Source organism: Ornithorhynchus anatinus, chromosome 12 (genome assembly GCF_004115215.2).
Source record: "Ornithorhynchus anatinus isolate Pmale09 chromosome 12, mOrnAna1.pri.v4, whole genome shotgun sequence".
NCBI classification, from domain to species: Eukaryota; Metazoa; Chordata; class Mammalia; order Monotremata; family Ornithorhynchidae; genus Ornithorhynchus; species Ornithorhynchus anatinus.
In genome coordinates, this window is record NC_041739.1 from 13,092,332 (window position 1) to 13,236,510 (window position 144,179).

General features: G+C 44.6%; 3 protein-coding genes, 1 long non-coding RNA gene and 1 other non-coding gene across 6 annotated transcripts; 3 read left to right on the plus strand and 2 right to left on the minus strand.

Moving 5' to 3' along the window:
• Positions 1–32,920: 32,920 nt before the first annotated feature.
• Positions 32,921–58,691, plus strand: TMEM192 (transmembrane protein 192). Its single transcript, XM_029077044.1, has 6 exons — positions 32,921–33,003; positions 38,663–38,809; positions 41,731–41,995; positions 47,336–47,470; positions 52,563–52,665; positions 56,658–58,691. The coding sequence occupies exons 1-6, from the start codon at positions 32,992–32,994 to the stop codon at positions 56,794–56,796; spliced, it is 801 nt and encodes a 266-aa protein (XP_028932877.1). The 5' UTR covers positions 32,921–32,991; the 3' UTR covers positions 56,797–58,691.
• Positions 58,692–61,361: 2,670 nt separating this feature from the next.
• Positions 61,362–65,409, minus strand: LOC103164661 (E3 ubiquitin-protein ligase TRIM39-like). 2 transcript variants are annotated; one of them, XM_029077063.2, is made up of 2 exons: positions 63,784–65,409; positions 61,362–62,451 (listed from the first exon to the last, which is right to left on the minus strand). In XM_029077063.2, the coding sequence occupies exons 1-2, from the start codon at positions 65,173–65,175 to the stop codon at positions 62,050–62,052; spliced, it is 1,794 nt and encodes a 597-aa protein (XP_028932896.1). In that variant the 5' UTR covers positions 65,176–65,409; the 3' UTR covers positions 61,362–62,049. The 2 variants fall into 2 exon arrangements, with proteins under 2 accessions (XP_028932896.1, XP_007671231.2); XM_007673041.3 differs by having other exon boundaries at positions 62,058–62,438; positions 63,784–65,408.
• Positions 65,410–65,817: 408 nt separating this feature from the next.
• On the plus strand, positions 65,818–80,725 carry LOC107548083. The gene is made up of 2 exons (XR_001604434.3): positions 65,818–65,918; positions 80,402–80,725. It is a non-coding gene; the product is annotated as an uncharacterized LOC107548083 (long non-coding RNA).
• Positions 73,233–82,273, minus strand: APELA (apelin receptor early endogenous ligand). Its single transcript, XM_016228566.3, has 3 exons — positions 82,036–82,273; positions 80,397–80,486; positions 73,233–74,830 (listed from the first exon to the last, which is right to left on the minus strand). The coding sequence occupies exons 1-2, from the start codon at positions 82,109–82,111 to the stop codon at positions 80,398–80,400; spliced, it is 165 nt and encodes a 54-aa protein (XP_016084052.1). The 5' UTR covers positions 82,112–82,273; the 3' UTR covers positions 73,233–74,830; position 80,397.
• Positions 82,274–91,156: 8,883 nt separating this feature from the next.
• LOC114815715 lies at positions 91,157–91,293 on the plus strand. The gene has a single exon (XR_003763518.1). It is a non-coding gene; the product is annotated as a small nucleolar RNA SNORA7 (small nucleolar RNA).
• The last annotated feature ends 52,886 nt before the right edge of the window (positions 91,294–144,179 follow it).

The window sequence follows — 144,179 nt, forward strand, 5'->3', positions numbered from 1 at the left end:
TTACTATGTGCAAAGCACTGTTCTAAGCACTGGGGGAGATACAGGGTAATCAGGTTGTCCCACGTGAGGCTCCCAGTCTTCACCCCCATTTTCCAGATGAGGAAACTGAGGCACAGAGAAATGAAGTGACTTGCCCACAGTCAGCTGACGAGTGGCAGAGCCGGGATTCGAACCCATGACCTCTGACTCCCAAGCCCGGGCTCTTTCCACTGAGCCACACTGCTTCTCATTTAAAATGGTTCACAGACCCTACCTTATACGCCAAACTGTCTCGGGGTCCTCTCCAGACCGACGTGCGCACTGTGCTGTACCGGCGAACGGCACCCAGGGACACCTCTTCATAAGGCAGCTTGGCCTAGTGGAAAGAGCACGGGCCTGGACTCAGGAGACCTGGGTTCTAATCCCGGCTCTGCCACTTGTCAGTTGAGCGACTTTGGGCAAGTCACTGGCCTTCTCTGGGCCTCCATTTCCTCCTCTGTAAAATGGGGATTAAATCCTTCTCCCTCCTACTTGGACTGTGAGCCCCATGAAGGAATGGGACTGTGTTCAGCTCGATTATCTTGTATCTGCCCCAGTGCTTGGCACATAGTAAGTGCATAACGAATACCACTCTCAGCTATTAAGGCATGCCTGTTGTCTAAAAAGCACTGGTATCATTTCTCCTTTGAGAAACTCAAAGCATTGAGTGCCTAGCTATTTTAATTCTCCTCTTTATATCTCACAGGACACAAGAAACCTCATTCGTACGTTAATTCAATCATATCTATTGAGCTCTTACTGTGTGCAAAGACACTAATGCTAGGAAAAGTCCAGGGAAAACGTGGAAGAGGCAGATCAGCAGCTAGATGGATGGAGACCATAACATCGATAACGGAAGAGCCATTAGAAAGTTTGCGGATTGTGGCAGAGGACAGGACGTTCTGGAGAAAGTATATCCTGGGAGTCGCTATGAAATCGGAAACAACTCGACGACACTTAATAATAATACTGTGTGCAAAGCACCGTATTAAGCAATTGGAAGAGTATTATACGATAACAGATTCCAGCCCACAACGAGCTCACAGTCTAGAGGGTGAGAGAGACATTAATATAAATAAATCAATTCCAGGTATATACAACTTCCTCCTCTCCCATTCTGCTTGAATTTGACTCTGTCCAACCTGATTATCCTGGATCCATTCCAGCTCTTAGAAAAGTACCTGACACATAGTAAGCACTTTACGAGTACCATAATTATTGTTATTTGCTTTCCCTCCAAGGTGTGGAGAGAATGGGTGATGGGGAGGTGGGTTCTGCTTAACTCCTGCAGAGAGAGAGGAGGAGAGCTAGTTTAGAGCTGAAAACAGACCAGGTCGCCTCTGTTTAGTACTTTCTCAAAAACCAATTCTTCTCAGTGTCAGTAAGATATTCATTTTGGGAAGGCCATGAACCATTCATTCATTCAGTGGTATTTATTGAGCGCTTACTATGTGCACAGCACTGTACTAAGTGCTTGGAATGGACAATTCGGAAACAGATAGAGACAATCCCTGCCCAGTGACGGGCTCACGGTCTAATCGGGGGAGCAGACGGACAAAAACAAGAGAATCACGATAAATAGAATCAAGGGGATGTACACCTCATTATCAAAATAAATAGTGTGGACGAGGCCATTCGAACAGAAGGCTCCAGTCACTGCCTTTTAGGGGAGATACTTCTCTCTCCCAGTTGAGGGCTGAAGTATGACAGCAAATAACATATTTCACTCTCAGCAGCCCCTGTACCACATTCGTCCCCCTGGGACGGGGCAGTAGTTTGCGCGGACCCCGAGGAGGCTGAGAACCACCATTCCTAACTCCGATGAGACACTGTCGGGGGAGGTTTGGTTTGTTTGTTATGCTTCTGAATGATTTTAGTTACTATACTGAGTTTTAGTTGAGAAGCGGCATGACTCAGTGGAAAGAGCCTGGGCTTGAGAGTCACCGATCATGGGTTCTAATCCTGGTTCTGCCACCTGTCAGCTGGATGACTGTGGACAAGTCACTTCACTTCTCTGTGCCTCAGTACCCTCATCTAGAAAATGGGGATTAACTGTGAGCCTCACATGGGACATCCTGATTACCCTTTATCTACCCAGAGCTTAGAACAGTGCTCTGCACAGAGTAAGCACTTAACAAATACCAACATTATTATTATTTTTCCTCCGTGCCTGTCCTACCTCCCCTGAGCCCCGGACTATCTGAATCCACGGTCATTTAGTCTTCTCCATGCTCTCTATAGTTCTTCACAATGTCAGACGTCAGTGAGAGCCCTCTTATCAGCCTGAGTCCTTCAGAGGTCCCTCCCCTCACTCGCTTTGGCTTCGTGGTCACTGGGAAGTAGCTGGTAGAGTCGCACAGGGGCCCGGATCAGGTCGCCGCCGGATGGAGATGGACCCAACATCCCAGGCTGGGCTTTGATTTGTTGGGGCAGGGGGTGGGCGTCGTATCCCTCCCCTAGCCCCAGATCCTGGCTGTCTGAGAAAGGAGCCTAAAGGCATCCGTGCCAGTCTCTTGGGACCCACCATGTCTAGGGCTGTGGCTTCAGTCAGTCAGTGAGTCAATCGTAGTTTTTGAGCTCTTACTGTGTGCGAAGTACTGGATTAAGTATTTGGGACAGTACAATGTAACAGAAACCTTCCTTGCCCACAACAAGCTTACATTCTAGAGGGGGCTTCGGCCAAAGCCCAGGGCTAGCCCACTAAAGCTGGGCCCCAACCCTACGTGAATTCTGCCCCGTTCAAATTTCAAGCCCCGATAGGAATTTTGCACCAGAAAATCCCACTCCCTCGAATTGGCTGACTCCTACGGACAGAGCCGAAGAGTTAGCTTGGAGCTGAAAAGAGACCAGGTCTCCAGAGTTTAGTACTTTCTCCAAAGCCGATTCTTCTCAGCGTCAGGAAGGTATACATTTTGAGGAGGCCGTGCACCTCTTCAAGAAAAGCATGTGGACGAGGCCGTTCCAACAGAAGGCTCCATTCAATGTCAATGAGGGGAGAAACTTCTCTCCCCCCGAGGAGGGCTGAAGGAAGTCTGACAGCAAAGAATATATTTCGCTCTCAGTGCTATAGCGATCCTGCCTCATAGCAGCTGGTGTTCAGAAATGCTTCAGGTCAGGAAAGCGAAGACATATTTCTAAATCCATCGTATTCCTTTGAGAATATAATACCCTCTTGAAATGCTTCTTGATAGTGATTGCCAATCATTATTCTCGTGCCAGAAATATGTCTCTGGCAGCCACAAGTATTTCCAAAGCTCTTGGCCATGACTTGAGAAATTACTGGAGCAAAGGATAAGAGAATTAACTCTTCAAGAGGCAGGAGTATGTTGAAAACAGCTCTCTCTCTGGGTGGCCACTTCTTGGCTTCAAGTTATTTTCACAGTCCTATGTTCTGGTTTGAGATCGCCTGGATGATGAGCTTACTTTTCTATTTTTCCCTCCTTTTCACCCATTCTCCTTCCCTCCCCAGCCCCATTTTTCCTTTTCTCGCTTTCTTCATCTGCATAAGCTCACTAAGGCTTTAAGGATGAAACAGCATCAGAGTGCGATACCATCATAAATGGGCTTTATTGAGCACCTACGGAGTGCGAAGCACTTTAGCAAGCACAACAGAAGCCAAAAGACACAGTCTCTGCCCTCCGGGAATTTACCAATTCTTCCAAGAACTCAGTACAGTCCTCTGCACGCAGTAAGTTCTCAGTAAATATCGCTGCTCCTTCTGAGGAAAACACAACATGCACGCCTCCAGGGTCCTGCCTGAATGCTGTCAGCTGCCAAATGTGTCTTTCTCTCAGGCAAGGTGAGAATCTGACTGAACAGGAATGACAGGGTTTCTACTTCACCCATCACCTCCCACTGCTGTCTGCTGCTTCGGATTGCAAGAGCTTGCAACAGCTCATTCATTCATTCGATTGTATTTATCTGCTGTGTGCAGAGCACTGGGCTAAACTTTTGGGAGAGGGAGGGGTTGGAGATCATAAATCGCCATTGCTCAGGAGTACGATTATCCAGGCCCAGGTCTGCAGCATCAAGTCTGAGTAAAATGAAAGTCCGTGACCCTTAGAGCAATCCATCCAAGCCCTCTCATTAAGGAAGGACATGTGAGCGCCACACAGGTTTGTAAGCAATCAGTTTAACAACATCTTGGATAAAAAAAAAAAAAAGAGAGACTGCCGAGAAAGATGGACCTATACACCCGTACAAAGGAATAGAAAGAGGGCAGGCAGAAACCCCTTCTCCCGTCATTCATTCATTCAATAGTATTTATTGAGCGCTTACTATGTGCAGAGCACTGTACTGAGCGCTTGGAAAGTACAAATCGGTAACAGATAGAGACATCCCTGCCCTTTGACGGGCTTACCGTCACCCATCTATCCTTCACGGCAGGCTCCAGAGAGGTCACCCAGACGACCGATCGGCCACCTCCAGGAAGCCAGTGCTATCTGCCACCCAGGTAAACTGAGGCCACAGGATGCCGGCTCACCCAGCTGGTAGAATGAAGCTTTGGAACACCACGCCCCCACTGTTGTACTGGGCACACTGTCCGCAGAGATATCCTACGCTCATCACCCACTCAGTCCCCTTCCCAACCGCATTTTTCTTTTCCTCTTTGCCTGGTTTGGATATTTTAAACAGTTTCATATCGACTTCATCAAGGAAGGGCCTGGGGATTGTTTTAAGGAAGACAATCTCCTCCATATTTAATACTGAATTCCCCGTTCGGTATGGCACATTTAATGAAAGTCTATTACTTTGGAAATTACCGTACTGCAGGGTGCAGTAACAGCCGCTTCCGTTCTCACCGAGCAAAGCATCCTAACCCGGGCCAGCTCACATTTGCGATCCCTGCCTAGTCAGTCTGTCATTGGCTCCCACGGCCCTTGGCTTTAACGAGAGCCACACGAACTGTGATGAAGTTCTCGGGATCAGTTCAACGAGGAATAATAATAATGATGATGGTATTTGTTAAGCACTCACTGTGTGCAAAGCACTGTTCTAAGCACTGGGGGGGATACGAGGTGATCAGGTGGTCCCACGTGGGGCTCACAGTTTTAATCCCCATTTTACAGATGAGGGAACTAAGGCACAGAGAAGTGAAGTGACTTGCCTGCAGCACACAGCTGGCGAGCGGCAGAGCAGGGATTCGAACCCATGACCTCTGACTCCCAAGCCCGGGCTCTTTCCGCTGAGCCACGCTGCTTCTCAAGGAAGATGGAAGAGGAAGATGGAGGCCGTACAGGCACTGACAGTTGGACACGGTCTTTTCCCAAAATGATTACATCTTTAAAACCTGCAAATCATTTCCAAAGGGAGGCAATCTACCTGGGAGTGTCGTAGCAGTGCTCTGGTTGGGTCCACACCATTTCACGGGATTCAAGGGGTGCAGGAGATCGCTAGACTGTAAGCTCGCTAGGGCAGAGAATGTGTCTGCTAATTCTATGGCATTGTTCTCTACCAAACTCTAAGTACACTGTTCTACGTATAGTAAGTGCTCAATAAATATCGTTGATTGATGCAGGAGCAGAATGGACGGTAAGTTCGTTGTGGGCAGGGAATATGCCTATTTGTTATATTCTACTCTCCCAAGTGCTTAGAACAGTGGTCCGCACATGGTAAATGCTCATTCATTTATTCAATAGTATTTATTGAGTGCTTACTATGTGCAGAGGACTGTACTAAGCACTTGTTCAATAGCTAGGAGTGAATAAATGGATCACCTCATAAAGGCGTTTGCCAGGTGGTGGTAGGGCGTGTCCCACGGGGGACGTTATATGCGTGGCCAAGACCGTTATTTCTCTTTGCAGAGCAGGACACGGAACTGGTTCTGGAATAGAGAGCGTCCCTGACAGCTGACCAGAATAGAGCACACCCCTCGGAGTCAGAAGGTCATGGGTTCTAATCCCAGCTCCGCCACTTGTCTGCTGTGTGACCTGGGACAAGTCAGTTCACTTTTCTGTGCCTCAGTTCTCTCAACTGTAAAATGGCGATTAAGACTGTGAACCCTATGTGGGAAAGGGATCAGGTCCAACCCTATTATCTTGCATCTACCCCAGTGCTAAGAGTAATAATGAATAATTATGGTATTTGTTAAGTGCTTACTATGTGCAGAGAACTGTTCTAAGCACTGGGGTAGATACCAGGTGATGAGGTTGTCCCACGTGGGGCTCACAGCCTTCATCCCCATTTTACAGATGAGGGAACTGAGGCACAGAGAAGTTAATGGCTTGCCCAAGGGCACACAGCAGACAAGTGGCAGAGCCAGGACTGGAACCCACATCCTCTGACTCCCAAGCCTGGGCTCTTTCCACTAAGCCACGCAGCTTCTCAGTGCCTGACACATAGTAAGCGCTAAACAAATACCATAATTATTATTTATAGGGAAAGGGAAAGAGGAAGAGTGATAGAAACACCCTATTTATTTTGTTAATGAATTGTACATCGCCTTGATTCTATTTAGTTGCCATTGTTTTTACGAGATGTTCTTCCCCTTGACGCTGTTTATTCCCATTGTTCTTGTCTGTCCATCTCCCCCGATTAGACTGTAAGCCCGTCAAACGGCAGGGACTGTCTCTATCTGTTGCCGACTTGTTCATCCCAAGCGCTTAGTACAGTGCTCTGCACATAGTAAGCGCTCAATAAATACTATTGAATGAATGAATGAATGAATGGGAGGGGGGGAGAGAGAGGAAAACAGTTGTAAACTCCATGAGGGCAGAGATCATGTCTACTCTTCCTACGGTCTTATCTCAAAAGCTTAATGCAGTGCTGTGTTCCCAATAACTGCTCGATTAACACCAGTCATGAGGAATGAGAGAGAGAGGAGGAGGAGAAGGAAAAAATAAGCTGAGGTGGGCTACAGTTTAGCCAATGAGCATGAAGGATGGGGTTGGGAGTTGGGAACGGGATAAAAAATAAAGGAGGTTAGGCTGTTGTGGCTTCCTGGCAAACCCCTGTCCCTGGATCGTGGACTGATCCAACCCACAACCACTACTCTGGAACTCGTTTGCTGGCTGTTGCTATTGAAACAAGCCTTGGGCAGACCTCTTTATAGGGGATCAGCAGCAGAAATGGGGAGAGTGTCCTCACATTCATAAAAATAACAATGATAATTATAATATTTGTTTAGGGCCTACTTAATGCCAAGAACTGTCCTGAGCATTAGGGAAGAAAATGAGAAAAACAGGTTGGTCCCAATCCCTATCTCACATGGAGCTCACAATCTACGAAGGAAGGAGAACAGATATTAAATCCCCATTTTACAGATGAGGAACATGAAACACGGAGAAGTTAAGGGACATGCCCAGAGGCACCCAGACTGGGCACGTGGCAGAGCCGGGATGAGAACCCATGTCCTCCAACTCCTAGGTCCGTGCTCCTAATTCTAAGTGACACTGCTTCTCCGGAGCCGCGTCCGAGATCTCTGCCCCGATGAAGTAGCAGAGAGGTAGTGGAAAGACCAGGTGTGTGCCATGTACCTTTTGTGACTTTGTCCTTACTTCATCTGTTATTTTCTTGTTATTTCATCACTTTTTACATGTCCGTTGCCTGTCCCCTTCTGCCCCCCTTATGTTTTTAGATTGTGAGCTTTTTGAGGGCCAGGGATCGTGCCTGTGCATTCTTTTCTAGCGCTCATACAATGCTCTGTTTACACTAAGCACTTAATACTCGTTACTATTTTGACCCTTTTCTTCTCTTCTCTCAACCTCCCCAATCCTACCACCCTTTGGCTCCACCTCTGATGCTCACCTAAGGGCCTAAGCATTCTGGCTGATGTCACACCTCCCCCAGGGCAAAACAAACTTTAGATCAGTAGTGATGTTCTTCCCCCGTTGGGCTTCATTCTAAAGACACTCCCTTTTTGGTGTCTCCTGGTGGAAATTTCCACAGGACAAGAATGCAAGAGGATAGTAATTAATACAGAAAGCAGTTCTTGTAGTAGGTGGGGCATAAAAACCCCTGAGTTCCACTCCCTTTCATACTCTTCCCACATTATTACTAATCATTATTATTATCATTATTATTATGTACAACTATTCTGCAAGGAGGGTTGGGTACAAGCCCCAAGCAGATTACGTACTGCCTTATTTTTTTCCTCTTTCCTACAGAGGATATTGTGCAGCTTTCCCGGGGTTTTAACTGCAAATTTAACAAAGGAAAAATAAAGTCTTCCAAGTGCTCTTGAGACTGACTAGACTGAAGCCAATCCTTTGCTTGAAAAGGAAAGCCTTCTCCTTATTAATCTCCCCAATCAGGAAGCAGGGCTATGGGAAAAAAACGGGAATAAGAAAGGAATTGAGTGGTTGAGAACAACGGATTTATTGTTTTAAAGATGAGGGTGCATCTCACCGTTGGACTCAAACAAGCAGCTGTTGAAGGTGGGGGCTGAGGAGTGGAAGAGTGGGAGAGACCCATTAAACTCTGGATGAACTAGGACCAAGGTCTGGATGTGAGATGTCTGGCAGGCATCTTAGTCACAGTCGCATGGCTCAGTGGAAAGAGCATGGGCTGGGGAGTCAGAGGTCCCCACTCCGCCGTTTGCCAGCTGTGTGACTGAACAAGTCACTTAACTTCTCTGTGCCTCAGTTCCCTCATCTGTAAAATGGGGATTAAAACTGTGAGCCCCAGATGGGGCAACCTGATCACCTTGTATCCCTCCCAGTGCTTAGAACATTGCTTTGCACAGAGTAAGCACTTAAATACCAACATTATTATTATTAATCCCAATTGCTAATGAATAAGGTAGCCAACACCTTGATGGCCTACAGGCATTTCGGCCTCATGGCAGGTCATTCGATTTGGTAAACCAGAGAGTTGCACTGACACTCCGAAGTCAGCTTGGTCAAAATTACAAACGGTTAGAAATAATAGGCCCCTTCTCTGCCCCTCATCTGCTGTGTGACTGTGGGAAAGTCACTATGCCTCAGGTCCCTCATCTGTAAAATGGGGATTAAGACTGTGAGCCCCATGTGGGGCAGGGACTGTGTCCAACTTGATTAGCTTGTATCAACCCCAGAATTTAGAACAGTGCTCAACGTATAGTAAGTACTTAGAAAATACCATTGTCACTATTATTATTAGGATTAAATCAATGTTTTTTCTAAAGCACTTACTGGGTACAAAGCACTGTACTAACCTCTTGGAAAAGTACAATACAATAGAATTGATACATAAATTCCCTTCCCACAAGGAGCTCACAGTCTAGCAAGGGGGAATAGACGGTAATTTAAATGTTACAGATCTATACATCAGTGATTTGGGGAAAATGTAAAGTGCTTAAAGGGCACAGATCCAAGTGCATGGGTAACATAGAAGGGAGAGGGTGTAGGGGAAATGAGGGCTTAAATCAGGGAAGGCCTCTTGGAGCAGGTGTGACTTTAATAAAGCTTTGAAGGCAGGGAAAGTAGTAGGAAGACAAACAGCAAAGAGAGGAGAATCAAGTCTTACTTCCTCCCGCTGCTTCCAGTCAAGACCATGCTCTAACTGGGCAGTTTCACCGGCCCAAATCTGAGTGGGAGAGCTGGGTGTCTCGTCCCAGCTCTGTCAATCATCATGATCGTTATCGGCATTTACTGAACACTTACCGTGGGCAGAACACTATACTAAGTAATTGATAGAGCGCAATACAACCGACTCAATCCCTCATTTTCAATCCAAACAAAAGCAGAACTCTAAGTGCTGGCCTGAGGCCACTTACTGGCTTCACTGTAAGATATATTTCCTTATTAGCATGCTATATGCATATTTATTAGCCTCTAATCCACAATTTCCCTCTCAAGATCGCACTTGAAGAGTTTCCAGTACTCTACCAGTCTCGGCTATGAGAGGGAGAGTCAAGCAGAGGCTTATCCATTCCATTCTAAACTTGGACAGTGGCTAGCGTGTGGAAGGCAATCTACTACAAGTCAAAACTCACCTGTACTGGATAGCAGTGGCACCGGAGAGAGTCGAAGGTGGAGACTCGAGTTGACCGCATGGAAGAAGGCAGTGGTAAACCTCTTCCATGTTTTTACCAAGAAAACTCTATACAGTACCAGAATGATTGCAGTTGGAAGCGCGGCATTCTGGGTGTCCATGGAGTCGTTATGGGTCGGCGATGACTCAAAGCAACAGACAAGACTAATCCACAATTATTTGGAGGGGGGTGGGCTTATGTGACAACATTGTCAGAAACTCTTAAGGAACTGCACTGTCTTGGAGTACAAAATACCAATAGGGTTAAGGACCCTAATCAGTGATTTTAGGAGGCTGTAAAAGACAATTGCTTCCATTCCACAAACTCACTACCAAATATATCTAATATATATATGTTTATATACATATATACACACACACACAAACACACACACACTTACATATATACACAGTAGGAAAGATCAAGAATCACCTTTCCTCAGCTACAGACATGCATGTACTCACACACCCAGGATCCACCACAGCCCAGAGTTTGCGTTGGGAGGAATTATTCAGATCGGCATAACTCAGAGGGCTTTATTTCAGGTCCCCTTTTTTGGCAGGTTTAATTTGTCACAGTTCTATTCAGTCTGTTCTTGTGTTTAATTACCTTCTGTTATTTTTTTTAAGTGAACAACATATGCTGAGGATGGAAAATCGAGTCTATTTTTCTCTAGTTTCTATTCCCTTAAATTAGAATAATTCGAGCTGGCTCTAAAAGTCATAATTTTCCCTCATCTAAACCCACTTCTACGTATATTTGCCTTCAAGTGAGTCTGTGTCTAGATAACACAAAATTGAAAGTTGAAGCAGTTACCCGGGTAATGTAAAAGACGGATAACTGAGGGAAAAATGTTTCAGTTCTTCAGCGGAGCGTTAGAGGGGACAGAGACTAAATTATGCAGAATCACTTTATCTTGAGTGATCTAGTGCTCCACTTGATTGTTCGATTCTCTGTTTAGTTGCCTGTTAGCCTGGGATTATAACATTCTGCAAGACATTCAGTGGAAGAGATCAGTGTGAGGCATCAGAAAAAACTTGTTCTACTAGAGGTTTGAAATGTGAACTCAGACTCAAATCAGCAAAAATAGAGGATTCAGGAAGAACTTAAGGTTTTGGAAATGAGTCAGGGGATAACACGAAAACACTAACACCAGGTCAAAGAGAAAGGATTAAAAACAAAACAAAACCCAAAGCATTGGAAACTAAGACTAAGGCAAGACGTTTGACAGAAATGCTGAGGTAACCATTAGCCAGGATAGAAGATCATTACACCTGTGATCTATAAAGATTGTCTTGTCAAGAGGGATAGATTAAGAGAGCATCCTCGTGGGGATTGAAAATCATCATTTCATTTCAACAGTTGATCCAAGAAGAAACCATTTTGACTAGTTAAAACCAGAAAAAGCTGAAAATAGCCTTGGAGATGGGGTCTTGCTTGTCAGTGTGAACAGCGACGCTAAGCAGAGCCACTGGTTTCTTCAAGGAGCAGACCCAGTTTCTGAAGGGGACTGAAGATTTTTATGCTCTGTTGTGGGTAACAAAGGCCCAAAGTGGCCCCAGTTTTCCTGCATCATAAGTGCTCAGCGCTGGGAGAAATTCTGATGGACAGATGAAATGGCTGCTTGGAAGTTCAAGGTCACTTGGCTGAAAGGGTGACTGTAAAGTTGCTGAGGACCTGGGCAAGAGAGTCATCTGTGCTACCTCGGTGCTTTAATTTTTATCACTGAGAGTTGGTTTTGTAGTCCAAAACCAAAGAACTAGTACTGGCGTTATTATACATCTCAAAGAGTAGCAGCAAAATCCTAGGTAGATTATTGATTTCCTAATAATAATTATTATGGCATTTAAGCACTTATTTTTTGATAACCCCGTATTAAGCACTGGGGTAGATACAAGTTAATCAGGATGAACACAGACTGTGTTTCACATGGGGTTCACAGTCTAAGGGGAGGGAAAATGATATTGAATTCTCATTTTATAGAGGAGGAAACTGGGTCCAAAGTAAAGTGACTTGACCAAGCTCACTCAGCAGGCCAATGGCATTAGATTAAACCCAGGTCCATGCTCTTTCCAACAGCCCGTGGTGCTTCTCGTTATTTGCAATTCCTAGGTTTCAGAGATGTTCGAGAGAGGAATGTAACTGTATTTGGTGGGGAGGCCTCAATCTATCCCGAACACCACATCTGGCTTGAGCAGTTTCATGACTGAACAATATCACCATCAGTATGGTCTTAGAATGCATACAGTCAGTTGGTTTTAAGGAACTAAAATAACTTAATTGTTAATTGTGGGAAATTATTAATAGTGGATTTTATTGGAGAGGTTAGACATTTTGCTCAATACATTAACCTTTGGTTATAGGTTTTTTTTTTTTTAACTGTAGAACTACCACATATCACCAACAGCTAAGTAATTTCAAGCAATTAATAGTGTATACTGAGCACCTACTGTATGCAGAGAACTGTAATAAACGCTTGGGAGAGTACAATAGATTAGTAGACACGATCCCTGCCCTAACACGTGCTCAAATCCCTGCACATACAAGGCTCGATTCTACCCTGTGGACTCAGGCAGAAGCTCTTCACACACTACTAAACACAGAAGAAAAATAAGTCTCTTCACATTTCCAAGATGTGGAGCAGGCACTGGAAGTTGTTCTTAGGCTTTTGATGTCCAAATTAATGTGTCCAAAACAGAGCTCCCATTTTCCCCGCCTCAAGTCTCTTCTCCCTGACTTTCATATCACTGTAGACAAAACCACCTTCCTTTCCATCTCACAAGCCCATACCCTTGGCATTATCCTTGACTCATCTCTCTCTTTCAACCCACATATTCAGTCTGTCACCAGAGCCTGTTGGTTCTATTTTCACAGCATCTCTAAAATCTGCATTTCCTCTCTATCTTAACTGTTACCTCATTGATCCAAGCACTTTTTATATCACACTTTGACTACTGTACCAGCCTTCTCAATGACCTCTCTGCCTCCTGTCTCTCAGTCCATACTTCACCCTGTTGTCCTGATAACTTTTCTAAGGAAGCTCAGTCCTTATCTCCCCATCCCCCAAAGCCTCCAATTGTTGCTCATCCACTTCCACATCTAACGGAAAGTTCTGATCATCGGCTATAGGGCACTCCATCTGCTCTCCCCTTCTATCTCACCTAGCTGTCCTACCACAACCCAGCCCACGCACTCAGCTCTCCTAATGTCAACCAACTCTCTTATCTTGATCTCTCTCCCACTTCCACCACTTCCAGCACCTTGCCCATATCCTCCCTCTGGCCTGGAACTCCCTCCCTCCTCACATCCTTCAAACTGTCACTCACCCCACCTTCAATGTCTCTCTCCCCCTATCTGACTGTGAGCTCGTTGTGGGAAGGGAATGTCACCGTTTATTGCTATACTGTACTTTCTCAAGTGCTTAGTACAAGGTTCTGCACACCACAAACACTTAATAAATACGATCGAATGAATTAAAATCACATCACCATCAAGAGGCCTTCCCGGACTAGATCCGCATCTCCCCTACTCCCTCTTGCTTTTGTGTCACCTCTGCTCTTGGATCTGTACAGTTTAAGCAGTTGATATTCACCCCAGCTCAGCCCCACACCCTCAAACATTGCTATTTTCCTAATCGGCAATTTATTTTAATATCCATCTCCTTCAGCAATCCAGAGACGTTTCCAAAGCTCCGGGTTCATACGCGCTCAGATGTGGCCTGGAACTGTGGTAACAACAATGCCTTCCTAGCCTGGCCCTCCACCAGACATGAGGGGATGGGAGAGGGACACCAGCTGGAGGTGGGTTCCACCACAAATTGGCTCATTTTGTGCTCAGCATATTAATTGGGCCAATCCTTCAAGATGACATGATAAACTAGCAGTTTATAGCTGCTTCTGATTGACCGTTTTCCTAGTGTAAATTACAAAGTCACCCAATCTTCTGACCGGGGGTGGTGCTGGGGAAGAGGCGGATGGGACTTTTCATGAAACTCAGAAGAAAAGGACCCAGGCCGACCATGAGCACGTGGATCGGGAGACGCAGACTGTCCACGGTGGACCTGCTAGCGTGGGGGATGGACACAAAGCAAAGCAGCTGTGCCCCAGCTTCTGGTGAGAGATCGTGACACTCCCTCAGGGACAAAGAGAAGCAGCGTGGCTAAGTGGAAAGATCACGGGCTTGGAAGTCGGAGGTCATGGGTTCTAGTCCCAGCTCTGCCACTTGTCTGCTGTGTGGCCTTGGGCAAGTCACTTATCTTCTCTGGGCCTGAGTTACCTCATCAGTAAAAATGGGGATCAAAAAATGTGATCGCCACGTGAGACAATCTGATTACCCTGTATCTACCCCAGCGCTTAGAACAGTGCCCTGTACATAGTAAGTGCTTAACAAATACCATAATTAAGAGGCCCCTCCCAATTCAGATGGCTGAGGTATATCTCCCCACCCACCAGTCCAGGTTTTGAAGCAGCAGCACCCTTCTTTTTCCTCCCCTCAAAGCAAGAAAGCACCTGTGGTTCCTCACCAGACCGCCATCGTCTTGTGGTGGGCTGGGATTGAATCCAGTGAGAAGCTTCATCTTTGTTTCCTTTTTATTTATGAAATTGACAAAATATAAACTCCCCGGGCCCAGCGGCAGTCCAGGGAACGGGACGACCGCTGGCCTCAGGTGCATCCATGTGTGGCCTGAGCTGACCCCTCTGAGAGCTGTCCTGTGCCTCAGGTCCCCATCCCTGATATCCACATCGGGCCAGGCCCGTGCCTCCGTGGGAGCCTCACGGGCATGTGTGTGGGGAGAAGGGGAGGCGGACGGCAGGCTGGCTTCAGATTGTGTCATGGGGCTGGCCGATGTCAATCATAGAGGAGGCAATACCACCTTGGGTTGTAGTTCGACCTCTTCTACTGGGTTTCGATAGACTCGTTAGAGACATCTGTAGTCCAAACAAATGGCTCTTAAGCAAATCCCAGCCCCTGGAGGTTTCCTGTTACCGCTCCTATGGACAGAATCCTGAACTGGAGGGGCCACTGGGCTGACCCCGTAATGGTTTTTCCATTTTTACATCCTTTAACCCACATGATTGGTAGCCTAAGTGATCCGTGGGTTCTACCCAAGGTTAAATAGTCCTTTTAAAAGTCAATCCTTTGAAAGTAAGTCCACTACTGAGAGTAAAGGAGTCAACTTGGTAAGATCCCAGCTTTACCATCTCTACTTCTTCACAAAAAGCATTAGCAGCCTATGTAAACTAATCGCCTAATCTCATTAAAGCTCTATTAGCGAACTGACAGTTTTGATCACCATCATCAGTAACAGAATTGATCACACAGTGCTAAATAATTGACTTCTCTTGAGCAAGATTCTGCCCTCTAAATGCCATTATTTTCACCATTTCTGGGAAAATTACAGCATGATAGAGATTTTAGTCTTTAGTTGAGAATAGAAATATATTCATTCAATCTCATTTATTGAGCACTTACTATGTTATAATGATTAAGAAGCAACGTGGCTTAGTGGAAAGAACCTGGGCTTGGGAGTCAGAGGTCGTGGGTTCTAATCCCTGCTCCCCCACTTAAACAGCTGTGTGGCTTTGGGCAAGTCACCTTGCTGTGCCCCAGTTACCTCATTTGTAAAATGGAGATTAAGACAGTGAGTCCCACTCGGGACAGCCTGATAACCTGTGAGCCCATCATTGGGCAGGGATTGTCTCTGTTGCCGAATTGTACACGCCAAGTGCTTAGTACAGTGCTCTGCACATAGTAAGTGCTCAATAAATACTATTGAATGAGTTACCTTCTATCTACCCCAGAGCTTAGAACAGTGCAATTTTTTTAACATCACTCTGATAGACCACTTAGCTTTTAACCCGTCATGGCCCTTTCTGACTAGCTTTTCAGTCATGCTGGTTGAATGGGAGGGCAACCCTCCCCAACATGGAGCAGATTGGGGGTAGACCAGGATGCTATCAACCAAAACCGCTCCCCGGGAGCTTCACCTCCACTCTGACAAGCTACCTATTGCCTGCCACAGCCGGGAATTTTCCTGACCCAAACCCTTGGAGTTGAAGCCCACCTCGCCACCTCTAACCTTCTGCACTCAGTCAGAAGTGCTTCCAGCTAGCGTTCCCTATTACCTGTCGACGTACGACGTACGTCTCATACCCAGCTTCGGGAAGCTGCTGCTACCACCATCTTCTATCTTGAAGATTTCACCCCCCAAGAGAGAGATTGGGGTTCAACTCTCTGGCCCCGCTAAAAGTGAGGGCCAAATGTGGGGGATCAGAGAAATTAACTCCCATCCTCTTCCCAAATTCTCAGCGTAAGGATTCCTCCACTTGTATATTAGAGAAGTAAAAGTAATTTACTCTTAATAGAGAAGCAGCGTGGCTCAGTGGAAAGAGCATGGGCTTTGGAGTCAGGGCTCATGAGTTCGAATCCCAGCTCTGCCACTTGTCGGCTGTGTGACTGTGGGCAAGTCACTTAACTTCTCTGTGCCTCAGTTCCCTCATCTGTAAAATGGGGATTAAGACTGTGAGCCCCACGTGGGACAACCTGATTCCCCTATGTCTACCCCAGCGCTTAGAACAGTGCTCGGCACATAGTAAGCGCTTAACAAATACCAACAACGAATGAAAACCCCCCAAATAACAGTGGAATTAGTTACAGTGGCTACAAATGGCCCTCTACATGCTCAAAAGGAACATAAAACCAACTTTCTGTTCAAAATCCAAACTTTAGCCTAGTCTGGTTCCAAAACTCAATCCAGGCTCCCCATTCCCCTCAATATTTCTAAAAGTCACTTAGCTGTTTTCCCTTTTCTTCCAGACACATGCCCCAAGAAGAGGTGAGGCTCTAACTTGATTCGGGTTCAAAGGCAGAGAGCGACAGAACACTACTTCTTCTTCCCAGGGATTTTCAACATTCTCCCAACTCCAGTTCCTCACTTTTCACCTGTTGAGCTCCAGCTGATTATCTTAGATGGGCAACCACTCCCTTTGATTAACGGAAGATGGTAGCACCTGATTAGGTAGCGTAATTATTCCTCTGCAGTCTGGCCTAACTGCCTAAGTTACCTGATAGTGTAAAAATGTTAAACCTTTTTTTTCCCCATTTAATGGTACTAATGCCCAGTGAAGAAATGCTCAGAAAATATGGACCTGGGTTCTAATTCCAGCTCTGCTGTGTGATCTGGGGAAAGTCACTTAACTTCTCCGGCCCTCAGCTATCTTATCCATAAAATGGGGATAAAGACTGTGATCCCCATGAGGGTCATGGACTTTGTCCAATCTAATTATTTGGTATCGATCCCATTGCTTAGTACACTTACCTGGCACATGATAAGTGTTTACAAATACTAAACTCGCCTCTAGACTGTAAGCTTGTTATGGACAGGAAATGGGACTGCTAATTCTGTTGTTATTATACTCTTCCAAATACTTAGTACAGTGCTCTTCCCATAGTAAGTGCTCAATAGATTGTTTAATATGTATATTACATATATATGTATATGTGTGTGTTTATATATATAAAATGTAAAGAAGTACACCTAGCTGGGTTGACAGTAGTGTTAATGATGTTTTGTTAAAGCTTACTGTGTTTTGCCATGGGATAGATGCAAACTAATCAGGTCTGTGACTTTCCTGGAAGCCACCTTCTAAATAAATGGGTGAACAGGTATTAAATCCCCATTTTACAGTTAAAAGAACTGAGGCACAGAGAAGTTAGGGACTTGTCCAAGTTCACACAGCAGGCAGGTGTCAGAGTCAGAATTAGAACGCAGGTACTCGGACTCCTTGGTCCATGCTCTTTCCCCTGAGCTATCCCATTTCTCGAGTTGTTCAAAATGGGGAAAACCAAGACGCTTTGAGGCATCTGGTAAATTTATACATTCTATACGTCTGATTGGCCCCATGACATTCTTGATTCCAGGGCAACAATCCCTCGCTCTGGAGGTGTATGAACTCAGGATACTGCCCAGTATTATAAAGCGGGATTTTTTTTTTTTTTTTGCATGATAGGGGTAATGTTTGTTTCAATATTATGGAGTCGTTGGATTCACGGTTCCGTCGTAGTCACCTTCAGCTCTCGGCAGGCACAGTGAAATGCAGACAACCATGCAGAGGCTAAGGTGGCTGAATTATCCACATGATTCGCTCAACTCTCTATTTTCCAATGGCCCCAGCTTCTTCTCCTGAAAGCCACTTTCTCTAGCATCCAGGGAAAATGCCTTCTTACAGCTCCTTCTTTTCACAGGGCAACTAGTTCCCTTATGGGGAGATTTGAGGCAGGTAATAGGAGCGTTTGGCTGGAATCTTAGTAGTTCTGCATTATTTAAAGGCTGGAGACGGAAAAGCTCCTTGAGTCCCATTGAGCTGCTTCCACCACGGAGCCTCTGTTGCCTTCTCTGGAGTGTGCTTACCTTCTCCGTTCCATCGGGTTCGCCCAGGGGTATTTTTTGAATTTCGTCTTTTCCCCGTGTGATCAACCAGGGTGCTTTAGGCTCTCTCTCTTGAGAAGACTTAGGGGAGTGACTACTCTAGATTCAAATGGTTTGGGGATGTACAGTTGGGCACAAGGACAAGTAGGGGGCCATTAACGTGGGTAATTTAGGTAGAGGATGGTCTGCTCCCTGCCGTACTCCCCAGCGTGGCCCAGCCGCCTGCTGCTCCATGCAGTTAGCTCCCAGGCCTGTTCTTCTTCCTTCCCACCACATGTACCGCAGAGCCAGGGAGAGTCATCCCCACTAATGCAAGCCCCGCCTAAGCATAACCTTGTAAATCTGTCCTTACTTTTGCCCTGATGAGTCCCTCCCTCCTTTCCCACACACTTCACTCCTCTAATGCTGACCTACTCACCAACAATTGTCTGCTGTGTGACCTTGGGTAACTCACTTCGGTTCTCTGGGCTTCTATTCCCTCATCTGTAAAATGGGGAAGGACTGTGAGCCCCACGTGGACTGTGTCCAAACCGATTTGCTCATCCACTCCAGCGCTTAGTAGTGTACCTGGCACCTAGTAAACACTTAACAAATATCGCAATTATAATTATTATTATTGTTCCTGCCCTCCTTCTGCATAGCAAACAGACCACCACTCTCTTCATCTTCCAAATCCTATTAATAATGATAATAATATTGGTATTTGTTAAGCGCTTACTATGTGCCGAGCACTGTTCTAAGCACTGGGGTAGACACAGGGGAATCAGGTTGTCCCACGTGGGGCTCACAGTCTTAATCCCCATTTTACAGATGAGGTAACTGAGGCACAGAGAAGTTAAGTGACTTGCCTACAGTCACACAGCTGACAAGTGGCAGAGCTGGGATTCGAACTCATGACCTCTGACTCCAAAGCCCATGCTCTTTCCACTGAGCCACGCTGCTTCTCAAGCTTCTATTAAAGATCACATCTCCTCCAGGAGGCCTTCCCTGACTAATCGCCTCCTGACCCTGAAACCCTCCCTCCCCCAGACACCCAGTGCATTATTTATGGGCTTGAGTCCTCACCCCCTAAACACCTTGAGTCGCCACCTCCTTCCCTCCACAGAGCACTTTTGTAAATATCTTCATACTCAGTTGCTTCCCCTATATGTAATTTATTTTAGAGTCTGTCCTCCTGACTAGGCAGTAAACTCCTTGAGTGGGCAGGGATTGTATCTCCTCTATTGTATTCTCCCAAGCTCTGAGTATAGTGGTCTTCCCAGAGTCAACATTCAAGGGAACATTGTCGATAAATTGATTAGCTGAGACAAACCAGATGGGAAATCAAAGCTTTCGACATCCTTCTAGGGGGGAGGGTTCCCTTTAAATATCAGTCCGGCCCCACCCATGGGAGAGTCTTCAGAAATTTTATGATTTTGGGCAGGGTGCACTTCAATTTTAATAAGGCTCACTGGGCTCAGACTGGAGAAACTTGGGCCCAAGTTGGCCTCTGAAAATCTGGCTGACAGGACTGTAGTGTAGGAGGGACAGAAGCGGGAGAGCGCCAGGGGAAGAAGGTAGTCCCAGGACCAGTGAGGCCTGGGGCAGGAGAGGGCAAAGAAGATTTCTCTAGGCTTCTTTTTCAATGCAAGTGATGGGAAAACCCTTTCTCTGTGAGCTGGAATGAGGTTTGGTAGTAAGCAATAGACATTCAAAGGTCACTAATCCTCCGCTTCCTGGGAGACTGAAGGATTTCCACAACTTTCCCAATTGCTGAAGAAGGAATTAAACCTCCTCTTTTCTTCCCTTCCTCTTCTCCTCCTCTTTCTCCTCCTGTTCTTTTTCAATCTCCTTCCTTCCTCCTCCTCCTCCTCCTTCTCATCTTCTATTGTCCTATTATCTCCAAAGGGAAACAAAATGAATCACTGTAGAAAATACAGCGGGCTTTCAGTTCATTGGCCTTGTCTATCATCAGAGGCTTTCAAAGTACATCCAACATTCTTCCTAACAAAATTCCAGTGACGTAAATAGCCGCTATCTTTCTGTGGGGGAAGGAATTAGGGTTCAGATCCACAAATCTAAATTGCTACGTAGATGAACAGGATCCAGGGTAGTCCTAACCTCTTCTAAACACTTCCCTCTGTTTTTCTCCAATAAATCGATGCCCAGTCTTCACATATTGCTCAATTATTTATAGACCGTAAAACAAAATGGACCTTTTAATCTCTCTGACAAGACATCCTGGTCCTCCGGCTTGCTAACTGCTGATCGAACAGCTTACGTTTCTGTCTATTCACAGAACGGTATAAGGAGAGCCTTTCGCACGCTTGCCATGCTACAGGACGACAAGATGGTGTTTCCTAAGCGAGGTGTGACAGTAAAATGCCAAAGTTTCCCTTCTCCGGGCTCCTTGCTACCTGCACACTTCCAAGCCTGGGGTCATCAAAAAATAAAATAGAAAGAGATCAATTCCCCTCCTACCCAGGAAGATGCAAGCAACATTCACTAGTCTGATGTTGTAGCCACTGTTTTCACCGTGCGGTGGCAAAAAATGTCCCTCTGGGTACTTAAATTCAGCACTGCAAGTCGCATTTGAGGAGTAAGGAAGACTCAAGGGAATTGGGGAAATGTCTGTAGTAGTGAGCGCAGCAACAGTGACATTTACTGAGCACCAGCTGAGTCCAGTGCGAAAGTACAATTAAAGCCTGAGACACATTCCTTTCCCGCAAGGAGTTTACCCTCTCATGGGGGAAGGAGACCATTAAAATACTTACAAATAGTGGAATCATAATAATAATAATTGTGATATTTGTTAAGCACTTACTATGTGCTAAGCACTGTTCTAAGCCCCAGGGTAGATACCAGATCATCAGGTCAGACACAGACCCTGTCTCACATGTCTTACGGTAGCTGTTGAGCGCTTACTATGTACCAGTCTTAATCCTCGTTTTAGAGGTGAGGGAACTGAAGCCCAGAGAAGTTAAGCGACTCGGCCGAGGCCGCACAGCAGAGATGTGGCAGAGCCGGGATTAGAATCAGGTCCTCTGACTCCCAGGCCCGGGGCCTTTCCCCTAGGCCACGCTGCTTCTCTCAGCCTCCCAGCTCCGTCCGGTAGCGCGTACGCTCCTCGAGGACTGGGAACGCGGCACTTCTCCGTTCTGTACTTCCCAACGGCCTAGTACAGAAGACTGCGCTAAGTTGGCGTTGGTCACGTGCGACTGCTGCTACTGTACTCTGCTTCCCCACGCTGTAGGGAAGCAGAGCAGCTCGGTGGAACGAGCCAGGGCTTGGGAGTCAGAGGTCGTGAGTTCTAATCCCCGCTCTGCTGCTTGTCCGTTGGGTGACTTTGGGCAAGTCGCTTCATTTCTCTGGGCCTCGTTACTTCATCTGGAAAATGGGGATTGAGACTGTGAGTCCCACGTGGGACAACCTGATCACCTTGTATTCTGCCAGAGCTTAGAACAGTGCATTGAATAATAATAATAATAATATTGGTATTTGTTAAGCGTTTACTATGTGCAGAGCACTGTTCTAAGCGCTGGGGATTTATTTTGTTAATGAATTGTACATCGCCTTGATTCTATTTAGTTGCCATTGTTTTTACGATTTGTTCTTCCCCTTGACTCTATTTATTGCCATCGTTCTTGTCTGTCCGTCTCCCCCGATTAGAGTGTAAGCCCGTCAAACGGCAGGGACTGTCTCTATCTGTTGCCGACTTGTTCATCCCAAGCGCTTAGTACAGTGCTCTGCACATAGTAAGCGCTCAATAAATACTATTGAATGAATACAGGGTAGTCAGGTTGTCCCACGTGGAGCTCACAGTCTTGATCCCCATTTTCCGGATGAGGTCACTGAGGCCCAGAGAAGTGAAGTGACTTGCCCAAGGTCACACAGCTGACAAGCGGCAGAGCCGGGATTCGAACCCATGACCTCTGACTCCCAAGCCCTTGCTCTTTCCACTGAGCCAAGCAGCTTCTCATAACATAGAAAGCACTTAATAAATGCCATTACTATCATCATTATTATTATTACTGCTGATCCAACTCTTATTACTAGTATCTGTGTCACCTTCACTTACTGTACCATAACCGCCAATGAGATGGGAGGACTCGGGAAATGCCTGGGCAGACAGCCCAGTGGAGGACGATTCAACGTGAGCTCGACAAGGGTGAATACATTTCCCCAGCTTGAGGAAAGCCAGCTTTCCCTCCTCTCCATCGCGGGTGAGGATCGCAGAAGAAATCACGAAGAGGGAGAGAGAGTCCGGAGAGGGTCCAGGAGATTTATGTTGGTATTCGGTAAACACTTACTATGTGCCGAGCACTGTTCTAAGCGCAGGGGGAGCTACAAGGTCATCAGGTTGTCCCACGTAGGGCTCACAGTCTTCATCCCCATTTTCCAGATGAAGTCACTGAGGCCCAGAGAAGTGAAGTGACTTGCACAAGGTCACACAGCTGACAAGCGGCAGAACCGGGATTAGAACCCACGACCTCTGACTCCCAAGTCACTTAACTTCTCTGTGCCTCAGTGACCTCATCTGTAAAATGGGGATTAAATCCTCCTCTCGCCGACTTAAACAGTGAGCCCCTTGTAAGACAGAGATTGTGTCAGACCTATCTTACATCTACTACGCTGCTTAGTACAGTGCTTGGCACATAATGAGCACTTAATAAGTACCGTTAAAAAACACTAGCAGGGAAGACAGACCCAAGATATTTACAGAAGCAGATATGTAGAAGGGTAAGTGCTTAAATAGAGAAGCAGCGTGGCTCAGTGGAAAGAGCCCGGGCTTGGGAGTCAGAGGTCATGGGTTCAAATTCCAGCTCTGCCACTTGTCAGCTGTGTGACTGTGGGCAAGTCACTTCACTTCTCTGTGTCTCAGTGACCTCATCTGTAAAATGGGGATTAGCTGTGAGCCTCCCGTGGAACAACCTGATTACCCTGTATCTCCCCCAGCGCTTAGAACAGTGCTCTGCACATAATAAGCGCTTAACAAACGCCAATATTATTAAATAGTAGGGTGTATGTGTCCATATTTCAGAAGTGCTAGGGCTGCCTAAGTGCATAATCAACCCAGGAGTGCTGAGGTGACAGAAGGTGGATATACGGGAAGAAGAAAAATGTTTTGGCGAAAGCCCGCTGGAAGAAATGTGATTTTAGAGAGAGCTGCGGACTCACGGGTTTGAAGAGGGAGGGAGTTACCGGAGGAAGGACATTAGCACAAGGTCAGAGACAGGAGAGACGAAAGCCACGCGCACTGGAGACGTGAGCTCTACCGGATTGAAAAGTGTGAGGTGGAGCGGGAGGAGAGAGTTGATAAGTAGGAGGAGAGAGACGTTTGAGTGGCTTGAGGACAGGAGACCCTGCTTGAAGTGAAGAGGTATCCACTGAACGCGTCTGAGGGTCAATTAGTCAATCGCTGGCATTGATTGAGTGCTTATTGCATGCGGAGCACTGTAGTAAGCACTCCGCGTGGCTTAGTGGAAAGACCCCGCGCCTGGGAGTCAGAGGTCCTGGTTCTAACGCCGACTCTGCCGCTTGTCAGCTGTGTGACCTTGGGCAAGTGACTTAACTTCTCTGTGTCCCAGTGACCTCACCTGTAAAAAGGGGGTGAAGACTGTGAGCCCTAAGTGGAACAACCTGATGACCTTGTATCTACCCCAGCGCTTAGAACGGTGCTCGGCACAAAGTAAACGCTTAACAAATACCAACATTATTATTATTATTACCCTATGGTGTGGGAGAGTATCCTACAGTAGACATGATCCCTGAAGAGTGGGGAGACATAAACCAAATGACCTTTTAGATCTGGGTAACACCTGAGCGTCTCTCTCCTCGGTTCCCACCTGTGATTTTTTCCCCACACAGCGCTCTCCACCCAGTAAGTGCTTAATAACAATCGTGGTCTATGTTACGCGCTTACTGTGTGCCAAGCACCGTCCTAAGCACCGGGGTAGATCCAAGGTATTTGGCTTGTCCCACGTGAGGCTCACAGTCTTCATCCCCATTTTACAGATGAGGTAACTGAGGCACAGAGAAATAAATTCACTAAATACGATTGAATGAACGGAGAAGTTAAGCGGCTCGCCCAAGATCCCAGAGCAGGCGAGTGACGGAGCCGGGATTAGGCCCCACGTCCTCTGACTTCCGAGCCCGTGCTCTTCCCCCTAAGCCACGCTGCTTCTCGTAGTAAATGCTCTTATTACTCCTCCCGCTTCTAGTATTTCTATTCCAAATGGAATGTCTTTTGACAGTGTAGGGAGGCTTCCAGACTCAGTGACTCAGGCAGAGGTGGAGGAGGGCTTGGCCCCGGCAGCTGCTGAGCTACTAAGGTCTCCGCCGCCGTCTAATTTACCCAGGCGGTTTGAAAATCCTGGGAATGTGGCAGGCTCAGCCATCGAGGCAGCTACTGCATTCCTGACCTTCGACAGAGTCTCTCCGCTCCCCTCTCCGTTCCTCGATCTTCCCGCTGCCTGGGCCTTCCTGCTCACGTGACAGCCTCAAGGGGTCAAGAGAAAAGAACAGCTGCAAAAAGGCGGCCAGGCTGTGACCCCGCTGTTGAAAGGGAATAGCTGAGATTTGGTCAGAATAGGCTGTTTTCATAAAAATCTGTGTTCAAAGGCTGTTTTTTAACGGTTCCCTGTCCTCGCTCCGTTTTCCTGCAGTGAATGGTGCTGGTGTCTCGGTGGGAGTTGGGATTTGGCTAGTATTTGGATACACCAGCCTTTTTTTCAGGAAGGAAAGACACGGGGAATTCATCTTAATGTTGCCCTGTCCTTTACGGACGTTCTAAAGCGAGTTCTGTTCCTCCGTAAAAAGGCAGAGAGCACCTTGTACAGTCATGCACACACACAGGATGGCAAATCTACCTGCAGAAAGAGAATATTTCATCATCCCAATTTATGGCTTAGTATGGCGATTCACTTCTTATGAAATATTAAATGTCAATACATTTTACTTGAACATTTCCTATGCTGTGACTCTCCCCAACTGATGAAAGGAATTCTTTCACTGGACGTTTTTTGCTTAATCATCTTGCTAGTTTCAAGAAGCTTTTCATCTTAGGATCTCAATGTACTTGCGTTGCTTTTTACCATATTCCATCCCAAGCACCTAAGTGCTTTTGTACCTACCTGACAGGAACAGTAGGAAAAAGTGAATGACCTAGAGATTAAGCTCTTTTTCAGAGCTACGCGGTGAGTCGGTGAGGAAAAAGTCAATTGCGACTCTCATTCTGGGCTGCAGACTCTGAGGCGGGTCTTCTCTCTTGCCCTAAAATAACATGACATTTCTTTGCCCTTTTTGTGTTTGGCTTGAAATGCTTCAATATCACCTGGCTTTATTATGAGTTCCTGAGAACCTGAGGTAGGAATAGATGAAAAATGTACTCTTCGGTCAATCAATCGATATCTTTATCGAACACTTACTTAATAAAGAGTAAGACTAGGCTTGCGAGAGTAAAATCTTCTTAATGGATTGATCCCTCAAGGAACACGCACTAAACACTAACCACTAAAATAAAGCTCCGGTAGGAGGTAGCAAGCTTTAGTTAGCACTCTCCAGTTTATGATAAGTAGAATGACCCCATTCAATATTTTAAATTGGGAAAACAGTAGTATTTTAATTAAAAAAAAAAATTTTAATGAATGCACAAACAAGAGGGTTCTGTGATTTTATTATAATTGTTGATGAACAAATGCTATCACTTCATAGTATGAAAAATTTTGTGTGCCTCATCAACGATGTACAAACAGGGGATTATTATCATTTTGATTAATAACAATAATAATAATAATTGTGGTATTTGTTAAGTGCTCCCCTCCCCTCAGCATTGTGCTCATTTGTATATATTTGTATATATTTTTATTACTCTATTTATTTTGTTAAAGAGGTGTACATCCCCTTGATCCTATTTATCGCGATGATGTTGTCTTGTTTTTGTCCGACTCCCCAGATTAGACTGTGAGCCCGTCACTGGGCAGGGATTGTCTCTATCTATTGCCGAATTGTACATTCCAAGCGCTTAGTACAGTGCTCTGCACATAGTAAGCGCTCAATAAATACTATCGAATGAATGAATACTACTTGCTGAGCACTGTACTAATCGCTGGGGTGGATACAAGCTGATCGGATTGGACACCGTCCTCTGTCCCATATGCGGCTAACAGTCTCAATCCCCATTTTACAACACACAGGGAAGTGAGTCGACTTGCCCAAGGTCACACAGCAGACAAGTGGTAGAGCGGGGACTAGAACCCAGGTGGTTCTGACGCCCAGGCCCGTGCTCTATCCACTAGGCCATGCTGCTTCTCTATTTCAGGTGACAGGTGTTCAATACCTTTGAAAAATAGCATTTGTGTGTCTTAAAGTTGCTGAGCAGAAAGCAAATACGGTTACCTAAATTGTCGTTGAGGAAGATTAGGTGCTATTAGAGCGCACAGTACTGCATCCTAGACAGGGAAGCAGCACGACTCAGTGGATTAACAGAAAATTACACTTCAGGATTTCAGAGCTCTCGATCTTGGGAGTTAGAGTTACCCACTGACATTGTAGTTTAGTAGAAACTCTCTTGCCAACCAGTTCTTTCTCTGGCTATCTCCTGTTCCTAAGAAGAAGAGTCTAAGAAATGAGGAGAGATTTTTTTGAGCAATAAAGAATGCTGATTTGGAAATGACAAAAGGGCTCTCTCCCTGAGGATAAGAGAAGTCGGGAGGTAGCAAGTTGGAGCTTGGGGACAGAGAGTGGGATTTCAGAGATGGGGAGGGTCGAAACGGGACACGGCGACGAGATGAGGAGATCCAGCGTGTGCCAAGATTAGCGAGTGGGTGGACGAGGAGCGGAGCAGGAGGCCTGTGGAGTTGAGGAGAGGAAGTGGGCGGCAGGATATTCGAGTCCCCGAGGATCAGCGCAGGGGAGGAACGGGAGAAAAGAAATGGGAGAGAGGCCTCAGAATTCACTCGGAAAGGTGGAGGGTGGTGCGGGGAAGGCGGCAGATGACTGTAGCTAGCCATCGTAGCGGGCGGAGGAGGTGGAAGAAGTGGGCTTCAAAGGAAGAGGAACTGAGGGATGGAAGTTATGAAAGCAACATGGTGGGTCAAGGAGTGTAAATCAAGGGGAGTGAAAGAGGGGAAGCCCCACTGGGAAGCTTACTGTGGGCAGGAAATGTGACTTCCGACTCTTATATTATTCTCTCCCCAACACACAGTTAAGGGCTCAATGACTATGACTGTTTGACCTATTGACCGCCTGAAAGGACAGCGGGGGGGGGGACAGTGTCATCTGGACCGAGCCAGGTCTCTCCCAAGAGCACGGGATAGTGGTCTGCGCGCAGTAAACGCTCAATAAATATTCAATCAATAGTATTTATTGAGCGCTTACTATGTGCAGAACACTGTACTAAGCGCTTGGAATGTACAATTCGGCAACAGATAGAGACCATCCCTGCCCAATGACGGGCTCACAGTCTAATTGGGGGAGACGGATGGCGGAGCAAAATAGAACGAAACAAAAACAAGACAACATTATCATGATAAATAGCATCAAGGGGATGTACACCTCATTAACAAAATAAATAGGGTAATAAAAAAATCTATACAAATGAGCACAGTGCTGAGAGAAGGGGAAGGGGGGAGGGGGAGGAGCAGAGGGAAAGGGGGCTCAGCCGAGGGGAGGTGAAGGGGGAAGGAGGAGGAGCAGAGGGCGGAGGGGGAGCAGAGGGAAAAGGGGGGAGCTCAGTCTGGGAAGGCCTCTTGGAGGAGGTGAGCTCTCGGTAGACACGAAGGAGCCGTTTGGAAATCCACTGATCTTCCCTCTCTCCCTCCCTCCGTCAATCGTTCACTGGTATCTACTGAGCGCTTCCTGTGTGCAGAGGAGATGGTCATCTCTCTTACGGCCTAGAAGTGACAAAATCCAGGAGCACTTTGGTTCCCGGGCATATGGGCCGGGGATATGGGGATACGGGGATACGGGGATACGGGGTGGGCCAAGACCCTCTCCCCAACCCCAGTCAGCCTGTGGTGCTGAGCGGGCCGCCTTCTCGTCGAGGGACGCGTGAGCGTGGGAGGGCGGCAGTGGGCCGGGGGCCGGGATGATGTGGGAATCCCAGGGATGTAGGCCGTTCCCTAGGCCACGTCCTGTCTCTGGCCGGGAACGCCCTCCCTCCTCAAATCCTCCAGACAAGGACTCTCTCCCTCTTCGAAGCCTTATTGAAGTCCCATCTCCTCCAAGAGGCCTTCCCAGATTAAGCCCCATTTTTCCTCATCTCCACTCCCTTCTGTGTTGCCCTGACTCGCTCCCTTTGCTCTCTCCCCCATCCCCCTCACAACCCCACCGCCCTTAGGTACATATCTGTCATTTTATTTATCTGTACTGTCTGTGTCTCCCCCACACCCATAGACCGTGAGCTCCTTCTGGGCAGGGATGTCACTGTTTATTGTTCATTCATTCATTCGATCGTATTTATTGAGCACTTCCTATGTGCAGAGCACTGGACTAAGGGCTTGGAAGGTACAATTCGGCAACAGATAGAGACGATCCCTGCCCGATAACGGGATCACAGTCTAAACGGGGTGGGGGGAAGACAGGCAGCAAAGCCAAACAGAACAAAACAAGTAATCTGGCGTAGATATCATCAAGATAAATAATAATGGTGGCATTTGTTAAGCGCTTACTAGGTGCAAAGCACTGTTCTAAGCGCTGGGGGGATACAAGGTGATCAGGTCGTCCCACGTAGGGCTCACAGTTTTAATCCCCATTTTACAGATGAGGTAACTGAGGCACAGAGAAGTTAAGTGACTTGCCCAAAGTCACACAGCTGGCAAGCGGCGGAGCTGGGATTCGAACTCATGACCTCTGACTCCCAAGCCCAGGCTCTTTCCACTGAGCCACTCTGCTAAATAGATTCATAGATATATACACGTCATTAACAAAATAAATAGAGAAATAATTTATACAAATATTCACAGTGCTGAGGGGAGGGGAAGAGCAGAGGGCGGGAGAAGGGGGGATGGGGAGGGGAGGAAGAGCAGAGGGAAAGGGGAGGGTCAGTCTGGGCAGGCCTCCTGGAGGAGGTGAGCTCTGAAGAGGGGAAGAGAGTTAGTTTGGCGGAGGTGAGGAGGGAGGGCATTCATTCAGTTGCATTTATTGAGCGCTTACTGAGTGCGGAGCACTGAACTAAGCACGTGGAAAGTAGGATTCAGCACTAGAGACAATCCCTGCCCGCACCGGATTTACAGGCTAGAAGGGGGGAGACAGACATCAAAACAAATAAATAGGCATTAATATAAATAAATAGAATTATAGATATATACACGTCGAAACAAGTAAACGGGCATCAATAAAAATAAACAGAATTATAGATATTTGCATATATGCACATATATATGAGAAGCAGCATGGCTCAGTGGAAAGAGCCCGGGCTTGGGAGTCAGAGGTCGTGGGTTCTAATCCCGGCTCCGCCGCTTATCAGTCGTGTGATCTTGGGCAAGTCACTTCACTTCTCGGTGCCTCAGTTCCTTCATCTGTAAAATGGGGATGAAGACTTGTGAGCCCCACGTGGGATCACCTGATCACCTTGTATCCCCCCACAGCGCTTAGAGCAGTGCTTGGCACATAGTAAGCGCTTAACAAATACCATCTTCATTATAGGCGCATATACACAAGTGATGTGGGGCAAGGAGTAGGGGTAGAGCAAAGAGAGCAAGTGGGGGTGATGCGGAGGGGGGAGCAGGGGGAAAGGGAGGGCTCAGTGTGGGAAGGCCTCCTGGAGGAGGTGAGCTCTCAGTAGGGCTTTGAAGGGGGAAAGAGAGGGAGTTTGGGGGAGGTGAGGAGGGAGGGCGTTCCAGGTCAAGAGGGAGGACGTGGGCCAGGGGTCGACGGTGGGATGGGAGAGGAGGCCCGGTGAGGAGGTGAGCGGCGGCAGAGGAGCGGGGTGTGCGGGTTAGGATGGAGAAGGAGAGAAGGGAGGTGAGGTGGGAGGGGGCGAAGGGGATGGACGGCTCTGAAGCCAAGAGTGAGGAGTTTTGGCTTGATACGGAGGTTGATGGGCAACCACTGGGGAGTTTGGAGGAGAGGGGTGACAGGCCCAGGGCGTTTCTGTAGAAAGATGATCCGGGCAGCGGAGTAGAGACTGAAGTGGGGAGAGGCAGGAGGTTGGGAGGTCAGCAAGGAGGCCGATGCAGTCATCCAGGCGGGATAGGATCAGAGGTTGCATTATCGTGGTAGCGGTTTGGATGGAGAGGAAAGGGCGGATTTTAGCGAGGTTTATTGTCATATTTTCCTAAGTGCTCGGTACAGGGCTCTGCACACAGTAAGGGCTCGATAAATACGACTGAATAAGTCACTTCGCTTCTCTGAGCCTCAGTTCCCTCATCTGCCAAATGGGGATGAAGACCTTGAGCCCCACGTGGGACAACCTCATCACCTTGTACCCCCGCACTGCTTCGGACAGTGCTTTGTACACCGTAAGCGCTTACAAGTACCATCATTATTATTATTGAGCGCTTACTATGTGAAGAGCACTGTAGTAAGCGCTTATGTAGAATTGGGCAGCAGATCGAGCCCATCCCTGCCCCCCGACAGGCTCCTGGTCTAGAAGGGGCTAATAATGATGCCGGTCGAAGTCGGTCATTCCTTCCATGGTCTTTATTGAGCGCTTACTATGTGCGGAGCACTGTCCTAAGCGCTGGGAATGCACAATTGGGCAGCAGATTGAGACCAACCCTGCCCCGCAACGGGCTCCCAGGCTAGAAGGGGCTAATAACAGTGATGGTCAAAGTCGTTCACTCATTCGAACGTCTTCATTGAGCGCTGACTGTGTGCAGAACGCTGTCCTAAGCGCTTGGAACAGACGACTAGGCAACAGAGAGAGAGAATCCCTGCCCGACAGCGGACTCACAGTCTAGAAGGGGGAGAGACAGCAAAGCAGAAGAAGGAGACGGGCGTCGATACCATCAAGAAAAATAGAGTCCTAGAGATAAAGAGACGTCTTTAAGAAAGTGACTGGCCACCACCTGTCAGCTGTATGACTTTGGGCAAGTCACTTAACTTCTCGGTGCCTCAGATACCTCATCTGTAAAATGGGAATTCATATTTTTATTACCCTATTTATTTGGTTAATGAGGTGTCCATCCCCTCCATCCTATTTATGGTGATGATGTGGTCTTGTTTTTGTCCGTCCGCCTCCCCCGATTAGACTGTGAGCCCGTCATTGGGCAGGGATTGTCTTTATCTGGTGCTGACTTGTCCATTTCAAGTGCTTAGTACAGTGCTCTGCACATACTAAGCGCTCAATAAATACTATTGAATGAATGAACAGTGCACTGCACAGAGTAAGCACTCAATAAATACGATTGAATGAACAGTGCTCGGCACATAGTAAGTGCTCAATAAATACAATTGAATGAATAAATGAATAAACAGTGCTCTGCACATAGTAAGTGCTCCATCGATACTATTGAATGAACAGTGCTTGGCACAGAGTAAGCGCTCAATAAATACGAATGAATGATTGAATGAATGAATGAGCAGTGCTTTGCACATAGTAAGCTCTCAATAAATACGACTGAATGAATGAGCAGTGCTCTGCACATAGTAAGCGCTCAATAAATACGACTGAATGAATGAACAGTGCTCTGCACATAGTAAATGCTCAATAAATACGACTGAATGAACAGTGCTCTGCACATAGTAAGGGCTCAATAAATACGATTGAATGAATGAATGAACAGTGCTCAGCACATAATAAGCGCTCAATAAATACAATTGAATGAATGAATGAACAGTGTTCGGCACATAGTAAGCGCTCAATAAATACGATTGAATGAATGAACAGCGCTCTGTACATAGTAAGCTCTCAATGAGTACGATTGAATGAATGAATGAACAGCGCTCTGTACATAGTAAACTCTCAATGAATACGATTGAATGAATGAATGAACAGCGCTCTGTACATAGTAAGCGCTCAATAAATACGACTGAATGAACAGCGCTCGGTGCATAGTAAGCGCTCAATGAATACGACTGAATGAATGAACAGCGCTCGGTGCATAGTAAGCGCTCAATGAATACGACTGAATGAATGAACAGCGCTCGGTGCATAGTAAGCGCTCAATAAATACGACTGAATGAATGAACAGCGCTCGGTGCATAGTAAGCGCTCAATGAATACGACTGAACGAATGAACGAAGTGTTCTGCACCTGGGAAGCGCGCAACAAATACGATTGAACGATGGAATGAGTGACCAGCGGTGGGCAGAGAGGAAGCGCTGATGTAAGCCCGTCAAACGGCAGGGCCTGTCTCTATCTGTTGCCCACTTGTTCATCCCAAGCGCTTAGTACAGTGCTCCGCACATCGTAAGCGCTCAATAAATACTATTGAATGAATGAACTACGATCATCAGGGCCGGGGGGGGGGGGGCGGGGCGGGAGGAGGAGGGGGCGGGGCCTCGGTGACTGACAGGCCGGGGCGGGGCGGAGCGCTCCCTCCCTCCCTCCCGCCCTCCCTCCTTCCCCCCCCACCCCCCCCTCCCTTCCTGGCCGTCGTCTTCCCCGGCGGTCGGTGGGTCGGGTGTGGGTCGGTGGGGTCCGGGCGGCGCCGGGTGCCCGAGCAGGACGATGGCGGCGGAGGTGAGGCGCGCGGCGGGGGCGGGAGGGGGGAGGGGGGAGGGGAAGGGGCCTCCCGGAAGTGGCGGGGCCCCCGAGGCGGAGGGGGAGCGGCCCCGCACGTGCCCCCCCCCCCTCCCCGGCCCTCCCGGGGGCGCCTGCGCACACGGGCGCGCGCCCCGGCCGGCCACGCCCCCCGGAAGTGGGCGCCGCTCACGTGACCGGGGGCTGGGGGGGGAGAGAGAGACAGCCACCCCCCCCCCCTCCCAGAGCGCGCATGCGCGCCTCGCACACCCACCCCTGTCCCACACCCTCGTCACCATCATCCTGTTGGTACTGGTTTAAGCGCTAATTAGGTGCAGAGCACTGTTCTAAGCGCTGGGGTAATAGTAGTCATCATCATGCTGATATTGGTTAAGCGCTTATTAGGTGCAGAGCACTGTTCTAAGCGCTGGGGTAATAGTAGTCATCATCATGCTGATATTGGTTAAGCGCTTATTAGGTGCAGAGCACTGTTCTAAGCGCTGGGGTAATAGTAGTCATCATCATGCTGATATTGGTTAAGCGCTTATTAGGTGCAGAGCACTGTTCTAAGCGCTGGGGAAATAGTAGTCATCATCATGCTGATATAGGTTAAGCGCTTATTAGGTGCAGAGCACTGTTCTAAGCGCTGGGGAAATAGTAGTAATCATCATGCTGATATAGGTTAAGCGCTTATTAGGTGCAGAGCACTGTTCTAAGCGCTGGGGAAATAGTAGTAATCATCATGCTGATATAGGTTAAGCGCTTATTAGGTGCAGAGCACTGTTCTAAGCGCTGGGGAAATAGTAGTTATCATCATGCTGATATTGGTTAAGCGCTTATTAGGTGCAGAGCACTGTTCTAAGCGTTGGGGTAATAATGATACTAATCACACTTTGTTAAGCACTTACTAGGTGCAGAGCACTGTTCTAAGCACTGGGGTAATAATGATACTAATCACGCTGATATTTGTTAAGCACCTACTAGGTGCAGAGGACTGTTCTAAGCGCTGGGGTAATAGTAGTTATCATCATGCTGGTATTGGTTAAGCGCTTACTAGGTGCAGAGCACTGTTCTAAGTGCTGGGGTAATAATGATACTAATCACACTATTTGTTAAGCACTTACTAGGTGCAGAGCACTGTTCTAAGCACTGGGGTAATAATACTAATTGTCATGCTGGTATTGGTTAAGCGCTTACTAGGTGCAGAGCACTGTTCTAAGCGCTGGGGCAGATACAAGGTAATCAGGTTGTCCCACGTGAGGCTTACAGTCTTAATCCCCATTTTACAGATGAGGGAACTGAGGCCCAGTGAAGTGACTGGCCCACAGTCACACAGCTGACAAGTGGCAGACCCGGGATTCAAACCCATGACCTCTGACTCCCAAGCTCGGGCTCTTTCCACTGAGCCATGCTGCTTCTCTGTATTATATATGTATGTATTGTTCATTCATTCAGTAGTACTTATTGAGCACTTGCTATGTGCCAAGCACTGGACTAAGCGCTTGGAATGGACAATTCGGCAACTGATAGAGACCATCTCTGCCCAATGACGGGCTCAGAGTCTAATCAGTCTAATCGAATGTATGTATTACATACGTGGATTGTTATATACGTATGTACTATATATGCACGTCTCTGTGCGTACATATATATATATATTATAATAATAATGTCGGTGTTTGTTCAGCACTTACAAGGTGCCAAGCACTGTTCTAAGCCCTGGGGGAGATGCGGGGTCATCAGGTCATCCCACGTGGGGCTCACAGTCTTCCTCCCCCTTTGACAGAGGAGGGAACTGAGACCCAGAGGAGTGAAGTGACTTGCCCAAGGTCACACAGCTGACAAGGGGCGGAGTCGGGATTAGAACTCACGGCCTCGGACTCCCAAACCCGGGCTCTTTCCACTGAGCCATGCTGCTTCTTCTACACACACACACACACACACGCTCTCTCACACATGATAGCATTCATTATATATGTATATATTACATACATCTATTTTATTATATACATGTGTTATATATGTGCATGTCTTGTGTGTATATATGCACTCTCTCACACATAATAATATGTATTATATATGTATATGCTATGTACATGTATTTTGTTATATACATATGTTTTGTATATGTCTGTATGTATATATGCACACGCACAATAATACCCATTATAGATATAAATACTACATACATGTACTCTGTTACGTACATATGTATTATATATGTGCTTGTCTGTACACACACATACACCATTAGTGGTTTTAAGAAGCCACATGGGCCCAGCTGGAGAAGCCCAGGCCTGGGACTCAGAGGACCTGGGTTCCCATGCCGACTCCACCTGTTGCCTTGGACAGGTCACTTCACGACTCTGGGCCTCAGTTACCGCCTCTGGAAAATGGGAATTAAATCCTCCTCCCCTGTACGTAGCCTGTGAGTCCCTTTTGGAGCAGGTAATAAGTGTGGCGTTTGTTAAGCCCTTACTACGCGCCAGGCACGGCACTAAGCGCCGGCGGGGATACAAGCAAATCGTATTGGACACAGTCCCTGTCCCACACGGGGCTCACAGTCTTGATCCCCGTTTTACAGATGAGGAGACCGAGGCACAGAGAAGTGAAGTGACTTGCCCAAGGCCACGCAGCAGACGAGGGACGGAGCCGGCATTAGAACCCATGACCTTCGGACTCCCAGGTCACTGTGCCTACTGGATGTCCAACCTGGTCAACTTGCTTCTTCCCCAGTGCTTGACACATATAAAGTACAGCAAATATCATTTTAGGCAGACAGCTCCACCGGGTATTAGTTCACCGGGACTTTTCTGCTTGAATAGCGTTATCGCTTGGGCTCAGGTGTAGTCGTCCTTCCAGGCACCCCTTTGGAAGCTCAATCAATCATATTGATCGGGTTGGACGTCGCCCCTGCTCCACGTGGGGCTCACGGTCTCAATCCCCATTTTCCAGTTGAGGGAACCGAGGCACAGAGGAGTGAAGTGACTTGTCCAAGGTCACACAGCAGACAAGTGGCGATGTCGGGATTAGAACCTGTGACCTTCTGACTCCCGGACCCGGGCTTTGTCCGCTACGCCATGCTGCTTGCTTTGTGCAGCGCTCTTGGAGAGGAAAAAGTAAAGTTAATAGACCCAATCCCTTCCCTCAAGGATTTTACAATCTAGCAAGATGGCGATTAAGCCCATTTAGTGCCACAGAGCTAGAGTAACACCCAACCTGGAGTTCTTGCTGCCGGGAAGCTTGTTTTCGCAACGCAGCCGCGGGGCGAGCCGATAAGGATTTTCTTAATCACTCTAACCCATTATTTTACCTAAGCGAGTACTCTGATGGAGCATGATTATATCACTTCATATCACATCCGGTGCTTTTTACGTTCCTTTTCTTTTAGGTTGTTTATTTTGTCAGGAGAGCTGGTGTAAGTAGATTTGGAGGTTGTTCATATGTTGATCCAAATGTGATTGAAGGGAGAAGTTGTGGCAGGATTGTTCAGTCGCTGAGGATGCCAGAGGACAGGATTGTTGTTGACAATGACTAGTGTGGACTGGCCAAACATAAACTTGTAGTTGAGCAGATGTCATAGCACCAAGGTATGGGGACACTCACTGAAACTTGAAAAGAGGTTTAAAACAAAACTCTTCATCTTTATCACAAGAAATCTAGGCCAAAAATGTCGGCCTGCCCACGGAGACTGGCTTAATTCATAGACAGGAGATTCATCATGAGTTACTCCAGGGAACGTGAGGGATGGGGAGAGGAAAAGTTAGAGAAATATGGTATATCTCTAAACGGAATCAGTGTCAAGGAGGGAAACTACAAATTTCTTAACAGTGTCCAGTTGCCACACTGGAGACTGAATATTGAGCTTGGCGAACTATTGCTTTGACTCTAAATTGGGATTTCTCATTTTTGTCCGTCTGTCTCTCCCGATTAGGGTGTGATCCCGTCATTGGCCAGGGATTGTCTCTATCTGTTGCCGAATTGTCCATTCCAAGCGCTTAGTACAGTGCTCTGCACATAGTAAGCGCTCAATAAATACTATTGAATGAATTTCTCCAATAAAAGCAGGAGTTAAAAATTCTTCGATGCTTTTGATAAGCTTTTTTGGGAGATTCTACCATTAAAAGTGATGCTCATGGGTAGTTAAAGTTAGTTACTGTTATTGCGGCGTATTTCCAGTGCCGACATGTTAAGTGATTAGCTTCGGGGTGAGCGCGGCCTGCCAAACGCTTTTATGTTCCACTTGTATAAATTCCGAGATTGATTACGGTAGATAAATGCTTTGCCTGATCCAATAGCAGATTTATCTTTGGGTCTGAAAAGCTACCGCTTCACTATCGATGAAAGAGAATATTTAGGGCCTATTTAAGAATAGCCACTTGACTAGGTCAATGTCGCTCAAATTATGTGGCCGGGGCTCTAACCTTAAGCCAAACACATACTTAAATGTTGCCTCCCTTTAAAAAAAAAAAGCCCTGGGGGGATGAAAGGGGGATGGGTGTGTGTGTGTGTTGCTGCTATAGGGTTGGAAGGTCTCAGTCATTGGCATTACCCTTAGTTTGCCCTGTGGTGTTCTATTCACATCACACTTCCATCTGGACAACAAGCGTCAAAGAAAACTCGGATCCCGTGATTAAATCTGTAGGCGTGGAACCAAGAGCCAGTGAATTTAGGGATAGGACCCGCACCTCCTGACTCCCGTGCTCTACCACATTAAAGCCAGCTTTCCGGATCCTCTCTGCGGCAAATTTGCGTCTCTTCCAGTTGGAGGGGTTTTTTTTTGTGTGTGGTATCTGTGTGAGTGATTCACTGTCGGTGCTTCTCAAGGCATTTCTTTCTCAGTAACTGCCACAAGTGATAGGGATTCCAGAAGAGTTTTAAACCCAGTCCCTCTTGAGAAAGGATGATCAGAGACTGCGTTCTGAGGTGCGACCATATGAGGCAATCGTGGGATACCCACGTTAGCTGCGCGCTAGTTGGTATTTGCAATCGTGGCATTAGTCAGGGAGAGGGAGACCTTGTGGGCGTTTGGGAGGATGGGGAAGAGAAGCACAGGGATAGTGCCTGTAATCAAAAAAATCTTTCAGAGGTGGGAGATGGCTTTCGCCTATAAGTGGACATTTCAACCACTATCTAGAATAAGTTGAGGAGCTTTAATTTTAAGTGATTTAGCTGGAGATCACACTGAACTCTGATTTTTTTTTTGTCTTTGAATAACCCGAAACAAAAAACCCAAAGAACTGCGAAAAATTCGGAAAGTAATCTGATTTTCCTGCTCTGGCTCACAAAACATTTTGTTTCATCATTTACAAGTGCGACGGTCCGGGAAGCTGATTTTTACTTTTATGGCATTTAAGGGCTTACTGTGTGTCAAACACTCTTCTAAGCACTGGAGTCGGTACAAGTTACTTAGTTTGGACACAGTCCCTGTCCTGCATGGGGCTCACAGTCTAAGTAGGAGGGAGAACTGGGATTCGGTCCCCGTTTTACAGTTGAGAAAACTGAGACCAGAGAAGTTAAGCGACTTTCCCAAGGTCTCCCGGCAAGCAGTTGGCAGAGCCGAGAATAGAACCCAGATCCTTTGACTCTCAGGGCCATGCTCTTTCCAAGAGGCCTTTACTGCTTCTCTGATTTTTAAAGCGGTTCTGCTTTTTTTCAGGGCTCCTTGGAGATCACACAAAGTATGGAAGATGAGCCTCTTCTGGATGGACAGCTTCTCCAACACGATTTATTACAAGCTTATTTCAGGCCCACATTCCAAACCATTCCTACAGTCATCGTAACAAATCTCCTGTTGTTAGTACAGGTAAGTTTCTTTGACTCCCTAATGGCAAGCTTGTCACTTGATGTGGTCTGTGTGTTTTGATGTTGTACAATAATAATAATAATAATGTTGGTATTTGTTAAGCGCTTACTATGTGCCGAGCACTGTTCTAAGCGCTGGGGTAGACATAGGGGAATCAGGTTGTCCCACGTGGGGCTCACAGTCTTGATCCCCATTTTACAGATGAGGGAACTGAGGCACAGAGAAGTTAAGTGACTTGCCCACAGTCACACAGCCGACAAGTGGCAGAGCTGGGATTCGAACTCATGAGCCCTGACTCCAAAGCCCATGCTCTTTCCACTGAGCCACGCTGCTTCTCTAGATATCCTTCCATTATCGATCAGGTGGTGGTATTCATTGAGCACTTAGTGTGTGCAGGACACTATGCTTAGCGCTTGGGAGAGTACAGTACAACAGAGTTGGTAGACCTGTTCCCTTTCCACGGGAGCTTTCAGTCTAGAGGGGGCAACAGACGTTAAAATAAGTGATTTTATTGTGACATTGATCAAAATGCCCATAAAGTGGAGTTGGGCACGACTATGATCAAGTTGGGAAGAAGAATAAAATATTTACCTATACATAGATTAAATTTGCTAATTGATGATACCCCGAATTTGTCTAGTGCCTTTATTATTACAAAGTGATGTTCTCTTATTATTATAATAATAATAAATGATAATCATGGTATTTGTTAAGCACTTACTATGTGCCAGGCATTGTACTAAGGGTTGAGGTAGATACAGGCAATACAGGCAAATCGTGTTGGACATAGTCCCTGTCCTTCGTGAGGCTCACAGTCTCAATCCCCATTTTACACATGAGGTAACAGAGGCACATAGAAATACTCTTTTTTGTCCTCCCAACATCCCTATAAGATAGAGCGAAGTGGGTAGGGTCTCATTTTACAGACGAGGACACTGAGACAAAGAGCCTTCATGATTTGCTGGGATGCAGATGACAGAGCTGGGCCTAAATTCAGGTATACTAATCCCTAGACCTGTGTGTTTACCATTAGACATTGTTCCCTCTCCACTGAAGAATAGGTTTTTTGGATATATTTTCTAAAAGATATTTATGAAGAGCTCACTGTGTGCCTGATATTGGGATAGATACAAGATAATCAGGTTGAGCACAGTCCATGTCCCACATGTAATCCCCATTTTACAGATGAGGCACAGAAAAATTAATTGACCTACCCAAGGTCACGCAGCAGACAAGTGGTGGAGCTGGGATTAGTACCCAGGTCCCCTGACTCCAAGGCCTGTGCTCTATCCACTAGGCCACGTCGCTGCTTCCTTATTTTTAGGGTCACGTCTTCAAATCATCCCCTGGGGATCAGTTTTGTAATGAGTGCCACTCTCAGGAAATGTTACAAATCTGGCCCGGATTGGGACGTTGGGTTTCCTAAGGTTCGTATGGACTGGCAAGGGTGAGGAAGTGACTTCATTTGGTCTGAAGTTTTTCCTCTCCCCTAAGCTTCACTCCTGACCTATTCAAAGCCAGGCTCTCCTCCTTGAAGTACGTGAGGCAGGGAGAGTGGTGAGTGATGTTGTCTGTAGTGATGGGAAAGACAGAGGAAGGACAAGGTTTGGATAGGAAGATGAGCAGTTCTGTTTTGGACATGTTAGGTTTGAGGTGTTGACAGGATATCCAAGGAGAGATGTCCCATAGGCTGTAGGAAATGTGAGAATCAGAGAGGGAGAGATGCAAGGCTGGAGAGGTAGATTTGCGAATCAGTGTAGAGATGGTTGGAGTGAGTTCTCCAATGGGGGTGGGTGAGGAAAGGAAATAGAAACGACGCAGAGCTGAGCCTTAAGAAATTCCCACAGTTAGAGGGTGGGAGGAAGAGTAGGAGCTTGCAAAAGAGAGTGGGAAGGAGTGGTTAGAGAGATAGGAGGTGAACTAGGAGAGGGATTGGGTCAATAAAGCCCATGGAGGATAATGTTCCCAGGACAAGGGACGGTTTACGTTGTCGAAGGCAGCTGAGAGGTCGAGGAGGATTAGGATGGAGTAGAGGAGACTGGATTTGACAAGGAGATCACTGGTGACCTTAGAGGGGGCAGTTTCCATGGAGTTAAGGGAGTGGAAGTCAGATTGGCGGGAGTCGGGTTGAGAGTTAATAATAACGTTGGTATTTGTTAAGCGCTTACTAGGTGTCGAGCACTGTTCTAAGCTCTGGGGTAGATACAGGGTAATCAGGTTGTTCCACGTGAGGCTCACGGTCTTCATCCCCATTTTACAGATGGGGGAACTGAGGCACCGAGAAGTTAAGTGACTTGCCCATAGTTACACAGCTGACAGGTGGCGGAGCCAGGATTAGAACCCATGACCTCTGACTCCTAAGCCCGTGATCTTTCCACTGAGCCATGCTCCTGCTGAAAGACTGTGCAGAGGAATGATAGGAGGGAGACGGGGGTGACTCCTGGAGGGTGCGGTGGGGTCAAGGGAGGGGAGTTTTTTTTGAGGTAAGGGGTACTTGGGCATATTTGAAAGCAGGGGGAAAGAGCTATTGGAAAGTGAATGGCTAAAGATGGTGATCAGGGAGGGAAGAAGGGAGTGGACAAGTGTTTTGATAAGGTGCAAAGGGATGGGTTTGAAGGGGCTAGATTCTGACAGAAGGTGGGAAATCTAGTCTTGAGATTCTGCTTGACAGCATCCACCAAAGATCAGTTCCCTTTCCTTCTATGTTTCTGAGATCTCTATGTGAATAGGCCCCACAGTGATTCCTACTCACTTAAAGTGGGCTTAGGCTTCGTTTGCTATCTCACCCCCGCTGAATGTTCAGTTTTTTCCTCCGTGAGCTTAATAGAACCGGGCACGGAACCAAAGAATTAAGTATCAGTTTATTTAACTTAAAACCCCAAATGAAACGTTAATTTTGGCACTTCTCTTCCTCCCCCTAGGTTATATTTGTCGTCTTAGCGTTTTTAATAGAGATTCTCTGTTCCTATCCCAACCCAAATGAGGACAAGTGCCCGGGAAATTACACCAGCCCTTTGAGGGTTCAGACCGTTGTCATCATTGGGAAAATAATACTGTGGACTCTGCACATGCTTCTCGAGCGTTACATTCAGCATCACCACAGCAAAGTCAGAAATAGAGGCTACCTCATGATCTACCGATCCACAAGCCATCTCAAAAGGCTCGCCTTAATTATACACTCGACCGGTGAGTCCAGTTGTCTCCATTTCTTCCGGAATCACCGGGGTGTCGGAATTGTGTGTAAGCCCGTCATTGGGCAGGGATTGTCTCTTTCTGTTGCCGAATTGTACATTCCAAGCGCTTAGTACAGTGCCCTGCACAAAGTAAGCGCTCAATAAATACTATTGAATGAATTGTACGTGGTGGGCTCGCTGTGTCCGTGTGTCCTAGCTTAGCGCACTAGAGGGAACCTGAAATCTGGCTCTAAGACTTGCTGTGCCAAACGCCCTGCTCTCCCCGTCGAGGTCCGTGGGCAGAGATCCCGTCTGCAGACTCTGTTGTATTTTACTTTCCCAAGTACGGTGCCTTGCACACAGGAGACGCACAATAAATGCCATCGACTGATTGAACTCCATTGTACAAGTGGGGATCTGGGGAAGCAGTCCGAGGGGACGTGAGTAAACGTCACTGGAAATCCTGACTGAGAGCGCTAGACTCAGATCAGTCAATAAGGGCTGTGTGAACCTGGGCAGGCTCCTTCTTCAGCCAGCACCGCCTTCATTTCCCTCACTTCTCCAAAGGAGTTGGGAGTAACGGCCCACTCACCGAAGCACCTTGGCTTCTCAGCAGCCGATCTGTGAGTAGGCCCTCAGTTTACCTCTGAGTAGCGTGTCGGCAACCACCGTGTCTTGGGAGGAGCTTTTGGTTCGGTTCTCCGAAACCTTCGATCTGACCAGAAACTGGTTTTCCATCAGGATGTCTCACGTGAGCATTAGCCGAAGAGCCGGTAAACTTCTCGAGCCGCCCTGGTTCCCGGCACGTGCGGGAACAGGTGAGGCGGCGGCTCGGCCGGCTCCGTGAATCGTAGTCGTTTGTCGGCGAGGTATCGGGGTGATACATCATTCCTCCCGAAGCCGAGGCACGGGGTGCATACGCCCGTCCCCGACGGGGACCAGCCTCGCTAAGCTGGGGGTGAAGAGGGTGGGGTTGGCACGTGTGACGAGGGGCTCTAAGGGGTTGATTCTGTGAAAACCTGGGACTTTTAGTTCCAAGAAGGACACGGCTTCCGTGGAGGTGGGCCGGGGCCTGGGGGGGAGGGAGAAGGAGGGGAGCCGCCAAGCCCAGCCTCCCATTACCTGGTTCAGAGATGGAGCTGGTCCTGAGCAAGGTTTTAAAAGCTGGGCCTGCCCTCGCCCTAGGATTTGAGAGCTGGTCCTGGGCCTTCAAAGAGAAGTGGACGGAGTGCCCAGGCACGCAAGGGTGATGCAGACGAAAGCCAGGCTTATTGGGAGTGTAGCCGGGCAGTCTTCTAAGTGGAGGCCTGCAGAAGAATTCTAATTGGCACCGAAAGCTTAACCGCAACTTGGTTTTCAGGATAATAATAATGTTGGTATTTGTTAAGCACTTACTATGTGCAGAGCACTGGTGTAAGCGCTGGGGTAGATCCAGGATAATCGGGTTGTCCCACGTTAGGCTCACAGTCTTCATCCCCATTTTACAGATGAGGGAACTGAGGCACAGAGAAGTGAAGTGACTGGCCCACAGTCTCACACAGCTGACAAGTGGCAGAGCTGGGATCCGAACCCACGGACCTCAGACCCCCAAACCCGTGCTCTTTCCACTGAGCTGCGCTGCTTCTCATTTGACCCCAGGATTTGACCCCAGTGGTCACAGGCCAAGAAAACCCGACGTAGCTGAGAATGGAGAGAACAGCTTAGTTTTATTTGTGTATTTATTTAAAAAAACAAACCCTCTGATACAGTTGAGAATCAGCACTCCTGTTCCCATTTTAACAAAAAGTAGGAGAGACCCTAAAAATGCTGTCACTCTTTAGGACCATCTTCTTCAGACGCTGTTGCCACGATTACGACTTGACATTTATAATCACGCACTAAAGACGGACAAAGGGATATCTTGGGGAATTCTTTTGTTCCCGCTCTAATAGACCGTAAGCCCCTTAGGGGCAGGGAATGTTTCTACCAACTCTGTATTTTACTCTCCCAAACATTCAGTACAGGCTCTGCACACAGTAAGCACTCAGTAAATACCAGTGATTGCTTCCCACGGTCAGAGAACTGTACATGAGTGCATCCTGTTGTAAGGATTCAAACCTCCTCATAATTGTGCTGTGTACTCGGTGCTGACTATCTTGCCAGGCACTGTATTAAGCACTGCCGAAGATACAGGAGAACAGATATTGAAGCCACATTTTGCAGATGAGGGAACTAGAGGCGCAGAGACTAAAGTGACTTGTCCAAGGTCACATGGCAGACACGTGGCGGAGGCGGGAACACTGTAGACAGTGGGAGCTGTCTGCGGTGATAGGAATTTTTCCTAGGTTGGCACACGCTGTGGTCCGTCCACATTAACGAAAGCCGGTGAACTCAGTCTTCCAAGGCTAGAAACGACTTGTACTTGTGTATTTAGTTGAGTTTAATTAGGGATACTCTGAGGGGTGGCCACCAGGTAGAACTCTGAAGAGTTCTGTTAAGAGTATCTGTTAAGCGCTTACTGTGTGCAGAGCACTGTTCTAAGCGCTGGGGTAGACAAGGTAATCAGGTTGTCCCACGTGAGGCTCACAGTCTTAATCCCATTTTACAGCTGAGGGAACTGAGGCCCAGAGAAGTTGTGACTTGCCCACAGTCACCCCGATTAGACTGTAAGCCCGTCAAACGGCAGGGACTGTCTCTATCTGTTGCCCACTTGTTCATTCCAAGCGCTTAGTACAGTGCTCTGCACATAGTAAGCGCTCAATAAATACTATTGAATGAATGAAAGAGCGAAGACGCCAGAGTATAGTCTTCCAGCAGGGTATGTTTGCTGTAGGGTCGTTGAAGAGTCCTGCTTAAGATTCGGGCCTGTGAATCAGTCAATCAGTGGTGCTTATTGTGTGCACCCCACAGCACTCATGTATAGATCTATAGTTTTATTTATTTATATTGATGCCTGTTTACTTGTATTGATGTCTGTTTCCCCCCTTTAGACTGTGAGGCCATCGTGGGTAGGGATTGTCTCTCCTTATTGCTGTACTGTACTTTCCCAAGCGCTTAGTACAGTTCTCTGCACCCGGTAAGCACGCAGTGGATACGAATGAGTGCAACGCACTGTAGTAAATGCTTGGAAAAGCATAATATACCAGAGATGGTAGACATATTCAGGGCTCATGAGTTCGAATCCCAGCTCTGCCACTTGTCGGCCGTGTGACTGTGGGCAAGTCACTTAACTTCTCTGTGCCTCAGTTCCCTCATCTGTAAAATGGGGATTAAGACTGTGAGCCCCACGTGGGACAACCTGATTCCCCTATGTCTACCCCAGCGCTTAGAACAGTGCTCGGCACATAGTAAGCGCTTAACAAATGCCAACATTATTATATTCCCTGTCCAAGAGGAGATTACACTCCAAACTGTAAGTCATTATAAACAGGGAATGTGTCTGCTAATTAATAATAATAATAATAATGTTGGTATCTGTTAAGCGCCTACTATGTGCAGAGCACTGTTCTAAGCGCTGGGGTAGATACAAGGTAATCAGGTTGTCCCACGTGAGGCTCACAGTCTTAATCCCGTTTTACAGATGAGGGAACTGAGGCCCAGAGAAGTGAAGTGACTTGCCCACAGTCACCCCGATTAGACTGTAAGCCCGTCAGTGGGCAGGGATTGTCTCTATCTGTTGCCAAATTGTACATTCCAAGCGCTTAGTACAGTGCTCTGCACATAGTAAGCGCTCAATAAATACTATTGAATGAATGAATGAAAGTGGCAGAGCCAAGATTCGAACCCATGTTCTATGGAACCAAGTACTGACAAGAGTGCTTTGCACATAGTAAGCCCTCAATAAATGCCACTGATTTATTAGAGGGAAGGGATTCACTTAATTTCTATATTTACAAGAAGCTTTCCCTGATTCTCTCTCCCTTCTGCATCACCTATGTACTTGAAGCTATACTCTTTGGGCATTTGGTATTCACCCCCGTCCTCAGCCCCACAGCACTTATATATGTTATTGGTAAATTATCTGTTTATGCCAATATCTCTCCCTGGAGACCGTGAGCTCATTATGAGCAGGGACCGTGTCTACCGACTCTGTTAAGTAATCTCGTTCAGTGCTTACAGTAATGTTCTGCTCACAGTGAGCGCTCAGTGAATACCACCGACTGATTACAACCACTCTTGCCGAGTTGAAATGCTCTTAATTATTTTAGATACCCTGAATGTAGATTCCTAAATATCACTGTTTGATTACAACTACCCTTCCCGAGTTGAAATGCTCTTAATTGTTTTAGATACCCTGAATGTAGATGCCTAAGTTCATCGATCGGTGGTATATATTGAGAGCTTACTGTGTGTTGTGTCCTGTAGTGTAGGAGGATAGAGTAAAACGGAGTTGGTAGACACATTCCTTGCCCACCAGGACTTTACAGCCTGGGGGGGGAGGCAGATATTAACATAAATAGATTATGGATCAGTACAAATGATTATCAAATTTGAGAGGGCAGGCGTTTTGCAAAGCACCTCTGCCAGGCTATTTTCCATGTCTGCCAAATACAAGATGGGAAAACGTAGCATTTTTTCCTTTTTGAAAAATATTATTCAGACGGTACCATTTTACACTCTGTTGACATTTGTGATTTGCTTTGATCTTAACTGGATCAGCGTGGTCTGGTGGAAGGATCACAGGCCGAGGAGTCAGAGGACCTGGGTTCTAGACCTGGATCAGCCTCTTGTCTGCTGTGCCACCTCGGGAAGTCACTTAACTTCTCAGTGCCTCTTTTTCCTCATCTGTAAAATGGACGTTCCATACCCGTTCTACCCAGGAGCCCCGGGTGGGGCAGGGTCTGTGTCTGACCTGCTTATCTTGTATCTACCCCAGCACTTAGTACAATGCTTGGTATTTTGTGTGTGCTTAAGGAATGCCTTTTTTATCATTATTATTAAAGTGATCTTATACCCATCAGACCCATCAAAGTTACTAATGAGGAGTTGTGGAAGAAGGGAAATGGCACAGGCCACCGCCATCGTAGGCTGGCCAGTAAACCGGAAGGATGACATGGGTTCTTGTCAGAATGCATGGAGACTACCTATCCTTAGCTCCCCTTCGTACCTCTTCAACCGTGGAAGAAATCGGTATTCTGGATGTGGCTCTTTGTTTCCTCTCTGGATGCAACTTGTGAATAAAGTGCCCACAGATCGCAAGGGTTGCATTTTAAAATCATAGCAGACGCTTCCTCTTCTGGATCGTTAAACTACAAATCAAATCTGAATCAGAACTCTGAAAGCCTGTCTACTGCATAGAAATGGGCCTTTTTGTGGCTTGTGAACTCAGTGTTTTAGGGGACGTGTCTGATTTGGAATATCTCTCTTGTTTTAGGCAATGCAGCAGTTCTCCTCATTTGGGCTATGGAGCGTTCTTTTCCGGACCGTGGTCAACTATACCTGGATTTTATTTTGGGGATCCTGGTCTTGGAGCTGATTGGTTCACTCATATGTTTAGGCATTTACACAGGTGAGAATTGCCAGTTATTTGCACAGGTGAGAATTGCGATCATTGATCTTCTAACTGTGGCAGTGCTTTTTAAGTGTTTTATTTCCCAATTAAGCCCCCAGCCCCATTCCCTAAGTAACAGGAAATCCTTTCCTTGCACCTCCTGAACTTAAACTCTTCTTTACTACCCGTCCACCTCATTGCTGGGGCCCTAGTTTCAAACTAAAGGATAGGGAGAAAAAGCTTCTACTGTCCTACGTAATTCTAAGCTTCGAACGTAGGCCGTACTTATTGACGTACCTATTTCAGCACACCACTTTAGAGTTAGTAATTATGAATCTTCTGGGCAAGTAAGCTTGTTTATTGTGAGGTTAGACAATTACCAATCATTAAAGCATACTTGTTTTTAACTAATAAAATGAGTCTACATACCACCTGTGGGGTGTTAGTCCTTGAAAACGTAGCATTCTTTTTCTTCTTGAATGAATATTATTTAGACTGTATTCTTGACATATGTGATTTGCTTTGATCTTAATTTGGTCAGCGTGGCCTAGTGGAAGGAGCACAGGCCTAGGAGTCAGAGGACCTGGGTTCTAATCCTGGGTCAGCCCCTTGTCTCCTGTGCCACCTTGGGAACTCACTTAACTTCTCAGTACCTCTGTTTCCTCATCTGCAAAATGGGCGTTCAATACCCGTTCTTCTACTTAGAGTCCCGTGTGGGACAGGGACTGTGTCTGACCTGCTTATCTTGTATCTACCCCAGCATTTAGTACAATGCTTGGTATTTTGTGTGTGCTTAAAGAATGCCTTTTTTATCTTTATTTATTTATTTATTTATTTATTTATTTATTTATTTATTTATTTATTTTTCAAATCATTCTGGGTGGCCTAAGTGGGCATGATTATTGTTACGTGACCCTAAAGATAGGTATTTCCCTGCAAAAGATTGTCTCCAAAGGCTGGTCAGAAAGATGACCAGGATGCCCTGATCATCAAGGCCCTTAGCTTCCATTATTTTTATTCTCTCCTTGGCCACTTTTTTCACATTCCCACCCCAAACCTAAGAATACCCCATAATGTGCAGTTATTACAGCCTCTCTGCTCTGATGTTTGTTCCTGCTGGGATTAACTTTAAAAACACTGTATCTGTCGATCGTACAGCTGACACAGTAGTCTCGTTTCTGACCAAGTAGATAAGTAAGCTTGCAAGCATCCTGCACTGGTTTATCCTGAAGTAAGTAGGAAATAGAATTACAGTCTTGCTTTTTCCCACATGCTGCCTGCAAACTCAAAATATGACCATTTCATGAAAACGTCCGGGTCGAAATCAGATGTAGCAGCTTTATCTGTTCGAGTATGAATTTTACCCTCCACCCACCTCTCCCCATCTGCTGATTACTTAAGCTGATTGAATAGGATCTTTTTTGGTTTCACCCGAGTATCTGTTTTTCTCAAATTGGAGTAACCTTGGGTGGCCCGTAGGTTTCCCCCCCAACACTGGCACTAACCATCTTTTTGGAACTGCCTAATAGATACTTAGATGATGAAATTTGCGAGCCCGTCTGTAGCTGCTGCTAGTTTCTCTCCACCCTGCACCGCACTGAAGGATCCTCAAAAGGGAATAGGGGAGTGTTCCTTTTTCATCTGTCATCTTAATTTGAACTGGGCTACCGGCCAGTGGAAAGCATTAGTCTTGGTAACTGTTTGAAGTTAAGCTGTAGTCTCTAAAGCTTGTTGACTGTAATTAAGAAAGGGCATTTGAATCCCAAGATTCTCACCTGCCGCAAGATGGGGAAACATGCTCTAATCTAAAACATTTCAATTAGGTTTAGGTTTGAACCTCATGGCAGACTGAGGGGAAAAAAGAAGTTAAAAATCAGGTCTAATCAAACCCCGACAGTGTAGAGCTTCAGAAGCAAAAATTCAGTGTAGCGGAAAGGGCACAAGTCTGGTATTAAGAGGACTAGGGTTCTAGTCCATCTCTGTCACTTGCCTGCCCTGTGACATCGGGAAAGTCACTCAGTCTTTTTCATGCCTCAGTATCTTCATCTGAAAAAAATCATTCCTGTCTTCCCCTACCTTGTAGGAATGGTGGGAAGGCAAAAATGTGCAAGCGCTTTTGAAATAAAAGAGCTATGTAAAATCAAGATGGTATTATCGCATCTCAAAAGTTAATAGGTAGGTAGGGAGGGACCTTTTTTTTTTTTTACAAGGAAGTCATTTTTGCCATTTGAATTTTCCCAAATGCTCATTAAAGTGTAACACACTCAAGGAGCATTCAGTAAATACATTGCTACTACACACAGACACACCGGTAGAATGTCCGACTTCAACAAAAGTTAGGCCCAGCCTGGGAAACCACTCTACTCCTCTCCCTTCTCCAAACCACTTGACTGCTCCATTTGTTGTCTGACAGAGAAAATATTGCTCTGTTTTAGAAATCTAATAAAAATTGAAATTTGTCTTTAAACTCTTGACGTCAACCACTTCAAAGCATTCAGGAGAAACCAAAGGGATAAATGCTGCTAGTTCAGGCTCCTGTCTAGTGAGGCATTTTTCCACCATGCCCCTCTCCTTCTCTCCCTCCCCTGTGCTCGTGATTATAAAAAAAACAGAAAACATACACATACAAAAAAAAACAACTCTCTGAAAGCACCAACATAGTTGTAAAACATTGCACCCAGTGTTTAGTGTCTGACAGGGTGCTTGCAAGAACCATGTCATGAATATCTTCTAATTCAGATTCCCAATTTTTCCTCTAGTAATTATTTTGACTTTACAAACCCTTCTGGAATCTACTTTTGACCTACACGATTTCCTAGGGTAACAAATTTCCATTCTTCTTACCCACTATGTGTCCTCTTTTTTTTTGTTTTCTTATTGCCCTCGGGTTTCAATAGAGTTACTCTTTCTTGGTGTTTGGGGATTTAGTAAATGAATGAAATTACTCAGCAGGCAGGTAAACTCCCAAATCTTCAGTACGTAGAGGCCTAGATCTGTGTCAGCTACTCTGCCGAAGCTTTATCTCTCTGTGATCTTTTATTTTCCCTCGCTCACGGGCCCTTCAGGGATCTGGCCCGATTCTGGTTAACAAGGTACCAAAGCATGGCGTAAAACCAGCTTTTATTTAACAACTCCCTAAGATCACGAGCCTAATAATAATAATGTTGGTATTTGTTAAGTGCTTACTATGTGTAGAGCACTGTTCTAAGCGCTGGGGTAGATACAGGGTCATCAGGTTGTCCCGCGTGAGGTTCACAGTCTTAATCCCCATTTTACAGATGAGGTAACTGAGGCACAGAGAAGTTAAGTGACTTGCCCACAGTCACACAGCTGACCTTGTGACTTCTTGAGTGAAAACCAGCTAACCGTCTAAGAACTCTATGTTTTCTGATTCATTGATGCCCCTAATGGTTATTAAAGTGATTGGCACATAGTAAGCGCTTAATAAGCACTATTATTATTATTGATAGGGTTTGGGGTTTTTTAGAGTCTGGAAGCACAGCCAAACTTATCTAAAAGTCGCCCTCTAGACCCAAGATGAATTTTTTGTGGCTGTACTAGTGGACTATCAAAAAACAGTTTACTATTATATTTATTGTAGCAATAAAATGGTAATCATATCTGTCTAGAGGCGCCCTACTTTTAGACACATTTGGATTTGCTTCTGGACTGTCAAGAGAGTGGTTAATTTTATTTACAGTTTGGGCAGTATTTAACCAAAAACTATAGTGAAATTGTTTTTCCCTATTGGAATGCAGTGCATTAATTTTCCCAAATCAGGTATGTGTTTTTGAGGTTCAGATTCTCTGGCTCTAAAGTGGCTATCTTTTCACTCCCAGGCATAGTCTACTAAAAATCAGGGTGTTTATAATGGACAGTGAGAAACTGCCTTTTTAAAAGTTTTTTACCCATTTTACCATACCCAAATCGTTTAGTACAGTGTTTTGCACATAATAAGCGCTTATAAAAAGCAATTGAATGAATGAAGACTGTAATATCATTTGTGGGAAATAATGCCTACTGACCCCAAACAGCACTTCTGACTTTACCCTTCTAGGAAATGAGTAATGTTGGTATTTGTTAAGCGCTTACTATGTGCAGAGCACTGTTCTAAGCACTGGGGCAGATACAGGGTAATCAGTTTGTCCCACGTGAGGCTCACAGATAATCCCCATTTTACAGATGCGGTAACTGAGGCACAGAGAAGTTAAGTGACTTGCCCACAGTCACACAGCTGACAAGTGGCTGATTCTTCAAGGAATATTTCGGTTAGCATATAGTGAACCTTTTTAATACTACTAGACCAAAGGAATTGAAGTTGATGGTATTCAGGCAAGACCTTTGATTATGAAATACATGAAAAATGAAATTTTGTGATCTCTCTTTTATTATTTCATTGGCCACACTGGAGAACCACTGGTCTGGTCCAGCAAGTAAAAGGGAAAAAAAATCACAACATTAAGACATTTTGAGTTCCTCCATTAAGAATGGAGATAAAGGCATTCCCCCTATCATCACTGTGACCTACAGTACTATACAGTGAATTTCTTCATGTAAATTGGGAAAGTCATTTGACTTATTTCATCTTTAAGTAAAGATATGCCACTCGACTGACCTATTCATTTCAGCTAGGACTTTGTATGGGTGTATGACCAAACTTAAGATAGTTTATATTAATTTCCTCTACTCCGCGTCCCCCCCCCCCCCAAAAAGGACAGTTTTGTCATTTTTAAAAGCTACAAAATTTTTGCTGGTAATACCAATGTTTAGAACAAACATGGGCCACAAAGAAGGTAAGTGGACACAAATCAGTTTCACTTGGTTCTGCCAGAACAACGTCTTTAATATGTGTTTTTTGGCTAGAACATTCTTTTGACACCCAAGGCCTCTTTGGTGAAATGTGCGCGCGCTCACTTGTAAGCATTCAGCATCAGACGGGTAAGTACTGCAGCGTACATTTTCCTTAACGTGAAGCTTCACGAGAATGTAACCCTCATTTTTCCGAAGACCGAAATCAACGGTTTTTCTGCCAGTCAGTATCCGTGAAGATAAGAGTTGTCAAATTTTCCATTCGGTAACACTCAACTAATACCATTCTTTGTCATTTTAGTTAAAATAAGAAAATTTAACAAAGCCAAACTGAGACCTGATATAATTGAAGAAGAGAAGCTGTACGCCTACCCTAGTGCTATTACCTCAGAGACTGGGTTCAGGTAATGTTTACTGAGAAATAAGGGTTGGGATTGGGGAGGGCATTCAAAGTCACTTTCGTTCAAGTGGCCTGAAGTCACTATTTTAATGCTTAATATAAAGAAGCCTGACATCATTCATTGGCTGAAGCATAACTTTCTTCCTCTTCCTCCCAGTCCCCCACCTGTTTATCAGAGAAGCAGTTTTTTGGAATGAAGTGCCCAGTCTTTTCACTGTTTGGGGTATAGTCATTCCAAGCTAGTTTGCTAAAGTATGATCCTGTGTTGCCCATTGTGCCACAAAGGGGGTAATTCTTGGTAGCCCAATAAAACATGAACCATGCAAGCCACATTTCAGTTAGAGTGTGGTAGGATTAATGAGCCATGTGTACAATTTGAGATGGATAGTGGAACCAACATTGGAACCAACATTGGGGTAGGTGATGTTTAATGATCCCAGGAAAGTGTTTGTGTGCTTCGGAAATTGCACCAGTTGGAGTTCCTGATCTCCACAGTATGCTGTGGGCTATTTTTGATGGCTCCAGGAACGTTTAGACTTCTCGATTAAATAACCTCAAACCTTTAAAATGGATATCCATAGTCTTTCTTTTATCTTTAACTTAACATCGCTTCACCCTCTACAGACAAAGACCATGCCCTTGGCAGCGTGGCTCAGTGGAAAGAGCACGGGCTTTGGAGTCAGGGGTCACAAGTTCGAATCCCAGCTCTGCCACTTGTCAGCTGTGTGACTGTGGGCAAGTCACTTAACTTCTCTGTGCCTCAGTTACCTCATCTGTAAAATGGGGATTAAGACTGTGAGCCCCACGTGGGACAACCTGATTCCCCTGTGTCTACCCCAGCGCTTAGAACAGTGCTCTGCACATAGTAAGCGCTTAACGAATACCAACATTATTATTATTATTATTATCCTGTATAAAACACTGTGTCCAGAGACTCTTCCTTTTTTCCAACTGCAATCCCTCCTGCTTCAATTTAAAGCCATCACCTCTTGCGAAGTTCCTAGTGGATTGGAGACCAACTGGCCAACATGCTCCCCAATAAGAATTTTTCCCGATAAGACTGTTGTTAAGTTCCTCTCAACCTGCTTCTCTTGAGGGGAAACAGCCCCAGTTATTTTAATCTTCCTTTCCAGGACGGGATCACCAATTTAAACGAAGAGAAGTGATGAGACTAATTTTCTACCTCTTTTTTAAAAGCCAGTGACTCAAATTAGACACATCTAATAAAGCGCAGGAGTTTCGCAGAAGGATTACTTTCTGACTCGCACGTAATTTCACAGTACTGTGTTGGCTTCTTTTAGTAAGAACATTATATCCATGACTCATATTCAACTTCTGGTCTATTGGGAGCTTGGAGTCCTAACTTAACTAAGCCAGTGCTGCCCAAGTTTTGGTTTTGCTTCAAGGAATCCAGAAGACTCAAAGAAAGGTCGCGCTGCACCTGACTTTCCCAAGCCGGTGGGGTGCTGGGACTCACAGACTCATGCAAGTGACCAAATCGTCCCCGGGAATAGGTTTTTGAATAAGGATCTGGAGAAGCAGCATGGCATAGTGGAAAGAGCACGGGCCTGGAGTTCAGAGGACCTCAGTTCTATTCCTGGCCCTGCCACCTGCCTGCTGTGTGAGCTCGGGCAAATTACTTCACTTCTCTGAGCCTCAGTTTCCTCATCTGGAAAATGGGGATTAAGTACCTGTTCACCCTCCTACTTAAATTGTGAGCCCCATATGGGACAAGGACTGTGTCTGCCTGATTATCTTGGACCTACCTCAGCGCATGGCACAGAGTAAGTGCGTAACGAATGCCACAGTGTATTAGTGTTATTAACGGTTGTAAACTAGTATGACTTGAGAGAGTGCATGTGCAGTAAAATCCAATCTAATGAAACCCAGGCTCACCGGGGCCCACCAAGTCACAGTGGTTTGCCACAAACCGCATTAGATGGAAAGCGGTGTGACCTAATGGACAGAGCGTGGACCTGGAAGTCAGAAGGACCTGGGTTCTAATCCCGACCCCTCCGCTTGTCAGCTGTGTGACCTTGGGCAAGTGTCTTAACTTCTCTGTGCCTCAGTTTCCTCATCTGTAAAATGGGGATTAAGACTGTGAACCCCTCACATGGCACAGGGACTCTGTCCAGCCTGATTAGCGTGTATCTACCCCAGTACTCAGTACAGTGCCTGGCATTCATTCAATCATATTTAATAAACGCTTACTGTGTGCAGAGCACTGTATTAAGCACTTGGAACACAGGGAGCGCTTAACAAACAGCATATAAAAACTGGGGGAGAGAGAGATTATCTGTGGGGGGCTTTACGATGAGGAGAGTTTCAGGGTAGTAGGAGGTGGAAGGTGGTGTCGAGGACCCATCAACGCTACAGTGGGGCATTTTCAAAACAAGATTTTGCCCAGAGGAGAGGGGAGAGAGGAACCCACAGGTCCTTTGCCGTGAAGTAGAATCCCGCTCTGCGAGTTGTTTCTCTGCCAGGTCACCGTGCAGTGACCGTCTGATCAGAGGAGCCCCCTTCCTCTCTCCCCGCCTCTCCTTTTCTTAGAGGGAGGGACTGGAGAAAGACCAGTCGAGAAGTTCTGGCACGAAGGGATGTAAAATCGGATCTCTGAACTCTGGACATATATTTTCCCCATGCTCAGCCCCATAGCATTTAGAATAATGACGATATCTGTTAAGCGCTTACTATGTGCCAAGCACGGTTCTAAGCGCTGGGCACTTATGTACATATCTCATAATTATATAGTATAAACTGTTTATTTAGAGTAATGGCTGGGTCCCCCTCTAGATAGTAAGCTCCTTATGGGCGGGGAACATGTCTACTAACTCTGCTGTACTCTCCCAAGCAGTTAGTACAGTGCTGTGCACACAGTGAGCGCTCCGTAAATATCATTGATGATGACGATGATGAAATCTCAGAAGCAGATCGTATAAATTCATGAGGATTTTGAACCTGCTCTTTTGAAGTTCACTACTTTGAGCGAAAATTTTGGTAACAGAGGCTGCTTCACTGTGGCCAGAAAACATTGCTCTCATACTTTTTTAACTAAAAGGAAGGATTCAGTAATCTCTTTCTTAAACTAAACATTCTCTTTTAGATATAAAACGAAGGCAGTAAATTCAAGTGGAGTTGGCTGGCATTCTTTCCCATCACACTTTATAAAATGCTTCTTAAAAGGAGCAATCCATCTTATGTTTTTAACCATAACTGTGTGATTAAAAACTTAATTTCCTACTCAGCTCTCCATGATTCTCCCCATATTGGCTTACTTGCCAAGTCAACTGTCTGCTAATTTCAACCACATTTGCTTATCTAGTCCTTAAATACGACTTGGCTAAGCCTTGAGTTTAGCGTTGTTTCAGTATAACAGTAACATTTACTTGATGCAGTTCCGGAGAAATATATTTCTATTAGTTTTGAGTACTCGTTTAGTCTTTTTAAAAAGAATACAGAGATTAATTTTTTTTTTCCCAGTTTAGACCCACGTGTTCTCTGAACCCGTTAGTGTCAGTGTCAAACTTTAAGGTTCCAGACTTCCTTTTACATAAAGCATCTACTTTAAACCTAAATCATGATTCCTGAAGATAGCTGACACTTAGATTGTGAGCCCCCGAGGGACAGGTTTAATTCCCACCTGTTTACTATCTCCTAACACTCAATACAGTGTACTGACTACAGTGAGCGCTTACTAAATACTTACTAAATACTTCTCCTACAGGGAATGGAGAAATTGCTTCATGGATTACATTGAACATTTCTAAAATAGGTTTGTCAGCTCAGAGGAGCTCAAATTCTCTTGGAGAAAACCTCTGGGTGATTAACCAAAGCAGGAGGTTGAAAGCGTACTGATGTATCTGGAATTACAAAAATATCTTGTCCTCTAGACCTGATGGGCGTTGTGCAAACACCTTACCTTAGGTAGAGTGTAAAGTGTTATTTCAGTTCCGATGCCAGGATAGCGTAACCTGCTCATATTTTGGTCATTTCCAGGACCAGTTCGAGTTTAGAAGAAATCATTGAAAAGCAAGGAGATGTGATTGAATATCTGAAGAGGCACAATGCACTGTTAAGTAAACGACTACTGACTTTCACATCTCCGGATTCAGTGACTCGGGCAAATAGAGTGTGAAGGTATCTAAAGACAGCCGTGTGTTCAGGGGGAATCTAAGCATGCAGTGCAGATGACCTTGGAAAAACAATCACAGTCCATTGCTGCTTTTATAGAATTTCTATACATATGTAATCTGTATTGGAAGCTGAATTTTGTTTACATTTTTTCCGGTCTTAGTTTCTTTTCAAAAATCACTATTAAGCTTTTGAAATTTCGTTCTGGTTTTTGAGCTGTGAAATATTTATTCTATGGAAAAGGATCGTTTTACATTCTTTTGAATTGGTTTCATCACTTTTCTTACATGTAAAGGTGTGTACGTACAGACTCCCCCAACTCTTCTGGAGACTCCTCAAAAGTCTGGTTGGCATGAGGCAGTTTACAATGCCAGGTTGCTCCAGGAAGTTTTGAAAGAAGTGTGAATCAACTGCTTAAGCCAGAGAGGTTGAGTCATTGCAGTTTTCTTGTGAAGAGTTTAAAAATTCCCTGGGCTGACAAATGAGCCTGGCCCAACTTCCAGGAGAGCAACACGCTCTGGAGGATGTCACACTTGCAGGAAACTTGTCTAGAGAACCATGCTCACACCCACCTGTAGAGGAACCTTTTTGAGCCTTCAGCTTCTTTCCCCCATTGCGTAGCAGGAGACACCTGCAAATGCTGGCTCAGGCTACTTACAGCCTTTCTTCGAACATTCAGAATGCCTGCAGCTCCAGAAGCACTTCTGTTGGACTCCCCTCTCCCCTCATGAAAGTCAGTCACATCGGGATGGTGTTGGAAGAGGATCAGTCAGTTGGTGGATTGCAGCCTTCCACATTTAGTCTCTGAGGTGGCCTTGCATGTTTCACCACTCCTTTGGAAAGAAACCAATCCCATGGTTCTTCAAATAACCGATTCTCAATGGAGCTTTAGAGGTGAAGCTAAAAGAGCCAAGCTGACCATCTATTTTACCCAATTACTATAAATTTCATGATTGCCATAAGGCAAAAGATCTGTAATTATCATAATGGAACTGCCTTCTCGTCCCTCCCACCCCACTTCCAAGAAATCGTTTGCCCACGGTGACTTTAAACCTACCTATTTCAATTTGGTGCCTTTAAAAAAAAACGGTAGAGGAGAAAATCACAAGTGCAAACATATGTTTCTCAGTCTAGTGTTCCAGTCCCACCTCTTTTTTTTTTTTAGTTCAAAACTCAAGAGTGAACCATTCGGCACCAGAAGCTAATATGACACTTTGTGAACCTTGCAGTATTATGCCATTGCCTGTCATATGCTATCTCCATTGCTCTTTCTAAGCACTGGGAGAGCTGGTGGGTACTGGCTTCTTTCAGTGCTGGGATTATTGTTAGAATTCTTAGAGACACTGGGTCAAAACCACTAATGAATCTGGAGGATGGGAATCTATATGTATGGTGAGTGAAGGGGAATTTTAAAGAATTCACAATGCCTAACTTCTGGCTGTGTGTATGTGGTGTGTGTGTCTGTGTGTGGGAGCATGTGTGTAGCTTCTTTTATTATTAGTGAATTCAACTAGATTCTCTACTTTGGTTTTTTTCTCCACCTGCCTCTTCAAGCCATTACCTCCTCAATGATGAACAAAGTTTCACTTTCATTCAAGGAGAAAAGCTATTCATTCTGCCTTCTCTTTCCTGGTCTTCTAATGAAGTAAATCCTTTCCTACATACTTGCATTGGTTGTCCTTTATTTATTTTGTAACTCTCTGTGGAATCCATTTTTAATCACCTGAATAAAATACTTATGTATTTGGAAAAGAACCAGCCATACTGTAGAAAAAGTACTTTGAGGGATACGGTGAACATTTTCTACGTATATATGATATTTTGTGTATATATGACCCTGTACATAAGATGAAGGAACATAACTGTTTGAATAATAAATGCACTTGGAGTAATACTGAACATTCTCATTTTGATTATATGTTGATGAGGATTAGATGCTAGTAAAAATGTCAATAAACTGGAAAGTCATCTTTCTAGAACACTTTAATGTTCACTCAAGGGATTTTTTTTTTTTTTTTGGTAACTTTTGGGCCTTCTACCTTTCTAATCCAACAAAATTAATGGATTGTTGAAGACTCCGAGACAGAGATGGATGTCTGAATCAGATCAGCAAGCTGATTTATATGGTGGGCAAGCTCCGAGGAGTGCTCTGCTAGGGCAAATATTTGACTTTTCTTAAAGATACATAGGCGAGCATTGGCATTGCACTGTGGGATCGTGTCCTATGGAGCTTTCACGCTGGAATAAGGAAGAGAAAGAACTTTTACTGTGCTGGCCTGACCTGAAGCCACAACTCTGCAGAGAGAGAATGGGGTTCATTCATTCTTTCAATCGTATTTATTGAGCGCTTACTCTGTGCAGAGCACCGTACTGAGTGCTTGGAAAGTACAATTCGGCAACAAATAGAGACAATCCCTGCCCGACGACGGGCTCACAGTCTAGAAGGGGGAGGGAACCTGGCTACCAGCTTTGTTAGAGAGCAGTCAGGTGGGGAAGTTCAGAGAGGCTGGCAAACGACATCAAGAAGGGCGAGGGAAAAAAAGCTCAAGGCCTGAAGCAAGGAGAGAAAATTGAGATATTTGAATCCTTATTGTGTGTTCTGATAGCACTAACTGCTTGAGTCTACGGTCAGAAGCATAATAACTAATAATGGTATTAAGTGCTTACTACGTGCCAAGGACTATACTAAGCACTGGGATAGATACAAAGCAATCAGATCCAACACAGTCGTTTTCCTACACAGGGTCACAAACTTTGAGCCCCACAGGGATTGTGTCCAACATAATTATCGTGTACCTCCTCAGTGCAGTGCCTGACACCTAGCGCTTAAACAAATACTGTTAATATGATGAATACTCGGTCATTTTCATCTTATCCAATGGTGCTACGGCCCTAAATTCAAAGAGATTGTTTTGGAAAAAGACACCTCTTTTGTTATAACGGCGGACAAGCTTTTGGCTAGCAGGCTGGATGAGGAGAGAGAGATGAGGAAGTGCAGGCTGGGACTATTTTGATCAGCATCAGACCATATGTTTGGCCAGCGAGCCTTAGCCAAATGCGCAGAATTGCCACTGGCCAATTTGAGCTGCTAATCACACACCAACCCATTCAGAGCCGAGAATCAAGCTGCGCACACGTGGCCGGAGTCAAGGGCAAGGGAAGGTTTCAATCGTGCTGAAGGACCCTTAAATTTAAGCAGATTATTTCGACTAGACTGTCCAACGCTTCCAAGATTCATCAGGAATCTTCAATCTTACTTGGTTAAAAGTGCAGAGCCCCTTTTTCATAGCACTGTGTAGTTATGCTAGGGGCAACCGAGTGAAAGGAGATTATGTGTGGGGTGATGGTCAGCTTTTCACTGAGGGCAGAACAAAAAGAGATGCCACAGGAAGATAATGTCAAGACTTCCTTACAGGGAGAATTGTTAAAGACTGGAAATCTGTTTCTGAGAGACATTGTGGATTCTCTTTCTGGGGACATTAAGCCTCTCTTCTCTCTGCCTGCCCACAAGGAAATGAAATACTTTGGATAATAACTGTGCTATTTTGTTAAGCACTTACTGTGTGCCGGTTTAAGCACTTCATATTCACCCTACCCTCAGTCCCATAAGCACTCATGTATATCGCCATCATTTATTTTAATGTCTGTTTCCCCTACAGACTAAGTTCCTTATGGAATTATCTACCACTTAGTATAACGCTCTGCACCACAAGCACTCAATAAATACCATTGATTTATTGCATCGATTGTATTGTTTACAAATTGGCAAATTCTACCTGCCTCCCGCTGTTAGAGGATAAGCTTTTTGTGGGCAGGGAACATGCCTTGTGCTTCTGTTGTTCTACACAAGCACTACAATGCATTGCACTCAGGAAGCTTCTCAATATATTTCATGAGACATTTTTGTGAGTTAAACCTGAGTTAAAATTGCGTTCCCCTTTTGGAAGGCAGAACCTGAATGGCCGCTTTTTTCTGTTAACGTTTCATAGATATTTATTTCAAAAATTTCTCTATGAAAAGGAAGGGATATGGAAATTATTTTTACTCTGGTAACAAGAGTTTTAAAAAGTTGACATAGAAATGTTTTGCCCTGTGGTACTAAAATAATGTTTTTCAAAATAGGTGGTTTGAAAAATATGAATTATTCCAAGTACATAATTTGCTAAAATGAAACAGGTTTGCCTAGGATTACCAGAGGCCACAAAACCCCAGAGCCTAATGGGCAAGATCAAGCAGAGGGTTTATACCTTTTTCAAAAAGTCAAACCCCAAATGAACAAGTGTACTTTATAATCATACTGACACTGTAATAAACACACACATTTGCTCAACTACTAGCAGTTCTGAGAAATTGAACAATTCCTCCTTTCACCCTACCTGCTGATCTATTCTAATGCCCTTACATTTTGAAGTTGGATTTGTGTTCTCATCACTTTTCACTTATTCCTCCTTTCTATGTCTGTGCTCTTCCACAAGTGACCAAGTCTGAATTGCTTATTTTGTAAATGTTTACCCCAATGTTCAGCACTTTGTATGTGCTCAATAAGTACATTTATCAGTCACTTGCAGAGCTTTCATCTCTCTCTCTCCTGCTAGACCTCCGTAACATTACACCGAGCAATCCCATTATCTGGGGGTTATGTTCCTGACAAACCCCGCTTTTCAGAAAAGTTGTTCTAACTGCTTTCCCTACAGGGACTGTGTCTGATCCAATTATCTTTTACATCTATTCCTGCCCTTAGCACATAGTAAGTGCTTAATAAATACCATGATTATGCGTGCGTACACACAGCCGTTTCTTCTGATATCCAACTGCATCCTAGAAAGATGTGCAGTGATGATGCGGTGGGACAGATAGAGGTAGGGGAATCAAAGACCTCTGGTTCTACGCCCAGCCGTGTCACCGGCCGCAGTCACCCCACGGGTAAGTTGTTTGGCCTCAGTGGACCTCAGATGTCTCATCTGTAAAATGGAGACCACTGTTCCTGCCTGTCCCCACCTCACAGAGAGGGTGTGAGGACAAAGGTGAGATAAGAAATGTGAGAGCACTTTGGGCAATTAAAGTTTTATATTCAAAATTTAAACATTCTCTAATTGTAAAAGGCACATTATGGAAGAATTTGATGTATTAGGAAAGAAAAAGATCAAGTAGCCACATTCACCCTAATAACACGATAGCTTCTCTTTCCTCCCTCTTTCTTCTGCCACCCCCATTTCTGGGATTTACAACGGGAAGAGTTTGTGGCTGAAAGGGGTCTTCAGTCAAGGAGGATACAGCGGTTTATTCTGTGGTTAGTCAGATTTGTCTTTGCTCGCAAAAATGCCTGTTTCATTAGAAAGCAAGGTGTCAAAATTGCCTTTTCACATTCCACAAAACTGGGGCTGGGGGGAGTAACCTCGTTAGCAACTCTTGCAAATGCTGGTTTATCCTTGGGCCTTTTCTGACATGACCACTTTAAAAATATATATTTTACAGAAGAAAGACTATGATCTTGAACGGACTGACACTTCCAACCAACTGGAGTGATTTCAAAAGCTTCAGATTGCACCGGCCAAGACTGCAGAGGCGTAGGCTTTTTTGAGATGATTTTCTGGAATTCAGTTTGCAATGCTGTTCTTCGGTAGGTTTCCGTACGTTCTCCATACACTGTGGAGAGAGACTAGAATGGGAAACACTCACACTTCAGAAGAGAAGGATTCACGGTCGCCATGAACTAGGGGAAAAGTATCTGCCAGTCAAGAACAATCACTGGGGTAGGAGAAAGGAGATGAGACAGTCCTCAATGGTGTCCGAACCCATAATTTTTTTTTAAAAAAGCAAAAAACCCAAATGTAAATGAGGCCACCAAAAAACCTACTTGTCTTAAAGCAGTCCCATCTAACTGCTAAGCAAAAAATGCCCTTATTTTTCTTAAAATTTCAAGTTAAAAAAAAATCCTGACTTGCTCAGTTGAATATATATATATATATACCTGAATACCTACAAACATTTTTACTTTGCTGTTTACAAAACACTTAAACCTGTTAGTGGGTCACACCCAAAATGAACATCTGGACAGTATTTTCTTGAGTCAGTGACTCATGGTTTATCCTCCTTCAAAATTTGAGATAGATAAACTTCCCAGATCTTTTAGAAAAGGAGGCTGGAAAGCATGTAGAACACTAAGGATTAAGGTGGCACCTTATCCGGTACTCTAATAATGAAGCTTGGGAGTGCTGAGATACGGGCAGAAGCTAAAGGAACATCTTTAAAGAGAATGACTGCAATTGCAAAGAGCTACATTAGTAAGAAGGATTACTGCTTGATGCTTTCAAATATGCTGCCTAGCAAGAAAGTCACAAAAGAAAATGAAGCAACGCAAACCTAGAAGCTAGGTTTCTTCAAACTTCAAAGCCCTTTTGAACCGTCTTTTAAATGTGTCTTCCCAGGCTACGGACTATTTCTCATCCTCTTTTTTTCCGTGTGTTGTATAAGTAATGGAGGTGCAGATCATCAGTAAATGACAAATAGGAAAATCATAAACGTACCCTTAAATGTGCTGTACTTTGATATAGAGAGATGATCGGGTGTAAAAGAAGGGCCGGGGGAAGGGGGGGGGGGAGGAAATGGGAGGATGAATGAGAAAGGTTTGGAGCCATTCGGTATTTTTAAACTTTGCGACTATTATGCCATTCTACAGATGTGTCTACTCCAAGGACCTCAGAGTCGCCTGACGAACCGACTCATCCTACGACATCCCCAGTGAGGTAGATTTTGACATTTCTGTCATTCTGCTGCAGTGAAAGCAGAAGGAGCTACTGACTGGCTTTAAGGTCACAGGAATGAGGGTTGCAGCTAGGAAAATTCCCTTCATCCCAAATGGCGGCTCCCAATTCCCTACCCAGTTGCAGGACTGCCCTCGTGAGCCTCCCCCTCCAGAGAACAGGATGGAGAAAAGAAAGAGAACTAAAAAACACGCAGGTCGTTTAGTTCCTCATTCCCAATCTGTTACCGGTCTGATTATCAGAGGAGTCGAGTGCACTCCGGGGTAAAAAAAAGGCCGAAGTTTTTCGGTGAAAGTCTCGGTGAAGGTATAGATGTGAGATCGATCGTTCATGTTGTAAAAGGACACCTCGCCCAACTCATAGTCCAGAAAAATGCCAATCCGCCTAGGCTTGACTCTCAAGAGAAGCGGCGTTGGGTTCGAAGTGAGAGCGGCGTATACGTCTCTATTCCACAGCCGTAACCTCCAGTAGCCGCCTTCGGGTGACGGCGTGATCTTTCCTTTCCTGGTGACGGACTCTCTGCAAACCCCCAGGGTCCACTGGGTTTTGTCCCCCACTTCCACTTCCCAGTAATGCCTGCCCGAGGCAAATCCCTCGGAACCCAGGACGAACGGATAATAAGTGAACCTCTCGGGGTTGTCGGGAAGATCCTGCTTCGTGTCCCCGAACCTTACGCTCTTACGGTCCTCGGAGAGGATCAGGTTGGGATGCGCCGTCTCGGGATCCAGGGTTACGTCGGCTTTGAATTTGCGGATCATTTTCTTCAGAGCAAAATGCTGCAAGGGAAAGCTGCACGTGTCTTTCTTCAGTTCGATGGAGACCGCCGCTGGAATTTTGATATTTTCACACCTGCTCAGGGTGCTTTTGATGCCCTTCAGCAATTCCACCGCCGACTGCTGAGACCTCTCCTCGATCTCGCTTATCAGTTTATTGAGGGAGGAGCCGTGGTCGGAGAGTTTGGTGACGTTCTCGTTCAGTTTCTGGAGAATCTCCTTTTCTTCGTCCTCCAGCCTCCTGAGGACCGCCTGCTGCTCCTCATTGAGGAACTGGTGGAGCTTCTCGAACTCGGAGGCTAATTTCTGCCGGCGGCCCTCGACCTTGTCCCTCAGCGCCCCCGGTTTCCTCTGCTCGCTGGAGATGAACTTCCGCACGTCCTCCACCTGCCTCCGCAGAGGGCCGAGGTAACTCCGGAGCCTCTTCTTCTGCGCCGGGGCCGCTCTGTCGACGGGCCGCACGCTGTGATCCCGGTGGTCGCAGGAGATGCGGCAGACCAGGCACACGACCTCCTGATCCTTCTCGCAGAAGAGGCTGAGGGCCCGGTGATGCTTCTCGCACACGGTCTCTTCCCGCCTCTTCCTCTTGCTCCTCTTGGTCTCCAGCTGCCGGGCGATCTCCGCCACGTTCCCCAGCTGGCGGTTGGTCCTGAAGTTCCTCAGCTGGAAGCGGCGCCGGCAGACCGGGCAGGGGAAGTGGGCCTCCTGGTCCTCCCAGCAGCGGGCGATGCACGACCGGCAGAAGTTGTGCCCGCAGTCGATGGTCACCGGGTCGTTCAGGTAGTCCAGGCAGATGGAGCAGCTGGCCTCCACCTGCAGGCTCTCCAGGGCGCTGGCCGTGGCCATGGCACGGGGGTCCCTGCCGGACGGCGGGTGGCCGGAGGACACAGGGGTCCCTGCCGGACGGCGGGTGGCCGGAGGACCCGGCCGCCTGCCGCCTTCTCTCCCGGAGGGCGCGGGGCTCGCTGCGGCCTGGGGGATGGGGGCGGCTGCTGCTGCTGCGGGTGCTGCTGCGGGTGTGACCGCTGCTGCGGGTGCGGCTGCAGGGGTTGTTGCAGATGCTGCTGCAGATGCTGCTGCAGGGGTGACTGCTGCTGCAGGGGTGGTTGCAGATGCTGCTGCGGATGTGGCTGCTGCTGCTGCTGCCGCCGCTGCTGCTGCTGCAGGTCCCGCAGAGGCCGCTCCCGGCCTCAATGGCAAACGTGCTCTGACCGTCGCCCGGGCCGCGAGGCGCCACCTTCTCCCCCACGCGCCGGTGGCAACGTCCGCGACGAGGCCGGGCCGGTCCCGGCCAATCAGAAGGCCGCACCGGCCGCCCCTCCTCGCCGTCGGCCAATCAGCCACGAGCGGCCGGTCCCCGCCTCCCGGCTCCGCGCGGCGCAGCCAATCAGGACGGCGGACTCGCCTCCCCTCTCCCCCCCGCCCCTCCAGGCTCCGCCCCCGAGCTCCAGCGTTGCTGGGGGGGAGGGGAAGAAAAACGTCCGCCTCGGCGCGCTCCCGTGGGGCGGCAGGTGCACCGGCGCCTCTCGGCCGGCAGGTGGCGGTAAGGAAACGGCCGTTTGGCCGTTGCATCCGACGGCTGGTCATCGGTATTATTATTATTATTATTATTATTACTACTACTACTAATTCTTTCAATCGTATTTACTGAGCGCCTTCTAGGTGCAGAGCACTCTACTAAGCGCTTGGAATGTACAGTCCTACCACAGGTAGAGACAATCCCTGCCCAATGACGGGTCCAGTTGGTATTAATAATGTTGAATAATGTTGGTATTTGTTAAGCGCTTACTATGTGCCGAGCACTGTTCTAAGCGCTGGGGTAGACATAGGGGAATCAGGTTGTCCCACGTGGGGCTCACAGTCTTCATCCTCATTTTCCAGATGAGGTAACTGAGGCCCAGAGAAGTGAAGTGACTTGCCCACCGGTCACACAGCCGACAAGTGGCATGTTATGGTATGCTGTCCTCTCCCAAGCGCTTAGTACAGAGCTCCGTCCACCGTTAACGCTCAATAAACCCCAGCCCTGCTTGGAGTGTGAGCCCCATGGGGGACAGGGACGCAGGAACTCTGTCCAACCTCATTGACTCGTACTATTTCAGTGCTCAGATCACTGTTGGACACATGGTAAGCGCTCAACAAATACCATTTAAAAAATCAGATTGCTTGATTCTTATAGCCATATCTGTAATTTATTTATTTCTAATAATAATAATGTTGGTATTTGTTAAGCGCTTACTATGTGCAAAGCACTGTTCTAAGCGCTGGGGGATACAAGGTGATCAGGTTGTCCCATGTGGGGCTCACAGTTTTAATCCCCATTTTCCAGATGGGGTAACTGAGGCACAGAGAAGTGAAGTGACTTGCCCAAAGTCACACAGCTGGCAAGCGGTGGAGCTGGGATTAGAACCCATGACCTCAGACTCCCGAGCCCGGGCTCTTTCCACCGAGCCACGCTATTTCTCTCAATGTCCGTCTCCCCCTCTAGACTGTAAGCACATTTGGGGCAGGGAATGTGTCTCTTTATTGTTTAATTGTGCTGTCCCAAGCGCTTAGTAGAGTGCTTTGCACGCAGTAAGCGCTCAGTAGATATGATCGATTGATCGAAAAGGAGGGGGGCAACGGCTTGGGGAAAGATGGTCAGCTAGGCCAGAAAGCCAAGCCCCGTTCCAGGTGGGCCGCCGGGATGCTCTGACCCCTGGGTCCGTCAGACTCCTTGGGCCCGGGCCCCAGCTGGGAGCAGGGCAGATTCAGCAGCCACACCGTAGCAAGAGGCCTCGATGGACTTTAGGAAATTAATCAATTAATGACGCTTTATTGAACACTTACTATATGCAGAGCACTGTGCTAAGTCCCTGGGAGAGTACAATACAACAGTTAACAGATACAGTCCCTGTCCATAATAGGCTTATAGTCTGGAGGGGGAGACAGATATTAATAATAATGATGTCGGTATTGGTTAAGCACTTACTCTGTGCAGAGCACTATTCTAAGCGCTGGGGTAGATACAGGGTAATCAGATTGTCCCACATGAGGCTCACAGTCTTAATCCCCATTTTCCAGATGAGGTAACTGAGGCCAAGAGAAGTATTTAATTAATTTAATTTAACGTTGGTATTTGTTAAGCGCTTACTATATGCCGAGCACTGTTCTAAGCGCTGGGGTAGACACAGGGGAATCTGTCCCACGTGGGGCTCACAGTCTTAATCCCCATTTTACAGATGAGGTAACTGAGGCACAGAGAAGTGAAGTGACTTGCCCACAGTCACACAGCTGACAAGTGGCGGAGCCGGGATTCGAACCCCTGAACTCTGATTCCCAAGCGCCGACTCTTTCCACTGAGCCACGCTGCTTCCCGTATAAATACATTAGCAGTGTATCATACATAATTTAAGGATATGTGCACCTAAGTGCTGAAAGAGAAGCAGTTGGACTGGAAGTCAGGAAACCCGGGTTCTAATCTCCGCTCTGCCCCTTGCCTGCTGTGGGACCTTGGGCAAGTTATTTAACTGCTCTTTGGGACAGTTTTCTTATCTGTAAAATGGGGATTCTCCCTCCCACTTAGACTGAGCCCCATGTGGAACAGGGACTGTGTCTCCCTGACTATCTTATCCCCAGCACTTGCCACATAGTAAAGGATTAATAGACATCCTTGGCATTAAGAGATCATCCTTCCTCTTTTTTCAGCAGTGGGGCTGGGTCTTCTTCCCGATTTTGGCCACTGTACTTTAAAGAGGATGTCCATAAACTGGAGAGGGCCAAGAAGAGAGTAACAAAAACGATTAAAGGGATGGATTATGAATCCTCCTGTGACATGGATGAAAGGAACTGAATTCCTTTCTTCTGGTGAACAGAAGGCTAGGAGGGATTACAATTACCTCTGAGCACATGATTGGTTTTTATTACATTTATTTGTTCTCTGGGGGGCCTAAACAAGAGGATGGGGCGTGCGGTAATTCATACACCGATCCGCGTAGGTAGTCGACTCTCTTTTTAACAAGCATCCAAATAATCTTTATTTACAGGAATCTTAAAGTTTGCCCCTTTTATATCCCCATAGGAATCTGAGTTAGTTTTAGTGTAACATTTTCAGTTTGTTAAAATGAGTTTATTGCCAATTTGTGTTAGTCACTGAATATCTTTAAAAGGCTCACATTTTTCCAGATTACATTGACTAAGAATAATACGCAGAATGGTCAGGGTTGATGTCTTTTTGAATTACGATTAGTGTGTGGTTAACACTTGAAAATCTGGGTTCAATGATACCGGTAAGTGCGGAAACCGGCTTTACTGACCATTACCTGGAGCAGCCAGGCGGCTGAGAAGAAGGGTCCCCTGAAAAGTGAGAACGCTGGGCCTTGTTGCTCTCAACTTTCTGTCCCTTCCCACCCTTTTGAATATTTCACCAGCACCCTCTTCGACCCCTCTCAGGGTTGCACCAGGAGAGTTTCTACCAGGCTCCCCCTCTCCCTCTTTCACCTCCCCTCAGCTAAGTCCCCTTTCCCCCCTTTCCCCCTGCTTCTTCCCCTCTCCCTTCCCCTCCTCTCAGCACTGTGCTCATTTGCATATATTTTTATTACTCTATTTATTTGTTAATGAGGTGTGCATCTCCTTGATTCTATTTATTGCGATTAAGTTGTCTTGTTTTTGTCTGTCTCCCCCGATTAGACTGTAAGCCCGTCGATGGGCGGGGATTGTCTCTATCTGTTGCCCAATTGTACATTCCAAGCGCTTAGTACAGTGCTCTGCACATCATAAGCGCTCAATAAATACTATTGAATGAATGAATGACTACGGGAGGGAGAGCCAAGCAGAGGCCCGTCCATTCCATTCCCGGCTCGGCTAGCGAGTGTCAGGCAACCTGCTCCAAGTCAAAACTCACCCGGGCCGGGCAGCAGCGGCGTGGGAGGGAGTCGAGGGTGGAGACTCAGGTTTACTGCACGGAAGGAGTCAATGGTGAACCACTTCCGTATATTTACGAAGAAACTCTACGGATCGACCACCGGAACGATCGCAGATGGAGGCGGGGCGTTGTGGGACAGGTGTGTCCGTGGCGTCGCTACGGGTCGGAAACGACTCGACGGCATAAGACGAGACCAGAATGTAGCGAGAATCCAGCCCAGCCCAGCGTGGCGCCCAGGGAGAAGCTAGGGCTAACAAGAAAAGTTTGAACTGCGATCGTTAAACTCAAGTCGGCCCCATTTAGGGAAAGTGAAGGGACTGTCCTAAGTCTCCATTATGGGCACCTAAGTGGTGTAAGAGGTAGCAATGGAGAACTCATCTGGGCTCCCGATCGTAGCCCGAAGATATTACGTGACATCCTCAGGCCAGAGGTCCAGGCTGTGAGCTCGTTGTGGGCAGGAATGTTTCTTTGTTACACTGTACTCTCCCAGGTGCTTAGGACATTGCTTTGCACACAGTAAGCGCTCGGTAAATACAAATGAATGAATGAGTGAAGGCGGAGAGCATCATTTGGAAGCACGCCCACGGGCAAAGCGGTAGGTCCCGCCGCTGAGCCCACAGCCCACAAGCTGCACAGTCTGGGTTCTCCTCCTGCAACAGTCAGTGGCAAATGGTAATAATAATAAGAATGATGATGATATCCGCTAAGCGTTTACTATTAGAGAAGCAACGTGGCTTAGTGGAAAGAGCCCGGACTTGGGAGTCAGAGGTCGTGGGTTCTAATCCCGGCTTCGCCACTTGTCTGCTGTGTGACGTTGGGCAAGTCACTTAACTTCTCTGTGCCTCAGTTACCTCCTCTGTAAAATGGGGATTAAAAAATTTGAGCCCCACGTGGGACAGTCCGATTCCCCTGTATCTACCCCAGCGTGCAGAACAGTGCTCTGCACATAGTAGGTGCTTAACAAATACCATAATTATTATTATTATTATTATGTGCCAGGCACTGTAGTAAGTGCTGAGGTGGACACAAGCAAATCAAGTTGGACCAAGGTGCAACCGCAGTCCTCGGCAGCTGGAAATGCCACGGAGGGAGTCTCTGTGCTTCCAAATCATTGGATCAGTGGTATTTATTATGCGCTTACTGTGTGCAGGACACTGTTCTAAGCGCTTGGGAGAGTACGAAACAACAGAGTTGGTAGGCACGTTCCCTTCCCTCTTATATTGTAATCTTCCATGTGCCTGTTGATTGACCAGAACCTTGTTCCTGCCTGACTGTAAACTCCTTATTGGCGGGGGACTTGTCTACACACTGTTGTTATATTGTACTCTCCTAAGTACACTGCTCTGTCCGTAACAAGTAATCAATAAATACGATCATTTGATTGACCGACTCTTGCCTGCCTGCAGGTAGACAGGCACGAGCAGAGGGGAGGGACAAGGAAGGTGTAATGGGAGCACACGTCGGAAAGCTCCTGCGTTGCAGAGTGTCTTATAATAATAATAATAATAATAATAATGTTGGTATTTGGTAAGAGTTTACTATGTGCAAAGCACTGTTCTAAGCGCTGGGGGAGATAAAGGGTAATCAGGTCGTCCCACATGAGACTCACAGTCTTAATCCCCATTTTCCAGATGAGGGAACTGAGGCCCAGAGAAGTGAAGTGACTTGTCCACAGTCACACAGCTGAAAAGTGGCAGAGTCGGGATCTTATCCCATTTTAATATGGTATTCCTAAATGTTCTATGGAATTGACTTTCACGATCAATGTTTCAAGTTCAAATCTCAGGGCTAAGGGTTAACAATAAATTCATTTGCTTGCTTCATGTCCTCAACCTAGAAATGATCAGATTTTGCTGAAGATAATAATAATTTTGGTATTTGTGAAGCGCTTACTAAGTGGCAAACACTCTTCTAAGCACTGGGGTCGATATGACGGTAATGAGGTTGTCCCACATGGGGCTCACAGTCTTAAGCCCATTTTACAGATGAGGAAACTGAGGTACGGAGACGTTAAGTGACTTGTCCAAGGTCGCACAGGAGACAAGTGGCAGAGGCCAGGATTAGAATCCACTTCCTCTGACTCCCAAGTCCGTGCTCCGTCCACTAAGCCACGTGCTTCTGGCTTCGTCTCCGTAAGGCTGTAAACTCCTTGTAGGCAGAGAACAGATCTTCCAACTCTGTCATACTGTACTTTCCCATGTGCTTTAACAGAGGAACCTGCACAGAGTAAATGCTCTTTAAATACCACTTTAAGAACACTTTGGGAGAGTACGATCGATTAATCAATTAGTGATTAATCAATTGATTAATCGATCGTACTCTCCCAAGCACTTCATACAGAGTGCAGTTCATAGTAAAAACACAGTAAAAACTGATTCTTAGGGCTGAGTACCTTTTTTAGGTGGATAAAGGGAAAAAGCTGGAATCTCTTCGTAAATCTGAGTAAGAGAAGATTCGGGACTTTTTTCTCTGGCATCAGTTTCTGGGATTATAAATAGTTATGTACCCAGGAAGGTGAAGGAAGCAACGATCACAGGGAGAAGTGTTTTACAGAATTTGTTTAATGCTTATAAGCTGTGTAGAGCTCGTCCTCTTCAAAGCACAGTCAATGGATCTTTCTACAAAGTGCCCACCACTGAAGCTCCCTGGTGCTCAAGAGAATTCTTCTTGGGCTCTTTACAATTCAGAAAGGGGAAATAACATTCTTCTCTTCTTTTAATCTTCCCACTGGTGCCAGATTATTCATTAGGTGTGGGGGAATGTTTTCGGGGAGTAACTCTCCAACTTTCTTCCATTTAAGTTAAGGATAGGCTTGGGAAAGCAGCTGCTTGTTAATTAATCCTCACAATACCTCTGTGAAGTAGGTAGCTATTATTCTCATTTTAGAGATGGGGAAATGTGGTCAAGGTTAAATAACTAGTCCAAAGACACTCAGGCAATCGACATCAGAGCCAAGGTTAAAATAATAATACTTCATATACTGCTATTTATCTGGGAGCTCAAGGCAATTAGCACCGAGAGATTTTTTTAACTTCTTGTCTGTGACATGTTATTTCAAATCCCCATTTTTAATGACAAGATAGACTTTTTTTTTACAAAATAGTAATGCTATTAACATTCTAGATACAACATTGTAGCTGAGATGTGGGTGGTGAGTTGGCCAGTGATCATTTTAGATTGAATCTCGGTGGGTCTGACTTTTTATAATAATTAATGTATTGGTTAAATGTTTTCCTTGTGCCAAGCACTCTACTAAGCCCTGGGATAGGTTCAAGATAAGCAGGTCGTCTGCAGTCCTTGTTCCACTTGGGGTGCACAATCTAAAGGGGAGGGACGATGTCTCCCCGCTTCTTAGAACCTTCAGCGCTTGGGAGAGTATAATACAACAGCATCGGTGGACGCTTTCTCTGCCCACAAGGAGCTCCAGTCAAACAGAAACTCTGGCCTCCTGACTCTTCATTCAGTCAATAGTATTTATTTATTGAGCGCGGACTATGTGCAGAGCACTGTGCTTAGGCCCCTGCTCTTTCCACCAGCCAGTTGAACTGAGGACCTTCAGACTCCCAGGCCCATGTCTTATCCAATAGGTCACGGGTCTTGAGCTCGAATCCTGCTCTGCCACTTATCTGCTGTGGAAACTTGGGCAAGTCACTTTGCCGTGCCTCAGTTACCTCACCCAGGAAATGGGGATTATGACTGCAAGCCCTATGCGGGACTGTGACCCACTTGATTATCTTGTAGCCATCCCGGTGCTTAGTACAATGCCCGGCACATATTAAGCTCTTAATACCATTAAAACAAAAAAAGATGTTGATTTTGTTGCCGTTGCTTAGGTATTATCCTTCATATACGGTGGGCAGCGGTGCTCAACCGTCTTCCGTAGCGCTGCCATTATAAAAGCAAATGACCTGATGCCGTTATTTTATAATCCAGTGACTAGATGTGAAAAATACAAATGCACAGTCAATCTAGATGGTTACTTTTTTGATTAAAATGACAAAAATCAGAAGCAGCTGAGTATCCTTTTATTTGACAGTTATCAAAATCAACTAAGAAAGGACTTCTCCGTCTATCCCCATATTACGTTTACAAAAGCTCTAAGGCAGATTTTTGAAAATTTTTCTTTGGATGCAGGAACTTTTACATAAGACAAATATAAAATAAACATTGTAAAAATTCATTAAAAGGAGATATATTTGAAGTGCATAAGTTTTTATTTCACAAATATACAGACTAGTTATTTTATAAACATAAATATCAGCATAGATAATAACCTAGTTTATTACTTAGATGTACTTGTAGTAAGGAACAAGAATTCACCCAGAACCAAGACATCTAGGATTTTCACTTTGATGGTACTTTTAACTTTTTACTTGGTTTCCAAAAAGAAGCAGTTAAATAAATTCCTGTTGTTGGGTTTCCTTAAATTACGGTGCCTCGTTGATATACTTGTGTTTCTGCATCTATAGCACAAAAAAGCGATATTGCCAGAGTTTTTAATTAGAAATTCCCACATATTCAAATCCATATTCTTTTCTTTATAAGCAAAATTTTTATTGCCCTCCCTGATAATGTAGTCCATTACAGTAATCTAGAACGGGCACTTTAAAATGTGATGAAAATTAAATAATGTAAAGCCTCATCATTTAAGTTTAAATAACACAGTTGCAACTCAGCCTTGAACTGAAGCTAGATGAGATTCCAAAAGATACTTAAGAAGAGGTTTTGGGGGGAAAACTGAGTTTCATTTATGCTGTTCAAGTTCCCCTGATCATTACTGCTTCTCCTGTTAATTGCTTCTGTAGCAACCAGATCGGCTCACTCAGACCGAAAATAAGGATAAATAATGAGGGAACCAGAGGATGGTCTAGAATCACCCATATAATTGTGTTTTCAATAAATCATCATGTTACGATGATTATCCGACGCAAGAAAATTTATGTACAGTCTTGAAAAATCTGTCAAGCATAAACCCATAGGAACCTGGGTTTATTAGCCCAAACGCATGCCTCTCAGAAATTAATATTTTTCATCTCTGAAATAACGTGCACGCTTAATCGAGACAGATTTTATGCGATTCCTGTACTGCCAAATGAATTTCAATAGCATAAGCACCAATACCTCTATAACACAAAAACCTATTATCTTTAAATGGTAACTATTAAATAATTGCTTGCTCTTAACCATTTGCCATTTTAAAGCAATATAACAAGCACTACCAGAAATAACAAGTTTTGAAAACATCCACAGCTTGTGCAGTAATCCAGTCCTATTTTATGTCAGTTTGTTTTTTTCAGAGGCATGATTTTTTCTCTCTTAACCTTATAAGACCACTGATGTTCAGAAAAGATAGTGACTATCTCGATAACCCTGGCATTTTCAAACACTTGCAGGACGGAATCTTTCTGTGACTCCAAATTATTTCTCCTCTAAGAGAAACGGAGTCTCTGGTCTCACAGTTCCAACAGGAGGCTGAGAAGAGACTTGGGTGGTTTCAGGTGATTCGTTTTAGGATGTGGATTCCTCCAGAGGATTTCTTGGGAGAGCTTCTATCCTTCACTGCTCTTCCCCAGCGGTGCAGATGGAAATTACTCAGAACGACTTACAATTGGGAGATAAAAAAAAATTTTGATTAAATGTTAACATCCAGCCACTTCAGTTTCCACATATACTTCAGACAGGAATTTGAATTCTGGACCCCTAGCAAGAAGAGGAGCAGAGTGGCCTAGTGGAAAGATTACAGACTGGGTGTGAGGAGACCTGGGTTCCTATTCCAGCTCTGCCATTTGCCTGCTGTAGGGCCTTGGGCAAATAACTTTTCTGGGCCTCAGTTTCTGCATCTGTGAAATGGGGACTCAGTATTCATCACCTCTCCACCTTAGACTGTGTGGTCTGTGTGGGACTGTCTCTGTGACCCTAACTGTAGACTGTAGGGCTGTATCTGATCTGGTTGTATTGTTTCTACCCCAGTGTTATGCACATATTAAGTGCTTGAAAAATACCATCATGGTTATTTCAACAGTGGGAGGCAAATTCTGGCCTTGTGAAAATACGCATTTTCAGAGCAGGTTAAAGCAACTTATTTGCTTCTGTTGGGCGCTAGAGGGAAGAGTGTTTGAAGAATGGAAGTACCTGCCACTTGGAGATGGAATCAAGAATTGGTCTAGGGTGCAACACTGTCAATCAATAAATCAACCGGCTAAGGAGCAGAATTATGTTCTTCTACTCTTTAACACTCTCCATTACCCTCCATGTTGGGCCACAAACCACTAGCTTGTCCACCCAACGTCCACGTAAGGCAGGTACTAACAGAACATGGGAACACCAGAATTCTCCTTTGCCATCCTGGAGGTAACACATGTACATTATGTTACATGCATTTTACAGCTTACACGATCTAACATAATGCCATAGGACTTGTGTGGGGATATGTCCCTGGGAGAATCTCTGTCACCTCTTTCCTTTGCTCCAGATTTGTTGCGTTTCTCTCTCAGGACCCTGGAAACAGAATCTCCATTACAGAGCTGGGGGGCTCGGCAGTAGCAGTTGTGTCAGGGGGAGGTTGGGTCTTTAAAATAAAAATACCAGACACAAAGGCATCTGGTGCCATACTAGTAGCAGACAAGGGACGGAGAGTGTCCTAAATAAAATTGGGTAAATGGTCACCCTACCTCCACACTCTCAGGGCAGCAGAGAAGAGTTTGGAGATTCCCCTGAAGACAGGATCTGGAAATGGCAGTCCTGGGCAACCACCAGTTCCAAAAAATCCTAGCCCACGCCCTGCCTCTCAGGCCTGAAATGCCCTCTTGGCTCAAATCTGACAATTACTCTCCCCTGCTTCAAAGCCTTTTTGAAGGCACATCTCTTCCAAGAGGCCTTCCCAAAGCCCTCCCTTTCCTCATCTCCCACTCCCTTTTATGTCCCTTTGCTCTTTCCCCGTCCCAGCCCCACAGCACTATGTACTTATCTGTAATTTTATTTATTTGTATTGATGCCTGTCTCCCCCACCTCTAGACTGTAAGCTCACTGTAGGCAGGGAATGTGTCTGTTTATTGTTTTCTGGTAGTCTCCCAAGGGCTTAGTACAGTGCTCTACGCATAGTAAGCACTCAATAAATATGATTGAATGAATGAATGAAAAAGTGATTAACCCCAATGAATCAGTGGTACTTATTGAGAGCTAGCTGTGTGCAGAGTACTTGTGTACTCAAGTTCAATAAAATAGAGTTGGTAGACATGATTTCTGCCCCAAAAGAGCTTACAGTCTAATGGTTTAGCCAGACATTATAATAAACTACATATAGGGTAAGGGCAGAATAGAGGGATAAGTACATAAGTGATTTGAATAAGATTTCATTTAAAAGCAACTTGTATCATCTTTCTTCCAATCTCTTGCTACTTTACAGGAAATTGTTTAATTGCACTGTTTAAGTGATTGGGATTATTTCTAATGATATGCTGATGCCAACCTGTCTTGATAGTGCATTTGATGGAAATTTTAAAAGTTAAATGCATTTTCTGCCTGAGGACCAACTCTTTTTTCCACTATTAAACTTCTCTTTCATTGTAATGATACGTTCCAAATGGATTGTTCCTTTTAATTAGATGACCCGATTACAAAGATTGTTGTGTGAACAACCACAGTGATTATTTTGGCATTACTAATGAGGTTGGGAATATGTTCTAGAAGTAAATACTCTGAAGCTCCACAATCAGACCTTTGCTTATTGTGCTTGAGTTACAACAGTGAGATAGTGAATAGCTACTTTATGGGCACCTTTTGGAGAGTCTATTAAACAGGTAAACGAATAACAACGTCCGATGCTGGTGCAAGCCTGTAGGAACCTTTAAATGTCATAATTACATTTTAGGCCAGGTCTGATATTAAGCATTAGCAAACATATTCAACTGTACGCTAGCTAAAAATGCTAGTTATTTCATTTGCAGAGGGAAGTAGGCAACTTAAATAGGATGACTGTCACCCTAAAGGATATTAGGTTCTGTCTGTTCCAGAATTTTTGCTAGGCTATTGAAATTCTGGATAGGTACAACAGGTTAGAATCCTACCAGTAAGAAAGGGGTATTGTTTTTTAACCACTAAGTCACTGGTTCCGTTTAAATGCACTCACATAGAGAATCCTGTATTTAACTGCTACTATCTAGGATGACTCAGGTAACCCTTTCGGCATTCCAATGTCTGGTTTCAAGAGGTCTAAAAGGATGTATATTTGATTGAGGTGGCCGCTTTTGTGGACTGGAAATGGGGGGAGAGAAGGGGAGCAAAAACAAAAATGCCACTCCAGGAGGATTTCTGAGAAGAAATGCCAAAAACTGGACAATTCCTCCAAACTGGGATGAGTCGATGACCCAAATATTGAGATATCTAACATCAAGATGGCAATAGAAAAATGAAATAAATGCCCACAACCCAGCATCGAGATGATCACCCTCATATTTACTCATATTTACCACAGGGGAGTCTGTTCTAAGGTATGGGCTGCCTTGGATCAGAACTGTGTGTATATTGGAAGTTTCTAGAAAAGCTCACCTGCAGAGTCCTCCTTTGACCCAGGCCAGGTTTGGATGGGAGAGCAGAAGTCTATCCTGGTTTAAGCTCCCTATATTGGACCTCCTTGGGCTTCTTCAGACTACTGTGGGAAACTTCTTGCCACACTGACTCTTTACCTATATTCTAGGCATACTCTGATGCATCCAGACCAACGGTGGGTTGAGAATGTGGGGTGGGAGAGTCAGTACATGTTTGTTTCATGGCAAGAGGATTCTGGGATGTTTAGATGTCCAATCCTGTCATATACCCTCTCTGTTTCTTGCTTTCTTGATTATTAAGAAGGAAGAAGTTTTACAAATTTGAAATGATGGACCAATGACCAGCAAGAGCATGGGCCTGTGAATCAGAGGATGTCAATTCTAATCCCAGCTTCTATTCCCAGCTCTGCCATTTGTCTTCTGCGTGTGACCTCGGGCAAGTCACTTAATTTCTCTGGGCCTCAGTTACCGCATCTGTAAAATGGGGTTAAGACTGTAAGCCCCATGTGGGACAGAGACTGTGTCCAACCTGGTCACCTTGTATCTCCTAAAGTGTTTAGAACAGTGCTTGGTGCATAGTAAGTGCTTAACAAATAACATAATTACCATAAATTGTTATTAAGAATAATAGCAAAAATTCACCCTAGTAATAGCCAAGAGATTTTACCACTGTACGATGAATACCACAGAAGAATATAAGCCATTAGGATATTTAATGTCCCTATTTTTCAAAGGCTGATCTGAAAAAAACTGCACCAAAAAAATGAAGAATACTCAAATTATCTACGTATTGCAGAGTTCTACATTAAACCAAGAGTAAGAAAACATTTGCTGCCTCCCTAGCCAATATCAGCTGGCAAAGATGGAGGAGTGTAGAGTTTTGTCTGCAGAGTCTCTAAATATGTATCCATAAAAGTGAACGGAATCAGTGAGCTATATATCTCAAGGATTTCAGATAATGTGAAATTCGATATGTGCCGCGGACTTTAATATTTACTTTTGTCAAGGGTGTCAACTGAGTGGATGTGGTCATAATCTAATCCAGAAATTGATGTTTGCAGTAGATGCTTTCTAAAAAGTGATTTTTAAAATGTTGTCAAGCAGTCTGAAGGAACTGGGTAAGATTTGACTGGGTTTTTGGCTAACTGCCAGCATGGTGCAGGTGAGTATTTGAGGTCTGTTTTAGGTCAATTTTCCTGCGGATTACAAATTTACTCACATATGAAGACTTCCTGAACTCTCACCTTTCTAATTTCACTGAATATCTTGGGTAGTTCCTTTTTTTTTTAAGGAAATCGAAGATATCTTATGGATAACCGATGGTTTGCATTATGCAAGATATCTCTCTGCTGCTAAATCATATGCAAGAATCCTCCTGCTATTGCTATTTGCACTAGTGTAGACTCTGTTCTTTATAGAAGAGTTCTAAGCAAATATGATGCACCTTGGTTCCACCCAGCACAGATCTGACCATTATTTATAAATGACATTGAAATGCCTAGGGCATTATCCTGACACACCAGATTCTGTAAAATTCAAAAACCTTTCAGTACATGTTGAATTCAACAGTTCGATTGCCTGCTTCTCAGAAACTTCACCATTTGCATTTTCCTTGAACTCTGTTCAGTTATAAAAAGGCATTTTCACACCTTGGGTTACAAAGGAGGTATTTTGCCACAGGTAAAGAAGAGAAAAGTGCACTTGGTCTAGTTGGTCTCTGTACCGGTTAGTTTCTCATTACTGTACTTTAAGAGGTAAAATGGGTTATTTTGCTGCAGCCCCCTGCCAATTTCTTACTGCAGTGCTTTTAAACCTGGTTGGAAAAACATTCATTAAACAATAGGCATTGAATTGTTTCCTTCCCCAAATGAAGCCATAAAACAGGGTTGCATGCTAACAGACTAACCTATTACTGCTTGCATATGCATATTAATCAGCTAAATAGCATATCAGGGCTCACTTTGAAAGCAGGGGTTCTATTAAAAATGCACATGGTGCGGTAGAAAAAAAAACTATATTTGAACAAAAAACCAGTACCTTTTGGGAAGTGATTTTAATTCCACAGGATAAATGAGTCGATTTAAGGATCGCCAGGATGTGCAGTAATTTTAGAGGCCGTGGAGGGGGGAATGAAAAGATTGTGGTAGGTAGAAAATTAAGGAGAAACTAATTTTGAATCTCAAACAGCAAAAGGCAAATTAGGGTGGTTGTAAGATTCAGCTCCTGACTCCATCCTGGAAGACACTGTAATCAGGACCAGTCATACTAGTAATGTTGGAATGCTGCCATATAGTTTAGCTAAAAACAAATAAGTTCTGTATAACTTTTCAAAACCCGGTTTTCGGGGAAAATAAATCATTACGAAGAATGACGGCCAAACAAATCAAGTCTGTGGTTTGGGTAAGGAAACTGATTTTGAAATGCTTTAAAATGTAAGTATGACTTGGAAATGTGCTTCTTCTGGATAATATGCTTTAGCTACCCACAGAGGATTTCAAAACATATGTTTATAGGCACTCTGATAATTACATTCTCCTGGCGCCTGATTTTATGAGCACCGCTAACACAGATATGAATTACCACTGCCTAAATTTAGAAAAGCCATTTTTTATGCTTAATACCTCAGGGAAATGGCACTCGGGAGTGGAGAGGCATACATCTTCTTTGGGGACAGTTGTGTCTGTGTAATTTTCTGCGCAAGGCCAGGTTGGCTGAAATCAGAAGAGGAAAAATCACAAAGTGTTCTTTAGGAAGCTGGCTTTGTTGGTGTCTGGAGGAGGCGAATTACAAAACAACATATTTGATACAAGCTGCTGCCCTGATGCTATTTCATCAATTGCTGTTGGTTTCAGAATTGCTCGGTATATGCTACATCATCCACTAAAGTATTCACTGCACATTAAGCAACGATAAACAGGAAAACCAGCAAAGTAAATCACTTCAAAGCTGAGTCGCGTCTGTGTTATCATTCTCTTTCGAAACTTGCTTTTTACTAAAACATTTACCTGCCCTCACCATTTGGGGAGAGTAAATCAGTCACACATCTTTTACAAGAGCCTTGACCAGAGTGAGTTTTACTACAGTTCAGGGTATTTGTGGATCAAACCCTGTAAACACATTTCTTGTCTCCTGTATTGTAAGGAAGGATCGGACTGTCTTTGGGGGGGAGTAATGCACAGAGAAGAGGGCAAGTCCAGGGGATCACCCTTTGAGATTTATTCCTGCTCTGATTGAACTTTTGGTTAACAGAAAGGAAGAGTCTGAATTGGAGCCAACAGTGAGCACGTTATTAACCTAATGCAAATATTCCTGACCATTCGTTTTCCTGTTTTACCCAGAACAGTGAGCTTTCATGCTTAATCCATCAAAATTAGCTTTCTTGTAAATCATTTTAAATGCTTACCTTTAAATACATCTTCCTATTTGCCCTTTGAGCTTGTGCTTTGTTGGCTCAAACAATTAACTCTCCGTGTTACTAAAAACCTTCAGCCTTGAGTTAATGTAAATGAAAAAGGTAAAGACGTTACAGAAGACTTTCCTTTGGCTGTCTTTACGCTGCATGTACCCCATTAAAACTCTGACAACAAAATCCCCAACAAAAATCCCCAGAGAAATATCATGAATACATTCTTTTTATTTTCAGCAGTACCACGACTCTCTTGCCTTAGTTCCCCACCGATGCTCCTACCTGCACCCAGCCTCAAGTGACTCAACAAAGAGAATAGTTTTTGACCAGTTTGAGAGTTCAGCTGCATTCTGCTGAGTTGTGATTTCTTTTTTCCAGAACAGAAAAAAACCCAGAAGAGTCTAGTCCAGAATGCCACAAAGTCTTTACATGAATTGGATTATGCACCTCATTGGCAAGCATGAAATTCAATTTAGCAACTTAATTATGCCACTCTAGTTTTTTTGGCCCACGTCTGACAAATATTGTCAGGAGCGGGGCATTCAGTTTTCTTTGAACTCAGTTAATGCACCGGTCCAAAGCTGATAACGTCATATTTTTCTTCATATTCGCCTTCAACCATCAGTTGAACGGTATACAATACTAATGGCATTTGTTAAGCGCTTACTATGTGCCAAGCACTCTTCTAAGCGCTGATGAAACTCGTTAACCAAAGACAACACACTACCTTCGAATTCAGAAACGGTTTCCCAACAGTCACCTCCCACTCTCCCCGATTGGCAAGCACATCATTTATAAATTAGAAGTTGTGAAACAAAGAAAAAAGAAGAAATAGTTAACATCAAAATTCCTACCTGGCCTCTGTCCCTCGATAAGGAGTAGACCCATCATGAAAAAGAGAAATGCCAAAAGGAGCTGCTGGAATCTCATTTTTGCAGTCACACACACACACAGAGAGAAAGGATATCTATAGCACTCCCAGCAGATCAAACAATCCCTCAAATACTCCTGCTGTATCAGTGGGGCTTGGCTCGCATTCTAATGCCAAGCTTCGGAGTGAACTGCCAGCTGCATTTTCTAGCAAGGTTAATGATCACATAAGACAAGGTTACTGGTGCTGCATTGTGGTCAGTGCCTCCCCCTTTCCCTGAGCCCCCTCCTTTCCCCCTTCTTTGTCACTCCCCCTTCTTTTCCATAAGCAAATAGTGGAGAAATGAAATGTCCATGTAAACAGTAACTCCACTCAATGCGAGGGCAGGGAGCGCTCGGAAGAATGCCTCGAATGCCTTTAAATTCAAGCTAGGTAAGGAGAAATATGTAAAACAAGGCATGATACTCCCCCCCGCCCCACCCTTTCCATTTGCAACTGTTTAAACTTTGCATTGCCCATCTTGGTCCCACATGCAGAAAAGCCATGGAAATGACAGGAAGTCTCTCTTTTGTCCCTTTCAGAAAGCATTCTGAAGCACATACTTAAGACCTTCCAGTGCTTTGTGGCAGGGCGAGCTGCTTATATGCTGGATCTTCCCTAAAGTAGCTGCAAAACGTCGTTTATTCATGGCGAAACTAAGCTTTTAAAACTGACGCCCGTCTTGAGTCCCATTTAATGAGCATTGGAGGCCTGACTCGGATGCTTCGATGCTTTGTGATGGGAGAAGAAAGTCTTATAATATCTTCCAGGCCTGAAAAAAGTTCAAACATCTGTATACTGAAAATACCATACGATTCAGAAGGAAGGAAGGCCAGCTCGGATCTAATGCACACAGAAGAGGTGCAGAAAGACCCACTTGATTTTTTAAGGATTTCTTTTTTTGACATCTTTAAATTCAAATACATCGTGTCTGCATTTTGATAGATGAAAAAATCTGCGGGTTCCCCCAGATCGCTTTTAGGGAAACCAGACTTCTGAAATCAAACAGGACAGTGTAGACATCCGCTAAAATCTGTTAAATACGGATGCAATCCTGGTTGTAAACTGCATAATCTCCGCTTGGCTACAGAAAGCCTAGGGACCTGGGTTTCTCCTAGACTTGACGTCAGCTCTTGGGGTTGTGTTGGTTCTAAAGATGGTTCATTATCTCTTGCAGATTTCCTATGAATTTTCTGAGGCCAGGCGCCAGCCTCCAGAAACTCTCAGAAGATGGTCTTAAAGATTCTCTGAGTGATTCTCAGAGCCTGTTGAATCCCAAGAGTCTCGAAGGGAGTGCTTAGAGATAGTTTTCAAGTTCCTTGGATCATCAAACGGATTCATAAAAAAGATTAAACTAGATAAAATGCAAATGGACCATTTGATCGACTCTGTTTGAATTCATTGCCAGGGAATGCGATGAGATGACTTCCGCCGGGACCACTGTTACCTGCCTGTTCTTTGAGCACTGAATATTCACCGAAATACTGTCCTTCCCATCTTGGGAAACACATAAGAAAGCCATCAGCAGCCTGGCAGACCGTGTAGCCTTGTCTAGTCTAAGTTAAATGTCTATAAAATAATGGTAATAATAACAACAATTAAGGTACTTGTTAAGTGCCTACTATGTGCCAAGCTCTGTTCTAAGCACTGGGGTAGATAGAAGGTAGTCAGTTCCTGGCCCACATAGGTCCTCACATTTTTAATCCCCATTTTACAGATGAGGTAATTGAGGTGCAAAGAAATGAAGTGACTTGCTCAAGGTCAAACAGCAGACAAGTGTCAGAGCCGGGATTAGAACCCATGGCCTCCTGACTCCAGTCCATGCTCTATCCACGACACCCTGAATGATGGTATTCAACCCTTTTAATTGCTTGTGAAATTTGCACTTGCTATAGAGAATTATCGAAGAGTTTTTGTCCTTTTGGATGTAATTTCCTTTACTTGTAATATATTTTAATATTACTCTCCCCCATTAGATTGTAAGCTCCTTGCAGACAAGGATCCTGTCAATTAACTGCACTGTACTCTCCCAAGCACTTAATATAGTGCTCTGCACAAAGTGGGTGCTCAGTAATTACCACTGATGATTGATAGTTCTAGCTACCCAGTACCTGGCTTAGTGCAGAGCAACCTAGTAAATGCTTAACAAATACCACTATTATTATGTCATATTTAACTTGAAACGTGGGAAAGAAGCAGCAGGCAGACAGATCGATTGACCCAGGATTGGAAACTTGTCTAGTTCTGTGCTGATCAGAAGCAGAGAAGCAGTGGGTAGAGCACAGGTGTGGAAGTCAGAAGGACCTGGGCTCTAATACCGATCATCCCCTTGTCTACTCTGTGACACTGGGCAAGTCATTCTACTTCTCTGTGACTCAGTTACCTCATTTTTTAAAATGGGGATTTAATCTGTGAATCCGATTTGGGACAGGAACTGGGTCCAAGGTGTTTAGCTTGTGTCTATCCCATTGCTTAGTACAGTTCCCCACACATGAGAAGCAGCATGGTATAGTAGGTAGAACACGGGTCTGGAAGTTAGAAGGTCATGAATTCTAATCCCTTGGATCCCATGAGATCCACTTGGCTGATGTGTGACCTGGAGCAACTCACTTAACTTCTCTGTGCCTCAGTTATCTCATCTGTAAAATGGGGATTGAGACTGTGAGCCCCACATGGAACAGGGACTGTTTGCAACCCGATTTGCTCATATCCACCCCAGCACTTACTAAAGTGCCTGGCACCTAGCAAGTGCTTAAATAATACTATAATTGGTTAAATAACACTATAATTATTATTTTTACTATTATAGTAAGCGCTCAAGAAATATATTTTTTAAAAATTACCTAAGGAACCTTCTGGTTCAAGTCCACCCAGATCCAACTTTGTGCCAGACCAGTCTGACACTGGGGGCTTGAGTTCCAATAAACCTCTGGACCATCCTGAGCCCCTGAAGAGGCAAAAATCTACCAGTTGTATTGTTGCAATCAGAGGAGGTGACTTCATTTGATCAAAGGCACCATGTAGTCACTAAGGCGAAGAAGCTGTCACAAAATACAAAAGCCCTTTCAAACTCTAGTCACAAATCAAAGGATCCACGAGCCATTCTTTTCATTCATACCTACACCTGCAGCAAAATACCATGGAATTCAAAGGTTGTGTCTTTCTTAGGAGCTAATTTTAGGCCTATAGAATAGAGGCTTCTCTTTAAATAGTAATCTGAACCATTGAAATCAAACACTGGTTGCTGTAGCTAATTCATTTCTTCTCCCTCTTTGCTTCTCTAATGAATAAATAGGAGTTAGAAGAGGCTTCTGAGTCTAAATCAGAAAATGCAGAAGAGCAAACTAAGGTCTAAGTTCTCCAGTCCTTTCTATTGGTGTCATTTCCTGTATTTTTAAAAGTTAAGCCTCCATCTGACTCCTATTCTAACTGCTGCAAACAAGTGGGGAGAGAAGAGAAAAGCTGGAGGAAATCACTAAGGTATAAAAAGAGGAAATAAAGAGAAGGGTGGCCAGTACCTCCCCTCAGCTAAGCCCCCTTCCCCCCCCCCCTTCCCTCTGCTACTCCCCCTCTCCCTTCCCTTCTCCTCAGCACTGTGCTCGGTCTGCTCATTTGTATATATTTTTATTACCTTATTTATTTTGTTAATGAGATGTACATCCCCTTGATTCTACTTATTGCTATTGTTTTTGTTCATTCATTCATTCAATAGTATTTATTGAGCGCTTACTATGTGCAGAGCACTGTACTAAGCGCTTGGGATGAACAAGTCGGCAACAGATAGAGACAGTCCCTGCCGTTTGACGGGCTTACAGTCTAATCGGGGGAGACGGACAGACAAGAACAATGGCACTAAACAGCGTCAAGGGGAAGAACATCTCGTAAAAACAATGGCAACTAAATAGAATCAAGGCGATGTACAATTCATTAACAAAATAAATAGGGTAACGAAAATATATACAGTTGAGCGGACGGGTACAGTGCTGTGGGGATGGGAAGGGAGAGGTGGAGGAGCAGAGGGAAAAGGGGAAAATGAGGCTTTAGCTGCGGAGAGGTAAAGGGGGGATGGCAGAGGGAGTAGAGGGGGAAGAGGAGCTCAGTCTGGGAAGGCCTCTTGGAGGAGGTGATTTTTAAGTAAGGTTTTGAAGAGGGAAAGAGAATCAGTTTGGCGGAGGTGAGGAGGGAGGGCGTTCCAGGACCGCGGGAGGACGTGACCCAGGGGTCGACGGCGGGATAGGCGAGACCGAGGGACGGCGAGGAGGTGGGCGGCAGAGGAGCGGAGCGTGCGGGGTGGGCGGTAGAAAGAGAGAAGGGAGGAGAGGTAGGAAGGGGCAAGGTGCTGGAGAGCCTTGAAGCCTAGAGTGAGGAGTTTTTGTTTGGAGCGGAGGTCGATAGGCAACCACTGGAGTTGTTTAAGAAGGGGAGTGACATGCCCAGATCGTTTCTGCAGGAAGATGAGCCGGGCAGCGGAGTGAAGAATAGACCGGAGCGGGGCGAGAGAGGAGGAAGGGAGGTCAGAGAGAAGGCTGACACAGTAGTCTAGCCGGGATATAACGAGAGCCCGTAATAGTAAGGTAGCCGTTTGGGTGGAGAGGAAAGGGCGGATCTTGGCGATATTGTAGAGGTGAAACCGGCAGGTCTTGGTAACGGATAGGATGTGTGGGGTGAACGAGAGGGACGAGTCAAGGATGACACCGAGATTGCGGGCCTGCGGGACGGGAAGGATGGTCGTGCCATCCACGGTGATGGAGAAGTCTGGGAGCGGACCGGGCTTGGGAGGGAAGATGAGGAGCTCAGTCTTGCTCATGTTGAGTTTTAGGTGGCGGGCAGACATCCAGGTGGAGACGTCCCGGAGGCAGGAGGAGATGCGAGCCTGAAGGGAGGGGGAGAGGACAGGGGCGGAGATGTAGATCTGCGTGTCATCTGCGTAGAGATGGTAGTCAAAGCCGTGAGAGCGAATGAGTTCACCGAGGGAGTGAGTGTAAATGGAGAACAGAAGAGGGCCAAGAACTGACCCTTGAGGAACTCCAACAGTTAAAGGATGGGAGGGGGAGGAGGCTCCAGCGTAGGAGACCGAGAATGATCGGCCAGAGAGGTAAGAGGAGAACCAGGAGAGGACAGAGTCCGTGAAGCCAAGGTGAGATAAGGTACGGAGGAGGAGGGGATGGTCGACAGTGTCAAAGGCAGCAGAGAGGTCAAGGAGGATCAGAATGGAGTAGGAGCCATTGGATTTGGCAAGATTTTGTCTGTCTTGTCTCCCCCGATTAGACTGTAAGCCCGTCATTGGGCAGGGACTGTCTCTATCTGTTGCCGATTTGTACATTCCAAGCGCTTAGTACAATGCTCTACATATAGTAAGCGCTCAATAAATACGAATGAATGAATGAATGAATGAATGAATGAATTTATAGAACATTCGGAGATGTGGCGAAGTTTTTCTGTTCTGAAGTGTCTGATTTAAGGGAGTTGTCTTATATCCTAAATCAACTTGATTTTGCAGTAATATGGTAAATTTATATAATGTTTGGCATGGAAGGATTGCAGGAGATGGGTTTTATATGACAAATGTGTCAAAAATGTGGTAGTCAAAATGAAAGTGAGATATTATCCTCGGGAGTGAATGTCATGCTGAGAATGCCTTGCCCACTTACCAATTATATTTATTGAACGCTTACTCTGTGCAGAGTACTGTACTAAGCATTTGGGAGAGTATAACACAATATAACAGACACCTGGACAATGAGCCCATGAAAATACAGTCGTGAATCTTTCGAGTCTCCTTGTCATTTGTCCTACCACCAACAGGACATACGTTGGAATCATTTTTGCAGTAGTGGTGATGGTTTGCCCTGAGCCATGAAAACTCTTTCACCTGATCCCCTATGCCCAGCAAGGGGCCGCTGTGAGAAAACTCACAGGGATAGTAGTTGATTACATGATAAAAATTATTTCCCATTTAAAAATGGATTTACTCTTTATCCAACCTTTGCTAACACTTCTGAAGAGGATCAGACTGATAGCGGGAGAATCTGGCATGGATAGCAGTAATATAGTAAAGTAATAGATTATGGTAACATATGCTTCTCTCACTCTATGTAGATCTAAACATAGATAAAGAGAAAACTGTGTGTGTATCTGTGTGTGTATGGAGTATATGATGCATAGATCTTCATCTAAATTTCATTCTCAAAGTTGATGCTGAAATAGACATGCATGGAGGTATGGTTGAAAAGACTGATAAATGACAAATACTCTTTTGTATTGTGGATATACGTAGAGATAGTTTCTGGTAGTACTGATGTATTGCTCACAAAGGACCTATCTCTGTCTTAGAGACAATCTCCTGGAATATCAGTCATCTCAAACTTCTATACCCTTTCAGGGTCGCACCAGAAGAGTTTTTAGTACTCTACCAGTTTCGACAATGGGAGGGAGAGTCAAGCAGAGGCATTTCCATTTCATTTCTAGCTTGGTTAGTGGCCGGCAAGTGGAAAGCAATCTACTACAAGTCAAAGCTCAACCTTTGCTGGGCAGCAGCAGCATGGGACAGATTCGAGGGTGGAGACTCAAGTTTACTGCACGGAAGGCGGCAGTGGTGAACGACTTCCATATTTTTACCAAGAAAACCCTGGGATCCACTGTCAGAACGACCGCAGAGGGAGGTGGGGCATTCTGGAAGAGATGTGTCCATGGTGTCACTATATGTCAGAGATGACTCGACAGCATAAGACAAGGCAAATTTCTATTAACTCATTCATTCATACATTCATTCAATTGTATTTATTCAGCACTATCTGTGTGCAGAGCACTGTACTAAGCGATTGGGAGAGTACAATATAAAAGTAAACAGACACAGTCCCTGCTCACAACAAGCTTACAGAAGAGGGAACATGTCTGCCAATCCTGTTATACTGCACTTTCCCAAGAGCTTAGTATGGTGCTCTGCACACAGTTAGCGTTCAATAAATGTGGATGGTTGATTGATTGATCTCTTGATTTGTGCCTTCCAGATAGACGAAGTCTCTGAAAAGTTCCATCCCGATCCATCAATCCGTGATCTTTATCGAGCACTACTGTTTAGAGCAGTGTGCCAGGTGCTTAAGAGAGTACACTACAATAGAGTTGTTAGACAAGATCCCTGGTCTCAGAGTTTTCAATTTAGTGTGTTTACAATCCAGAGGACTTCACTATGTTTTCAGATCCACAAATCAATGGCATCTATCCGGTGCTTATTGTGTGCAGAACACTGCATTAAGCATTTGGGAGAGTGCAATACAACAGAGTCGGTAGACATGTTCCCTGTACACAGGAAGCTTCCATTCTAGAAGGGGAGACAGACGCTGATATAAATTAATAAAATGAGGACGTTTCTAAGTGCTGAGGGGCCGAGGATGGGGTGAGTATCAAAGACTTTCAGTCTGCAGATCCAAGGACAGAGGGAAAGGGAATAGGCGATGCAGAAGGGAGAGGGAGTAGAGGAAAAGAGAACTTAAACCTTGTATCTGCCCTCCCTGATCTGCTTTGTTCCCATTCGGGATGAAAAGGAACATCTTGTTTTAAATCTTGCTATGATCCATTCTCAGATGTTCCACTCAGTAAAGCTGTGTTGCAGTAAGTTTTGTCATCTTCCCGATGAACTAATTTCATTCCAGGATCCATTGTGGGTAATCTCGTCCTGCCATTTGATGTTGAGTATAGTTCATAGGTGATGATGAAATTGCTCAAGAAGTTGGATAAATCTGCCATAGGAAGTCCAGATTGTCACAGGCACGTAAACTGCTGGCCATTATATTGTTTAATAGATCTTCTCAACTTGCTACCCCTCTGTCACTAAAGTCTGTCAATCTATCGAAAGCCATCCTGAGAGCAGGAATACGGTCCACCAACTCTGTCGTACCCTCCCAAGTGTTTAATATAGCGCTCTGCACAAAGTAAACATTTGAGAAGCACTGTGGCCTTGTGGATAGAGCATGAGCTTGAAAGTCAGAAGGGACTGGGTTTTAATCCTGGCTCCACCACTTGTCTGCTATGTGACCTTAGGCAATTCTCTTCACTTCTCTGTGCCTCAGTTACCTCATCTGTAAAATGGCATTAAGACTGTGATTCCCATGTGGGACATGGATTGTGTCCAACCTGATTAGCTTGTATCTAACCCAGCCTACAGTACACTACCTGAAACATAGTAAGCACTTAACAAATGATATAACAATAAGGATGTGCTGCCTAGTTAGCAGATTTTGCAGATAGCGTTTTTCTATATTGGCAGTGAAAATCTTGGAGTGTGGGAAGGACTTCCTGGGTGTAGGCTAAAACATAAATTTGACTTTCTTCAGCCTTCCACTTGGTCTGCAGTCTGTGCTGACTGCAAAGCAACTCATAACCACCTTTATGCCTGCTCAGCACTTTTCAGAGCCAGGTCTGTTCATGGTGTCAGATGCTTTTTATAGGGTCTTTGAAAACAGAAGGTTAGTCTGGGTGGGACTCCCTCCAGTTTTCCTTCATTTGTTGGGCTGAAAAGATCACATCTGCTATATTTTGATTTTTATTCCTGATTCCCCATGGGTTACCCCAGAACTGAAGCAGGTGTAGATTTACAGACACACTTACCATATGACGAGTGGTTAATCCATAATCTTCTTAAAAAGAAAGCCAAGTTGACCTTTGGTAGTTATTTATAGCTATTTCATTCATTCATTTCCGTTAGCATGCATCATCGTGGATTTCCTGAAGGTTTCTTTAGCCTAATATATTTTCTTAATACATATTGGAGAAATTGCTGACCCCAAGGCAGCATGATATTAATCAGAAATTAGAGAAATAGTTTGGAACACAGTCATTCTGACCATTCTATGGACCTTCCCTGTGAGTTTTGGCCTGTTAACCTCAATTTACTGGCTGTTAGTTTCTCCATTTCCAAAAGGGTTAATAATAGTAATAGTAACATAAACATGCCAGGCTGAGTCAATATCTGCAACATATTCTGAGGTGCTTGATTGACGGGAACTCGGTAGGTACAGGTTATCTGAATAATTCATATGTACATAAATTTTCCAGAACCTCAGATGCCCCTCTCAGGATTGCACTGGAGAGTTTCCAGGACTCTACTAGTATCGGCTATGGGAGGGAGAGACAAACAGAGGCCTACCCATTCCATTCCTAGCTTGGGTAGTGGCTAGCAAGTGGAAGACAATCTGCTACAAGTCAAAACTCACCTGTGCTGGGCAGCATCAGCATAGGAGAGAGTCGAGGGCAGAGACTCAAGTTGACTGTGAGGAAAAAGGCAATGTTATTATTATTATTATTATTATTGTTGTTGTTGTACTTGCCCAAGCGCTTAGTACAGTGCTCTGCACACGGTAAGTGCTTCATAAATAAGACTGAATGAATGAATGAATGGTAAACCAGATCCATATTTTTACCAAGAAAACTCTTTGGATACACTACCAGAATGACAGAATGATTGCAGGTGGAGGTGGGGTGTTCTGGGAGAGATGCGTCCATGGAGTCGCTATGGGTCGGAGATGACTCCACAGCATAAGACAAGACAATTTTCTCATACTGCATAATCTTGTGATGTTTAAAGAAAATGAATACAAAGGCTCATTCATTTTCACTTTCTATAAATGAAATTTTATGCGGACTAAGTGGGTTTATGGACAGTTGTGGGAAAAAAATGAATTGGAAATGTCTGAGAAGCTGAAGTTTAAATATGGGAAATTCTACGTGTAGGACATTTATTCAGCACAAATCTCATTCAGATTTTTCCCATGATCTTCCTGGGCATATGTTCTGGCAGCAATGATACGACTGATCAAAAATGCTACATCAGCCCCAGACTGAGCCAAAATACATATTTGTGCAAGAGACCATAGCTCCAAAAAAAGGCACGATTTGGAGACTGCGGACATCCACCTAGACACTCATTTGTCTGGAAAATGCCAGTGTTATGGGGAATTTTCGACACTTAAGTATATAATACTCAAAACTAACAAGGGCATTGGGTTGTGGGTGAGATTTTTATACAAAGTCTATCCAAGTTCCTCACTTACTTATCATGATTATTACCCACAGTTACTGGGTTAAAGTGATCTTAAAAACCTCCAGTGGTTACCTGTCAACCTCTGCACAAAACAAAAACTTCTCACTCTAGGCTTCAAGGCTCTACATCACCTTGCCCCCTCCTACCTCTCCTCCCTTCTCTCTTTCCACTGCCCACCCCGCACGCTCCACTGCTCTGCCGTCCACCTCCTCACAGTCCCCCGTTCTCGCCTATCCCGCCGTCAACCCCTGGGCCACGTCCTCCCGCAGTCCTGGAACGCCCTCCCTCCTCACCTCCCCCAAACTAATTCTCTTCCCCTCTTCAAAACCCTACTTAGAGCTCACCTCCTCCAAGAGGCCTTCACACACTGAGCTCCCCTTTTCCCTCTGCTCCCTCTGCTCCCCCTCTACCCTTCCCTTCACCTCTCATCAGCTAAACCTCTTTTCCCCGCTTTCCCTCTGCTCCTCCCCCTCTCCCTTCCCCTCCCCTCAGCACTGTACTCGTCCGCTCAACTGTATATATTTTCATTACCCCTTTTAATTTTGTTAATGAGATGTACATCACCTTGATTCTATTTATTTGTTATTGTTTTAATGAGATGTTCATCCCCTTGATTCTATTTATTGCTATTGTTCTTGTCTGTCTGTCTCCCCCGATTAGATTGTAAGCCCGAAGGGCAGGGACTGTCTCGGTTACCGATTTGTACATTCCAAGCGCTTAGTACAGTGCTCTGCACATAGTATGCGCTCAATAAATACTATTGAATGAATGAATGATCGCCAAATTTGAAGTAAGGGAAGTTCCCTTAATATCACACGTGCAGAGATAAGAGAGTTTCCCTCCTTTATTTGAAATGGAGACTTCTCCATTCTTTCCGAGGAGATGAGTATGTTATTTGGAAAAAAAGAGGTGTTGGAATTCTTCCTTCTTTTTTCTTCTTTGTTTCTTGGAATCAAATCCAGTCACGAGGTTTTTTATAATCAATCTTAATGGCTTCGTAAGCAACAATTATGATTTATTGGATAAGTTATATATTCTGAAACCCTCTAATGAACTCTATCATCGCAATTTTGGAATTTTTAAAAGAGCTCATTTATATGGGGCTATCATGACCATTCATTTGTAAGACTCCTGGGATCTTATTCTTCTGAACAAGAGAGCCTGGGGGCGGGGGAGGGCTTGAGGCGGTTAAAGCATAGGAAGAGGTAGTAGGCATTGTGAGTTCTGGACCTGGGGGAGTACTGACTTTGGTTTGTGACCACAATTAAGATCGTATGTTTTGGTTCCTTCCTTTGTAAAACAACGAGAATTTGAATCTCCTGCCCACATTAGTTAGTTGTATACAAGCTTTAATACTTGGAATGAACTTTGAAACTGTGAGAAAGGCCAAATACAGAAATGACTGCATTATTTCTACAGTGTGATATTCTTCAATAAGTAGTGAAAGTAGTTGTTAAAGCGTTTACTGTGTGCCAAGCACTGTGCTAAGCTCTGGGAAAGTACAAAGTGCTGTGGGGCTGAGGGGAAGGGTGAATAAGAGGGGCTAAGCAGGGCATGCAGAAGGGAATGGGAGAAAAGTAAATGAGGGCTTAGAGAAGGCCTCTTGGAAGAGATGTGCCTTCAGTAAGGCTCTGAAGTTGGGGAGAGTCACTGTTTGTGGGATATGAAATGGCCAAGAGGGAAGGCGTTCCAGGCCAGAGGCTGCAAGGTAGGTTAGAATAAATGAAATCAAAGTACAAATGAGTAGGTTGACATTAGAGGAGCAAAGTGTACAGGGTGGGTTTTATAGGGGAGCAGTGAGGTGAGGGAGGAGGTGGCGAGTCATTTAACTCCTCTGGGTCTCAGTATCCTCAACTCTAAAATGGGGCTAAAATAACAGTTCTCCCATCTTTAGACTGTGCATACAGAGTGGGACAGGGAATGAGTGTGTCATGACTTTCTTGGATCTATCCCAGGTTTAAGTGAAGTGCTTGTCTCATAGTAAGCACTAAACAAATATTAAGTATTATTGCCCACATTTTATGATTTGTGAAACAGGAGGCACAAAGAATGGAAGTAGTGAGGCCTAGTGGAAAAGTCACAGGCTTAGGAGTCAGAAGACCTGGGTTCTAATTCCAGCTCTGCCACCTGTCTGCTATGTGACCTTGGGTAAGTCACTTAACTTCTCTGAGTTTCAATTCCCTCACCTGCAAAATGGGGATTCATGACCTGTTCTTTCTCCTACTTATTGTGCATCTTACCCAGTGCCGACAGTGCTTGGCACATAGAAAGCACTTTGCAAATGTCATTATGATTACTGTTATTATTATTATTTCCTCAAGGATGTATAGTTGAAAGAGAGATGATGTCAGGAAAACTATTTTGTTCTTTGACATAAAGTCCATAAAGGCACTCAAATACTTATTCCCCTGTGTCTACCCCAGCGCTTAGAACAGTGCTCTGCACATAGTAAGTGCTTAACAAATACCAACATTATTATTAATTTTAGAGTAAAAAAAATAAACAAACTCAGGTCAGAATATCTGACCCCTGGTCAGAATTCTCCAGCTACAGAGTACTGCACTGTACTATTCTTTTCCAGAACTGTAAGCAGACTTTATATTAGAACCTATTAGGCTAAAAGATCCTGCCTCTATATAAATCATGATTACTACTCTATCTTTCTGTAAATAACATTAAACTGTCCAATCACTCCATAACACATACAGTAAATCTCAACCAGGTCTTTAAGAAACATCACCATACTATCTCTCTTGCCAAGAAAAAGGTCCCAGAGTAATCGCAGGTGTGGGATGGCACTGCTTGTCTCTTCTTAGGACTGATTGGAAGAAAAAGAAAGCACACACTTGAAGTAACTCTTTCTAAACTGCACATTGCTAACACATATGGATGCAATTACTGCGTTTTCAGGGTGGAGTGGTAACATCAGTAACACTAATTTCATCCAGCCTGCCAGATAGCCACACTTGAGTTCCTCGAGGACAGCTTCTATTTAACTGACCCTTTGTCCTTTTGGGGAAACAGTCAATCAGTAGCAGATGCACCGAGGGTGTTTTAGGGAAGGAGAGAGGAGAGCAGGGAGGGATGGTGTGCTGGTGGTAAGGGTTCGTGATAACTTTGAACAAGAGAAGGCTGAATTGGGGGAGGACCGCAGGGGAGAAAGAAAGGGGAGCAACAGAACAAGAGACCAGAGGAGACAAGGAGAAAAGAAAGGAGAGGGAATTAAAGAATTTCCAATGAGTCTTCACTTGTTTACAATGCATTCATTTGAAGAAATTTGCTTTGCAAATTTAATTGCAGTGTGTCTTCAAGTGCTGGAGGTCGGGGTGATTGTTCTCAACTATGAGCAGCTCGAAAGCAACACATGGAGTCAAATGGGGGGAGGGAGTTGAGGGAATGGGAATCATTTAATCTCATGGAAAACACTTAAAACCTGAACACACCAATTTCAGGCAGGCTGGTGATACTAACTCCCTTTGAATGAGTCAAACAGTCTCTGTAGGATTGGTTAACATTTGAATGCATCCTCTAGGTTGCAGAGAGGAGTCCTATTTTCTCTCAAATTTTGACTTGGAAAAATAGAAATGAAAAAAGCCAGGGAAAAACACTTTGTCTTTGCACTCTTTTACTACTGCTCAGCTCTTGCTCTGTCTGAAGTTCTGATCCATTTGTGGATTTCCACTAGGTGAGAGCTCCTGACAGCAAAATGGGTGGAGGAAAATTGCGGGGCAGAAGTGGTAAGGGGACTGTGTTGTTTTATTTTTTACCCCCGATCAACCTCTCACCTTTCCCCTCCGGTGACAGGGTTTTCGAGGCTGGGAGAGACTCTTCGAAGAAGGTCAATGTAACCCTGCCACAGTGTAACTTGGTCACTCAGAACAATGAAAAAGGGTCTGTGCCTCTCCACCCTCAAGTAAAATGCAAAGTGAAAAAAAACAAGATGGAGAATCAAAGGAAGGGAAAATAAATACAAGCTAAAATACTAAGGCAGAACCCTGTTTATTGTCAAACCCGTACATTGCTTGAACAGACTATACTCCAAACTGTAGGAGCTTAACTCAGTTTGATGGGGTGTTCCTATAGGAAGGTTTGTAAATTGAAAGAGAGACTGTTGAATGTCAGTGTCCCTTGTTAACTTAGAATGTGCCAGAGTATACTCCTAATTTAGAGAGCTACAAACGTAGTGACTAAAACCAGGGCTACTCTCTTGCTATTTCTAAAAAAAATTGAAAGAAAGACACAAAAATCTTTGCCCACAAGCTCTGCACATAGAACCCAGCTACATAGCCAATTATTTACTGAATATTTACTATAACTAAGTGCTCAGGAGAGTACAGTGTAACAGAGTTGGTAAATAAAAGTTCCCTGTCCACAAGGAGTTTACAGTCTAGAGGAAGCTAATCTTAGTCATAGCACAGGAGAGGCTTGTTGATAGGATTTGGCACCTCTCCATTGCTCTATTTAGTGAGTTTAGTAAATATTTGCATCATAAAAACTCTAGTAGTCTTTGGATTCTGGTGTGTCCTGAACTCTCATATGGTTAAAACTCAGGGGGCCAAACTTTTAACTAGCTAAATTTAGTGGGTCCTCTAGGGTTAAGAGAGGCTAAGATTGTCATTCTCTTCTTGTACCTCTCTTTGGGATGACAGAACAAAATTATTATTGGACCAAAGGGAATGCGATTGTTTAATAGCAGTCCCTGACATGTGCAATGGTTTGTATTACCCGAGAGACATAATGGAATGAATCAAATTTGAATCAAAAGTGCTAACTATTCATGAACAGAGTCACTAAGTTTTCACTGGTTTTGACACTGTTGCCTGGATTTCAGTTCTTTTATTAATTTTGGGCACTCATTTCTGAAATGCCTATTTAGGAAAGAGAGGAGCATTCAGTACTGTTACTCAGATAGCTCTGACCATCGATAAGTGGTATTGAGTGCTCGATGTGTGCAGAGCACTGTTCTAAGCACTTGGGAGAGTACAATATAATGGGTTGGTAGACACATCCCCTGCCTCCAACAAGCTTACAGTCAAGAGGAAGAAACACACATTCATATAAATAAATTATGGATAGGTACATAAGTGTTATGGGACTGAGGGTGTGTTGATTATCGCCTGCTTAAAGGGCACAGATCCAAATGCCTAGATGACACAGAAAGAAAGGGAGTTAGGGAAAGAGGGTGTAGTCAGAGAAGCCCTATAGGAGGAGATGTGCCCTTAATGGCTTTAAAGGAGGGGAGAGTGGTGGTCTGGCTTGTATGGAAGGAAGGGGAGTTTCCAGCCCACAAGGAACATGTGGAAAGGGATCGGTGGCTAGATAGATGAGATGGCGGTACAGTGAGTAAACTGGCACTAGAAGAGCAGAGTGTGTGGGCTGAGTTACTTTAAGAGATCATAGAGATAATGTGCTGAGGGGTTGGGGGCAGTGATTCTCTTCTAGTTGGTTGTGGACAAAGGAATGGCAATGCCAGAAACCAGAACCCTGAGTGTTGCTCAGTGGCCAGACGTCCACTGCTGTGTGATAGCGACAGCAGTGGTGGCTTTGGAGGCCTTGGTGTAGCTTGGCTTAGTCAAGCGTCTTGTGCTTCATCTTCGTTATATTCAGCCTCTTTAAACCTGGATAAAGAATCTTAAGGGAAATCTCTGGAGGAAAATGGATTTCCGAATGGAGGAAAAAATCACATAGGGGGTTCACTTCAAGTAGCCTTTGATGATTTCACAGTTGTTAAAGTTCACCAGATGGGTCCCTTCTCCCTCAACATCTTCCACAGGCTTAATCAATCCCTTAGTTGGGGTGCATATTTGGGAACCATAAGAGACACCAGAGTGCCTCTTTACACACCAGGGAAGCAAGACTTTGGCTCCATTCTTTAAGATGAAGGGATCCAGAAGCTACCAAAAGGAAGATGTATGCAGCTCACTTTCTGACTCTGAGATGGGGTCCAGAAGGTTCTCCTTGTCAACTACAGGCTCAGAAAGTAGCAAAGTATTAATACGAATCACTAAAATATCAAGAAAAGTCTTCTTTTCATCTTGACATCTTCTTCTTGACGTCCCTCAGGAAAAGCCAGGATGGAGGAATGGGGGAGAATTTATTGCCACCATCATCTTCTTCAATGATGTATCACCGTCTACCCTGTGCTGGTGGAGATATTTCTAGTATTTCTAGTGTACTCAGAGTCCAGCTACAGGTACTCACTCTGCTGCCTGGAGTACAGCTGAGGGAGGTCTCGCCATCCAGATTGTCTCAGCAGAGTTTTGCCCTAGTATTCTGTGGGCAGCTCCAGAAGAGTGGCTAAGGAGCTCCCTCTGGGGCAGCCAGAAGTATCCCCAAAATTTCTGGCACTGCACGAACATATCATAGCCACCATCCTGGCCATCCTCTAGAAATCGGCTCTCCCAACTGGGATGACCCCAGCTATAATTGGCTGTTACTCTGATTGCTGTTGAAAAAGGGGAGATAAAGTCTCTTCTTCTACTCTTCGGCTCCCTGCTACTGATGCCCGGGGCAGGAGCCACAGTGCGTGGTAGATCCTTTCCTGCCAACTAGCCGAAAGTGGGATTCCCTTCGGCTTCTACTCCGACCTGGGTAGGCGTCATGCAATGACATTAGCATAGGTCCACGACCGATCTCTTTTCGTCAGGATACTGAGGACTTGCTGCGTGGGAGAGAAACTGCCCATCCCCTGTGTCTGCTCCAACGTGGGAAGGATTCAAATATCGACAGCGTGAGCCCTTCTGAACTTCTAGACCATTGAAAAAGCTGAGGTTGCAGCTGTGACATGATTTTCTTGCCGGTTCACTCATTCATTCCATTATATATAGAGTGCTTACCGTGTGCAGAGCACTGTACTAAGCATTTGGGAGAGTACAATACAACAATAAACAGTCACCTGGACGGAGTCTGCAATGCTGTTCCTCTAACCACCATCTTCTAGTGGCCTTGTCATATTGGTCTTCATGCTCGTCTCTTATAATTTCATGTTTTCAACTTTCCTTTAGTGTCTTTTGCCAGCTCCCTCTCGTTACCCGTCCTCTTGATCTAAGAGCCCCTTGGTGGCCAGAGACTGTGTCTAATTCCCACCCAGATAGTTTTTGCCAGCGTTTAATAGTGCTCAGCACGTGGTGGTGCTTATAAGTGATGTTACTACTCCAGCAGATCCTACTGTAGGCTTTTTCAGGTAGCAGACAAGAAGTCCAAAATTTGCTACAATCTTGCTCAAACCAGGATTTCAGGTCACTTTAGAATGGACAGCCTAAGGTTGCTCTCTCTCTCTCCTGCTACTCTCAGAGCTCCAACATGGCCTGTTGGCCTAAGAGTCCGGGGCAGAGATGAGACACACTACAGAGCAGCAGAACAAAGCTTGGGTTGAGATGGCAAAACAAGTGGCTTGGCATTTTGGCCTTTGTAATCACTTTAGCGAAAGAGTGGACCATCGTTTAAAGGCTTTTTCACAGAACTGCTTTGGCTTCCCACAGACTTCATCAGGTCCATTAAAAAGTCAGGAAGTCTACTAGGGAGGAGAGGATTAATTAGTAGACAGAATATGGGGGTGTCAAAGCTGAGCACTATTTCCAGCTGTTCTCCTAACTCCCCGGGTGGGTTGAGATGATTTATTTACTCTCTCAAAGGTCCAATTTCACATCCTTCAGAAAGGAAATATTGTTACATTCTCTAGTTATCTAGGGGAATATTTTGAGAGTTAAAAAGGTGCTTGGAGATGCTCAGATAAAGGGCAGCACATGAGTGTGAAGTGTTATGTTTATGATGACATAAATACTCTGGTCGTAGCTAATTCTACCCGTCCCTCTGAAATGTCCAGGAGCTACAAATCCGTTTTCATTAAGAATGCTAAAAATGTATCTCTAGATAGTGACATGCTTGGTAAACTATTGACCTGTGGACTGAATAACTGATCTCAAGTGGGTAATAATCACTTTGATATATTGCCCAAAGCACATCGCATACAGTACACTTGGATAAAATATTACTTATTTGGGCATTAGTAATTCAGGGTAATTGCATGTGTGGAAATTGGAAAAGACAGTTAGTTATGAAAAAGGTATGAAATGTCATTCAGCATTCATCATGTTTCTTCTGGTTTCCTTTTTCATTTCGCTTTTGCTTTTTTTTTCTTAAAATGTGACTGTGTTCAATACATCAATAGTAATTATTGAGCATTTACTGTGTATAGAGAACGCATTCTACTATTACTTACATTATCATTTTAGTTTTAGTAGGATGGGAGATGAGCTTGTATGGGAGAGTAAGCATCATTGGATGTTCAGGCAGAATCGACATGGGAAAATTACTCAGGTATCTCAAGCCAAAACTCTATTTCAGGTTCCAGTAGGTAGATAATGGAAGACAATATTTTGGAGGTAGAAATACCTGGTTAATTTGCTAGAGTTGATTCACCTTTCCTGTCCTCTGTCCTAATCCCGGCTCCGCCACTTGTCTGCTGTGCGACCTTAGGGAAGCCACTTAATTTATCTGTGCCTCAGTTACCTCATCTGTAAAGTGGGGATTAAGGCTGTGAGCCCCATATGGGACGACCTGATTACCTTCTATCTACCTCAGTGCTTAGAACAGTGTTTGGCACATAGTAAGCGCTTAAGAAATACCATCATTATTATCATGATTAGTCCCTCGTAAGGGCAATGGGCTAATGCGGGGGCTCATGGGCTGACTCCCAGGACCTTCAGGTTTAGAAGGGTCCTTAACTTTTTTCCCCCACCCCTGAGACGTTGGTAGTGACTGGGAGCCTCCCGCACCTACCGACAAGATCCCTGCTTGAGATATTAGAAAAACAGCTCCCAAAATTCAGACAATGGGAGCTGCACAGGTGCAGGGGAAATGGGGGTCTGCAGTTGCTGCTGCTGCTGCTGCAGACCAGCCCACTCTCTCTGACACCGTGTTTGTGTGGAGACCATTTAAAATGTATCTGCTGTGGAGAAGGTGGCTGATGAAATAGTGAGAGAAAGGATAATCGGGTGTGGCTGTAGATTTGCAGTTCAGCTCCCGCCCCAGAGCTGGTCTGGCTCGCAGCCGCCACCAGCATTGCCTAGTGGATAGAGCCTGGGCCTGGGAGCCAGAAGGATCTGGGTTCTAATCCCACTCCTCCACTTGTCTGCTGAGTGATCTTGGTCAAGTCACTTTACTTCTCTGTGTCTCAGTGACTTTATCTGTAAAATGGGGATTAAGACTGTGAGCCCTATATGGGACAGGGTCTGGGTCCAACCCGGTTATCTTGTATTGTATCTACCCCAGCGTTTAGAACACAGAATAAGCGCTTAACAAGTGCCATCATCATCAAGTGGCCTAGCCCAGTCCTGGGGGCAAGGTAGCCCACATTAGGCTAGGAAGCTAGCTGACACCCGGAGCCCTGGTGGGTGGTGTGGGTAGCTCTTAGAGGATAGCCTGGCCTTGTCCCCGTCCTCCTGCTGTCCTGGAATGCCCTCCCTCCTCACCTCCACCAAACTAACTCTCTTCCCCTCTTCAAAGCCTTCCTGAGAGCTCACCTCCTCCAAGACGCCTTCCCAGACTGAGCTTCCCCTTTTCCCTCTGCTCCCTCTCTGTTCCCCCTTCACCTCCCCTCAGCTAAGCCCCCTTTCCCCCCTTTCCCTCTGCCCTTCCCCCTCTCCCTTCCCCTCCCCTCAGCACTGTGCTCATTTGTATATATTTTTATTACCCTATTTATTTTGTTAATGAGGTATACATCCCCTTGATTCTATTTATTGTGATTAAGTTGTCTTTGTTTTTGTCCGTCCTTCTCCCCCCGATTAGACTGTAAGCCCGTCAATGGGCAGGGATTGTCTCTATCTGTTGCTGAATTGTACATTCCAAGCGCTTAGTACAGTGCTCTGCACATAGTAAGCCCTCAATAAATACTATTTAATTGGACCCAGATCCTCCTTATTGAACTCCATCTTCCCTTTCACATGACACGGAACTGGGGATAATGAGAAATTGATGTCCACATGACTGGATTTGAAGAAAAATGTATCTAGCTGCCCGATACTGAACACTTTAGAAACTCATCTTAAATACTTTATTTCTAGAAGTGCTAACTACCCTCTTGAGACTGCAGCAAGTTCTTGAATTTTGTTCTTTGGTCCTGAAATGGATTTTTAGAATGCCTTCAAATAAATGGAGGGTGGACAGATGCCTTAAGTTAAAAAGATATCGATGTTGCTAATCTTAACTAAGCTGATTCTTTTAAGTCTCCTTATTTGGGTTCACCTATCTTTTAAAATATATGTTTTATGTACCAGTGATGTTTATATAAAAGTTCTGAACTCCTAAGAAGGAAAATACTAAAATAATGTGTATATGAAGTATTGGACTTTACTGGGAAAATTTTTGTCATATGTTGTGCTATAAAGAACAGAAATATAGGTTGGGAATCTGACCTGTTATTATTATTATACTATGTGGAACATCTTATGAAATATCTAAACTATGTCAAATTATATCATGCATTTCTAAAAGTAAAGAAAAATGTTTGCTTTAAGGAGAAAGTTAAATCAGAATTTCATGCTTATTTTTATTCGCATTTCTTTAAAAAATGCAAAAAAAAAATCCCAAGAATATGTGCATTTATAATGACTCTGTGCTACACTGTCGAAATACACTAGTTCAAGCATCATGAACTCATCTAAAGTGGTCTACTGGGGCTTTGTAGTTGTTTTAAGCACTATTTAGCTACTGACAGAAATAATATTGTTCAGCATCACCTTGCTCTGGCAGACAGTTGGAAAATCTTCCGTTGGTAGAGCAATTACAGTTGCGTTTTGGTTCTTTATTTTAACGTGCATTCATCTTTGGTTGAAACAGGTAGAACTCATTTGTGCCTGTTTTTTGTTCTTTTTCTTCAAATGGTATTTGTTAAGCACTTACTATATTCTAGGCATTGTAATGAGCGCTGGGGTAGATACAAGATAATCAGCTTAATAATAATAATAATTATGATATTTGTTAAGTGCTTACTATGTGCAGACCACTGTTCCAAGTGCTGGGGTAGATACAGGATAATCAGATTGTCCCACATGGGGCTCATATTTTTTAATCCCCATTTTTACAGATGAGATAACTGAGGCACAGAGAAGTTAGGTGACTTGCCCAAGGTCACACAGCGGACAGGAGGTGGAGCCGGAGTTAGAACCCACGACCTCTGACTCCCAAACCTGGGCTCTTTCCACTAAGCCATGCTGCTTCTCAGGTTAGAGACAGTTGATATCTCTTGTGGTGCTCACAGTCTTAATCCCCCATTTTACAGATGAGATAACTGAAGCACAGAGAAGTTAAGTGAGTAAGTGAGTTGCCCGAGATCACACAGCAGCCAAGTTTTAGAGTCTGGATTAGAACCCAGGTCCCCTGACTCTCAGGACCATGCTCTAGCTAGGCAACACCACCTGTTGACAAAACTGCAAGGAAGATACAAATACAAGGGTGAAAAATAGAGTTATAGGAAAACAAGGTGGCCTAAGAAGCAGCGTGGCTCAATGGAAAGAGCCTGGGCTTGGAAGTCAGAGGTCATGGGTTCGAATCCCCGCTCTGCCACTTGTCAGCTGTGTGACTTTGGGCAAGTCACTTCACTTCGCGGTGTCTCAGTTCCCTCATCTGTCAAATGGGGATGAAGACTGTGAGCCCCACGTGGAACAAACTGATTACCCTGTATCTACCCCAGTGCTTAGAACAGTGCTGTGCACATAGTAAGTGCTTAACAAATACCAACATTATTATTAAGATGGCAGGGAAAAAGAGGGAGAAGTTACAGGTATTTGGGGAAGATCCCTCTCACATGCTTTCCCAGGGATAGGGCTTGGGGGGATGGGAAATTAAGAAAGTTGCCTCCCAAACTTTCAAAACACCAACAGTAATTACTAAGGTAGCCTTAAGAGATATTAGTAGAAAAGCTCAGGACTGGGGGTCAGGAGTTCTGAGTTCTGATCTTAGCTCCATCCCTTTCCCACTGTGTGACCTTGACCAAATAACTTCTCTGTGCCTCAGTTTCCTCATTCGTAAAATCAAGATAAAATACCTGTTCTCCCTCAGACTTTGAACCTCGGCGTGGGACTGGGGTTGTGTCTGATCTGTTATCTTGTACCTTAGCATAGTGCTTGGCCCAAATCCGGTCTCTGGCCTGGAACTCCCTCCCCTTTGTGATATGACAGAGGATCACTCTACCGCACCTTCAAAGCCTTATTAAAAGCACATCTCCTTTAAGAGGTCTTAAGAGATATTAGTGGAAAAGTTCAGGACTGGGGTTCAGGAGATCTGAGTTCTGATCTCAGCTCCATCCCTTTCCCACTGTGTGACCTTGACCAAATAACTTCTCTGTGCCTCACTTTCCCGCTCTGGAAAATCAGGATAAAATACCTGCTCTCCCTCAGGCTAAACTTTCATTTTCTCTTCTCCCACTCCCCTTGGGTGAAACCTTTGCAGTTGGATTTGCACCCTTTACTCACCACATCCCTAACTCCACAGCATTTATGTGCATAGTCAAATTTATTAACTTGTATTAATGTGGATCTCTTCCTCTAGTGCTCAGAACAGTGCCTGGCCCATTGTAAATGCTTAACAGATACCATCATCATCATAAGCTCATTGAGGGTAGGGAATGTGTTCACCAACTCTGTTACAACCACACTCTCCAAAGTGCTTAGTGCCTGCTGTGCATAAAATAAGAGCTCAATGAATATGATTGATAAATGCTTAATAAACACAATGAAGATAATGATGATTATTATGATTATGTTCAGCCAGTTCTTGCCTTGAATATAGTTTTGAATATATGCCATTCCTTAGACTGCAAAACATGTTTCAGGCAGGGACTATGTCTGTTTATTGTTATACAAGTGCTCGGTACAGTCCCCTGCAATAAATTCAATAAGTATGATTGAAAGAATAAATTCCTGCAATAGGCTTTTTTGGTTGGTCACTGACCCTCAACCATTTCATTATATTTTGGACCAAACTATGATTTGAGCCTTTAGCCCTGCTCCATCATTTCCCAATCTCTTTCCATCCCCTGGATTTTACTTGGCAGAAATGGTTTCCATATTTCAATTCCTCCAGTTCCTTTTGAACAAAAATCAGTTGGGGCTTCAAATTTGATCTGCTGTTTCCCACTATTTTAGCTGAAATACCATATACTTAATACTTAGCCATGGTATTTTGGTTGTTGTGGGTGGTTATTTGTTATCCCAATTTCTGGGATGGTTTTGCATAGCTCTGTCCTACACCATAGCAGTAATTGGCATAGTTAAAAGCAGAAATGACCTTTTAAAAATACAATCTCAGTGGAGAAATTTCATCCTGAATCTGGATTTTCAGAGCACTCCTTTTGATAGTCTGAAAGTGGGGAGCCAGCTCCTATCGTTGAAATAATAGATTCCTAGTAAGCTATTGCCTCTGGAAGTCATTTGTAATTAATAATAATCGTGGTGTTTGTTAAGTGCTAACTATGTGCCAAGCAGTGAACTATACACTGGGGTAGATTCAAGATAATCAGGTCTCAAATGGGGTTGACAGTCTAAGTAGGAGGGGGTTAGGAATTGAATCCCCATTTTGCAGATGAGGGAACTGATTAGACCGTAAACCCGTCAAACGGCAGGGACTGTCTCTATCTGTTGCCGACTTGTTCATTCCAAGCGCTTAGTACAGTGCTCTGCACATAGTAAGCGCTCAATAAATACTATTGAATGAATGAACTGAGGCACAGAGAAGTGAACTGACTTGCCCACAGTCTCACAGCTGACAAGTGGCAGAGCTGGGATTCGAACCCATGACCTCTGACTCCCAAGCCCGGGCTCTTTCCACTGAGCCATGCTGCTTCTCTAAGGTAATCAGGTTGTTCCACATGGGGGTCACAGTCTTAATCCCCATTTTCCAGCTGAGGGAACGGAGGCACAGAGAAGTTAAAGTCACTTGCCCAAAGTCACACAGCTGATAAGCGGCAGAGCCAGGATTAGAACCCACAACCTCCGACTCCCAAGCCCGTGCTCTTTCCACTGAGTCACGTTGCTTCTCACCTTCCAATGTCAGATGAATGTGCCCACGCCCACAAACACAGATTAATTGTCACCGTGGTACAGGCTTTTGTTGCCTGAGGTCACTGTCTGATGATGACGGAGGCCACGTTGCACTCTATCCCAACTCCCTCACGCTGTCCAATGACACTGGCTGATCATGATTGGCACTGCTCGCTATATTCACACTGGCCAGTGTTGTCTGCTGATTGGCACTATGTTGCACGCTGTTCAAACTGGCTCGTGTTATCTGATGTCATTGATGATGATTAGTAGCACTTTTGCTGAATCCAAACTGGCTTCCGCTACGGGATGAGCGCTCTCCAATTCTCTAACAACGTTCTAGCCCAACCCTATAGTGAAAACATTTTCTCTGATAGAAATGAATGTTTGGTAAGTTAAATATGCTCTTAAAACAATCATTCAATTTACTGTTGAGTAGTCTGGAGTAGTGGATAGAGCACGGGCCTGGGAGTCAGAAGGTCATGGGTTCTAATCCCAGCTCCTCCGCTTGTTTGCTGTGTGACTTTGGGCAAATCACTTAATTTCTCTGTGCCTGTTACCTCATCTGTAACAGGGACTTTGTCCAACTGATTTGCTTGTTCCACCCCAGGGCTCAGTTCAGTGCCTGGCACGTAGTAAGCACTTAACAAATACCACATTTATTATTATTATTGTTAGCCGTGCTATTATTGTTGTCATTATTGTTATCAGCCCTGGGAAAGGAATGGCATGGTTTTAGAGAAAGACTTCCCATCATCATCCCCATTTTTGTGGGATGACTTCCAGCAAGAAGGGGGGGTACCCCCAGATGTGAGTGGCCAGGGCCAACTTCACAGGGTCCTGCATCCTGAGTTCAAAGAGTTCAAATTGCCACCCCACAAGATTTGTGGCAGTGGGGTGATGTCAAAAAAGGTTGCTAGTTCCCATGTGGGGAAACAGTGATTTCATTTTTGATTCCCAAATCTACCACATCCCTCCCTTCTCTCTTGCCCCATCCTCCCCACTGTTCAGCCCCTGAGGCCGAGGAGTTGCAGCGAGCTGAATACTGTGGCTACTGAACTGGTTCTTTCCCCAGGACAGCAATAGCCAGGGGTAGAGGGGAAAAGAATCCTTTCATCTCCAGGTTGAGTCTCCGGCTGAACTCTGGCTGGGGTCACGGGGTCCACCGGCAACCCTTTTCCTACCATTTCCCCCTGCTCCAGTGCACATCTCCTGGCCTGCAGTCTGCTCCTCTCTGCTTCTTCCCGCTATTTTCACTCTGCACTGGGCCTTGCTTGACTCTCCCTTCCCCACACTTCCCGGCTGGGACCCAAAGGAGAGAGTCCTGGAGATCATTGTGGGGCATGGACTCTGGGCTTGGCTCTTTGAGGCTGAGGCTGTGGGTTCTGACTTTCCTCCCCCTGGTCTCCCTCAGAAACCCATTTAATGAGCCGTGGTGGCTTGTCCGTCATCTACTGCATGCTGACCCCTTGCTCTCCCTAGCCTCAGTCTCCCTACTCCAGGCAGCCCCTCAGCCTTGGCCCCAACAACTGTAGTGGTTTGGATGAGCCTGTTTCCTGGCCTCTGGCCAGGCTAATGCATGATCTATACGCTCCCCGCCAACCATTTCCTTGACCAATTTATCTGCCATTCCTCTCTCCAGCTGACTTCTTTGTGACAGTGGGAACTGGGAAGCTTGGGTTTGTCTGTCTCAACATCTCTCCTTGGGCACCCCTGGGCAGGAGAGAGCCAGGTCTGAACCCTTGGGCCACCTAACTGCCCAGATAGAGACAGAGGGAGGAAGATAGCTTTGCAAGAGCTACCAGACACCCTGTCAAAATAAAGTGGCTCCTTGCCAACCCTGGGGTATGGAGAAGTAGGAGTTGGAGGGGAAGGAAGGGGGACCCAATGACCCCTTGGTCCCCAGGACTTAAATAAATAAAAACAAACATTTAGATTCCTTTATTTTGGAGGGTAGTGGAGCCAGAGTCTGTTAGGAACAAGATGGCTAATGGAGGATTCTACTACATAAAAAAGAAAGACAAAGATGTCCAACACAGGCTGGAGAGGGAGGAAGGCGATAGAACTCTGTCCATGTACAGTGGCTCTTTTAATGAAGTCACCGGTGTAGGTGCCATCATAATTATTTCAAACAGTGGCCAGAGGGTCAGAAGAACAACGCCATTACTGTCATGTTCCTCTTTGAAGAGACTGCTTACTTTACCTATTATCTGAAGCCAACCCTACAGTGCTGCCCAAAAGGTGTGGGCAAGTGTGAACAAAGGTCAACTTCAATGTGCAGTCGCCGAGACATGAGAGGCGGAGGAGAATAGGTGAGTGAATGGCGTGTGAGGGTATGGACCTCATCTGATATTAGTACTTTTCTCACAACCTGCTCTTTGTCATGATCTTTGGCAGTAGTTGAATGTGGTTGGGGCGTTGTGTGTGTGGGGGGGTTCTATGCAGATTCCTGTCCATGTTTGTACACCCTAACCCCCACTCCATTGCTAGTGCAGCTGCTGACACACCCTCAGCATCGTAAAATGTGTGAAGAAGGCATAAATTAAGTATTAAAAAGCACCACAGGTATATCTATACATATATATGAATAGGTGCATATACACATATATAATATTTGTTAAATGCTTACTATAGGACAGGTACTGTATTAGCCGTTGGGATAGATGCAAGTATGAACATAATTCATGACCCATATGGAGTTCGCAGTCTTAGTCCCCATTTTACAGATGCTGTAACTAAGGCGCAGGGAAGTTAAGTGACTTATCCAAGGGCACACGGCAGAAAAGTGGTGAAATCAGGATTAGAACCCAGGTCATTCTAACTCTCAGGCCCACGGTCTATCCATTTTGTACTGGCCTGGCACTCCACTCTATGGACTTGACAGCTTCTTGCCGACATCAAATCTGGGTTGTGGGTCTGTCCCTTTAGAGAGGAATAAAGTTGTCCTATACTACAAATTGGCAGGAAGAACCACTTTGGGGCATCTTTATACTTTTCTTGGAATTCAGAAACGTGCTCTTTGGGGTGTAATATGGAGTCATGCCTTCTTACCACCTTCTCTGAACTTGTGACCCATATGCACTAGGGTTTGTGGAAGATGCTGGTTGCTAGGAAACAGGTGGTGCACGGGAAGCCTTGGGAAGCTGCTAATTGCGTCTCTTCGGTGGAAAGAAAAAATATTTCCAGAATAATCACAACTCTGAAGTTTAGTCAACTGAATTTCAACACAAATGATATTTTTAAAATACTTTTTTGGTTTAAAATGGTCTTCTGACTCTCAGGCTGGTGCTCTATCCATTAAACCACACTGCTTCCTCCCCTTAGGAGGGATAAAACAGGGACGTCATAGAGAGGAATGAAATTATACACCAAACTATTTTGAGGTCCTAAAATGTTAATAGAAATTGGAGATATTGCTTTAATATTATCATATCTAAAATTTTCTTAAATAGCTTTGCTTTAGCACTAGGTGTGTTTGTAGCAATTTATGATCTATGCTAAGCTATTTTCATTTCAATAGGTTTCACATCATAGCCCCAGTAAAGAGAAGTGGATTTTGTAATCATAGTCAATCTTAGATAATCTTTAATAATAAAAGCACAAACACTTTTCACATGTCCTATCTTAATGAATTCAAGCCCCACCCCGATCCTCTAAAAATGAAACCTTCACATCATAATCTTTCAATTTCAAAATACATATGTTGAAAAGCTAATTTCTCTTGACCTAATGAAAGAAAAATAAGCAAAAGTATCTAAAGGTAAAAAAAGAAACAACAGACAAAATAGTTTGGAAATGGATGCAAGCTATTTAGGTGGATTTTTCCATACAGGGAAACGATTATTTCACGATAATATCAGGTTGCATTTAGTCAATGCTACCGTAACCTCACCACCCTTTGGATTCACTTTTCAAATGCAGCCATTCGAAAAATCATTTTCTATGTTTGAATGTGCTGAAGGGAGTTACTCCTTTTACTCTATGAATTGATTTAATGTGTAGTGTCTCTCGACCAGATAAAGGTGAAGACTTACACCACACACTCTTTATTGTATTAATAAGTGCATTCTGTGTGGACCACACTGAGAAAATGTGTCATGGATGAAAATCAGATCAAGTCCTTGGCCCTCCATCCAGGGGTTCACAATTTATGAATGTCAGGGAAGGTTGGCACGAGGCACACAACGAAAAGTGAAATAACAAAGTAAAAAACAACATAAAAAGGCAAGGATGTGAGTAAATGCCACGGCACTGACAGTTCCATACTCCTTGCCAACGAGGCAGGGCTGTTTAGTCTCTAACAGTCACAAGAGTCTTCTCCGTCCTGCATATATCCTCTCACCAATAGAAGTGCCAGGAACATAGATAAACCTGTCTTCAGGAAGGTCTATTTCACAGACATTTCTAGCCAAGGACAAGAGGCCAAGCAGCAGTAGTAATAACCTTTCAAACTCAGTGTGTGATCCTTTTGTGCTCAGAGGTCCAAAACACACCCAAGAGCTGGTAGAGCCTGCTTTTGTCCCATTGACATGTATGTTTAATTTATGCAGATGTATAAATCTTTACTTTATGGGGCTATGGGCTTTACAAACTAGATGAAGAGTATTCTTTTCAGGGTTGATTTGTAAGTGCTGAAAAACAACAACGTCCCTCTCTCTGATCCTCTTTAGTAAAATGTTCTGGCCTAGAGCTAATGAATTATCACCTTAGTACAAAATATCTTTGTTTTACAAGTCAATGCAGATCACCATCAATGAATTTCAACACAAAGGATATTTTAAAGAGGTTTTTTTTGTTTTGTTTTAAAATGGTATTAATTTAGTATGGGGTGGGGATAAGCTCAACTAAAAAAAGTTCTCCTTAGTTTTATGTATTATTTTAAATATTTTATTCATTCATTCATTCATTCAATAGTATTTATTGAGCGCTTACTATGTGCAGAGCACTGTACTAAGCGCTTGGGATGAACAAGTCGGCAACAGATAGAGACAGTCCCTGCCGTTTGACGGGCTTACAGTCTAATCGGGGGAGACGGACAGACAAGAACAATGGCACACAACCTCTGTTGCCCCCATCATTCTGCCTCCTGCTTCAGCATAAGTCCAAATTTATTTTCTTTGTGACAATCCTAGGCCAATCCTGCTACTGACATTTCCCATTAGATGATATCTGGAAATCATTTAATTGGGTTTTGGAACTGCAACTCTAACAAATCACATCGAGACTGTGAGCCCCATGTGGGACAGGGACAGTGTTCAATTCAATTTGCTCTTATCCATCCCAGTGCTCAGTACAGTGCCTGGCACATACTAAGCGCTTAAAAAAATGCCATCATCATTATTATTAGATCTGGTGAAAATTTCAGGTCACCTCTACTTAATAAATATTCCTACCCACACTTATACTTAACTGGCTGCAGTTAAAGTCTGAAAAAGTCACACACATTCCAAACTTTTTATGATGTCACTCTAGGTTATTCCTAAAAACTACAGCCAGATTTTGAAAACAAAATTTGGCAAATGGAAATGCTGGTCTTGAATTTTGGGGGAGTATCACAGGTAACGGAGAAAAGATTTGAGGCACATCAAGAACAAGAAGTGAATCTGTGATTCTTCCTCGTAGGCTTCCTCTGCAGTGAGGAAGGGAAGCTTATTTTTGAGATTCATTTACAATTTTGGACGTTAACTCTGGATTTGAATGGCGATACCATATTGCCTCTTAAGAAAAGGGCCAATCGTTTTTCATCAGTAACTAATGTAGTGTGGCCTACACCCACTAATCTGCTATGTGATCTTAGGCACATCACTGAACTTCTCTGTGCCTCAGTTTTCTCATCTGAAAAATGGGGATGCCAAAGCTGTTCTCTCATCCCTTAGACTGTGAGCCTCATGTGGCAGAGGGACTGTGTCTGACCTGATTATCTTGTATCTCTCCCAGTGCTTAGAACAGCACTTGGCACTTAGAAGAAAGCGTTTAACAAAGGACACCATTATTATCATACTAAGAAGTGACAGGAGAGATGCTTCTAGGCTCTGCAATGGATCGTGAGCCCCTTAAGGGACAGGGACCATATCTAATTCCACCTGTATACCATTTCCCAGTTCTTAGCACAGTGCTCTGCACACAGTACGTGCTTAAGAAATACTATTATGACTATTTCCAGTTAAGGAAGGCCCCTGAAGGATTTTCTCTCTTTCCCAACTAATCAATGCGATTCCAGACTCACTGCCCAACTTTTCTTCTTTTTGAAGTTATGCAGAGCACATTAAGAGGGCAGAGGTGAACCTTGGAATGAGGGAGATGCCATCTGCTTTCTCTAGCAAATGTACATACTGAATGGGTATTGCTGAATCAGGTAACAGGTTTTCCATCAGCTCAGTCTACCTTCAAAGGTGAACTAGAGCCCTTATCATCAAGGCAGACTGTTTTGGTTTCTCCCTTGCTGCAAGTGGAACTTTTAGCCCGAGGCGAGGCTGTCTGTGAAGAATGACTTTGTGAGTTCCCCCACAAGGTGAGAATTGATGTGTTTCTTGGAATAATTAAAACACTAACAGGACCACCTGTGCACCATTTTGAATAATTTGGGAGCAATAAGAAGTTAAAAAAGAAAAGTTGATACTCTATTCGTGTTAAAAAATGGCAAGCAGATTGGTTTGAGAAATTACAGACGTTTAAGTTACTTTTATTCAGCTAAAAAGAAAAGAGTAGAGAATATTCAATCCAAAAATCTATCTGTAAATGCATCGATGAGAGCAGGGAACAAGGTTACAACCAGAATAGCTTTGTGAGGCATAATTCCTGACAGTCTTGTGTAATCCCTGATGGCACTGTGACTGACATAGTAGAGTTAGGGTGTGTATTATATCTTGACTTGTGTAAAACAGTTGATATTGTGAAGAATAACACATACATCAGTGAATTCAGCATATACTTCTAGATCCCACAACTTTTAGATTAGTTCACTAATGGCTAGAGGGTTCTCAGGGTCAGGATTGATCAGTGGCCAGGAGTGGGGAATGTGGACCTGGTTTTCTTGAACATTTTCTATTACTGGTTAAGGAGGAGAGAGCATGATCATTTGCAGGTGAGAGCCAGCTGGGTGAGGTTGACTGTGAAGGGAGGAGAGAGGAGGACAGAAGAGGAAGGAGACAGGTGCTTTGAAGCAGGTAAGGACCTTGGGAAAAAAAGGACTCTGTGACCCAAGCCTCTAATGTCTTACTGACAGAATCTGCAGCATCATATATGCTATTGCTATTATATTGTACTCTCCTAAGCACTTAGTACAGTGCTTTGCACATAGTGTTCAAAAAATATGATTGAATGAATACATGTAGGCACCCATATTCCTCCTCTCCACCGTACACATTACTAAGCACTTGGGAGAGTACAATACAACGATAAACAGTCACAGTACCTGCCCACAATGAGCTTGTTATTCATTTTCTACCTGGATTCAATTTTCTGCAAACTTTTGGTGAAGGCAGCAGCAGCACAATAACCTTGGGACAAAAGAGAAATGTGATCTAGTAAGAGGTAAGAGCAAGAAAGGAGTTGGAAGGAGGGAGGGGATATATGGGATTGGGGGTTCATGTCCCCTTTTTAAATTGGTCTTTCATTGGTGAAATGTGGAAATTTGGCTTGGAGAGGCGTGTTCTTGGTCTTCCCTTTATTTTGGTCTCCCCCTTCTAGACTGTGAGCCCATTGTTGGGTAGGGATTGTCTCCATCTGTTTCCAAATTGTACTTTCCAAGTGCTTAGTACAGTGCTCTGCACCCAGTAAGCACTCAATAAATATGGTTGAATGAATGAATGAATGAATTCCCCCTGAGCTGTAACTGGTAGATGAACTATAGATGGTGATGGACCAGGCTTTTCTGCCTGTATATATCTTCCACCCACATTTTCTTCTGTTGCTGAGAGAAAAAATGGTTTGATGGTGACAGATAACTCTGTCTCTCTCTCTTTTCCTTGGGGGTTCTAATGGAGGTGTTGCTGAGCCAGGTCTATCTATGTCTCTGTTTTTGTGTCTGTGAATGGGGCTGGGGGAAGGAGGATATGAAATATATTTATTCATTTATTCATTACCCCCTAGTCATAACATGCAACAACAGGGTAAACTTCACTAATCTGTCGGCTCATTATTTCATGATTAGGGTCATATATTATGCTTAGGGAAGTGACTGACTTATACGATCTTTAGGCTAGAATGTGTTCCCCAGATAGGTGGCCGTTATCATTTGGGAGTAAAAGGAAAGTTCCAAGGGGTCAGAGGCTGAAGCTCCGAACACAACTTCCCTTAATTAAGGGGCCAGGCCTATCCCCGTGAGGTTTGTTATTCTTCTCTTTCCTAGTACCATCTGTTGCCCTGCCTGCCTAAGCTCAGAGATCCTCTACCCTTCCCCCTCCAAAATAGTCTGGGTTTTTATAACCTGGAGTGGCCATTTTAGGGGTTGGGGATAGTGGAGGAGGAAAATGAGAAATAAGGGGGGTGGTGGGTTGGAGCAAATGCCCCTTTAGTCCAGTTGTTGAAGTGGGACCAGGCCCACCGCGCCTAATCTTCCATTACAAGCTTGAACTATGTCTGCTTCTCTGTTACAGGGCGGGAGTGTCCAGTCTTTGGGCATCTGCTCTTCCTTTATATCGCTAAACACTCTCTGTTCCTCTAGTATAGGGAGTATGTGTGTAACTATTATTATTCATCTATTCTCAACAGCAGGGAGAAGCTGCTATGTTGTTTTAATATTAGAATTGATAGTAGTGTTTAATTATTAATTGAGCACTTACTGGGCGCAGAGCATTGTTCTTAGCACTTGGAAGAGTACAATAGAACAACAGATATATTTCCTTCCTACAGTGAGCTTACAGTCCGGAGGGGGAGACAGACATGAAAATAAATGAATAAATTATGGATATGTACGAAAGTGCTGTGGGGCCGAGCTGAGCGGGGTGGGGTGAATAAAGAGAGCAAATCGGGATGACGCAGAAAAGAGTCGAGAAGAGGAAATGAGGGCTTAGTCATGGAAGGCTTCCATAAGACTTTGAAGGTGGGGTGAGTAATCATCTGTTGGATATGGAGAAGAAGGGCATTTCAGGTCAGAGGCAGGACATGGGCAGAGGCGGTGGAGAGATAGGGACCGTGGCTAGGCACTGGATGGGGAGTTTTGGGCTCCTCATGGGTCAGAGTCAAACCATCACACACACGGCCCCAGTTGGACATTATAAAAGTAAACGTTCACTCTGCTGCTGCCAATTTCTCAGCCTTCCGGAGCTGGAGCAGGGGCTGATGAGAGGTTCTGACGGAGTCAGGGCTGGACTGAATGCCTTGACACTTGTCGTAAAGAGTACGTGAGGGGGTCTTACACTGTAGCTGATTTCTCACCCTTCCTAGCCCGGAGAAGGGGCTCAGATAACAAGGTTTGCCGACCACAAGGCCAAAAGAACATAAAGTCAAATCCAGGCCCAAAATGCAATCCTCTCTGTGGTTTCTGTAGAAAGGTCAGCTTCTGGAAGGGTCAGATATAAAAATTTTGTATAGTTGTGGGTCACATTTGTTTTTACTTTTATTATTTCCCTAAGGTATTGACTCTTTAATCGTTTTAAAAGCATGGCTCTATTTTATTACTAACACTTATTAGTTCTTCCTCATAGAAAACAATGAAGCAAAGTGATGAGTGTCACAGAACGCTTCATTTAGATTCAGATCGTCTCCCGCTCCATTCATTTTCTATTCTACATCCTTCTGGTCCCCAGTTACTACAACTAATGTCTGGATTTGAGGACTTAAAGTAATATGGAACAGACTTGGCTTTGGAAACAAAATAGCCCAAAGAATATACAATATAGTGTTCTTGGTTTTTAACTTTAGACCTCTCTTTAAATCTTAAAATAGCCCTTTCCTCAGACCATCACCACAGAGATTTGGCACTAACTTCTGGCAAACAAGGTAGCTCGACTCCCAAACGTGGAGCTACAGGCCTCCAGCCAACTGCTCACTACCTCCGTGTACTCTGTGGCATTAAATGCATCAGAAATATCCAGACCCCTTTAACCGACTGGTCTGTGGCTTTATTTTAGCAGCTTCTCTAGTTGCTTAAGTGGCATATGGCCTTTTTTTATAAATTCCTGTGAGTTTAATCACACCGCCGATCAGTATTCATATTGAGAAGCAGCGGGCCGAGGGGAAAGAGAACCAGCCTGGGCGTCAGATGACCTGGATCCTAATCCTGGCTCTCGAAGGTTTGGAGTTTACCTATTGGGAATATTACAACTGCCAAGCTCAGAGTTGCCATTCACAGTGACCAGCACACCCAGAATTAATCAGTTGTATTTATTGAGCACTTACTGCATACAGAACACTGTACTGAGCGCTTGGGAGAATACAATGTAACAACTGAATTGGTAGATACATTACCTGCCTACAGCAAGCTGACGGTCTAGAGGGGGAGAGAGACTAATATAAATAAACAAACTATGGATATGTACATAAGTGTTGTGGGGCTGAGAGGTGAATAAAGAGAGCAAATCTCTTTGCATTTTATTTTTCGAACTGCCAGAAAAACTCAAAAACCACACGAGACATCTGCTCTCTTCCCCTTCTGGGACAGACTGAGGGAGGCCAAGCTTGCAGAGAAAGGGAACCTGAGAGAAGTGGGCAACTGAGAAGATCTGCTTCCTTCAGGATGCGCCACCTTGCCTCAGTGGTCTGCTTTCCATTAGGTGACAATTAGCATTCCCCCTCACTTGAGTTCCATGTGTTTCTTAATGTGCCATGACATGGGGGCAGAGTTCAGAGGCAGAGAGGGAGAGGCAGGAGTATCCTCCCCTGGAGAAACTAATCATACAGTATGTGGTTGCATTTCAAAGCTGGAAGATGTGTTCTTCAAAATTCCATTTATGAGCCATGGATTAGTCTCTATTGGCAAGGATTGTTTTAATTGGCTGCAACAAAGAGAGGATTGGCATCAGAAGCAAAGAACAATCCTGTCCTCTTCCCTCTCCTTATAGTAGTAATAATAATAATAATTATGGTATTTGCTAAGCACGTACTCTGTGCCAAGCACTGTTTTACTCTCTGGATTGACTGTGGTATGTGCACCACACCCTGTAGTCAGCACTGGGGTAGGCAGCGCGGACGGGGAATGCATGTGTTTATTGTATTGTGCTCTCCCAAGTGCTTAGTACAGTGCTCTGCACACAATAAGCGCTCAAGAAATATGATTGAATGAATGAACGTCATTTTTCCCCCTCCTCCCTCTCCATTCTGTGTCTATGTACTTGGATCTGTGACCTTTGGACATTTGAAATTCACCCCACCCTCAGCCCCAACACTTATGGTACATATCTATAAATATTATAAATTATTTCTATCAATATCTGTTTCCCCCTCTAGACTGTAAGCTCACTGTGGGTAGGAAACCTGTCTACCAATTCTGATGTATTGCACTCTCCTAATTAGTACGGTGCTCTGCCCACGGTAATCACTCAATAAATACCATTGATGATGATGCTAATCAGGTTGGACACAGTCTCACACTCTGCAAAGGGGGAGGGAGAACAGACATTTAATCTCCGTTTTACAGAAGAGGATGCAGACACAGGGAAGTTAAGTGGCTTGCCCAAGGTCACACTGCCAACAACTGAGAGAACCAGAATTGAAACCCGGGCTTCCTGACTCTTTCTGCTGGGTCTTGCTGCTTCTCTACACGAGACTAGTAGATTTGAATTTGACATGGTGAATGAGACCAATTCTCTCCACACTCCACCCCTAACCACTCCATCCTCCATTACTCCACCTTGGCCCCTGATAGCATGATGAAAATTCCTAGGCATCCCTTACTGAAAGAGTTGAACTCTGCCCTCATACCCATGGTTCCAAGTTTATGTCCTTGGTCTTCAGGAATCCTGGACAATTGAAATTCCAGGGAGGAAAGAAGCCCCATCTTTTTAATGGGCCTCGTGCCCATTACTGCTAGTAATTTAAGACTGCTCAAATGCATGAAGATGGTCTGTTATTCATTGTGTCACCGAACAGGTGCAAGCCCTTCTCAAATCTTGAATGCCTCCCAAGTTCTAAGTCGTGACATGATCTAGTTATTTGCAAGTAAAATGTTAGAATTTCTCCCAGATGGTTCCCAGCCCTATTCATGTCAGATTGCACTGAGCATTCCCCAGTAAATCATTCAGCATTTTCTGCCCCTCACTTTGGATCAGTATCACTTAAAGCCCTCCTCTTTCCCCCTGGATGTTTAGGGAAAAGACTAACAGGGTAGGGAAGAGGTTTGAAAATGCCAGGTTGTCTTTTCTGTCCAAACATCTAGATTAATCAAATGGTGCTGTTAATAATAATACTTGTGGTATTCATTAAGTGCTTGAAATGGGCCAAGCACTGTACTAAGAGCTGGCGTAGATACAAGATCATCTGGTCTCATATGGGGTTTACAGTCTAAATAGGAGAGAGAACCTGTATCGAATCCCTTGAGGAGGAACGAACTGAGGTACGGAGAAATGAAGTGACTTGCCCAAGGTCACACAGCAGGTACTTGGCGGAGCTGAGATTAGAACCCAGGTCATCTGACTCCCAGGCCCTTGCTCTTTCCCCTAGGCCATGCTGCTTCTCTCTACTTCACGCTACTTCAATAAGGATGATAATAATAATGATGGTATTTGTTAAGCGCTTTCTATGTGCCAAGCACTGTTCTAAGTGCTGGGATAGATTCAGGGTAATGAGGTTGGCCCACGTGGTGCTCACACTTTTAATCCCCATTTTACAGATGAGGGAACTGAGGCACAGAGAAGTGAAGTGACTTGCCCACAGTCACACAGTGGACAAGTGGTGGAGCCTGGATTCTAACCCATGACCTCTGACTCCCAAGCCCGGGCTCTTTCCACTGAGCCACGCTGCTTCCTGAATGGAGTCTATCCCCCGTCCCACCCTTGAGAGAAATGTTTGAAGTAAATTCATTTGCGCCGAGGAGGCGGGTGGTAATTACAAGACTACTGACGCGTTCATCCGGCAGCTTCAGTGACGGCTCCCCACTAAATATCTCAAGCTGTAAGGTGGTCTGTTCAACTCATGTCTATGCAGAGATTTGTAAATTGCCACAGTCTGCTTTGTGCAGCTCTTTCCAGGTGTCTTCTATTTAGGGTCTGAGATCATTTTGGCCTTTATGAGGAAGATTCAGGCCAGGGAGTGATAGATACTAGGTGTTGAGGCCATCTCGGTGCTGAGGCAGCCCTCACTGGATCTGCTTTGAGTTATCTAATCATTTCGGCCGGGTAGCTTGCATACCAAGCAGGGGGAATTATTGAGGTTATGCACTGTAACAGATAAAAGAGAAATTCTTGCCATTTTCACAGATCTTCATGGACCATTCAGCGCTTCCGGCCCCTTAGGGTGATGATCCCCTCAAGAATGAGTACCTGCTTTTATTCTGACAGGACTTTTTTTTTTCCCCCTTAATGTAAGCGTTTCCTCGGGGAGAAAGTGGGGAGCTGGCGGGGATAACTGTGATCCTGGAACCAAGTGGGGACCTTTAGGTACGTGGGTGGGGACTGCGGAGAGAAAAGGCAGTGAAGCCTGCTTCCAGGGGTGGTGTTTCTGTGGGCAGGTCGTGACGTTTTAGTGGGAGGAGGAGAAGGAACAATAGTATTTATTTAGCACTTCCTGTGTACAAAGCAGTGTGGCTCAGTGGAAAGAGCCTGGGCTGGGGAGTCAGAGGTCATGGGTTCTAACCCCGGCTCCACCGCTTGTCAGCTGTGTGACCTTGGTCAAGGCTCTTAACTTCTCTGTTACCTCATCTGTGAATTGGGGGTGAAGACTGTGAGCCCTACGTGGGACAACTCGATTACCTTGTATCTACGCCAGCTTTTAGAACAGTGCTTGGCACATAGTAAGCGCTTAACAAATACCAGCAGCGTTATTATTATTACAAAGCACTACATTAAGTGCTTGGAAAGAAATGCATGGTGAGGTATAGACAGGGTCCCTGGCCCCGAAAGGGCTCCCATTCTACAAGCGAGGTTGCGGGGAGTGGGTTGGTGTTAGGTTCCAAGCTCTTTTAGAGTCAGGGATCCAATCTGGTTTCCCACCTGGGGATTCTTTCCCAGCACTTAGCATTTACTGTGTGTCTGGCAGTATACAAATGGAATATTACTAGTACTTCTCCTATATAGTATACTTTAATTGAATGTTTCCAAGCAGTCAGTACAGGAATTGACACACGGTAGGTGCTCAGTAAATAGCGGTAATGATAACTTCTCCTGCCACTCACTCTTTGAGTTTCCTTTGTCATGCCACTTTACTATGCCGAGTGGCAGGTTGGGGGCGGGAATGCATTGTAATTCATGCAGCATTCTTGCTTAGACTGCTCGCCAGCTATGACTCCATGACAGGCCCAAGCAACCCCATAAAACACAAAATTAGCAGACTGACATAATGGAGGGGAAATCCATTATGGAAACAGACTTCTTGGAATCTGGAAACTGGAGGTTCTCTAAAGCCAGAAAATGCCACCCAGAAGGATTTACCATAGCCGTGCGGGTTAGAGCGTGTTATCAGCTCTGCCAAATATTTATCGAGCGGAGTAGACAACCCAGGCTGGAAGCCAAAGGCCCTGCCAGACCCAATCTGTGGTCTTTGATTGATTTCTCTACTTCTCTGGTCACTCCCCTTGGTCCACACCTCCCCTGCCTTTCACCATCTGTTCCCAGCTCTGGAACCTGGGGCTCCCCTCGGGTGCAGGAACTAACCCCTCAGCCCTGAATTCCAGAAAAAGGGTCAGGAGGAGAAAAATCTTTCCTGTTCCCTCCTCCCACCCAGCCCTGTTCCCCACAGGGTTCCCCTTTTCCCTCCCTGCCCTTTGAAGATGTGGGTGGACACTGCAGAAGATGGTGATGGGAGATGGGGGAAGCTATAATAATGATGGTGTTTAAGTGCTTACTATGTGCCAGGCACTGAGCACTGGGGTGGATACAGGCCCTGTCCCACATGGGGCACACAGTCTCAATCCCCATTTTACAGATGAGGGAACTGAGGCCAGAGAAGTGAAGTGACTTGCCCAAGGTCACACAGCAGACAAGTGGCGGGGCCAGGAATGAAAGCAGCCCAGTTTATACATACATGACTACTGTAGAGGGTGGGGAAGGCGGGCACATAAAGAACCCTGGCCATAGATAACTGGGGGAGCAGGATGGGAAAGGATATTGGTTTAGGGGAGAGAAATGGTCTGCATAGGGCAAAACCCACCTTCATTTAAAAATGAGAAAATTAGCATCCCAAGTCCTCATGTTTCTTCTTGCCAAAGTGTCCTGCTCAGTTTTCTCTCCATTCAATCAATATAATTTAACGAGCACTTACTCTACGCAGAGCACTCTACTAAATACTTGGTGAGAATTCCACAGAAGCAAAGGACACTCCAATCAAAAGGGAGGACATTTGGTCATGTTACTTTAGGGCCTGGATGAGTATGGAGAAGCACAGACTTCTTCCCCTGTGTACTATGTGCTAAGCATTGGGGAAGATACAAGTTAATTAGGTCAGACACAGTTCCTGTCCTACATGGAGCTTATAGACTAGGTAGAAGGGAGGACTGGTATGGAAGCGCCATTTTACAGATGTGGTAATTGCATCACAGAGAACTGAAGTGACTTGCCCAAGGTCACACAAAAGGCAAGAGATGGAGCACGGGAGCACGGGAAGCAGCATGGCTCCGTGGAAAGAGCACGGGCTTGGGAGTCAGAGTTCATGGGTTCGAATCCCTGCTCTGCCACTTGTTAGCTGTGTGACTGTGGGCAAGTCACTTAACTTCTCTGGGCCTCAGTTTCCTCATCTGTAAAATGGGGATTAAGACTGTGAGCGTCACGTGGGACAACCTGATTATCCTGTATCTCCCCCAGCGCTTAGAACAGTGCTCTGCACATAGTAAGCGCTTAACAAATACCAACATTATTATTATTATTATTATTATTAGCACTCAATTCTCCTGTCATCCAGTACTGTGGAAGCAGCAAGAAAGAACCATAAGCAGCCAGTGGTGATTTGTCTTTATGGCTAGAACCATGTTGAAGATTTCAGATATGCATCCTGAGTGTGGCACAGTAGGTTTGGAGAATAAAGGACTCTGGTGGAATTTCGGTTGCAGGATGGAGACGAAGGGAAGGGCATGCCTGCTCTAATCTGTGGTAAGACTCGTCCGTCTGCAGCGTATGACCTTCCAAATTTTTAGAACGTCACCGAAGGTGACACTGAAGGTCACCAGCCGGGCCATAGCGGAGACTTCCGTGACGGGGTATGTGGAGCCGAAAATCTTGCTTCTCCTTTCCTGTCTATGGCCTTTGAAACTCTCTCCACCTTTCTTCACATGTCCGTGGCCAACACCTTCTGGCTCTGCATTTTTAGGAATCATGACAATATCTATCTCATCTATGTATTTCTTTCCCAATGCTTTGCATATAACAGGTGTTAATAGATACTATTACGAAGCGGTGTGGCTCAGTGGAAAGAGCACGGGCTTGAGAGTCAGAGGTCATGGGTTCTAATCCCACTCTGCCACTTGTCAGCTGTGTGACTTTGGGAAAGTCACTTAACTTCTCTGTGACTCAGTTCCCTCATCTGTAAAATATGGATTAAGACTGTGAACCCCATGCGGGACAACCTGATCACCTTGTATCCCCGCCAGCGCTTAGAACAGTGCTTTTCACATAATAAGCGCTTAACATGCCATCATTATTATTATTATTTCTACTATTGCTCTTTGTTCCTAAGTCCCAGATCAGCGACCTTATTAATAGGCCGGTAACAGAGATTGTTTTTCATAGCCACTATTCTAACTGTGTAATACTGAAATCTGAGGATTCCAATTCAAAATTCTCATAGTTCTGGTCACTCTCATTCTAACTTCTAACAGTTTGGGTCTTTCCTATTCTTTCTCCTTGTATCTTTTATCAGTGCGAAGACTCACTGACTTCAGAATCACGTTCAGTGATTACTAGTCAGTTGTATTTTTTGAGCATACTGTAGGCAGAGCACTGTACTAAGCACCAGGGAGAGCACAATAAAAGAGAGACACTCCCTGCCCACAACGAGTTTACAATCTAAAGGGGGACAGAGATATTGATATAAATAAATAAATTACAGATCTGCACATATGTGCTGTGGTGTTGGGATTGGGGATGAATAAAGGGTGAATAACAATGTCTAAGAAAGCACCTTCACCGGAGGGGCTGGGATAGTCAGTGGGAGGAGAGGGATTCTGGAAAGAGATTCTAGCGGAAGCTCCGTTCACCAGTCTCCTTGTGCAGATTCTGGGAACTGTCCAGCAAAAGGCAATTGACCAAGATCTGGAAACATAGTGTAGAGGAAGAGAGGAATTAGCAGACTCAAAATACGATTGATGGATTTACTGTGGATCCTGTGTGTTTACATTGTAGCTATAGAGACTGAGCCTTGTCAGGTTAAATGCACTTGAGCCGTGGAAAATTTGACAACAGAACTGATTAATTCATTCTCTGTTTATCTTTACTCTGAGAAAATTAAGGAAAGAACCTTATCTTATTATCCTGAAATAGGATGGTCACTCAATTTCCATTTTCTCTTTGGTAAGGTGAGAAGAAAAGCCCATTTTATACGGTTACCTGAAAAGCGGATTCTCACATTCGCATCCAGGACTGGTTTATTTACTTGAAAAAAATTTCTAAACGACATCACCGAATCTAGTAATCTGAATAATAGGTACGAGTGAAGTGATGGTGACCTTTGCAACCACAGATCACGTGAGGACTGTCACACACATTATGTGGATGTGGACTAAAGTGAAAATATAAGATATGGGTTGTAGATGTTCAGGTAGTTCAACAGTATGTGTTTGGGAAGCAGTGTTGCCTAATGGAAAGAGCAGGGGCCAGGGAGTCAGAGGACCTGGATTTTAAGCCCGACTTTACCGCTTGTCTGCTGTGTGACCTTGGGCAAGTCACTTAACTTCTCTGTGCCCCATTTACCTCATCTGTAAAATGGGAACTAAGACTGTGGCTAGCTTACAACCCGATTAGCTTGTACCTATCCCGGTGCTCAATACAGTGCCTGCTATATATTAAATGTTTAACAAATATCTTTTTTTTATAAAAGTAACTTCAATCCTGTGTCTGGGTAAAGGTAAGCAAGGCAAGCAAAATTCTGCCATCCCTTATGTGGACCTCCAACTTAAATCTAGTGAAGGTTATTGACCTAGGTGGCTTTAACTTCAAAATTTTCTCTGTCTTCTTGGTTGACACATGTAGCATTAATTACTTTTTTTGCTCTATCTTCCAAGCTCTGTAGATGTGCCAGTTAACTTTCAAAAGAACCAAGGGTAATGATAAATTTCTTTTTCACAATATCTCCCCAAACCTCCCCACAACCGCCCTCCTCCCAGATGCTCAGGGAAGTCTTCTGTCTTTCATAATAAGTGAAGAAAACATCAGAAGTTGACACTTTCCTCTCAATAGTCTACATACCCCCCACTGGAGATTCACTTTTTCCCACACACTTCTGCAAACTTTTCCCTCATCTGGCCTCCTCCCCTACACCAGGTGAGGTCACCTCCCACTCCATTTTGACTGAAGGAAGACCCAAATTTCCCTCTGTGGAGAGGGAAAAAGTAGGCAGAACCCAGGCTAGCTGGTGCTGGAAAACTGCCCGGGACACATGACTCCTATGCCATCTTTTGCACCTGGCTAAGGGAGATAATAATGATAATAATTACGGTATTTGTTCAGCGCTTACTATATGCCAAGCACTGTTCTAAGCTCTGGAGTAGTTAGAAGGTAATCAGGTTGGACACGGTCACAATCCTCATTTGTCAGATGAGGTAACTGAGGCACAGAGAAGTTAAGTGATTTGTCCAAGGTCACAGTGGACAAATGACAGAGCCGGGATTAGAACTCACCACCTCTGATTGCCAAGCCTGTGCTCTTGTCACTAGGCCGAGATGGGGAGGGCCACGGCAGGTATCCGTCACCCAAACCCTTTCCCAGGAGAGACCGTGAGGAAACGTGGAAGGAGTTTTCCCCACTCCACTCCACTCCAGAATTCCTGAAGTTGTGTGCCTAGCCTAGTGGAAAGGGCAGGGGTCTGGGTTCCCACTGCTGGTTCTGTCACTTGCCTGCCAGGTGATCTTCGGTAAATCAGTTAACTCCCGGGGGCTTGAGGTTCCTCATCTGTGAAATGGGGATAAAATCCCTTCCCCTTAGTCTGTGTGTGGGACACAGATTGGGTCTAATCTAATAATGTTGGCATTTGTTAAGCGCTTACTATGTGCCGAGCACTGTTCTAAGCGCTGGGGTAGACATAGGGGAATTAGGTTGTCCCACGTGGGGCTCACAGTCTTAATCCCCATTTTACAGATGAAGGAACTGAGGCACAGAGAAGTTAAGTGACTTGCCCACAGTCACACAGCCGACAAGTGGCAGAGCTGGGATTCGAACTCATGAGCCCTGACTCCAAAGCCTATGCTCTTTCCACTGAGCCACGCTTCTAATCTGATTATACTGCATCTGTTATAGCACTGGGCACATAGTAAACGTTTAACAAATGCCACAAATATATAGAAGATAAAGCTATCCTGTAACGGTGTGTTCTCCCAAGCGCTTAGTACAGTGCTTTGCACTCAATGAGTGCTCAATAAATATATTTGATTGGTTGACTGATCCTGTAACACAGTGCATGCGGGTGGTCCCAGGGCTTGCAATAGGTCCATCCTTTAGAGATCTCTACTAGTGACCTTGGGCAAGTCACTTCACTTCTCTGGGCCTCAGTTTGCTCATCTGGAAAATGGGAATTGAGACTGTGAGCCCATGTGGGACAGGGACTGTGTCCAACCCGATTTGCTTGGATCCACCCCAGTGCTTAGTATAGTGCCTGGCACATAGTAAGCGCTTAAAAAATACCATAATTATTATTATGATTAGAATGCAGGGATATAGAGGTACATGGAGAGTTTTACTAGAATGCAGGGATGTAGAATTACAAGTGGGGATTACGATGACTTTGGTTTCTCCTTAGAAGCTAGAATTTTAGTTCTCCTAGATGTAGAACTCTTGAATGTCCAAAGACAGTGAGCACTGAGGGCTCTCTGACTCAGTCTGGGGAACCCATGTTTATTTCTAAACAACAATAACAAAATTAAAACTCATGTTCCCTAAATAGTACAAGTTGTCCACTTCCATTTTCATTCACACCAAAAGGATATTGGTCAAGAGTTACTTCTGTTATAATGTGTTGGGATTGGGGGAAAAGTTATCTGAGGCCATAGCAGGCCTAAACTTTGGTCACAAGATTATGTATATCCTAGTGCTTAGAGACTATAAGCTTGTTATGAGCAGGGAATGTGTCTGATAATTGCTATATTGTACTCTCCCAAGCTCTTAGTACAGTATTCTGCACACAGTTAGCACTCAATAAATGCAAACTGAGTCCAGTCCTGGTCATTGCTTCCTGAGAAAGCTGTTCCTCTCTCACCTTGAGTCCAGCCCGCTTTCTGTCGGTAAGGAATATATTTTGTGCTTCCATTATTCTTTCCCAAGTGCTTAGTACAATACATTACACTTTCTAGTTTGGGGGCGAGGGAAGCAGACATTAATTTCTGCCATCTATTATATCTACATACTATGTTATACTCTCCCTAGGGTTCAATATATACTGCCTGCACACATCAAGCACTCAATAAATGCCTTTAATTGATACTGTGTGATTTTACTGCTCATCTCCATTACATTTATTCTTTTTGGTTATCTAATCCACATTCAAGATAACACTCTTGGCTGTTGGAAGTCGTGATTTCATTATGTGTTATCAAGCATAAAGGTATTGAAGACGAATTGAGGAAAAGAAGGTAGTCATCTTGGTGAGTGGGAACAATAGTTTTTCTTCTTTGCACTCTTGCTCAGCAAGCAGCACAGAGCTATGAGAAATAACGGACGGAGGCAGAAAATGCAAGTGAGTAGGTCACTTGGGCAAAAGTGATTAAAAATTGGTGACGAGTTAATCATTTTTCAGAATGTCTGGCAACTTCATCCCTGATCTTGTTCTCTCCATTTATCTAGTCCTTGGTGAAATTAAATCCAATTTTCTTATTTCCATGGAAACACTTCATTCTACTTCGAAGTGTCTTAAGAGAAGAAATGTGGACCATTAAGTCTCAAGGCTAGACTGCAACCAATTTCTGCTGGAGAATAGATTCTCTGCCCCACTTCCCTCCCCCCCCCCCCCCCCCCCGCCCCCAACTCTCTCTCTCTCAATCTCCAGGCAACTTGGAAACAGAAGTTGAGAATTAAGTAACAGGAGTTGTAGGGTTTGCAGGGAAATCCTTTCCTGAAGAAGTTCATAAATTTTCCTTTTCTTAATTTCATCTCTTTAGACTAAGTTGTATCTATCATCACCCTGAAAAAAAAATCCACCGCCTTAGCTATTTATAGACATTTATCATCATCCTCCCTTTCCCTCACCTTTGGTCTTTGCCAAGGAGTACATATTTTTCTTTGAATCTTTTCTGCCTTAGTTTTTCTTCCAGACTCTGACTCCAAATTCTTTCATATCTTCCTGGCAATAAGGTTTATCAAAGATAAATATTTTTAAAATGTGTGAGCATTTACTACTTAAGGGGGGTGGGTTAGAAAAGTGAATTTCACTCTAAGAATAATTATGGTATTTGTTAAGCACTTACTCTGTGCCAGGCACCATGCTAAGCGCTGGGGTGGATACAAGCAAATCGGGTTGATCACAGTTCCTGTCCTACATGGGGCTCACAGTGTCAATTTTCATTTTGCAGATGGGGTAACTGAGGCCCAGAGAAGTGAAGTGCTGTTTATTAAGCAAGCACTTACTGGGTGCATAGCACTGTATTAAGTGCTTGGGGAGAGTACAGTACAATAGATCCTTCCCCTCAAAGAGCTACCAACTCTTATATTGTATTCTCCCCGGCACTTAGTACGGTTCTCTGCACATAGTAAGTGATCAGTAAATACTATTGATTGATTGGGCTAGTGGACCTGGAAATCCTATCTGAGTGATGGCAGAGAGAGTGTTGTTATTGTCTTTCTTTTCCCTCCTTGAACGTCCTGTATTTTACCGTATCCTTGGGTGGAAATGATTTCTGTTGAACATCATCTGAAATCATCATCTCTGGGAAAGCAACGTAGTGGTTTTCCTCAAAACTAGGTGGTTTGGATTTTCACCGGAAAGGCCCAAGGTTGATACACACCATTATTATTATTATCTCCCGGGACAAGATATGCATAAAAGAATAATCCTTCAAGAAAAGCATGCACTTTCATCTCTGAAAAGCTTCACTTTCATCCCTTAAACGTCCAACAACGCAGATCCCCATCTTCACCCGCAAGGGTGAAATGAAGCATTTATCACTTTGCCTTCAGACCTGACAGCTCTTAAAGAGTTTTATTATACGGAGGAGGGCCAAGAAGCCAACCTTACTGCTGAGTTCCCACAGACAGCCGTTTTCTTCAGCCTCTCACAAAAAGGCTCTTGATATGCAAAATGAGCACCTCTCATCAACATCATCCGCATTAGAAAAGAGATTTGTAGTGGCGGACTTCTCTTGTGGAAGAATCCGTTCTGGTTAGTTCACTGTGAAATCACAGAAAAGTTGGCCTGGATTAAAAATGAAAACAAAACTCTTGCTTGCATCAAACCAGAGCAGCGGTTTTAGTTAGAGGGAGAGGCAAGAAATGAGTACTTCCAGATTCCTTTGTTCTATCTCCAAATCATAATTTACCATCGACATATGTTCCTAATGTCTTTTTACTGGAGAAATAACACTTCTACCTGTACCTGAGGGTGTTCATTTTGGAGTGGTCTGAAGAGTCAACCTGTAGATCATTCCTGTGGTCATTGGTTCTGGTACTGACCTGGGGGCTCTTTAGTCCGACTCAAATGTCCAGTTTGGCATGGGAATCCCTGGAGTCACTCATGTCTGACACCAGCCCCATACTCCCGACCAACCCTGGAGCTCAACTCTCCCTCACGGTGCTCCTAGAATCTGGAGTCTGGGTTGGAACTGGATTGGCTTGGAGCAATGCTTGATGTGGGATAGCCCAAGGGTGTGAAACTAATTCACTTCTTTAGGGGTTAAATCGAGGGATAGACCTTCCTTCTTCCTCATTTTTCCAATTAAAATGAAGCACAAACTTCCTTCCTTTCCCCCTCTCTCACTAATTCAAGCACTATCCATGAATGCTGAAGGGGGGGTCTAAGGAAGAGGGGAAAGACTTGGTTATCCCCCTTTGACAGGTTCATTTTGTTAAGTGATTTCCAGGCTGCATTAGCATAAGGCATAGTTTAAACTTTTGAGGTCTCAGAGAGAAAAAATATAATTTATCCCAAGCATTTTTCAGTCTTTCTATTCACTTTGTCCTTCCCTTGGCAGAGAGGGAACTACTCCCACCACTGGTTTCTTCGAGACTTCGTGGAGTCAGGGAAGCGATGAATATTTGAACAAGGATTCAATTTCATTCATTATAATACAAACCTTGTTCGTCACCATCATAGTGAAATCCTTTTTTTAAATTATGTGCATAAAAAGTGTGATCTGCAAATTTTCAGTGCATTTCCTTGTGGATCAATGGCACGGGTGCACATGAGGCTATTGAGTAAACAACACGAGTCAGGGATAATAAATAACCAATATAAAAGACACAGCAAATCAATCCAACTTGAGCCCAATCAAAGTTGTATTGATTTAAAGAACACAAGACAGTGTTATTCCAGGGGCTTCCAAAAATTGAATGTGATCTCTAAGGGTTCAGTTTGGGTTAAAATGTTTTCACTTTAATAAAGAAAAATAAAATGTCACAGCTGAGAGCATAAGGCTGTGGAGCCAGCCCTGAAAAGGGGAGGGTTGAAGCAAAGGGAAAGGGATTTGAAAATCCTCTTAAGGAAAGGTAAAAATCTAGTGTTTCTGAGCCCAAAGGAAATCAAGACCCAGATTGCATCTCCCGACATTATTTGATGTTGTTCACTGGGGGAAATTAAGGATGCAGTATTGTTAAAATGATTGGATAGGAAAAAGGGACTGTAAAAAATCAAAGTATTACTAAAGAACTAAAGTCTTCTGTGGGATTTGCTAGGAAAGTGCGGAGAACCACAAGGCCAGGACTGATTTTCCCCTCCACCTATAGTCACCTCTTTGGGCAGTAGTCGGCTCTGATACAATCCTCTGGGGCAAATTTGCTCTGGCTAATATTAAAGGAAAAGGAGTAATGTACCCTGCCCCTACTTCCCCTAGCTTTCTGTCAACCAATCACTTATATTTATTGAATGCTTTCTCTGTGTAGAGTACTGTACTAAGTATTTGGGAAAGCACAGTAGAATAAGTAGACACGATCACTGAACTCAAGGAATTTATAAGTTAAAGGGGGAAGGAGTGGGAGACAGACATTAAAGTAAATAAATTACTCACTTTGAATACGAGGAACAGCTTTAGCCCAGATAACTGAATTCCCAGGTAACCCAGAACCTAGTTTCCCCCAGTAACTTCCATTTCCCTGTGTCCTGTCTCTCCCCACTCCAGTCCATACTTCACTCTGCTTCCTCGGGTCACTTTTCTAAAAAAAAAGTTCAATCCATGTTTCTCCACTCCTCAGGAACATTCATCTCCACATTAAACAGAAACTCCTTACCATTTGCTTTAAAACATTCAGTCACCTAGCTTCTTCCTACTCAGGGCCTTTCTGATTTCCTACTCAGCTCGTTCACCTTGCTCGTCTAACGTCAACCTATTCACTGTACCGCGACCTCGCCTATCTCTTCGCAGACTCTTCGCCCATGTCCTACCTCTGGCCCGGAACTCCCTCCCACTTCATAGCTGACAGACCACTGGCGTGGAAGACCCTCCCCCTTCATATCTGGCAGACCTTCACTGTCCCCACATTCAAAGTCTCATTAAAATCATCTCTTCAAGAAGCCTTCCCTAAGCCTTCATTTCTCTTACTCCCTTATGCTCTCAGTAAATATAATTGACTAATCTCATATTCAATCTAACCTATTATTCCTGGTCTATAAAAATATTTTAGTCTGTTTTTCAGAAAAGCTACTAATATTGTTATAACCTATTTTCTAAAACGTAGTGCTTAAATTAGTGGCTGCACATCCCCTCAGATACTTGATTTTTAAGTTATTTTTTTCCTCCCAAGAGACAATTTTGAGTCTGCGTGGAGTTGAAGTACAAAGAGTGATCTGGGTCGGACCTAGTTGGAGACATATGAGCTCTTTAAAGCCAAAATAAAGTTCACCACACTCCCCTGTAAGTGCCTGTGAGAACTTGGCTCTAAAGAGGATTTGAAAATTAGGTGAGATCTGAGCCTGTGCTGTCTGTTCAATATTATTTGGGCCAAAATAGAAGATAAAATTCCTTTGCATTGCAACATACAAAGCTTTATTTGAGGTCTCTGGTCATTACAACTTTTCACACATTTGCTCTCTCTCTTTTGCAGCTTAAGTCGGCGTCTCCCTATTGGCTATTGGTCCACAACAAAGCCCACTGTCCAAGGAGACATAATAAAACAGAGGAGCCCCTCAGGGGAAGTTTATGGGCCTGGGGGCTAAGCTTTTAGTCTCAGCCTGTGGTAAGGTGCCCAAAATCCATTTAGAGAGGTGTGAGTTGCTACTCCTGAGGAGGGCAATTCTTAGGCTCTTGTGGGCCAGGAAAGTGTCCTTAACTCTTTAGCAACAAAGGCTTCCTCCCATTATAAGGGATCTTTTTTTTTTCTGAATTCTTCCTATCTCATGCTTTTATTCAGAGGAGAGCACCACAAACTAGAAATGGTTACCAGAAACCAAGACACACCCAACTTTTAAACCTCAGTCACCAGTACGAGTTAAGGAGGCCTGTTTAGTGTGTTCCGGGGCATCTTCCGTAGGATGAAGTGATCTTTCAAGCAAGGCGTAAACTTCACTTTCAGTATGTTTTTCCTTTTATAAAACTGAAAACGCTAGACCCCATTTTACAAACCTTTCTTATGACTTTGGTCACATGGTTGTCCCTCTGGGACTCTAGGACCATAAAAGGTGTTATTAATGTTGACTTGGCCATCAGAATAAATAAACAAAGGATACTCAAATCCTGAACCTTTCATGAAAAGACTATCAGGACAATAGAATCACAGTGCTGTAGCTCAGCCAGAGGAAGTATGAAACTCATTGAAAGGCCCATTGCCCTCTTTCTTCCTGTCATATAACCAAAGACCTCCTTATCCAGGAAGACACAGAACATGAGGGCAATCAGGTCTCCATGCACCTAACTCGCTAGCCCAAATCTAAAAATCCACCACCTGTCCTGAAGTTATTGCCGGTTTTAGACTAAAGCTGAGTCTGACTGACTTAGCATGGCTACTTTGGCCTTTCGGTTTCTTTGGCCGTCTCTTCTCTCAAAAGATCTCTTTAGGTAATTTTCCAAAGCTATGTTCTCCTTAAAGTCATCTTTCTTGCTCCAAATTGCAGTGCTCAAAGGCAGTGTTTTTCCCTTTGAAAGAGGGAAGCATTTAACTTCCCAGAGGTGTTTCCCTGCCTCCAGCTCAGGAACAACTGCATGCCTGTCACTGATGCTGCTACTGGAGCTAATGAAAAACAGAATTTGGTGGTTGGATTTATGCATTTTTACATTTCTCCTTCACCTTTTACTATTTTTCGTGTATTTAATGAACTTGCGACATCTCCTGAAACCAGTACAGATAGATATCTTCAAACTATTTCTTCCTCCTACTTGTCTTTTTCTCTGCTAGATTCTAAATTCCTTGAGGGCAGGAATGATAGGTGCTTGTCAATATTATTTATCAATTTTCCTCAGCCCCACAGCACTTATGTACATATCTGTAATTTGTTTATGTATAGTAATGCCTGTCTCCCCCTCTACCCTGTAAGCTTGTTGTGCACTGGGAATGTGTCTTCCAACTCTATTATATTGTTAGACTGCACTCTCCCAAGCGCTTAGTACCACGCTCTGCACACAATAAGCACTCAAGAAATATGATTGATCGATAGACATGGAAGGGATGGAGTAAAGGAAAACGATTCACGGGAGAATTCCCCAACTCAATAATCCTGTTGTGAAAAGAAGATATTATCAGGAAATTCCTCAGATGTCGCTGGGCTAAAGGAGCTGCATAACTGACCTGAAGTGATTTTTCATTTCCTGGATCTCTCCCCATCCCCTTTCACTACCTTGGCTTTGTAGTACTTGCTTCCCCTAGGGATACACAGGGGTGAGAAAAGGATGTGCAAAACTTCCAGGCATTCTGAACATCCTGCAAGGACTTCCTGAGTATCTGCTGTTGGATTAGGAGCAGAAATGCAGACAGGACCCCATGACCGACACTGCATAGAAGAAGAAATGAAACGGAAGAGAGGACAGCAGGGAACCAAGATGTTCCTCTTTCAATAATGGTATTTAAATACAAGTCCAGACTCAATTATGTTGGCTGATTTCTGCACAGATACTTATAGCAGAAAAAGTCTTCTTCTATGAACCATCCAGTTCACTCTCAAGACTGCATCAATACTTAAATCTCCCTTTTATAAAGTCTCTTTTTCTTTTTAATGGTATTTGTTAAAAGCTTACTATGTGCCAGGGTTTACTAAGGGCTGGATAGATACAAGCTAATCAGGTTGGACATAGTCCCCGTCGCACACGGGGCTCTCAGTTTTAATCCCCATTTTACAGATGAAGTAACTGAGATATAGAGAAGTGAACTGTACATTCCAAGCGCTTAGTACAGTGCTCTGCACCTAGTAAGAGCTCAATAAATACTATTGAATGAATGAACTTGCCCAAGGTCACATAGCAAGCAAGTGGAGGAACTGGGATTAGAACCCAGGTTCTTCTGATTCCCAGGCTAATGCTCTATCCACCAGGCCATGCTACTTCTCCCTGATTTGAGGACATCCATGGGACAGAGAAAAAGCCGGTTGATTATTCAGGGTCCAGGTGGTTGAGAGGAGATGATTCAAGAGTCATACAGGGCTAGTCTTCCACCAGTAGTGATGAATGCAGCTGTGTGAACAGTGTTTCAGTGTGAATGCAAATAAAGCCATCTAAAAGGGGTGTAAGGTTTCATCTCCTAGATGACATAACAGTTCTGCCTCTGTTGCCTTCAGATACCAAATCCTGTTGCTGAAATAAATATGGGTTATCCTATTTTCCTCCCTGCAGCTTTCTGGAGATTGCATGGTGTAAATATGGTGCTGAGAAAGCCTGATAAGATGCCAAAACCCTCACTAAGTACTCATTGGGCAATCAGTCAAAAGTCAATGTTATTAGAGTGCATCAGATAAGTGTAGGAGCCTGAGTTTGCATTTTCATTACTCAGCTACCTTTGGTCTGGTAACAATTTTGTATCTGACTCCCCTTTCTCTCTCTCCTTAAAAAAAAAAAATCCACCCGACTGCACTAAAAATGGAGGAATGTAAAATAAGGCTTAAACCTGTGAGGGCTAACCGTGCTGTTATGTTAAAAGTAACAGAAAGCAAACACACAGAACAGTGGTATGTTCATGTGGTCCTCTGGTTAGGATGCTCAATAGGCTCACACAATTATGTGCAGTTTCAAGAATTCTCCTTTAAAGGGTAATAAATCTAAAAGTGCTCATTTTCCTGGTTCTGCTTTATCCTAGAGAGCTGAGCAGGGAATGAGAGTCTACCAACTCGGTTTTATTGTACTCTCCAAGTGCTTACTACAGTAATCTGCACAAAGCAAGTGCTCGATAAAAACCACTGATTAAGGAACCACTCATATTTCAAACATGGGTGCAAGTAGAATTTTTTTTTTTAACAGAAGGAATGGTTTAACCCTTTGAGGGTGCATCCCTTGACATGGGCTTCTCCCATTTCCTGCCACTAGTTCAGTATTCTGGCCTGATGGTTGGCATAGTGGATAGAGAATGGGCCTGAGCTCTGCCACTTGTCTGCTTGTGACCTTGGGCAAATCACTGCACTTCTCTGTGTCTCAGTTACCTCACCTGTAAAATGGGGATTAAGACTTTGAGCCCCACGTGGGACAAGGACTGCATCCAACCTGATAACCCTATATATCTACCCCAATGCTTAGAACAATGCATAGGAAGAGCTTAACAAATATTGTCATTATTATTAGGACACTTGGATAGATGATGCTGCCAGACTTGTCTTAAGACCCTGTCAGCTCATGGAGGGCAGTGATTGTGAATCAAGCCAATTTCTTCCTAGAGCTGCAGAGAAGCATAATAGTATGATCAGCACCAATTGGATTATGCTCTTTGTTTTCATATACTCTTTGATAATTTCTCTGGACTGGAATATGAGCTGTTGAGTTTGCAGTCACTTCAGCGGTCACCACAAAACCCAGCAGGCATTTATTGTTTATGGCAGCAACAGTGGGGGAATACCTTGTGGATTTCAACTGTATTGGCTCATGGCAAGAGTTTCTTTACCTTCACCCCTTTATCCTGTGAAGTCAGAAGCAGAGAATCAACACCTTTTAGCCCAATTAAAGCGGCACCTGTATGGAAAGTAGTTCACAGTTTTCATTCCCACAGAGGGACCAGGAACACAAGTAATTCCCATAATCTACTCTCTCTCTCCCACAACATTTGATCTTCTTAACCATGAACTGCAGTCCCCGAAGGTAGTAGGTTAATCTTTGATAAACAGTCACAAGGGTCTAGATAAGAGTAGTTTTGAAAGAGAATAATTACACACACATTTAGCTTCTCTTTCCTTTGAAGAAAAGCATTTTACAAATTCTGAACAAATATAGGGATTAAAACACAACACTTTTGGGAGGCCCAAAACACCAACTGTATGTAGACCCCCAAACCAAGCAGTTGGGAAAATACCATGTAAAACACAGTCCCTGCCTTCAAGCAGCATTTAATCTCACAGGGGAGATAGGCAACCACAAAATCATTTTCAGACAGGAGGAAACAGAGAGCTACAACCAATTTTAACAAGGGAAAGGAAAAATGGATCGATAACTACATGGAGTTTTTAATGGTCTTTGTTACGTGTTCACTATGTGCCAGGCATTGTACTAAATACTGGAGTGGATACAAGCTAATAAGATTGGACACAGGGCCTGTCCCTTATGGGGCTCACAGTTAAATCCCCATTTTATAGATGAGGTAACAGGTACTCCCTCTCAGGATCGCACCTGGAGAGTTTCCAGTACACTACCAGACTCAACTATGGGAGGGAGAGTCAAGCAGAGGCAGACCCGTTCCCTTCCTAGTTTGGGCAGTGGCTGGCAAGTGGAAGACAATCTGCTAAAAGTCAAAACTCACCCTTGCTGGGCAGCAGCGGCATAGTAGAAAGTCGAGCGTGGAGACTCGAGTTTACTGTGAGGAAGGAGACAATGGTAAACCGCTTCCGGATTTTTACCAAGAAAACTCTATGGATGCACTACCAGAATGACTGCAGATGGAGTTGGGGCATTTTGGGAGATATGTGTTCATGGTGTCGCTATGGATCGGAGATGACTCAACTGCATAAGACAACAATCGAGGTGACTTATGCAGAGAAGTTCAGTGACTTGCCCCAGGTCACACAGCAGACAAGAGGTGGACTGGGGATTAGAAGACAGGTCCCCAGACTCCCTGGCCTGTGCACCTTCCACTAGGCCATGCTGCTTCTCCTATCAATCAGTCAATTACTGAGCACTTACTGTTTGCAGACCACTGTACTAAGCACTTGGGAGAGTGCAATAGACACGATTCCGTCCTCAAGGATCTTACAATCTTGTAAGGGAAAAAGACATTAAAATAAATTACAGGTAGGGAAGCAATTGAGAATGAGGAGATGTACAACAGTGCTGAAGGGGTCGGGGGGAGTTTTCAAGTGCTTGGAAGTTAGAGACTCAAGTGTATAGGTGGTGCAGAAAGGAGGGAAAATATGGTGGAGAGATGGGAGATCATTCGGGGAAGATTTCGTGCAGCAGATGCAGTTCTTCAGGGGTTTTGAAGTTGGAGAGTTGTGGTATCTTGGACATAAAAGGGTGAAGAATAATGGTATTTAAGTCCTTCATGTGTGTCCGGCACTATGCTAAGTGCTGGAGTAGATACAGTCTAATAAGGTCAGACACGGTCCCTGCCCCACTTATAATGGGGCTCACATTATAAGGCAGTGGGGAGAATGGGTATATAAACCCCATTTTATACCTGAGGAATTGATTTGTCCATTAATGTTATGGGCGGCTGTGAATACGAATGTGCTTTACTGACTTCTGAGATGATACAGCCTGGGAAGTAGAAAATTAATCAGAGGGAATATCTCTGCTGGAGAAGGTGGCATTGCAGAATTTGGAAGCATGGGAGAGTTGTGGTCTAGCAGTGTGGAAGGGGAGAGAGGAGGTGGAAGGTGAGGGAAGAGAAGAAAGGTCTGAGAAGAGATAGGCTAGAGTGTGGTTTCATGATGAGTAGGTACAAGAAAATCAGGTCCCATATTAAGGTTCCCAGTTTAAGAAAGAGAGAGAACAGGTATTGAATTACCACTTTTCAGATGAGGGAACTGAGCCAGAAAAGCTAAGTGACTTGCCCAGGGTCACATAGCAGACAAGTCGCTTAGTGGAAAGAGAAGCAGTGTGGCTTAGTGAAAAGTGCACTGCCAAATTTCCACAAATTTAACAAATATGCACAAATTTGCACAAATTTGCACAAATTTAAAGTCCTATTTTACAAAAGAGAATGCAAATACTTCTTCTCAAAAAGGTATTCTGATTAATCCTAAACCTCATATGCCTTGCAGTCCCTGTCCTGCAGGGGATACGATGATATATATGCAGTGGAAGCTTTCAGTGAGGTATACCTAACTGATTCACTTTAAAAGTCTTAAAAACAGCCTCCTCAGGAAGACAACATAAGTCAAAGAAAGGGAGGAATGAGAGGAAAGGAGGACAACCCAGAGGACAAGACAGAAGGGGAGATGTATCGTCACATATAATCCCTTCTACCTATTAAAACTATCCCTCTAGTCAGCTGTATTTGAGTGCTTACTGTGCACAGAGCACTTTACTAAGCGCTTGGGAGAGTAAAACATTATAAAGAAACACAGTCCCTACCCACAGTGAACTTACAGTTTAGAGAAATTTTCTGTGTGCAATTCCCAGAAGATTTGAAATAAATTTCAGGATAATCAGGTTGGACAGTCCATGTCCCACATGGGGCTTACAGTCATACTCCCCATTTTACGGATGAGGTAACTGAGGCACAGAGAATAAAGTAACCTCTTCAAAGTCACACAGCTGGCAAGAGGTGGAGTCAGCATTAGAACCAAGGTCCTTTTGGCTCCCGGGCCCCAACGGTCTCCATTAGGTCATGCTGCTTCTCAACAGCAGGACAAACCAGGAGGTTGTCTTGAGAAGCGTCATGGCCTGGTGGAAGGAGCATGTACCTGGAAATCAGAGGACCTGGATTTTACGCAGGTCCACCACTTAATAATTATGGTATTTGTTAAGCACTTACTATGTGCTAAGCACTGTACTAAGCTCTGGGGTAGATACAGGGTAATCAGGTTATCCCTCGTGGGGCTCACACTTTTAATCCCCATTTTACAGATGAGGTAACTGAGGCACAGAGAAGTTAAGTGACTTGCCCAAGGTCACAGAGCAGAAGATTGGCGGAGGCGGAATAAAACCCATGTCCTCTGACTCCCAGGCCTGTGCACTTTCCACTTAGCCACACTGCTTCTCTTTCCACTAAGCAACTTCTCTGCTGTGTGACCCTGGGCAAGTCACTTAGCTTCTCTGGACTTCAGTTCCCTCATCTGAAAAATGGCAATTCAATACCTGTTCTCTCTCTTTCTTAAACTGGGAGCCTTAATATCGGACCTGATTTTCTTGTATCTACTCCAGCGGTTAGTACAGAGCTTGGCGCAGAATAATCGCTTAACAAATAAGCCAGTTATTATTATTAGCCATATATTACTTGAAAGAGTAAAAGTATCAGTGTTTCCACTGTTACCGATAAAATCAAAATGCATTTTAGATGTGGTATCTGGGCGTTTTCATTATTTTAAAGTATTTTGTTCCAGGGGATTTTCCCTTCTTCTCATCCTGTATAGAGGCTGGGATTTCCTTGTGAGAATGTCATCATTCTTCTTGAACCATTAAAAAGCCCTCACCTTAAAAACCAAGATTTAAAGAGTGATAGTTAAGCTTTGGACTGATGCTGCAGCCCAATATTCTGTGCGAAGCAAGGCTTTTTGAACACTGCTTTGGGTGTCAACAGGTAGTTGTGATGTCGAGCCTCCTTTAGCCATTTGTGAATGCCAGAGAGAGTCATATTACTTATAATCATGGTATTTGCTAAGTGTCTACTCTATAAATACAATAGTAAATACATCACTGCGATAGAGCCAATATAATCAGGTCCCTCGTGGGGCTCATAGTCTCAATAGGAAAGAGAACAGGAATGGAATCCCCCTTTTGCAGATGGGAGAAAGGAGGCCCAGAGAAGTTAAGTGACTTGCTCAAGGTCACGTAGCAGAAGAGTGGCAGAACAGGATTAAAATTCAGTTCCTGTGACTTCCAGGTCCATGCTCTTTCCCTAGGCTGTAATAATAATAATAATGTTGGTATTTAAGCTATACTATGTGCAGAGCACTGTTCTAAGCGCTGGGGTAGACACAGGGGAATCAGGTTGTCCCACGTGGGGCTCACAGCCTTAATCCCCATTTTACAGATGAGGTAACTGAGGCCCAGAGAAGTGAAGTGACTTGCCCACAGTCACACAGCTGACAAGTGGCAGAGCTGGGATTCGAGCCCATGACTTCTGACTCCCAAGCCCAAGCTTTTTCCACTGACTGCTTTATATGTAGATGTTACCATATAGATGCTGCCTGTCACTCAGAAAATTAATAGAAACCTTCAAGTTCTTGAAAAATAATCCCGTTTTTAATTAAAACCGGAAACCTGATTATTACCTGTCAATGACTCTTTTGCAGGAATATCCATACCTAGAGAAGCAGCGTGACTTCATGGAAAGAGCACTGGCTTGAGAGTCAGACATCATGGGTTCCAATCCCACCTCTGTCACTTGTCACCTCTGTGACTTGGGGCAAGTCACAACTTCTCTGTGCGTCAGTTACCTCATCTGCAAAATGGGGATGAAGACTGTGAGCCCCATGTGGTACGACCTGATTACCTTGTATCTACCTCATTGTTTAGAGCAGTGCTTGGCACATAGTAAGCCCTTAGTAAATACTATCATTATAGTTCTCCTTCATATTCAAAGAAGACACTGTTGACAGTGATGTTCAGGCCTGAATGCGTAAAACTGAAGAGGCCCAAATGGGTTCCAAAGTCCCGTTCTCATTGGGCACACAGAACGATTGTCCTTTGCAATGTTGTTGCACTTAATGTTGTAGGTCTCGCCATACAAATGATCTGAAAACAACTAGCCCTAACTGCAGGACTTTGAAAACATAAATTAAAACTCTCTAAAGAATGGCACCACATGGTAATTACACCCCTTTTACGAGCGAGGAAATTGGGAAAGGGGAAGGTGGGTTACCATCAAAGTCCTCAGGCCCTTTAATAGGGTCCGAGGCCACCCAGCAAGTCAGTGAGGGAGTTAGGTCTGCGGCTTTCTTGAGTGGACCCACTCTCGTTTGCTCTGGTCTTGATATTTATCTATGATTTTTTCCCCTTAGAATTAAAAGTTAGCGTCTGAAATTATGTGCCTTGTGCTTTCTTCAGCAAGTTGAGGGAAAAGCAAGGACTGCAGACAGTTGGATGAATTTAATGGTGGTATTCATTAAGCGCTTACCTTGTGCCCAAAATTGGGGTGGATTCGACACAATCAGGTAGCAATCAATAGACTTTATTGAGTGCTTATCGAATGCAGACAATTGTACTATGTGCTCGATTGAGTACAGAACAGTAGAAAAGTCTGGGGCTTACAGTCCAAGTAAGACAGAGAACAGACATTGAATTATCATTTTACAGATGTGGAAACTGAGGCAAAGAGAAGTGAAGGACTTGTCCCAGCTCACCACAGAACTGGAATTAGAACTCAGGTCTTCTGACACCCAGGCTGGGGCTCTTTCCATCAGGCCACACTGCTTCCCAAATCTGTCACAGTGTCTCTGTTGGTCTACCATCATGCTTTCAGTTATCAATTCAGTGGGGAGATGATATCCAGCCAAGTGAACAAGTGAGCAGAGATACAGTTCACTGCGGAGTGCTTGCAAAAGTTTTTTTACACACAGGACCCGTTTACAACACAGGTGACCATATTATATAGAGTCAGTGCTGTGCCCTAATGCCATGAACTAGCTGGCATTTGTCATGGTAGCCGCAGTGGTTTCTACTGGCCACGTTAGCCTGCTTTTTTTCAGGTTAATGTGTTTGAGCGGGGCACGCTTCATGGTAACAAAATCAGAAAAACTAATAAGGCCTTAAATACTTTTTAAAAAGGACAAGTGTGTGTACTCTGGATACTTCGGCTGATCAGATTTAAGATCTGATGATTAGTTTGATCTTGGTTTGTATTGGGAAAGAATAAAGCTAGTGCCTGTTGCCCTTCCAAATAGGAGAAAACAATCTTAAAAATTTTGAATTAGATGCCTAATCTGTTGAGCTGGCTGAGGTTGGTAGTTTCTTGCAAGGCGATTAGGTTTGGATTCCCTCACCTGTTATTTGCTCCTGCTAGTAAGGAAGGGGAAGTGGATAGAGTAGAATGGAGTAGTGGATAGAGCACAGACCATGGGTTCTAATTCTGGCTCTGCCTCTTGCCTGCTGTGTGACCTTGAGTAAGTTGCTTGACTTCTCAGGGCTTCAATGATCTCATCTGTAAAATGGGGATTGTGACTATGAGCGCCACACAGGACAGGGACTGTGTCCAACTTGATTTGCTTGTATCCACCGCAGCGCGTAGTACAATGCCCGGCACGTAGTATGTGCTTAACAAATACCATCATTAGTATTATTAGTAAGAAGATTTTGACTGGATTAAACGACCAGACCATTCTCTAGTCTGCAGATTTACACCAGCCATCTGTGACCTTGTTGGAGTACCAGGCTTCTGGTCACAGCTAAAGTGGGAAATTCCTCTCAGAAAGAGCAGCCATGCCCAGATGACACACATTTCTATGTTTGGGGAAGTGCCTGCTGTCTTTGAGACTTCTGGCTACATAGTTGTTTTTCCCCATCCTTTGAAATGGTCATATCCTTTTCTTGTTTTTTCACCAGTATTTTAAACATGTCTAGAAACTGGTCTCATTTTAAAAAATGCATATTTTAAAAGTGGAACTTCAATAAAGCTAAAATGAGATCCAAACAAAGATGACCTGCTTAATGCAATCCTATTTAAATCTAGCTGGAGTTTGGACAAGTAGCACAGTTAGCCAAGGCTACCCTAATCAGGGGTTTCTGGGAGACTGCTGAAGAGAGTCTGGCATTTTCAGTAGCCATTCTTCCTGGGATAATTGTAAGTGAGCCAGTTTCTACCCAACTAAACCATCCTCTCATCAGTTACCTCATTTGCAAAATGGAAATTAAGACTGGAAGTCCTATGTGGGACACTGATTGTGTCCTACCTGAATAGCTTGTATCTACCCCATAGTAAGCACAGTAAGTATTTAAAAAATAACCTTTAAAAATGATTTCCAACCAAACTCAAATTCTGTGGAGCTGTGTAACCCCATCAGGCCAAAGCAACATCCATGTTGAGTATGGCTTTGTCTTTTTTTTTTTTTTCAAAGAAATTTTCTTTTGTGAAGAGTCCTTAGGGTTCTCCAACTCTTCATGCTAATATCTTAAAACTGATAGTCTCCTGTCTCTCATCTTAGGTTGGGCAAGAAAGATTAAGCAGGATGGCAGTATGGTTTAGCAGAAGGTGTGCTGGCCAGTGAGGCAGCACACCTAATCCTAGCCTGCCTAATGAAGATTAGTTAAGTGATCCTGAGTTAAACCATTTAATCTTCTGGGTTCCAGGGCAATCACTAGGGAGATTTTTTTTCCCTTCCTAGTACAGTCGTGTATATATATATATATGCCAGTTAACATGGCATTTCTGAGGGTGTGAGTTCCCATTAACAGATGGTGAGAATGGGAAGAAAAGCCATTTCCTCCTCTCCAATTATACCTGGCTTTGAGTTAGTAAACTATCCTCGAAGCCTGGAGTTCCCTCTCACCCTCAAATCTAGCAGACTACAGGCCTGTGAGCAACAGAAGAGCCATTTTTTTGTTTTTATTAAAAAAGATTTGTATTACCTGGTTTTCTTCTCAGAAATGTAACCTCAAGTAGCTCCTCTTCCAGAGATTCAACTCAAGCTCAGCTATGGTGGCCATAGTTCTAGTTATGAGGGTTTAAGTTACATTGTTTGAACCTTAAGGCATCTCTGTTGTGTGGCAGAGAATACATCCCCTTTCTACTAACATGGACCCCATCAGGCCTCGGAGTGTAGCCCTTTATACTGTATGCTCATTTTGGGCAGGGAATATGTCTGATGTATTGTATTCTCCTAAGTGCTTAATACAATACTCTGCAGACAGTAAGCACTCAATAAATACGATTGACTGATTCAGAAGACCATCAACCTTCATGTTGAACTCTGTACACAGTCTCATTTCCACCCAGAAATGAGGCTGGACTCTACCTGGAACAGTCTCTACAGAGGCTGGAGTACCATGTATCACAAAGACTGTGTTCCCCCTTTTTTTAAATGGTATATGTTGAGTGCTTGCTATGTGCCAGGTGCTGAACTAAGTGCTGGAGTAGATACAAGGCTAATCAGGTTGGACACAGTCCACATCCCACATGGGGCTCACAGTCTAAATTCCCATTTTGCAGGTGAGGTAACTGAGGCACAGACAAGTTAAGTGAATCCCCAAGGTCACGCAGCAGACAAATGATGGAGCTGGGATAAGAACCTTGGTGCTTCTGATTCCCTGGCCCATATGCTATCCACTAAGTCACACTGCTTTTCAGCTGACTATCTTGAATCAACCCCAGCATTTAGGACATTGCTTGGCACCTAATAAGCACTCAATCAAAAAGA

Excerpts from the sequence above, each read along its gene's own strand:
- TMEM192 (XM_029077044.1), top strand. Across the intron at positions 41,996-47,335 it reads CTTAATTATACACTCGACCG|GCAATGCAGCAGTTCTCCTC; the intron begins GTGAGTCCAGTT and ends CTCTTGTTTTAG. Across the intron at positions 47,471-52,562 it reads ATGTTTAGGCATTTACACAG|TTAAAATAAGAAAATTTAAC; the intron begins GTGAGAATTGCC and ends TTGTCATTTTAG.
- LOC103164661 (XM_029077063.2), bottom strand. The coding sequence starts at position 65,175 with ATGGCCACGGCCAGCGCCCTGGAGAGCCTGCAGGTGGAGGCCAGCTGC. Across the intron at positions 62,452-63,783 it reads CTCCTCTGATAATCAGACCG|TCTCTCTCCACAGTGTATGG; the intron begins GTAACAGATTGG and ends TTCCCATTCTAG.
- APELA (XM_016228566.3), bottom strand. The coding sequence starts at position 82,111 with ATGAGATTCCAGCAGCTCCTTTTGGCATTTCTCTTTTTCATGATGGGT. Across the intron at positions 80,487-82,035 it reads TATCGAGGGACAGAGGCCAG|CCAACCTGGCCTTGCGCAGA; the intron begins GTAGGAATTTTG and ends TTCTGATTTCAG.